A 140,867-nucleotide genomic window follows, 5' to 3' on the forward strand; every position below is an offset into this window, starting at 1 on the left:
GTATGTGTACACAATGGAATATTACTCAGTCTTAAAGAAGAATAAAATCATGGCATTTATAGGTAAATGGATGGAGTTGGAGAATATCATGCTTAGTGAGATAAGCCAATCCCAAAAAAATGAAAACCAAATATTTTCTCCGATAAGTGGAGGCTGATGCATAAGGAGGGGTGAGGGGTGGGTTAGGGATACATGGAGAAACTTTGGATTGGGCAGAGGGCAATGAGGGGAGGGGAGAGGGCAGGGAGGGTGGGAAAGAGGTTGGACTGAGACAAACATCATTACCCTATGCACATGCATAATCACACAAATGGTGTGATCTACACCGAGTACAACCAGAGAAATGAAAATTGTACCCCATTTGGGTACAATGAATCAAAATGCATCTGCTGCCATGTATAAGTAAATGAAACAAATAAAAAAGTACAGCCTTAGCCATCTGCAACCACTTCCTGCTCCGAGTCCACTTTTAGCAACCTCTATCACTCCCTTCAAGTTCTTTCTCACATTTTACACATGAGGACGTCAAGGATCAGAGAGATTAAGAAATTCGCCCCAAGGTCCACCAAGAGGTGTGTGGCAGGTCAGGTCCTTGCTTCAGCCGTGGGGAGTGGGGAAGGCAGAACTCTGGAACCTGTGGTCCCAGGGAGGCTGCTCCAGAGCCTGCCGCGGGCCCTGGCTGGCTGGTGCCTGCAACGCCCGGCGTCCTCTCTGCCTGAAGGCACTGAAGTCCTTAGCTTGTCCTTTCCAGCCTTCAGAGCGCCATGCTTGTTTGAGGGGAGCAGCAGAGGGTACCATGAGGTGTCCGGTCCCTCCAGACCGGATGACCAGTTCCAATCCTGGCTCTGCTGCTCACCAGCTCTGTGACTCGGGCCAGCCCCTTAGACTCTCTGGGCCCCTTACTCCTCATGTACATGAGGGGCTGCCCAGGACGAAGACAGTAATGGTGACGCAGAGGAGCTCTTCCCTGCAGGCAGGCCCGCCCAGCCGCCTGCCCAAGGTTGCTGGCCTGTGCACTCCTGCCCGCTGATGAGAAGGATGTCCACATCCAGCAGCAGGGAGCTCTGGCCAGTGCCCTGCACACACCAGCTCTCATTACCCATGTCACAGAATCATTGAGCAGGGCGGTTTTCTAAGGACGTGGCCATGAAGGTGACGTTTCTGTGGACTGAGTCAGGGGGAAGTGAGAGGTGGCAGGGACGTTGCATGTTGTACTGACCCACTATCCTCAGGGTGGACAGAGGACAGAGGCGCCAGTTCAGGTTGGTGGCAGTAGGCTGGCATTCCTTTTAGGCCAGTGAAGGGAGTCGGCTGGCAGGCAGCGCGTGTGGGGAGGGTGTTCCTGGCAAAGCAGAGCCAGGGCAGGAGCAGGGCAGGCGCCCTGTGGGCAGAAGGAGACGTGGGCCAGGGTGGGGCACCATGAGCAAAGGGGCGCTAGGAGACAGACTCCGGGGCCTCCAACAACTGTGGCCGCCCTGCAGTGGCAGGGAGGGGCTCATGCAGAGCCGACCTCCGTCAACACTGTGGCAGGCAGGGCGGTGGGAGCCAGCCAGAAGGGCCCGCTCCCTGATGCCGTCTTCCCCTCGGGAACCAACTCTGCTCCTGGTCACTTCCTCTCCTCAGCCTTCGACTGCTGCTCCTCTGACACCTACCTCCAGACAGTACCCAGGCCACCAGGATGCTGCGTCCCAGAGCCCCCAGCCTGGCTGGAGCCCTTGGGAATGGGCCTGACTCTGCTGTCCACCCTTGGTGCCTGCTAGGCCCAGGAGAGCGTGCCGGGTGAGTTCCATGAAGGAGGCTGGGCATCCGCACTTGGCTCGTCCTCCAGGCTGGTTTTGCCCCTGAGCAGAGGCCTCTGAGGCTGAGGAAGGACAGCAGCAGTGCTGTTGGCCTGAGCCAGTGCTGCACTCAGTGAACTTCCCGACGCGGAGCTGGTGGCCTCTGCTTGGTGGCCTGTTTCCTGATTCTGCAAGGGTGGCGGGAAGAAAATACAACTGGGGACACTAACGCATTGGGCAAACTCAGAACTTGGAAGAGCACACAGTATTCTGGAAGACACCTGAACCTAGCTCAAGCACTCTCCTGCTTAGGGACAGTCTCCCATCCCTATGTGGACACTTCCAGGGGGAGTCACTGTCCAAACTCCACTGCCCTGAGCTTTGCTCTCCTCCATCTCACTTGAGGACAGGGACACTGAGCCTCCTGGAGCTTCAAAGCAGGAATGGCCTTGGGGGATCATGCCACCAGCCACCACATCTGGGACTGGACCGGGGAGGAAGGAGTGGAGAGCGACGCAGGTTCGCCCCAGTCCCTCCTCACCTCCATTTCTTTACATTCCACGTTCACATATCCAGGCACCCATCTGCCTGTTCACCCAAGTTTAAAACAGCCATGTCCCTTTCTTGAGGATCCCCCGGGTGCCAGGCACGGTGCCCGACCCTGAGAACACCCAGGGACCCACCTCTGAGCCAGATCTCCCCACCGGAGGCGGGAGGCACAGAGAGAAGGAGCACTTCTGGTAACACAAGGCAATTTTCTGGGTGCTTGGAAGCCAGGGGTGGGGTAGGAAGAGGAACTGACCCTCAGGCCAAGGCTGGAGAGGACAGGGAAGATTTTACAGGAGACCAGGGGCCCCACTGCGTGCCCCACAGTGCCTGCCCAGCAGTGCTGGAGGACGGCCCTGGGGTGGGAGGCCCCTTTCCATCCGAGCTGACCTTGATTCTGCAGGTGCCCAGGAAGAATCTGAGCAGAGGGACAGCCTGGTCAGCCCTGCGATCTACACGCCCCTCTGCTGTGCCCACGTGCATCAGGGCAGCCCGACGCCTGTCGTCCATGTGACAACCGCCCAGAGCTGCCGTGTGAGCCTCCCGCACTGCGTTTTCCACCGTTACTGGGAAAGCTCGCTGGAGTGCGGGAGGTCCCGTTTCCAGACGTGCACTGCAGGCCCGGCTCTAAACTCAGAAGACTCCTCTGGGCTCTGGTTTCCTCAGAAACTCGAGGGAAACCTGCACAGACCAATGGACAACGGGAGGTCTCAGCTTCCCTCCCATCTTTCCTGATTCTGAACCTTCCGCCCCGTCCACCTGAAAGGCTTGCTGCTGGGACTGTGGAACCTGCACCCCTCAATCAGGACTTCTGGAACAATCCGCAATCCTCGGGCTCGGGCCTGGGCCTGGCCTGGGAACCCGTAGCCCCTCTCTTCCTCTGCTGGGGCCTGAATGCATGCCGACCTCCAGGGTCACCCTGCTCCCCTGGGTTGTCCAATCCAGTCACAGCTGGGCTCTGGGGCGGGGGAGGAGAGCCGCACCTGCATTTCTCCTTAGGGAGGTCTACTGGCCAGGGCTTTGAGCTCTGGGGACGCGATCCCAGTCACAGCCCTGCACCACCTGGCTGTGGGGCCTCGGGCAGCAGCTCAGCCTGTGGTGTCCTGTCCTCCCCACGGTCACCCCCTGAGCATCACCACTGTGCCGCCGCTGCTCCACATCTCCACACAGGGCCCCTACTGTGCACCCAGCGCCCGGCTTCCCCACCCGCTGCTCCTCACAGCTGCCTGACTCCTGTTCCTCAGCCACCCGCCACAGCCCTCTGCGCACCAGGGCAGGTGGGAGGAGCCCAGCAGGCCGGACGGAAGCCTTTAATGAGCTGCCATAGCGAGGCAGACCAAGGGGCCCCTCGGGAGGTTGAGCTCCCAGCTCATGCAGGCGGTCCCTTTTAAACGTCCTCGTATGCCATTCTTCATTTTTAAAATTAAAAAAAAATCAATGGACACATACAGATCGGACACTTCCACGAGGCCCCAGGGGCTCTACTTTTCAGTTTTTGATCCGAGGTCTCACTGAGTTGTCAGGGCTGCCCTCGAGCTCAGGGCTCTCCTGCTCGGGCTCCTGAGTGGCTGGGGTCACGCGCGTTGCCTCCAGGCCCAGAATCGTGACATTCTGGCGCTGTGCACTGTGAGATGCTCAAACGGGGTAGGCGGTCCAACGCCTCCAACGCGCGTTTCTTTGTGGTGAAACATTCGACATCCTTTTCTGGCCTTTGTGGTCTCTTCCGCACGTTGCCGTTCCCTGCAGTTCTGCTGCTGCCTAGCACAGTGCTGCCATTCTCTCGTTAGGGCCGAGGACACCAGGGCAAGGCAGGTGCTGCAGAGCCCGTGCGTGCCAGCGCGTCACCGTCCTTTAGCAGACGATGGACACGTCAGTCCCATGGAGACCCTCCTTTAGCAACGACTGACAGATCAGTCCCACTGAATGTGAGCCATGTTCAATGTTTACTGGTGAAAAAAACACTCTGAAAAGAAGTCTGTTTGATGTTTTTTAAAATTTATACTTGCATTTGGCAAGTCAGCATTTATCACGTACGCCACCCTGTTTTGAAACGCGTGCTGGGAAATGGTTAAACCGAGCCTGCTCACATGGGCACGAAACACATGCTTAACATTGTTTTGTGGTGAGAACGTTTAAATCCTACTCCTTTAACAATTTTCAAAGCCACAAAGCATTGTTATTAGCACAGTCACCGTGTTGTACAATAGATCTCTTGAGCTCACTTTAAGAGATTCTTATTCGGCTGAAATTCCGTATCCTGTGACCACCACACCCGCCTCTGAGAGCTCACTCCGGGCTTCTGTAATTTCGACTTTTCAGATTCCACATGTAAGGGAGCTCGTCCATGTTGGTCTTTTCTGTACTTGGCTTATTTCACTTAACATGATCTCCTCGGGGCTCCTCCATGGCAGGACTTCCCTCCTGTTAAGACTGACTGGAATCCCACCAACCTCATGTCCCCAACCCCTTGTCCACTCATCTGCTGATGGCCTCACGCGTTGTCCCTGTCTTGGCCCTTGTGAATAGAGCTGCATGAACACCAGAGTGCAGACGTCTCCTTGACATACTGATTTCATTTCTTTTGGCTACGTACCAGAGTTGGAATAGCTGGATCGTATGGCAGTTCTATTTCTAGCTTTTTGACAACGCTGCATACCGTCTTCCGTGATGGCTGAGCTCGCTTACATTCCCAGCAACAGCGCACAAGGGCTGGTCCCTATCTCCACGTGGGAGTGGGCCAGGGTCTGAGCCGGTGGACCACAGGAGTACAGCACAGGTCACGTGAGGAGGTGGCAGTAATGGCATCTACCTCCACCCTCTCTTGGCCCCCGGGGCAGCCTTCCTCCTCACGTCTGACTTTCAGATCGGCCTTCCGCTTGGATTATCTACTGCATGTAACACCCAAGACTTAGGGGCTCAAAGCAACAATACCTATTTACTCAACTCCAAATCTCCATCGAGGTGGGTCTTGGTGGAGGGTGCAGCTCGGGCCACACGGCCTGAACTGGGAAACACCCTGGGGCTGGAAGGTGCTCTTCCAACGCAGCCCACTCATGCCGTGGCAAGCTGACATGGCCTGGTTCCTTCCCAGGTGGCCGTCTCTACGGGGCTTGAGCTTCCTCATGCGGTGATTGGGCTCAGCAGGGAGCATTCCAGAAGACAGGAGCTGGAAGCTTCCCCACTGAGTCCTGGGACAGCTGGCACATGATTTCTGCCATTTTGTAATCAGTCAAAGGGGTCACAGAACTTGTCTGGAATCTGGGGCGACATCAAAGCCCGTGTTGCTACCTTCAACCTGCCGCGCCAGGTGACTCTCCTCAGCAGCTCCAGTGTTAGAGGATGTGACAGAAATCATAGCTGAAATGTGCTCTTGGGTGGCTTTTGGCCCTTGTCCTCCTGTCTTCCTTAGATACATACACTGGGTAGGAAACTCGAGCGACGAGAGAAGGCCTGGATCCCCCTGTAGGCTGCAGCCACACCTGAAGCAGAGCAGGGTTCACCTGAACTGTGGATCGTTACGCAGCATCTTTGTGGCACAGCTGATCGATACCATGGAGTGTGGGTTTTAGATTCATGACCAGAGAGTGGCAAGAAAGTAGCAGAAGAGAGAATCCGTAGGGCGGAGGTCTTTGATGTCTTCATCAGGGAGACAAGAATCTAAACTAGGCTGAGGGAGCAGGTCGGGGAGAATGTAGATTTGAGCAACAGATATTCCAGGAGCAACAAGCAGGGCTGTGGTGGAGTGGCCATGGGGGACGAGGGGTAGCGCCCAGGACAGTGGCCTGGCCTCTGCCTTGTAGTGAGACCCACAGAGCAGCAGCGGGAGGGAGGGACTGTGGGATTGAAGGGGCTCCAGGAAACCCTGGATGGTGACCTGAGAGAGAAGGAAAAGAAAACTGGGCACCGCATCCACAGTGGCCCGGAGGACAGGGACTGCGCCAAGGTTGGAGCCCGGGGCGTGCGGAGCGCTGAGGCGGGGAGGAGGGGAAGCTGCAGAGCACCGAGAGGCAGCCGGGCAGCGGCGATGGAGGACAGAGGGGAGTCCCCGGAGCCCGGGAGGCTGTGGGTCCCTCTGCTGGGAAGGCCCCCTGGTTTCCTGTTTGACTACCCTCGCACCCAGCTCAGCTGCCCACCCTCACGTCTCTGTGTGGCTCTAGATTAGCCCTGCCGTCTCCGGGTCTGGTCCACGCTCTGCCCTCCAGCAGTCCCCTGTGTTCCCTGGACTGGCCGGTGCCTGGGGGAGGAATTGCCCAGGGCCTCGCTCCAGAGCCTCTGCGTGGAGCAGAGCTGGAAGCCCATGTATGGAGGCGCAGGGAGCCTGTGTGGTCATTAGCTCCTCATGTCGCTCCCAGCACACGGCTCTCAGCTGGCCTCCACTCTGCCTACGCGGTAGCAAGTGGCTTCGAGGTGTGTCTGGCGGCTATTCAGTTGTTTGCAGTGCAGGGGTAGAGAGTCACCGCCAGCTTGCCCTTGGGGTCCACTGCTGCCGAGCTGTGCAACCCAGACAGGGCACCAGATTCCATATCAGTGGAACTCCCCAGCAACCTCACGAGACCTGAGAGCGGCTGCGTGTGGGAACACTCGGTGCAGGTTGCCTGCAGCCCCCCTAGAGGAATGGATCTCCAGAGGCTACTGGCCCATCAGCACGGTCCTCACCTGTGTGCCTGCTGGTTTCTCAACTGTGCAAGGTGCTGGGCATTTGGAAGGGCATAACCCCGTGGTGCCCCTGCCCTGTGGGCCTCTGTGACCGGGCTTGGAAGTTGGAGGTAGAGAAAATGCTGTGGTCTGGGGACCTTGTCCGAGCCCTTTAATGTACAGATCTGGAAACGGAAGCAGCTGCCTGGCTGTCTGCAGGAAGGGGACTGGACCGGGTCACCTGGCAGGAGCCGCACTGTCCTTCCAGTGTCTCTTCCCTGATGCCCAAGCTGCACGACACCTCCGGCAGGTGGGCTCCTGCCTTTGCTGGTAGGGAGCACTCATCACCCAGGAGGCAGTGGCTCAGGCTGTGTCTGGAGGGCTTGCCTGGGAGTGTGACCAGGGAAGAACCTTCACACAGAATGAGCCAGAGAAAAATGGCAGCTACCGACTGCCACCAGGAGCTGAGCAGCCTCCACCCTGCCTCCTGGCCCCCTGCCTCTCCCTAGGGTTTGCCCTTCTCTATTCACATCCACCAAACCTGCAGATCCAAGTGCTCTGTCCCTGTCACTCAGGATCGACCTGGACAGAGCCAGCAGGCCTGTTTCCAGCCAGCTCCGAGAACGCAGAGTCTGTGACATGAAGGGGGGCGGGGGAGGCCAGAGATGCTTAGTGGTCCTTAGCGATTCCAGGTGCTCCATCTGTTCATCCAGCTTCCCTTGCAGTTTTGTTTGGACATAGTCAAGGTGAAAACTGATGGCAGCCTGGGCTACCCTGTGGAAGGCCACGTGGGAGAACTGCCAAACCCCTTAGACCGGCCCAGCAAGAAGTAAGGCTTTGCTGTTCTGCTCTGAATCCCTGGGATTTGGGGAGCTTATTTGTTATTACAGCATTTGTCTGACCCATCCTGACCAACATAGACTGGTTTTTAATCCTGGCAGATCAGTCACGAGCTGCATGGCCACCAGCAGATGACGGGCAGTGTCTGCACCTCCGGTTCTCCATAAGGACCATGGTACCATCTAACTCACAAGCCTCCTGTGAGAGTTCAGTGAGAGAACACATGTTAAGTGCTCAGTGCACATGAAGGACTCAGAGAAAAGGACCCCCCTCTGCTTAAGCGTCTACGTTCATTTAATATTCATTTCACAGATTAAGAAATAAGTCTCTGGGTCAGTTTCCCCCCAAAGGTCTTTCTCACACGGGGAGTCACAGAGCATCAAGGAGAAGGCATGGGAATGGGGCACCAGATGTTCCCGGGTCTGGAGGTCCTGGTGGGCTGGGGCTGGTAGGACATGACAACGCTGTCAGCCCATCCACAATGGCACGGGGCTCTGGCCTTCCCAGCGGGGCCCAGACTTTCCTCTTGACCTGTTTGCCTAGCTGAATGGCAGGGGTATTTATCTTATCTGGAATGCGTTGGCTTGTTAACGTCTAAGGCAAAGTCCTCTCAAGTTCTGACCTTACACATGGGTGTGCCTTTTCTCCCGTGGCTTTCAAGTTGCTCCTGGGTTCCAGCCAAACCATCTTCAAGGCAATCTGGCTGGGGCAGGTCCATAGCGCCCCCTGGTGGCCACCATCACCCGGCGCGCTGACAGGCACTCGACCAAGGTTGGAAAGAACCTGGCAGCCCCCGGGCAGGTCCAGCTGTATCCCCCAGCACCAGCTGTGGAGGCTCATCTCCAGAGAGCTTCGGTTGGAGCACAACTGAGTGTCCCTTGTCCCCATGCCTTTGGGAGGGACAAAGTACATATCCCATCACCCAGGACTCAGGAACTCCCTGGGCTCCTGTGCCCTATCACCTCTGACCTTCTCATGGCTGTGACCCCATCTTGCTGATCAATGCGTCTGCAGCCCCTGGTGGCCTCAGTCCCATCCAGTGAAACACGAGAATCAAGTACAGTAGCTTGTTGCAATCCCGCGAGGCAGGCAGACAGGCGCCGTCCCTCCTGCTCTGAGGAAGGGTCTGCTGTGGAGGCGGGTCTTTGGCTCTCAGGACCTGTGGGTGCCCGTGGTCCAGACACCCCCTCTCCTTGGGGAAAGAAATCTTCCAGCTCTCTACAAATCCAGACCACCGCTGGCTTCCTGTTTTGGACAAAGCTTGAGGAAAGCTGGGGCCCCAGGGAGCGTCCTCAGAACGCTTGGGAGCCCAGGGTGGGGCCTGGTTCCCATGGGGCGAGGAGCCCTCGTGTGTGAGCTCTTCACTGCCCTTGGCCGTGCGGAAGTCCTTTCCCGGCATTGGCGGGGGACCTCCCATTCCCTCGGGTCTTCCGTGTGCCAGGCACTGAGGCAGCCCAGGGAGCGGCCAGCCCTGGGGGCAGGTTTGCTTCTCTAACTTGTGGAACATGCCCACAGGGCCCTGGGGACCTGCAGCCTTGTCCCCTCCACTGGCCCAGCCTACAGCTGCCCTGTCCACTCCCACAGCAGGGCTGGGGAGAGGACCATGTGAGCACCAGCCTGCGCTCAGCTTCTGACTTGGCTGCCCACCCCACCCAGCTCCCTGCCTTCCCTCTCTCCTGCCACCGGCACCCCAGCTGGCTGCTCACGTTCCCTGGGGCTGCAGACTGCAGAGCAGTCAGCGCGTCTCCACACGACTTGGCCTTTTGTCCTGCGAGGCTTCGTGCTCACTGGAGCTCACACACGACCCTGGGGACAAGGGACCTTTCTGGTTGCTCCCTCTCATCTCACCTAGCATGGTCCCCCTCCTCTGGGGTCACCCTCCCAGCTCCCATCCACACACAGGGCTTCCAGGTCCAGACCTCTGTCTCTCAGCAGTAGGGGTTTGGCCCCACAGGCTCCCAGCCGACGGGGAAGGCAATTCATCCGCCTGGAAGCTGAGCATCCTCTGGCTCCAACTGAACCAGAGCATGTTACTGGAGCAGCAGCAAAACCTGCAAGCCCCTCCTCTTTATCAATCTAGTGGAACTGGTTTTTCTATCCTCAAATGCAGCCTCCTGCCTGTGGTCACCAGGCCAACTGACCAGAAGAACAGCGGCACGCTGCTTCCCGGAATTGACCTGGGTGGGCGGTAGCACCCTGAGAACCCTGGGTCCCGTGTGTGCTATGACAAACCACCACAGACCGGGTCGCTTACATAGCAGGAATTTACTTTCCCACGGTTCCGGAGGCTGGAAGTCTGAGGTCAGGGAGCCAGGATGGTTGGGCTCTGGTAAGGACCCTATTCCTGTTTGCAGAAAGCTGCAGCTTTCTGGGGATACAATTCAGTCCATAGGATTGGAGCCATGTGCCAACAAAATACTAGGGGGTGTGAGAACAGGTAGCAGCCATTGTCTCTGAGCAGTAGATGACAGGAAATCGTGGATTCTTCAAGAAACCAAAGTTCCAAGTGGAGATGACCAAGGGGCTTCGACTTCTGACAAGTGGAAGAAGTGGCTTCACCTTGCTCTGTGGGACCAGGGGCTTGACCTGCCTGGGATGGCACTGGAGGGAGAGGACGTGGCCAGGAAATAAATACATTGGGATCCTCCCGTGGGTGGATATGTTGAGGTTCTAGTATTTGAACCTGACCCTCAGAGGTGCTTGAGAGAAGTGGGTGAAGCAGAAGCAGAGACCAGACCCTCCCTAGACAGCAGAGGGGTCCCAGGAATGAGTTGGGCATTTCCTGCCCAGGTCCCCTAAACCATAGGCTTACTGGGCCTCTGATGACCACAGACCTTTAATAAGCGATGGGCCTCTGAGTATACAGTTGTCCCTCTGAGACAGCAGGGGGTTGATTCCAGGGCCCCCTGAGGATGTCAAGAATCCCCCCGAGAATGCATAGAACCTATTCTCATCCTGTACTTTAAATCATGCTTAGAGTCCTTGTCATACAAAATGCAGTGGAAACTCTCCATCCAGAGTTGTTAAACTGTACGGCTAGGGGAAGTGTCACTAGGGGAAGTGACAAGAAAAAGTCCTGTTCGATAAAGGCACAACTTGGCAAAAATATTGCTCTACTGTTGGCTGAACACGAGAACACCGTGGAGACAGAAGGCCAATGAGGTATACAGTCTCTCCTGGGGACAAGAGGATCATGAGTGGATTGCAGGATGAACAAGCCAACTGCCAGAGGTGTCCCAAGGACCTCTGGGGCAGCCCTGGCTGGACGCAGAGGACAGGGCCATGGCAGGCAGGCAGGCTGGGTACATTCTGGAAGAGCCCACTCGCTCAGGGGCAGGTGGCCGAGGAGGCTTGTTCTTAAACACTGGAAAATCAGCAGCACTGAGAAAGAAAGGCCAGTGGGAAGTGAGGAGCCTGTACAGGAAACAACGGGACAGAAGCTTGAGAGGGGCAGGTGGGCTGGCCAGACCCTCCGTGTAGTCCTGGGCACACTGTCAAAACCCTACACAAACAGGAAATTAGAAAACACCTGCTCGGAAACTTCTCTTTAGTCCATTAGCTGCTTGCTGAACAAATAAGCACCTGTGGAGGACAGTCACAGGGGTGCTCCTAAGACGCTCCAGGTTTCCCAGGACAAGTCTCTGCAGAGTCTGTTGGTGGCAGGGTGGGGGTTGCTGAAGCAGGATAGGTGCCCGCTTGGGCTATTGTATGCAGGGGCTGCCCGGAGGGTCCTGAAGGAATGTCTTTAGATTATCAGGACTTGACAGGCTAATCCCTTTCCAACTCCGAACCCCATGTGATGTGCAGGGACTAGGCAGCTGGGTACCTGTCCAGCCAGCCAGTGGGAACAACTGCAGTGTGTTGCCACCTTGTGGCCACTTCCTGCATTGCAACTGTAATGTGAGGCCGAAAAGGAGCTGATTTGGGGAAGCTAGTCTCTGAAGTGAGAGGAGCGAGGACACGTTAACAACAGTGGGTGAGAGCAGCGTTCTGGTGGGGTGAGGACAGAGCAGTGATGGGAGAAAGGCAGAAAGGGATCCCAGAGCTGAAGAAGCCACTTGCAGAAGATGTAGAGGCGACATGGCGGCCCCAGCACTGGGGGATGGGGCAGCACAGGGATGAGCAGGAAGGGAGGGGAAGGGGTCAGCTCAGGCAGGGCGGAGCCTCGCTCTGCTTGCCCCCAGTTCTGTTTAGCAATAGTCTGCACCAGGCTTTGTCTAAACCCTCTGCATGTGCTAACTCATTTAATCTTCAGCGTGTGTTTTTATGTAGATGCTACCTCCCCCCAAATTTAAGGTCAGGGGCATATAGGTAAAGCAACTTGCCGCAAGTCACACAGCTAAGAAGTGGCCCTGGGCTGCCTGGCTCCAGGGCACATGTGAATCTGTGCCACCTGGCATCTGGGGCTGCCTTCAGAGGAGCACCATAAGCCCATCTCTAGAAAACTCGGGAAAGGTCCTGCTGCCGGGCACAGAGGAGCGTGGGGCAGCTGGCTGCAGAGGAGGCCTGGACTTGCAGAGGGAAGGCTGGGTCTGAGTCCTGTGTCTGCCCTTAGCAGTCACGGCCCTGGCGGGCTGTGGGGACGACTGGAGATCACGCCCAGGAATGAGGTGTGCCAACTCAAGGGCCACACATCGGAGGTCTCATTAACATTTACAAAAATTTGGCATCACAGGGGCTACTCTGGGTTTCTGGATCTATTTTTTTTTAAAAAAATCCAAATGGGAGTTTCACGCAAACTTTAGACATGACTCATGTCCATATGCCTGCCTCTGCGGGTGACAGAAAGACACTCCTCAGCCCAGGTTAGAACCCTAGACCAAGTGGATACTCCGAGCAGAGGGCTTGTGCCCACTGGGGCCTCCTGAGGCCCTTTGCTTTTGACCCCCTGTCCCCAGGCTGGTATTGACAGATGAGACAGCCATAGGTTCTGGAGGCTGGGTGACTCCCAGTCACAGGGCAGGGAGTGTCATGATTTCTGAGTCCAGCCCCGATGTCACTCTGTCTCCCAAGCCTCTCTACACGTGACAGAAGCGACATTAACCCAGGAGGTTACCGGAGATAAAGCGTCGCACCATTTCAGGACAGAAAAGTTCTACTGAACAGAAACATCCAGGACCAGACCAAGCCAGGACTTGGAAGAAAGACACCCAAACACACTCAAACGATAAAATAGCTCTTTTTTAATTCACTTCAATTCAGATCATTGAAATATTCCACAATAAATAAAACAGAGCAGGGGCTGAGAGAGGCAGACTCGCCAATGTCATTCAAATCTCATCCAGGTCAATCATCGCTCAGCGGCAAAATCAACACGGGGTGGGGGGAGGGGAGCAAAAGCTGAATCACCAACAAGGGAAGGCAGGAGATCGAGATCGCAAAGGAGAAAAAGTGCTGATCAGCTTTGGCTTGGAGGGGCGTGGGCGGGCCGAAGCGATCTGCAGGAGGGACCCTCCCACCCGCTCAGTGGCGGGCGGCTCCTGGTGCAGCTGAGATGAAAGCTACCATCCTGGCCCTGGGGCCCTGGCAGGAGGGCAGCTGAGGGGAACCTGGTACCAGGGTAGAGCTGAGCTGGGGTCAGGGTCCTGCTGGGCTGGAAGGTGATCAGGAGGCTGGAGGCAGGCAGACGGGCTGCTAGGAAGAGGTCAGGCCCCTGTGGCTCTGCCGCTTGTTGGGGGAACGGCTCTGACATCTCCTCCCCTTTCCTCTGCACAGGTGACAGGCAGCACCCAGGGACACAGAGCGGGGGACACTCATGACAAACAGGAAGGGAGATCTGACGGTCTCAAAACTGGCTGGCCCAGGCCACAGGGGGATGAGCAGCTTGGAAGCCTGTGGCCACGTTAGTCACAAAACGTGTCCACACTGGACACCGTGTTATCCACAGGGAACTAACGGCTGCAGTTCCTAAGGATGCATGATTGGTGAGTGGCCCTCTTTGGCTGGGCAGCGGCCCCCCGGGGCTGGGTCCCTGGAGAAAGCATGTTCCATCCTAACCAGGAGAGGGAGGGTTTCCTACTTGTGTTCTCGCTGCCTCGAGGGGAAAGGGGGCGGCACAGGAGCCAGGCCGGATGCTCTCCCTGTTCTACTCCACCTCAACCCCGAGGCCCGGTTCACAGGGAGGTAGGATTGGCTTCGAGGGCCCCTTCGGGTGCCATGGTGGAGACTGGGAGCCCACCCAGACCCCTGGCCGTGCCCCTTCCCCAGGAGAGCCCCTCGTCTCGACTGCGCTCTCTTGCTGGCTTCCCTGACTGTCCCGCTCTTTGCTGGCATCTGACTTCTCCTGCAAAGCCAGGCCACCCGGTCTGCTGGGCGATGCTCGACAAACCCAGTTTCAAAAATGTTGAAGAATTTCTTCTCTGTCCTACATTCCTCCAGGGAGCCAAAGGCTACAGACCTGTCCTTTCTCCTAGCAGTGGACACAAGCAGGGTGTCATGCAAATCTCCAACAAATTGGGCGCCGGCTCACATGGGCGCCTGGCGGATGGGCAGCTGCCGCAATCTCGTGGGCCCACCTCGGTGGCCTTGGGTTCACTCTGTGTGCTGCAGGCAGGGGGCCCTGCTCCTTGCCCAGCTCAGGGCTGGTTTCCAGCGGCCTGAGGAGCACAGACCAGTAACCTCTGCCTGCGGTAGGCACAGAAGAGCTCGTCCGGCAGGGCTGCTTCGGGTCCACCGGCTGACAGCAGGACCAGTCCCACTGAGCCACCGGCTGCTTCTCGGCAGTCCCACACAGGCCAGTCAGTGCACTGCATTCTGCCACAGCGACTGGCTTTCCCGTGGTTACGCACCCGCCACTCAGTCAGTGAGACACAAAGAAGGGCCTGCATTTCAGACATGAGCCAGCCACGTCCTGTTCCTGCTCCGACTCTTGGACTTGTGCTCTTACAACTGAGGCAATTTCCCAAGTCACATCCCTTCCCCGGGCCCTGCTCTGCTCATCTGTAAAATGCAGATCTGCATCGTGGGCCGGAAGACACCTCGCAGCCAGAACATCCTCATGGGAGGGAGGGAAGGAGGGACGAGATGGGGACCAGACTAGCGACCCAGGCGGCACCCTGCTCAGACCCACCTCTGGACCTGTTCTTACTCAGTAGAACCAGAATGTAGCCCCTCAGCCTGAACCTGTCACCTGAAACCCCAGCTTTGAGGAGAAGGGCAGGTGGGCCCAAGTCCACACTCTTCTCTGCACCAGGGGAGTTTGTCCCTGGGGCAGATCAGCGACCAGCAAGCATCTGCTGAGTTCTTCACGCCACGTGCAACTGGGACCTCTAGTCTCAGAGGATGCATCAAGGCCTCAAGTTGACTGTCCACCCTCTACCCAAAGAGAGTCTCAAGTACAGGAAGATTTTAAAGCTTAAACAGATTTAAAAAACAAAACAAAAGAAAACCACCTCCAGATCCTGACTCTTTGAGAGTCTATAAAGGCTACGGAAACTTCTATCCCTAAATGCTCTATTGCAGACTTGGCAAAATACCGAAGCTGATGTGCAATTTTTGAGGACTCCTGTGAATGGCCTGAAGCCACAGGTGGCCCCAAGGCCCTGTGACTCCTCCCCCGCAGTTTGCACAGGGGACCTGAGCTGGGGACAGCCAGTCCCATGGCTTACCCGACTACGCCCTTCACACTCCACCAGGAAAACACCGCACCTCCCTGGGGCAGCACCGGCCTTCGGAAACGTTCGGCATGGGAAGAGTGGCTTCTCTGACTGAACATCAGTAACTGCAGCCAACAGTCACTGACCCTCGTCACTGTCCCCTGTGCCTGTGGCTCCACTCCTCCCCTCCAAGAGAGGGTTTCGCTGAGCTGGGAGACTCCTGGCCTGAGAATGAGTCGGGTCAGAAGGAGGGATACGAGAAGCGGGTGCTGGGCAGCAGGCAGGACGGGACCATCCACACGCCACCAGTGTGACACCTGCGATGCCCACCAGCCGGCCCCAGACTGGACACCCCCATCCCAGCTGCTGGGGAGGCAGAAGCTTGATTAAAACACCAGGAGCATCAGCAGCCAGAGTGCACACAGTGTCAGTTGAATTAAAAATAAAATCAATAAATAATCAGGAAGGCCGGCGAGGAGGGAGATGAGGTATGTGCAGGTCGCCGTTCCTTGGATGCCCCATCCCACCCCCAGGTGCCAAGAAGGTGGCCAGAAGGACTGGCCCAGACCTGGGCCCTCGGGGAAAAGGCTGGCTGTGGCAGGCCCCTCGTGGCCTTGGACGGTCACGGCACCAAACCCAGTGGTCCACGGAAATTAGAGCGGACGCGCCTCGGCTGATGACCGGGGGCTGAGCATCATCACTCAGACACCGGAACACGAGTCCCCGCCATGGAGCCGGGGCGGCTGGGGCGCCCACCTCAGGTGGGGGCTCTGGCCTCTCTCCAGCTGTGCATGCATTTCTCCCCAGGACGAAGGCACATGGACGTGGTCAGGTCTGCTCTCGGCCATGGTCAGAACCACAGAGATTGATCACTCCAAGGAAGAGTTTGGAAAGAGGCGTTGGCGCCTGTGGGAAGCCGGTAGCCGAGCGCCTGCGACAACCTCTGGGGTCAGAGACCTGTCCTGGTCGACAGCAGTGAGCTTCAGAAAGGGACGGCAGGGCCGTCACCCTGGGCGAGAGGCCAGGCCTCGTGCAGAAGGCAGCGCCTCGCCCAGTGTGTGCGTGGCCTGGTGCGGCTCTGGCCTGGAGGTGGCCGTCACTCACAGCCCAGCGAGCGTCAGGGACAGTCAGCCTGCCGGCCTCTGCCCGTTTCCCTGGGAGGTCGCCTGTCTTTTAGCATAGGCGGGTCTTCCATATGGGTCCCCTCCACCCCAGAAGCCAAAATCATTTTCACGTGGAGCTTTCCTGCATCACTGCAGCTTCTCCCAGCGCTGGGACAGCAGAGGGGGACACTCTCCCACCTGAGACAGGTTCTAAGACTTGCTCTGTGGCCCCGGCAGAGTGGGGCAGCTCTGCTGAGTAGATGCTGCTGAAAACGGGGGTGCTGGAGACTGCTCGTGGCCCCTGGGCACCCCAAGGCTGGCCCTGGAGCCCCGGGAAGAGAGAAACTCCAACGCGCCCCGAGGCTGGAAATCGAGGTACAGCGAGGTGTGTCTGTCCTTAACCCTTCACAACGTCATCTCCCCTTAAAGATCCGGATTTTGTTGATGGCCGCCAAGGTGGCTGTCACGTTGGACTCAAAGTCAGCATCATGCACCCCTGTCTTGCGGAAAGCCCCTGCTGATGGGTTGTTCTCCCAGTAGTGGTGCCAGTTCCCCTTGCTGTCTGCCCCAAAGCCGTACAAGTCCACCTGTGGGGCAAAGTGAAGGTAAGAGTGAGACCTGGGACCACCAGGAAAGGGAGCCGTGGCCAATCCTGAATCCCAGGCCATAGGAGACAGCCAAAGAGTGAGAGATCCTTCTGCGGACCCCCAGGGGTCAGCCAAGACCCAGCAAGTCAAGCAAAACTGGAGTCCGGCACGGGCCTGGAGGCCTTGGGAGAGACAGCAGGCAGGTGGGCCTGAGCACCGGGCCTCACCAGGAAAGCGTGACCTCTTCTCCAGCCCCTCCAGCGGGGAGGACAGTGGAGAGCGGGCTTGGGGCCAGGCAAAGGCTCCCGACCCCGCTGGCCCCAGGTGCATGCAGCTTCTCAGCAGTTCCTCCATGGACATAGGAGTACAGAGAGGAAGCAAGAGCCCAGGCAGGAACCTGGGTGGTGACCAGCTGTGTGACCGGCCACCTGAAGGTTGGGGATGGGAGACTGGGACCCGCCCCCTGTGGCCACTCTCTGGGATTCCAGCCAGCAACCAGGGTGGGCATAGGTTGTATGCGACAGAGACATTGGAGTGGCCTGCCTGAATCCAGGGCCAAGGAGGCAGGGCAGGACTGGCCCTGGGTCCTGCTCCTCTGCTAGGCGGAAACCAGCACCCAGGTGGGTGAACACTCCACAAGACCATTGGTCCCCAGCCTCGGTGGGAAAGGGGACCGTGGACACCTGTTTCCACTCCCAGAATTTCCAACGCCATTGGCCGGGATGTGGCCCAGGTGCTGGGCCTGGGCTGCACAGGTGGCCCTCAGGAGCACCTGAGGTCACGCGCCAAGGCAGGGGCAACTGTCCCTCCCAGAGTTGGCTCATGCAGGAGCTTCCACCACCCTTGGCCTGGTTCCGCCCTGGGCAACAGGCAGGATGTACCAGAATCCTCTCCTGAGAACCGACTCACAGACGGCCATCCCTCCTGAAAGTGTCGCCGGGCAGGCATCGCGGTCCCAGGAGACCAGGGGTCTGAGCCACCAGGGGCTGACGGCCCGCCCTCCCCTCCTCTCAGCACTGTGCGAGGCTAGCCCTGGACCCCAGGTGGCCCACCTCGTCACAGATGTGCATGGAGAAGATGACCGAGAGGATGCCGGTGGACGGGTAGCGCCCGTGGCCCTGCAGCCAGCTGTCGAAGACGTACTTGATGAAGGCCGGGTGGTAGATGAGGATCTGTGGGGGGCCCAAGGGGTTCCGGTGAGCACAGGCCTGAGCGCTACTGGCCAACACTGTTGTGGCTGCGGGGACGCAGCTCTGAGAGGGCTTGCTCACACGCTGGTGGGAGGGACGGACCCCACCCGGCGTCATGAGGTGGCGCTCAAGGGCCAAAGCACATGAGGAAGTAAAGAGGGGGCCACAGGTGCTTGGGAGGGAAGGCTCCTGGGAAGGGGACATTTAACTAAAACCCCGGGAGGCCCAGGAGCAAGCCCTGAGGCCTCTCCACGGGAGGAGGAGCCAGGGCTGCTCTGCCCAGCACAGCGGGACTCATTCTGCTCCGGGACGGCGGGTTCCTCTCCTTCTGCTACAGATGAGAAAACCGAGGCTCAAGGAGGCTCAGAGCCTGCTCCCCATCACACGGCCAAAGGGAGGGATCGGGGTCAGGTTGGCCTTGGTTCCATACCCCAGGGCCACTGGAGGACATGAGGGGAATTCTCAGGCAGCAGAGGGCACGCGCGCTCAGAAAGCCTAACACCGGCCTCCAGGATTGGACTGAAGGGAGGGTCTGCCGTCTCTGAGGAGCACTGTCTCTCAGTCTGGCTTCAAGGTACCTCCATCTCTGGAGGCGTCCCCTCCACCACCCCCAGACACCCCGGTGGTGTCCTCTTAGGGCAGTGCAGTCAGTAGCACCGGGCAGGGTGCTGGAGGAACAGGGAGACTTCAGTCCTCGCCCTCTCACCAGCGAGCTGTGTGTCCCCGAGCAGATTAGTGACCTCTCTGATCCTACTTAAATGTGACTGTGTGAAGGGACAGCGTTATGGGCATTTGCTTCCTTCCTTCTTTTGCCCTTGGCCCGGGTCTTAGTCAAGCCCGCACCAGGGAGCCTGCTGGGAAAGATGAAGCCGGGTGGGTCTTGGCTTAGAGATGCTCATGGCGGATGGACAAGAGCTGCCTTCACGCTGCAGCCCACACGCCCCTGGGGGCTTGTTAAAATTCAGATTACTGGGCAGCACCTCGGGTCCTGGGGACGGTCTGGGGTGGGCCTCTGCTGCCTCTGCTGCTGCTGCTCTGGAGACCCCACTTTGAGAACCCTGTCTGCACCAGGCCGGGCCGGGTGCATCCTCGGCACACCCAGCGCAGGGCTGAGTGGCTCAGCTCCACTCACCTTGTCCTGCTTCACGCTGATCTTCGAGGGGACGGGGACGTAGGTGCTGCAGATGGGGAGGGAGAAGGTGGTCAGCATGGCAGGGCTTCCAGAGCACTAGCAGCTCCGGGGGGGGGGGGGGGTTCTTCCACAGGGAGGGCGGGAGGCAGGGGAGGCTCCTGGGCCCCAGCCCTGCACTCCCTGCCCCTGTGGGCCCTGCGGGCAGCAGCCCCGCTGTGGACACCAGGGGGCGGCCTTGGCTCATTCTGGACTTCTGGTTTCCCTGAACAGTTAGGGCTGGATTTGATCCCAGCATAGGCTGAAGGACCACAGTGGGGACGTGTGATGCCTGGACCTTTCAGGTCCACAGGCCTGTGTCCAGCAGCTGGGCTGCTGGCTGGTGACCGGTGCAGGCTGAGGTGGCCCTGGCTGCCCCTGCTCACCTAGGAGGTCACATGCCCAGCATGAGAGCACAAGCCTGGCTCTGACCACCCGGGATCTGAGGCCAGAAGCCTAGCGGGTTCGAGCACAAGGAGACCACGGCTCGGCCCGCCTGCCTGCTCCTCCCAGCCCGGGCCGGCCCTCGCTCCCTGCAGACACAGACGAAACCCAAGCTCCTGGCGCCAGCTCTGCTCCCAGGGCACCTGGCCTGGGACCAGGAAGCACCCCTTTTGGGAAGAGTTCAGGCCTCAGACTTGGACCCAAATGGTGGCCGAGGCTCTGGGTCAAGTTTGATCTTGAGCACGCCAGAGCTACGGCGGGGGTGGAACCAACGTATGGAGTCCTTCCAGCAGGGGACCCCGGGGTTCCAGGGCCTCTGGGAAGGGGACCTAGGCGGTCCACTCAGGAGTCCCCTGCAGGACGGTGACACCGTGGCTTTGTGAAGAGGTGAGAGCTGGGGCAGTCGGAGCTGGACGGCCAGGGCAGGTGGTGTGAGCGGGGGCCATGTGTGCTGGGGACTCACTGGGAGATGGTGCCCGTGGTGGTGGCGCTGACCACCCACTGCAGGTCGGTGATCTTGAAGGGGACGAGGACCATGCTGACGTCCTCCCCCAGCTCCCGGAAGCTCTCGGGGTACACCAGGTGGTGGGTGGTCTTGCTGCCCACATCGGCCTCAAACCCCGCCGTGGGGGCCTTGTTCATCCTGGGAGAGAAGGGGGAAAGCCGCACTGTGAGGCCCTGGCGTTGCAGGACACAGGGCACTGGTCACGTGGCTTTAGCTGCCCTGTGACCTCAGGTGCGTCCCCTTCTCGCCAGGCCTCGATTTCCTCACGTGCACCCATAGGTGCTTCATGGTCCTTTATCATGGACCTGGAAACCTGAGGTCAGACAGGGTGTCCAGGCCACGGAGCCACCCAGTGTTTGACCTCAGGTCTGTCTGACCCTGACTCTGACTCTGCCCTCACCTCGAACCTTCCCACTGGACACCAGGTACACCGAGAGCTGGGTGAGGGGTCTAAGGACATCACGTCCAAGACACAGAGGGGCCTGGTGGAGAAGGTGGCTGGGGAGAGCCAGCCCCACCCGGCTCGTGCCCTGTCCTGGGGCCCTCGTGAGCACTGTGGCCAGGGTCCCAGGGTCCTAGGGTAGACGCAGGCCATTTTGAGGGTGTCTGTAACTTGGTGACAGGGAAATATGCGCTATGGTTCTGTCACAGCCTAGATGGCAAACGGGAGATGAATTTGGAAGACCAGTGTCTTCGGACCCACGGGGCCTCCCAGCCCAGCCCCCAGCCCCTGGGCTGCCCCTCGGTGGCTTTTCTCTGCACCCAGGGAGACTCCTGGTCCATCCCAGCCTGCAAAGCCCAGTTGGGAACAGCGGGGCGCAGCCCTGGTAGTCCCGGGGCTCCGGGATTGGGCCCCGAGCCAGGCTCTCATGCCCCAGGGTGGGCTCGGGCTGGGGTCCGCTCACCTCAGCACGAAGTCGTGACTGTCTATCTCGGGCCCGTAGGAGGACTCCTTCAGGTTGCCCGAGTTGCCCACGACGGCGCAGCGCCGGCAGCCGGCGGCCGGCTTCTCCAGCAGGGGGTCCACGTTCCCGGGCACCACTCTGAACAGCTCCTTGAGGGTGTCGTTCAGGCTGTTGGGCTTCTTCTCCCGCTGCAGCTTCTGTGGAGGACCAAGGTGGCGGTCGGCCTGGGGTGCTGCCCCTGGCCAGGCGGGCGCAGCGCCCCGGCCCCAGCTGTCCTCCGCTGGCACCTCCCGCGTGCCCTTCCTCTGCTGGGTGCTGGAGGTGACGGCAGCTCAGACACAGTCACCCACCCGGGAACCCAGGGCTGCTCAGGAACAGAAGGAGCTCCTTCATTCTCTCTGCTAATGTCCACAGACACCTCCTACGGGCGGCGGCCTGCAATGGCTGGAGATGGGCGAGGATGCTGACCACAGGCAAAGGTGCGGTGAGAAGCCCAGCGCTCGGCTCCACAGGCGGCCACAGCCCCTCACGCCGCACTCCGGGGTGCTGGCCCCGCCTGCTGACCTGCCCCTCTCGGAGTGCCTGCATCCCCCCAGGGTCCCAGCCAGGACCTCTGGGGTCCGTCTCACCCCACCTGCTCCTGATGGCCTCTTAACTCTGAACACCAGTTTCCTGGGGCTCCAGGCCCTTGGTCACACCTGATGGAGCCGTGGGGCGGGTGCAGGGCTGCTCTCTGGCCCGGCACACCTGACTGACAGCAGCAGGACCCTCTGCCCAGCCCTGCCCCTCCCACCCTCAGCAGCCCCAGGACGACTGCCCCTCACCCATCCTGACCAAGAGTGGCCGCTCGCTGGAGGCAAGGGCCTGTGTCACCTTAGCACGTGGCTTGCGTCTTCTGAGAGCAGCTCAAAGGCCCGCGCCCCGCGACTCCTTCCTGGCCCCTCCTGGCTGGCCAGACCTGAGGACACCCCTGGTTGCAGGACTTTGGTGCTAAAGCCAGGACAGTAGGCCACTCTTAGTCCCCATGGCTCTGCCCGGGTCTGACCCGTGTCTCCAGCGGCGCTTGGGCCCTGGAGGCCTGGAGTGGCTGCACGAGCTGCGTGGCACCTGGCCCACCCTCTCACCACGAAAAGGGGGTGGTGCTCCAACCACAGTAGGAAGGCGCTCTCGGCCAAGGGGCAGGGCGACTTGTCCCACGTGCAAACCAGGAACTGAATCTGGGCTTTCAGACCCTTAAGGTTTCCCCCAAATGGCTGCTGCCTCCAGCCTGCGACCTTGACCTTCAGAAGGCCCATCCCTGAGGCGGGGTGGGGGAGATGCACTGTGGGGTGATTCCGTCACCTGCCCCAGGGACATGGGCTGACTGGGAGAGGAAGGTGTGGCTAGAGGTGACTTTGGTCACTGTCCAGGAGGCCATGACCAGGAAGAGGAGTGGAGAGCTCCTGGGGCATCCAGTCCCCACTCAGAGGAAGGAATCCGAATTCCCTCCAGGAGGCATGTCAAGCATCGCCATGAGCACAAGACCCTTAGACGGGAGCTACAGTTGGACATGGTTTGAGAGACCCCAAGGCTTCATGTGTTGACACCTAGTCCCCGCTGTGAGGCGTTAAGAGGGTGGAGACTTCATATGATCATGGTGCACAGCTGTTGGGCCACCTTGATTACAATTTAAAAAGGCCCCCGACTGAATTTTTGTAGTTTTACAAGAAAAAGGAGAGAGGTCAGGAGACCCACACATGCCTCCTGTCTCTTGCCACGCAAGTGCTGTTGCCTCTGCATGGCCAGCAAGAAGGCCATCACCAGATGAAATCCCTCACCCTCCAGAACTGTGAGTCAAAACAGACCTTTTTTCTTTTTTTTTTTATAAAGTAGTCTGCCTCAGGTATTTTCTTATAGTAATAAAAACGGACTAATAAAACATGCCACAGGGAAACTGAAGGTGATGTTATTTGTACCATACTCCACATCCGCTAGAATGGTTATAGTTTTTGAAAAGGAAGAATAACAAAGGATAAGGAACCCTTGTGCACTGCTGGTGGGGATGTAATGTGGCTACTGTGGAAGACCGTGTGGTGACGACTCCTTACAAGGCTGACGCAGAGCCACTCTCTAACCCCACCATGCTGACCCCAGCTGCACAGCCAAAACAGTCAACGGCAGTCCTGAGCCAGTACTGGCTGACCTAATGTCCACCATAGTCAAGAGGTGGACCGACCCACGGGTCCAGAGGTGGATCGACAGATAAGCCAAGTGTGACCTGAAAATGAGACGGAAAGCCACCTGCCTTAAGGAGGAAGGGGATCTTGTTCTAGGCTGCAACGCGACCGGTCTAGGGATCATTACGCCTGGTAAGACACGTAGTCGGGAGGGCCGCGGGCAGGCGTCCGCAAGGACAAGGCATTTCCTGGAGAGTCAAACTCAGGAGACTGGAGGCTGAATGGTGGATTCCAGAGGCTGGGGAGAGGGGCAGATCTACTGGGGAGGAGGGTGCTGGGTTAAGCAGTGGCGAGTCACACGACGCCCTGGGCGCGTCATGCCAGTGACTGTACACTTACAAGAGCTCAAAGCCACGGACGTTACGCTCTGCACACTTCACCACAGGAACAGACCCAGCATCCAGCCAGCCCCTGCCTCTGATAAGACCTCCTGCGGCCACTCCACCATCCAGACCTCCAGACGACCTCCTGGGGGCCCTGCCTGTCTGACAAGCTCCTCGTGACGCTGCTGCTCCTGGTGGTCCTGGGTAGAGGACCCCAGCCAGGCCTGGGCGGGAATCTCTGTGGAGGCCCCAGCCAGGGAGGACGCTGTGTTCATCACCTCATGACCAGGTGTGGGACGCTGAGTGGCCTCACAGGCACCCTACCCAGGGAGGGCCACTGTGCCTGCCTGTGTCCCTCAAGCAATGACATTTTCTGAGCACCTACTGGACTGCAGGCTGGCTTTGCCGGGACGGCCCAGGCTGAGGACTTGAGGTCAGCTGTGCTCCTGGCTGGAAACAGCCCATGCTCACCTGGGCCCAGTCCGGGGCTTCGAGAGCTCCTGCTGGACCACTCCTGGGGGACTCTTTTTAACAACTCACTTAGGGCAAAAAGGAAAGTTAATTTGGCAAGGAAACTTCAGACCCGTCACAGGTGGGAAGCGTGGCCTTCGCGGTGGAGGTGAAGATGTGCCGCAGATTCAGTGGAGACTGGCCCAGCGCCTGCATGACCACACCAGCTGCCCTCACTCTGTCGGGACCAAAACTGGCCACAGCGAGGGAGGGGAGAGACCTCAGGCCAGGAGAAGGTCACACGCAGCAAAGATGGAAAGAAGACAGGGCGGGAATCACTGCGGGTCCGTCTCCACCGTGCCTCGTTCCTGGATGCCTGCCCATCCCCTGCAGCAAGGTGTGGCCCACAACACTTCAGGAATGGGGGTCTGTTCCGGCTCTAAGGTCAGCTGGCGAGAGCGTCCGTGCAGACCAGGGAGAACCTGGAGGAAACCTGGGGACCAGTGTCCTAGATCTCGCCCATGTGGGACAGAAGGGGCGGGTCACTCATCCCTGATGTCCCTGGGAGGGATATTCTGGCTCTCTCTGTCCTTTGCAAATGCAGTGGAAGTACCACAGGCTACTAATACAAATATAGGAGGGAGCGTTAAGCGGTTCCAATGCCTCGTCCCTTAGCTGCCCCACCGGTTTCCAAGTATGCATACAGTCACGGTCACAGTCACAGAGGAGGCGTGTCACTCCGAGGGCACCAAAAGGAGCAGGCGTCTGTCTCCCTGCAGGTGCGCCCGGGCCTCCGAGCCCGACCTTGCACTGGGCCTGTGGCATCTGTCCCACCTGCAGGCAAGGTGGCCAGTGGCCCTGTCACTCAAACCGTGAAGCAAGGTCAAAGTCGGGCCCCTGCCCTGACCCTTCTCAGCTGAGCACTCCTCCTTCTCCAGACACTGAGTCCCCGAGAAGGCAAAGGCCTGCCTGTCCTGCTCTTTGCCACATCCCCAGAGCCCTGCACAGGTCAGCAGCTGGGCTTTGGATATGGCCCAGGGTTGGAGCCTTCTGAGGCCCACAGGAGGTTTCCACCCATGTCAAGGGGACCGTGAGCTCCTCCGTGCAGGGCTTCCTTACAGAATATGCCGCGCGGGCCGCTCTGCCCACAGCCCAGCCGCACCCAGGCTCCTGCGCTTAGCAGGGCACGTGAGGGCGTCCGAGCTCCTGAAGGGTCCCAGGCACAGGTGGCTGCCTCCCCAGGAAAAGCCCGCATTCCCGCACTCTCTCGCACCCCAGCCTGACACACAGGCTGACCCTGCTGCCTGCAGTGGCCTCACTCCAGACGCCACGAGGACAACCTCTCCGGGCGCTTCCCGGCCAGTTGCTCCTCCTCCGGCTTCCACCAGAAGCCTCTCCCCTGGCAGCTTCCTGCTCCACATCCTCCAGCCAGGTTGGGTACTGACTCCGCACTTCTCTCCCTGCACAATGTCTCTGGCACCTGCAGATACTGGTGCTGCTACAGACGGTGTCGATGAATGGGGCACAAATGGATATTTCTTGCTTCCCCTCAATCTGTGTTCTATTTATAACCAGAACGACCTTTCCGGTGACAAGAGGAGATCTAAGCTTGGCTGGGTGGGATCTCGCGGTGGCTTCCTGCCGCACTTCTCTCGCAGTGGGTCTTCCCCTTCCCTGCCTCTGTTCTCTTAGCACCCCCCTCACGGCACCCCAGCCACACTGACTTCCTCCACCCCTCCTACACAGCCAGCCACCCCAGGACTCTTGCACTTGCCAGCCCCAGGACCTATAGCATGTTCTCTGGATCTTTCCATGCCTGGTGCCTTTTCTGCCTCTGGGTCTCAGCCTCAGAGATGTCCCCAACAACCCCATTTACAGAGGCCCCTTCCACACTCCTCAAGGTCACACATGTTGTCCAGCCTTCCTGAGAGCATTTCCTTCCAAAGCTACCTTGTCCACACGTGGCCCTCCAGACTCATGGGTTCTGCATCCACGGATTCACCAACAGTGGATAGAAAACATTTGAAAACAACTGCATCGGTACCACACACGCACAGGGCAAACACTGCGCACTGCAGCACTGGCACGGCGTTCAGATGGCGTCAGGCACGGTAAGTCACCTCGGGACAGTCTGAAGTCACGGAGGATGTGAGCGGGTCACAGGCAAACACCACACATTTTACATGAGGGCCTCGAGCATCAGCGGGCTCAGTACTGAAGGGACCTGGAACCAACCCCGACCGACACGGAAGAACAACTGCATTTGATTTGCTTCTTAGCTCCATCACCTGCCAGAATAAAATTCCGTGGCAACGATCTTGCATCTTGATTGCACCCCCTGCAATGGTGACATAATGGCCCCCAAGCACATCCAGGGGACAGTCCCCGGGACCCAAGAATGTGACCAGGAAGGAGGGCCTGCAGGGGGAGCTGTGGGGATCTCTAGAGATCAGCCTGGCCTCAGGGTGAGCCCTGGCTCCAAGACGGGCGCCCTCACAGGAGGACAGAGACGGGGCACAAGCAAGCCCGGGAGAAGGCCCTCTGGCCGAGGCGGAGACGGGGCAGTTCCGCTGCCAGTGCAGGGACAGCGTGCCCCAGGCTCTCCCACAGAGCCTCGGAGGAGCCAGCCTGCCGACATCTCCACCTCAGACTTCTGGCCTCCAGAAGGGAGGGAGGCCCTACTTCTCGGTTCTAGGTCTCCTGGTCCACGGCAGCTGCCACGGCAGCCCCAGGAGACCAGTGCCAGAGGACGTGCTCTGACTTAAAGGTGACAGGTGCCTGCAGGGCTGGCGTGTGGCCCCGCAAGCCCCCTGGCCCCAGCCCTGTGCCCGCGGCAGGTCTCACCAGCCACCACTGGTAGGTGTCCTCCTCCAGGAGTGCGTTCTGGGTGTTGAGCAGGGGCTGCGCCGTCTGGTTGAACCGCTGGTCGAACCAGGCCGAGAGGCCCTGCTGGCCAATGCAGTGGGTGCAGGCGCAGGGCCGGGACTTGAGCAGCTTCCTGAGGTTCTCTGAGAGCTCCAGGACCATGTGCTTGGGGAACCAGGCAGTGGGCACCGTGGTGTGCGAGTAGTTCAGGAAGAAGGAGGTGAGGAAGATGAGGAGCACCAGGAAGGTAAGCACTTTGAGGGTCCTCCTCCGCACGGTCACCATCTTCACGTCCACTGGGGCCTCCCGCGACGGGCGGGAGGAAACCCACCACACTGAGCAGAGACGCAGAGAAATCCTTGCGATGCAGGTGTGATCCGAGGGGAAGCTGGGGTACCCTGGGAGGCCTCGGGGGCTGCGAGGGCCAACTTCACCCCTAGGGAGACGCAGCCGCCCCTGTGCCCTGGACGTGCCCAGGCGGTGCAGAGCACATTCCTGGAGGACCCGCTCACTGGCCTGCAATTTGTCTTTTAGGAAATAACGTGGCCTGTTCTTCTACGATCCCAAGTGAGCTGGTAATGTCTCTTGATGAAGTTTTAATTACATGTAATAACAGTGATTTCCTTTCCCAACCAGAGGGGCTCAGGGCTACTTAATCTCTGCAACAGTCCAGGGACCCTCGGGGTGAGACCTGGAAGGGAGGGGCTGGGCTCCGGATGCAGGGACCCCGTCCTGGCTGCCCTGCTCCAGGGTGCGTGGTTTCCGACGATCCTTAACGAGAGCGTGGTCTCCGCATGCTGCCGTCAACAGGGATGTGCCAGTTTAGCAGCTGTCTTGAAAGCACAGAGGCTGTCCGTCATCTGCACAGAAAAGGAGGAAGACAGAAAGATGACATCCTGTGACCTCGCTGTCCTGCATGACCCTGACGGATTCTGTGGTTGTCCCTCTGCGTGCGGCCAACCCGGGGGCTATGGGTGACTGGTGTGCCCTCCTGAGCCCAGAGTGTGTCACGTCTATCTACAAGGCTGCCAAGGCCCCAGGCTGCCATGCCTCCCACCGCCAGAAGCCAGGACCGGGAAGCACTTGGCGCAAGCCTGCGGGTCATGGGCTCAGGCAGTGCACTGCACCCAGGATCCCAAACATGTCAGCCGCCCTCCTCTACTTTATTTTCTTCTGGAGTCTGATTTTCAGCAGCAGCAGCAAGAATCACAGGAAAAATGTTACATTAGTGCACAGTCCAGGCCTCTACCTACCACAACTGGGCCTCCAAAGGCCACAGTCAAGCTCTGCTAGAGCAGCGTGTGACCTCAGGAAAGTCATTCAACCTTCCTGGCCCTCAGTTTCTTCTTCCGTAAAATGGGACCACAACCCCACTTACACAAAGTTTATGAGACAAGACGAATGCTGTATGCGGAGCTCATCTACCGAGGAACTGCTGGCTTCAGGGCTGCTTTCTCAGTATCTGGTGTGTGGATGTTCTCCACGTCTCGTCAGGGACAACAGGAGGCTGTGTCCGTGTGTATCTCAGGCCTCAAAGTGCACCCCAGCTAGACGCCAGTTTTCCTTTGTGTCTCGGAGGAAACTGAGACTCCAAGATGGTAAATGACTCTCCCAGGTTCACAAGGTCACAGGGAGAGGAGGACCCCAGGAATGTAGAAAGGAAGGGCAACATAAGGCCTGGCAAAAAAGCACAGACCAAGAGGCAGAAGAGTGATTCTCCCCAGGCTCTACCGCCATGCACTGTGTGACTGTGGACGGGTGACCTACACTCTCTGAATCTCTCAACAGGAAAACAGGGCTGACGGTGACTCTGCCCAAGCCCCAGGCCTTCTACCCATCGAGGCTGCCCACGGATCCAATTCACTCACTACATATTTGTTGGTCCCCACGCCATTCCAGGCCCTGGCTGGGTGTTCGGAATGCGTGATCGAAGGCCCTGAGGCAGCAACAGGCCCAGGGCCCTCAGGAGCGTGAGCAGCAGGGCAGCAGGCTGGAGGAGAGTGTGTCAGGCTGTGGAGGCCACAGTGGAGACCAGGTCATCTCTGAGTGACAAGGACCCTGGCATGGGTCAGAGCAAAGGGGTGACGTGGTCTCATGACATCTGTCTCCATAATGAGCAGGGCCCAAGTTGTCCTTGCGGGCCCGAGTGCCGGGCAGAGAGGAGCACCTTAACAGAAGGCGGTGACCAAGAGGGTGCTCCGCGGAGTTGAGGCCCCAGGCCCAGCTGGGCGCGGAGACCGGCTCTCGGGGTGGGCGAGCGCTGGGGAGGAGGGCGAGGTGGCAGGAGCTCCCAGAGGCGTCCGGGCTGCCGTCGGCTTCACAGTGGACAGTGGCGTACCCTCTCTCGCCCTGGGCCCCGGGTAGGAGGGCGGCCGGGAGGAACGCCAGCCCTGGCTCCCATCAGAGACCCAGGCCAAGACCTGCAGAAGCCGAGAGCGCGGAGGGCCAGCGCGCCTCCCACCCAGGAAGGAGGTGGGCACGGCCCTCTCTGCCCCAGAGTGGCCACCAGCCACCCGTCACCTACTGGAATCCCCGCAGGCCGTGGGGCCTGTGCTCCTGACAGGCCACCAGCACAGTGGGGCAGGTGCCAGCACCTGGTGGGACTCAGGAGTCAGCGTCTCTCCTGGGCCAGGAGGAGGGCCCAGGTGAGGACCGGCGCCCCGCCCACAGCGGGGAGCCGGGGACAATTAGCAGGGACAAAGAGAACAGCGTGGAGCTCCTGAGCCCCAGATGAAGAACAGCAGGGGACTTGGTGCTTAATGAGCACCTGGGAGCTGCGGAGTCACCCGGAGAAGCCCGCAGCCCTCCAAATGCCCGGGGCCCCGCTGCAGCGCAGGACTGCCCCAGGGCAGGGCACGGCCTGCTGGCACCGCTGGTGCATCTACCAGAGGGCGGCCCCGATGACGCCGTGGCCCTCGCTGGCCTGGGCGGGCTGGGCGGCCATCGCGCTCTCCTGACATGGGAGATGACCCAGAGGAGGCAGGAGGCTGCGGACAGGGAAGGCGGAACAGCCAGGCCCCATCCCGCCTCTGGGCCCCCACGGTCGCGTCGGTCACTCCTGTCCCCGGCTCTTTCTTCCTCACCATTTCCTGCTCGTTTCTTGCCTCTCCCACCCTGCGGGTCCTCCTGCCCTCTGCACCTGGTCTGCTGGAGTTACACACTCAGCTCTTCACCCAGGTGTATTTTTCTGCGTTCAGAACATCTCTCTGATCATTGTTGATGGCTCCTGGTTCTCTGGTGCCCTCTCCGTCTTGTCTGTTTTTTAGCAAGTATTGTTCACAGCTGTCTTCAAAGTCCACATCTGGTGCCCTCAGGTAGCCGGTCATCTGCGGCCCCTCTGTGCCTCTCTCTGGGCACCCGGCCCTGCTGCAAGCCAAGCCTGGCTGCTGTGGACATCGGGGTGGAGGCTGGGGAGGGGCGGTCTCCTGGTGGCGGACGGACCCAGAGCACTGTGCTCCCGTCGGGGTGGGCCTTCCCTCCTGGGGCACCTGGCATGGTCCTGGTCACTGTTCCCAGGGCACAGGTTCCTCAGAGGCCAGTCAGGGCGTCATAGGCAGACCTTCCTGGCGGTCCTTCTCTCAGGTCTCTGTCCCCTGTGCCGTGAGATGCCCCCCCCCCACGGTGGCTTGTCAGCGTCTCTGCTGCTCCTTCTTGTGTGGCTCTTAAAACTCTGAACCCAGGCAAGAGGACACGAAGACACCGCGACAGAAAGAACAGGGCGCAGCCTGAGCATTCCTTCTGTGTGGCCCTCCACTCCAGGCTCCTGGTCCCTGGAACGTGGCTGTCCTGAGCCCTCATCTCCTTTCCATCGGTTTTAGTTTCTCGGCTTCTGTGGTTTAATGCAGCTTCTGCTGCTGTAGCCTGACATGGAAGCCACACTGTCCATCCTTTGCTCCTGTCTTCTTGGGACCTGGAGTGGCGTCTATGTGTTAAGGGTCTGGACAATTCAGAGGGTGGGGGTGGAGGGACCCTGGAGGTGCCCAGAGTCTCTCCTTCCACCAGCCGTGAGCTGACAGTGGGAAAGCCCAGCAGATCAACAGGCTGTGAAGTGGCCACTGTGTGTGGCCTCTGTGGCCACCACCTCCCTGTCCCCAAGGTCCGGCTCTAGCAGCTTTCCCTGTGTATCGGAGTGTCCTCCACACACACACCAGTTCCACACCCAGCCCAGGTGACTTCTTGGTCCCTTCTGGGTTCTAGATGCTGTGAGCCTCTGGTCACTGAAAATCAGATCTTCCCAGGTCCTGACCTTGTAGGGTGCTGGCTGGCTGGCTGGCTTCACATGGTGGCCCAGGGTGCATGGATTGAGGTTGGTCAGCGGAAGGAAGAACATTGTTTCCAATCCGCTCTCCAGCCCTAGCCTTGTCACTGGACACTTGGAACCCGTCAACTGTATCTGCATGAAGAATTTGTCAATGGATGTATTTGTTGAAATAAAAAATGTCACATTCAGACTCAAGTTCAATTCCCCAACTCTCTTCTTTCCTGCTGTGTGCCACAGGTCAGGCACTTCACCTCTCTGGTCCTTGGTTTCTAAGTCTACACAATGTGGCTCATAATGCTCACCTGGACCTGCTGCAGGACAAAATGATGCACACAAGGAGCAGCTCAGCTTTGGGTGCAAAGTAGGTACACGATGCAGGTCAATCTGCACTTACTACTGCCAGAGTTACACGAAAGACCGCGTGAAGCCAGGCACCCACGAATGCAAACCAGGCTGTTGCCAACAGGCTGCTTCTGACCCCAGGATGAGTTGCTTCCATTGCTCGGGGCTCTGGACCCCGGCCCTTCACAGATTTCGGCATCAGGGGCCAGGGCCGCCCAGGACTGCAGGGAAGGGGTTGTAAGGCACGGCGGGACCAGGGCTCCCAGGACCTGATGCTCAGCAGCAGACGCGCCTCAGGACCGGGTGCGGCTGACCTGGGGCAGTGGGGCCGTGCGCCCCACCCGAGTCTGAGGTCCCCCGGCCCGTCACTCCAGTTTTCCACTCCTGGATCGCTCTGATCCCCTTCCAGCACGTGCTGCCCTCTGGAGCATATGGAATTTACTCCACCAGCACCAGCCGCGCCCTGGGAACTCAGCCGCCAGGGTCCGATGCAGCATGTGTGGCATTGTTCTTCACAGTCTGCAGAGTCACCGTCCCCATTTAAGGCCGCAGCAGTCCTGGGCACTGAGTGTTGAACAGAAGATGGGTTTGGGGAGCCAGACAGGCCTGGGTGCAAATGCTGTGCCAACTACTTCCATCCAAAGGGACCCTGGGTATGACAATCGACTCAGTGAGCCCAGCCTGCTCTTCAAGAAGGGGCAATTACATCTGCTCAAAGCATGTGTGAGGACTGAGCATTTAACATCTGCCAGCACGTGGTTACCTGCACCACCACCTCACAGATAAGGAAACCTGGGCCCGGGGGCAAGCAGCTGACTGAGTCCCTACACCAGGAGATGCAGAGAGGGCTGGACCCTGGTCTTTCCTGCCAAGGACAGTGTCTTCCAGATTTGGGGGTCAATGGCTGAATGTCTCTCCCTCCCTTCTTTCCTTCCTTCCTTTCCCATCCACTGAACATCTGCTCTGTGCTAAGCCTGGGTTTCCAGGAAGAAGGTGCTGGAAACCCAGTGTACCGTAGTCGAGTCCCTCGGGCCTCGGAGCTATTATGTAGGGTGTGCCTGATTTCTGCTGCATTTCTTCATTCAGAGAATCTGCCTAACGAGAAGCTGGCCCAGTGAGTCAGCGCTGGAGGCCGCTGCCCGGAAGCCGCACTGGGTGATGGAACCCAGCCCTGGCCCGGGCTCCTGCCACCTGTCCCTCCCCCTAGGCTCAGGAGTAACTTGGCCTTATGTTGCCGTCACTAGATGAACAAGCCTTCTCCTTGCTGATGTCCTTGGCTCTCTAGGCTCCCTAGCTGTCACACAGGGGGACCTCTGCGTTGGGAGATGTGCCGAACCTTTAAAGAGAACTCTAGGGACTCGTAGTTAAGATCCAAGGCCAGGGCAGGGGCTGAGGAGGTGCCAGTTCACACAGCACAGATTCTTATTTGGAGAGGTAACTGCCTGTGCCTTGACCCTCCCTGCCCAGAGCTCTTAGGGTGTCCCGCTTCTTGCTGCTGTGAGGCCCCCAGTGCGGGTCACTGTGTACTGGAGTGGGCCTCTTCCCCTAGCTCCTCCATGCTCCCTCCTGAGCTGCAGCGTTAGAAGCTTGGAAATGTAGTTTCCTGCTGGCAGGGCTCTTGATGCAGCAGCCAGCCAGGGACGGCTGGGTGGGCAGCAGGGGGGACCATCCTCCTGCCTGCATTGGTGGAGGTGGCGGGGAGCTGCTGTGCAGTCGTGCTGCCCACAGACTGGGAACTGGCCTCCAGACCCATCTGCCTCCATCTCAGTGCAGGGCCGTCTCGGTCTGTGCTGGCCTCCTGAAGCTTACTGACCCCAAGGTCCCAGGCTGCAGCAGTGTGCCCCAAATGTCAGAGGGCCCCACACCTGCAGACCCTCCAACAAATGTGCAGCATGGATGACTTGAAGTTTTTGCCTCGGTCTCTTCATCTAGAACGTGGGGATGGACTAGTCCCTGCCTCACAGAGTCCTGCAGAGAGGGAAATGAGTCCATGCAGGTCAGACGTTCAAGATGGCGTCCTGAGTGCAGAAGAGGGACACCACCCCTGCTCCCGTGGCAGCATCATAGTGTACACCGTGTGCTCAAGCTGCCCAGCCAGGGACCCACGAGGGTCTGCATGAACCCACCTAAGCCCCACCCACTCAGAGTCACCAGGGAAGGAGGCAGCTGCGCTCCCCTGGCTGAGCTGGTCCGGCACACCCACCCCCATGGAGCCCAGCTTCCCAGAAAATGCCATCATCTAAGAGAAACGGGCTGCTGTGAGGGGAGGCCTGGGAGGTGGCCCTGATCAACATGAGGCGGGTGAGTGGTGACAAGCTCCCCATCCCTGTGGGGCTGGGGGTGGCCATCTCCCCTTCCACAGCTCCCAAGTAAAGCCTGTCAGCAGCCTCCTCTTCCCTCAGCTCCCAGGAGAGAAGAGGACAGCCCTGCCCTGGGGCGGTGGCCAGGAGCCACCGTAGGACTTTAGGCAGTTGCTCCCCTCTGCTAATGGGACGGTGATCCCAGCGCAGGCTCGCCTGGGCTCACCGGAGGAACCATGTATCAGGTACTCCATCGGCCCTGAAGGCCATTTCAAAAGACCTACCCCTCTGCTCTGATGGAGTGGCTTAGAATCCGGAATATTAACAGACATCAGAATCAGCGCTGTCAGTCTCGGGGTGTGCCTCAAACAGCTCCCCACCCTGCGGAAGGAGGTTCAGTGTCCATGCCGTCAGGAATCTCTTAAGGACATTGTAGGTGATGGTGCTCATTTCTGTTCCTGTGACACCGGAGCTGTCCCAACCAGCGGAGCGGACAAGACTTCGTGCTGCCAGCATGAGCGCGGATCATGTCTGGTCCCGTTCAGGATGTGACACGTGGCAGCAACAAGCAGCCACCCGTTGGTGAAGTGCTGGCCACCTCGGCATCGCCGTCTCACATGAACCCACCGTGAGCTCAGGCCAACTGAAAGGCGGAGGCTGTTCTGCTGGCAGCCAATTCTACATCTCATGTTCACCAAGCATCTGGACGGCATTAGAGGCCACCTCGGTGACGTCCCGTACTGCCCTGGCATGTGGACTCTGACTGTCAGAGTCCAGGAAGCACCCACTGCCGTACTTCTCAGAATGGATCCCTGTCGTCAGGCAGTGTATGATGTATTAGCAGATGTCACCTGCCCTGGGTTCATCGTCCCTAGAGGGATCAGAACTGCATGTGCAGGAGCATGTGTGCGGACGCTGGGCTTGAGGAAGACGCACTCGGAAGGCCGGGGCCGGTGGGCCCCCCGCGCAAGGCATCGCCTGGCCATGCTCCTCCTCTGCAGTCTTCTCTTGCTCTCGTTGCTTCCTTCACTACGCACTGGGCACCTGCTGCCTCGCAGTTGCTCCGTCCAGTGTTGGTTGGCCAATGGCTAGGGAAAGGAGAGTGACCTCTGACCCCGCCCTCCTACAACAGCCTCACAGGGCTGGGGTGGAGGCTGGGGAAATGAAGGGATCACACAACAGACTTAGAAGGTCTGCAGTGGGTAGGTTGGATGTGTCCTCTCAGCTGGGCATGGTGCCCAGCGGCTCCGTCCAGCCACTCTGGACGTTGGTGGGAAGGTATGTAACAGATGTGCTCAACATGGACAGGCCAGTAAAGGAGACTTTCTCAGTCATGTTGGGGCTTCATCTACTCAGAACAAAACCTGCCTGGAGACTGACATGGCAGTCAGGTCCGGCCTGAGTTTCCACCCCTCCAGCCCACCCAGCAGATTCCTAACTGACCGCCCCTGAGACTGCGAGAGCCAGTTCCTTAAAACGAGGCCTTTTCCTCACGTCCACGCCATCGGCTCTGCCCCTGTGGAGACCCCGCTGATACGGCGGACCTCCCTACCATGCAGCAGAAGTGGGAGACGGCCGGTGGTTGTCCTGAGGCAAGAAGGGTGGGCCTGTCACTGGTGGCGAGGACAGGAGCCCCTCAGAAAGGGGCGGCTGCCAATGGCCGTCAGGAGAGCAGCTGAGTCCAAGAAAGCTAAGGAAAGGTGGAGGGGCCCAAGCCCCCTGGAGGAAGGATGGCAGGTGGCGCTGAGGGCACCAGGGCTGGGGCAACACCCCACGAGGGCAGGGCTCATCCTGGAAGTCAGGAGAAGTCCCGGGGGTCACCTGACTGGGCCCAGCGTGGCTGCTGGTAGCAAGGCAGTCAGGGTTGACAGAACGGCCCCTCCCACGGGGTCATCCTGTGCCTGGGGCTGCCTGCAGGGCTGACACGTGTGCCTCAGGCAGCCAGGGACCTCCCGGCTGGGGCAGCGAGCTGGGTGTCTTTGCTCTCCTCCAGATGGTCCTCTGCCTCCTCTGCCCAGGCTGACTTAGAGGCTGACCCTGTCAAGGGCTTCCAAGAGCCCAAGCATCCTGTTGGCTCTGGCCAGGGGGAAAGTGGCCAGGAGAATGGAGGGAGGGGACTGGACTGCACTGGGCAGGCTGATCATTGCCTGGTCCCTCCCTGTGGGGCAGTGGAGGGAAGATAGCCTCTTGCTTCTGTGAAGTGGTCCTATCCACACGTGGGCTCTGTCAAGGCTACCCATGAGTCTCTGTCTTCTTGTCCCTTGAGCTCAGACTGGACACCCCCCCCACTGTTTCCATCCCAGGAACCAAACCACACTGTGTTTCCTAGACCACAGTGAAACTTTGCAAATACCCTTCCACTAAAGTGCCCTCCTCTGCCCGCCTGGACCAGTACCATCTGCATCCGCCAGCCTGCTGACCAGTTCAGGTGGCCCAGGGTCCTGTTTGTTGCACATCTCCTAGGCCCACTGCTGCTGGGTGTCTCTGCAGACAGCACCCCTGGAGGGGTCTGCTCAGGTGAGTTGACTCCCCCTCCATGCTGGAGAACCAAGCTACTTTCAAGACGGCCCCAGGTGGCCTCCAGACCCCTGCCAGAGCTGACTCCTCTCTGCCTAAGATAGCCACTCTTTCTAGATTCTTCCCAAACCCCATTCCAACTGCTGCCGGGACTTTCATCAGCAAGCGTGGTCACCCAGGCACGTCACTGCTGTGGCCTGTGGCCAGGACAGAACCAGGGCTGTCCTGAAGCACGCAGGTGCCAGGTGCACCACATTCCTCCCTCAGGCTCCCTGTGACAGCCACCAGCCCCTCCAGAGCACCATCCACCATAACAACGCCCAAGACCAGCAGGAGCCACAGGAGCCCTGGCTGCTCCGGCTGGCTTCAGCCCCCACCTCCTCTTGGAGCGCACTGTGTGGATCCACCCTGTCATTCTAGAGCGCTCTTCCGGCTCCTGCTGGGCTGTCGGCAGGGATCCTCACTGTTGTTCTTGCAAAAACCCACAGGATGTCTCTAACCAGATCTGGGGCCCTTCCTTCTCCTGACCTCAGGGTCTGTTCTGCAGCCCCAACCATCTCATCTTGTTTGTGCCTGGCCTGCCATCTGGGCGGGCCAGCTAAGTCCTGGGTCTTTAGGCTGCTGCTCTTAGCTCTGCTTTGCAGCTCAGGAGGAAGCTGGGGGCTAAGAGGCCAGGCCTTCCCTTCCTAAGGCCACACAGCTCCTTAGGGACTGGCCAGGGCGTGAGCCAGGAAGATCAGGGCCTGGGGGGGTGGTGTGGCCAGACCCAGTAGCAGAGTAGGAGGTGGAGGCCTTGGGAATGCAGACCTGGGGCCGAGGAATGGGCAGTCCCAGCTGACTTGTGACTGCGAAATGCAGTGAACACAGAGGCAGAGGGGCCTGGATGGAAGGGAGGCACGCAGGACATTCCATGGGAATCTAACGGGCAGCCTGTCCCCATCGAGGTGACTGGAGAGGCCTATCCCTCTGGGGGTCTCGATTTCCCTACTCCCTCCTGCACCAACTCTAGCTCACATCCCTACCCCAATCAGTGTGGTTGGCTCTTCGTGCAATCCTTCCTCCTCTTACCGGGCTCCTCTTGCTTGTCCCCTTGCTGGGACCAGCGGAGGGAACAAACATTCCCTTGAAGCACACACAGAGGTTCAGAACGGGTGGTTGGGAGAAGCCTGGTCACCCAGGATTAGGACCATGTGAGGAGGCGCTGGCTGTGTTCTCACATGCCCAGCTGCACGGAAGGAATTTAGATCCACAGATCTGCTTATGCATGTGCATCGGGGGAGGTTAAATTTGGAGTCCCAAAGAGATCCCAGCAACATTAGAAGCAACAAACGTGGTCAGGAACTTAAAGGGTAGCAGTTGTGTGTGCCCAGAAGAGGTAAGGATTTTCCCCATCTGGGTGGTGCAGAAATCACCACAAGGCAAAGACACTTCAGCACTATGAACTGCCACACTGCTGGGCCTCCAGGTCTGTGGGACAGTTTAGAGAACTTTCGTAAACATGAGGGGCTGGTGTACTGCTTCCTGGGGGCTGAGATTTAGAAGCTGACAGGTGCTTTAGAAAGGGCCCTTTCTTCCTAGCCCTCTGCCATCCCATGGAAATACCTAAACTCTACTGATTTACAGGGGCATCCAGAAGGCTTCTAAAGGGGCTGGGAGCAACCTCTAGTAGTGTCCAGATTCAGGATGCAAACTGCAGTGGACCTGGCAGATAAAATGGAAATCGACCAGCATGAACCCTCTCCAGACACTAAGGGCTGGGAGGATGGTGTCACGGTGTTCAGTGGAGTCTCAGGATTCAGCTGCCCTGGCTCAGCCCCCTGGTGAAGGGTAGCTCTTGTGGGAAAGAGTCATTCATTTGCAGTGAGGGCCTCTTTTGAGCCCTGCACTAAGAAAGACACAAAATTTGCCCCTTGGCAAGGGATTTCTGGGCAAGTCCACAGGGAAGACTGGGATCCTGGGGGCTGGAGCAGATGGGCAAGCACTAGCCCTGCAGGGACAGGGGTTTTCAGAGCAACCGAGGTCAGACAGCCATGGGGAGGTGTACTGCAGGAAACAGCAAGGCAGCCTGCCAGCAGTCCAGGCCAGAGGCCAGTAATGACTGTGGGAGGCCCTACAGCCTGGAGTAGCCACAGCCGGGAGGCTTGGAGCCACAGAGAGAAATCCTAGTGCAGATGTGACCCTCGGCCAGTCAGTGCTGGGGAAATCCATGCACACCACCTGCTGGGGAGGGAGGCACAGGGACTGTCCCTACCATGCACCAACTCTGGGAGGTAGCTCCTTTGATCCTCACAGCAAAGAGTGGAATCAGGGAGGGCTGGGCACCCACGGCTCATCACCAGCCACACAGTGAGACCCCAGATTCAGAACCACGTTGGAAGACCGGGCAGCGCCGGCTGTGCCTGTGAGGAGAGCCACGGTGGAGGCTGGGGAGCACCCCAAACCTCTCTCCCTCTGCTGGAATCTGAGGGCCCCTCACTCACTTCCTGCCTGGTGCTACTGACGGTCATGAAGGCATTTCACTGCCTGCTGTTTACTTGCTCAGCTAAGTTCCAGGACATTCTCAGGAGGAACCCAGGCCTGGATTCCATTTCCACCAGGGAGAGGCTGGGACTCAGCAGCTCCAGAGCCTTGTCCGCCGTGTGACCTGGACAAGCTGGTTGACCCCAGCCAGACACATCCCACTTCTGCAAGCAGAGCAGAGACAAGCACAAGGCCGCCTGTGAGTGCAGAATGGAAAGCAGCGCCCTGGCCTCCAGGCAGGCCATGTCCCTGCCCGGCCCTGCCCCATAGGAGCAGGCTGCCCTGTGCTGAGCACGGTGCTCCCGCAGGTCTAAGAACTTCCCTGTGGGCTCACCACTACACTCATACACCCATTTCACGGATGAGGGAAATGAAGCGTAGGAAGCTTAGGCACATGGTCCGGTGCTGCATCCCGTACTTGAAGGTGATCCAAGAGTCACAGCCAGGGGCCCAGGTGGAGCACGCGACCCTGCCTGAGAGTCTGTCCACACGGGCAGAGGGGATCCTATCCCACCCAGCCCCACTCCTCCCAGAGTGGTCGCACGAGCTACTCACGCTCCATCCACCTGAGGAGGTGAGCTGGCAGGACAGGTACGTGGAGCAGGGCGGCTCGCTGCTGTGGACGGGCAGCTGGCCAGGAGGTGGGCACTCAGCATTGGGCCCCCCCATCCAGGCCAAAGTCCCTCCTGGGAGCTGAGGGCGGAGGACTGGACAGCCCGAGCCCTGCTGCCCGTCGGAGAGCGCCTCCCACGTGGGGAGCGCGGCCGCCTAGACACCTGTTCTGCCCCAGGTGTCCCTGAGCTGGAATGCCGTGGCCAGGGGCGGGCCTCCGAAGGCCAGCTGCTCTCCTTGTTCTTTAGGAGGAACCGGGTCTGGGCAGGTGGCAGGCCTGGAGATGGTCCTGGGAGGAGGGACACTCACGACACGGGACAGGAACCCCCACAATCCTACTCTCAGACTTGGCCAGCCGGGAGGTTTCGGCTGGTGAGGAGGGTGTGTCTCTGGGGACGCTGACATGGCTCAGCGTGTGTGAGGGCGTCACCCGGGAGCCTCTCAGGGGTGCAGCGTGCGGGTGGTGTGCCCGTGTGAGTGGGGGCGCCTCCGTTCTCCTCCGTCCCCCGCTTTTCGCCCTCTCCTTCCTTCTCCCCATGAACCAGCCCCCCACCCCGCAGGGAAGACACTGGCAGGCAGATTCTGTGAGTGGCCGTTTCCGTGCGTGTGTCCGCCGTGTCAGGGCCCGTCCTACACTATTCTTCTCAGTAACGAAAAGGAACCACTGAGAACCCAGGAGGATGAATTATTAGTACGAACTCGCTTTCTCATGTGAATGCAGGTGAGAAGTTCGTGGTTTTCAGGTTCGACGGGTGTCCCTGAGGTTCCCGCACCACGCCTAGGCACAGATGTTCTCTATTTTATAGGTGCCACATGAGGATGGCAGAGAATCGGAGTCCCTGATACGCTGGGACCTGGGTCTGTCCCACATACCTTGACTCCCTTGTGTTTAGTGGCTCAGCCCCGGAGTGTACTGACTGAGCTACAGTCCTCCCCCCAATTTAGAAAAAACCTGATTGAGCTGAGGCTCCATATACGAAAGGGGTGGATCTGCCTCCCTTTAGGACAGTCTCTGGTTTCGGAGTCCCTGTCTTTCGCCAGGATCTGTGAAACACTGCAGGATAGCTGGTTAGTTCCCCCCTTAGAGAGGATCAAGTTACACAGTTACACACCTGGGCCTCTCACTCCCCCCTCCATGCTGTGCTCCGCTCCTGACCCAGCCCCACCCGAAAAGCCACAGAGGAACCCTCCACGCAGAAAGGAACCCAGAGCAGTGGCAGCTGCAAGACCCTGTGTGTGGCAGCCCCTGCCTGCTGCCTGACTGCGTTCCCGCCTCTCCTCAGCTCCCTCTCGAGCCACACCGCCCCAGGCTATTATTCCTCAAGCTCACCAAGCCAGGAACTATGCTCGGGCAGATGGCCTGGCCCAGAGAGCTCTTCCCCGGATTTCAAGGCCTGCCTTTACTCAAGTCAGGATGCTGGGTCCAACTCCATGGAGAAGAGCCCTCTGCACGGCCCCTGCCTCGGAATTCCTCACCAGCTACCACCAGCCCGTGGGTACGCACACACAGCTGAGCGGAGTGGCAACGGAGCCCCCAGCTCGGGCTTTCTTTTGTTCCCCACTGTGCTCCTTGGAGAGTGATCACACCCTGTCTTTAAGGAGCACCTGAAAGGCACCACGCCCACTTAAGAGATGAGGACTGAGGCTAAGAAGACTGATCCAACTCCACAGGAAGGAAGCGTCACGCCTGGAATTAGAACCCAGTCTCCCAGTGGCTGCCTCTCATTCCTGCAGGACTCACTGGAGGCTCTTACAGCCCAGGGCTCCACTGCTCTGCAGCTGGTCCTGAGACACAAGGCAAGGTCTCCCTCCAGGAAGAAACCTGGCTTGCTTGCTGTTTGCTGCAAAAAGGGTCCCCAGGCATGGCCCAAGTGTCCCATAGTGCAGTCACTGCATGACAGGCTTCCATCCTGACCTTCTGCCAGACCCCCGGGACCAAGGGATACAGGGGAAAAGCTCAGGCTACCTGCAGAATGGTGAGCACTGAGTCCCTGCAAGTCCCTGGCCTCAGATCCAGGGGTCTCAAGTCTGCTGCCAGCTGCCTTAAAACACCACAGGCTCATGATCAGTTCAGACATGCACAAAATCAAAGCCCAGACTCCACACCTCTGCTCTTTGACCCTCCACATAATGAAGTACTTTACTCTCAGTAAAATGGGCCTGTTGAAGGAATGACATTTCTCATCTCCTCCGGCTGGTGAACTTCACACCTGAGCACACTTCCCCATGGCCACTGCCCTGGCCTCCACTCCTTTCCCTTCTTCCAGGATTCCTGTGAGTTGGAGGTCCTGGGAGGAATGGGCCAGGAGAGGAATTTGACGGAAGGAGAGAGGGCTATCAGCCCCAGCTGGTAAACACAGAACAGTAGCGCTAATGACTTAGGGCAGATAATGGGGGCAGCAGACGAGTCAGAGAAGCAGAAGCATCTGCATGTTTATGTGTTGGAGAGGGAGGGGCTGAGCCAAGGGCTCTCTGACCAACAGAGAGAGAGAGCTCTGGAGGAGCCGTTCTGTCACGGGGGTTGAGGGCACACAGGGGCTTATGTGCTCTATTCCCAGGGTGATGCCGCTGGCCCCAGCTCCTCTTGGTGGACTGTTTAATGTCAGAAGGACAGATGGCAAACCCAGTGATGCTCACTGATGACGGACTGAGGATACCACGGGTGGCCTGTCCCTTAGGGAGGGAGCAGTGGGGCTGGCTTCGCATCTCCCAGGGCTGCAGTCTTTAGAACATTCCTTATGAGAAACTTTCGGGAGCTCACAGACCAGTAACCAGGCAGAATTGCTTTCTGATTATTATTTTTCCAGCTGAATGAGATTCAGTTAGTGGAAGACTTAATAAGTCCTTCTGGGCCCCGAGGAAAGAGCCAGTCTGCTGCTTGCGGAAATGAGTTTCTGGTTGCGAGGCCACAGCCCAGGCTGGGAGGCAATGGGGTCCGGTAGCCTGAGGCAGGGCTGCCAGGCAGCGCCCCGTTCATGGGGGCCTGCGAATGGAAGCAGAGACGACAGGAGAAGGCTCTGTCCCCGTGCCTGCTGCCATGGCTTGGAAGCAAGACTGGCGGCATTTCAGGATTTCAGGATCACACGATGCCTCCACCTTCCTGTATCATCTTCTGAGGCTCAGGGAGGGGACAGAGCAGCCCAAGGCTGTGCTCAGATTGCAGAGGTGCTGAGGTGGAACCTAGGTCGCTAACTCCCTGAGCGTGTCCCTTCCAGCACACAGCCCCAGCAGCTGCCCCAGGAGCTGCCCAGGAGCCTGCAGGTGCCAATACACCATCTGTCAGAGGGCAGAACCACAGCCTGAGTCTGATGGCCATGCCAGGACACAGGTCTGCACATCTCTGCATCCCGGGGGCCTCGGGCTCTGCCTGCCAGACCTTCCTCCTTGAGGTCAGCATGAGGTCAACAGAACAGGGCTGTTTCTGTGGATCGTGAATTCAGGCTCCTGCTTGGATAGGTGGGCCTGAAATAATGGACTATAGTGGGCTAAAGACTCAGACCTCGTTCAATAAAGCATCTGCAGAAGAAATGCAAAGAAAAACATCCAGCTACTTCAGATTGCACCAGAGCCAAGGGCGCAGGGGATTAAGACAAGCGCTTCCTGTTAGAGACGCGCCTTTCTTCTGCCCTGATCAACTGCCTGATTTTTCTTGGTACCAGCCCCCACCCCCTGCCACACTCCTACAGGCCTTGGCAAGAACGGGTGGAGGAAACAGAGATGAGAAGCAGCTATGTTGGTTGGGAGGGGGGAGGCATACACAGAGAAGCTCAGAGTGGGAAGGCATACGAGGTGTGCACTGGCCTCAGGGCCTTAGTACATGGGGCTCCCTCTGTAGGAATCGCCCTATGCTAGAATCCACAGGGCTTGCTCCCTCACTGCACTCGTGGCTCTGCCCAAATGCCCTCCTCGGAGAGGCCTGGCCACTCTGACTCAGAATCTCTGCCACTCTGCCCCAGCCTACTGCACACGGAATGGCCAGCAAGGCAGGTCGTGTACCGCCCCCTCACCACCGGGCCCCTGCTGAGAACAGCACCAGGCCCTCAGCAGACATTCGAAGACCAAAGGTGCAGAGTTACGACGCAGCAAAGCCCCCAGGAACCGGGGAGTCAGCCTCTCTCCAGCTCATGCATCACGGTGGGGGCTACCTTGGTCAACTCTGGGCCCTGGAGTCCTTGTATGTAAGATAGAGTGCTCGCAATGGCAAACACAAGTCAGCCTGGACAGCGTCCAGCCTGAGCAAGTGGCCTCTGATCTCTGACCTTGTGTCTGGCAGCTCTTATCTCATGGTTGACCCGACTGAGCAGATCAGCCGTCCTCGGGTGGGGGACGGCAGAACTCAGCCTACGAACTTCCTCTGGCGTTTGCAAAAACAACAAACCCAGGACTGCAACAAAACCGCACTGTGGCCAGTGAGGGTGGGGGGTCCTGCCTTCTGGCTTCCTGTGGCTGGGCAGGAGGTGAGGCCAACAGTCCATGAGCAAAAACCCAGCCTGCTGTGGGCCCAGGGCCCTGGTTCCTAGAGAGGCTGGATCCTCAGAGGAACTTTCCTGGCGGGTGGACTCAGGCCTCTGTTAGCCACGAAGGGCTCATATCCTGGGCAGGACACCCATGGGGAACAGGGTTACTTGTATCAAACACGACCCTTTCCTTGGCTCAGCTCCAGGGCTCCTCCCTGTCAACCTAGAAACCTGCATGAGTTCATCGAAACAGGAGAGTCACAGTGTCTCCTGTTGAGACTCCACCTTTGGGTGGAAGAGGAAAATCAGTTCAACACGGCTTTAGGCAATGCAAGAGCACAACTCCTGGAGTCAAAGGGACTGAGTGCAAATCCAAGCTCTGCTGCTTACCTGCTGTGTGTGTGACCTCAGTGAAGTTCCTTAACCTCTCTGAGCCTCAGTTTCTTCATCTGAAAAACAGAAATAAATGTTCAGAATTACCACCAGGAGAGGGTATGAGGATGTGATGACAGTCTCTACAATGTGCTCAACTCAGACATACACAGGAGAAACTCACGACTGGAGTAAAGGGGCTCAGCCCTGTCCAGAACGTGGTGCGGGAGAGAACAGCAGTTACTAAACAGCGCTGAACGGGAGAGGCAGGCCGCGTGTTCGCACTTCCTGTCCTGAAGGTAAAGGACAGCTGTGTGCTGTCTGCACCAGCTCTGAGCCCACTTCCTGTTCCGAAAGGCTAAATTTGGAGTGTGTGCCCCAAGAGCGTCAGCTAACCTGTAACCCGGGGTTTGTGGGAGGAACCATCGCAGATGCCCCAGAGGAGAGGTGACGAGCTGGGGAGACAGAACACAGTGGAGCGTGCCCTCTCCTGGGCCCCGCGTGGGTGGGCAGGGCGCTGGGCTGAGCCCCTTCACGCGCACCCACTGCACAGCAGCCCTGGAGGTGGCCCAGCCTCCCCGCTGAAGGGAGGAGGCTGGGAGGCTGAGCACTGGCTGGGCTCCTGGCCATGAGGGCAGGGCAGGGTCAAAGGCCCTGTGTGCCCCCCACAGAGGTGCCTGCAATAGGGCAGGTGGCAGGTCGCAGGTCACCCTGGGGCAGCAGCAGGCAGCGTCTGATCTGGAATATTCTGACCGGCAGGAGACATGCAAGGAGGCACCCTGCCCAGGGAGGGAGCTGGGGTCGAGGACTGGGGAGGGGGCTGCTGTGCTCCCTTCAGTCCTGAACGCAGTGGGAAGAGGGACATCACTCAATGACCGAGCGAGTGCCCAGCCTGCAGCTGCCTCGGCCACAGCCGCCTGGGCTCCTGTCACCTGTGAGGCTGTCCAGTGCCTTCCCGCCAGGGCACAGGAGAAAGGTACTCTCTGAGGGTCCAGGCCCTTGGACTCCTCCTCCTCCTCCCCTGGGTGGCCCCGCGGCCACGAGCCCGAGCTCACTGCGGCCTGCCCGTCACTGACCCTGGCCTGGGCCGCGGACGTCGATGCTGACGTGGTGCTCAGGGCACTGGTGTGGAGCCAGGCCAGCTGGCTGAAGCTGTCCACTCCGTGGCTCAGGGCCGCCTACCTCCTCTCATTGAGCCGTTCCTCAGCTGTAAGGAGGGAGGATGCTAGTGCTCAACGCCGGGGGCTGAGGCCATCAGGGTCCAAGTAAATGAAGCACGGCCTAAGGGCCAACTACCATCACCACTGTCACCATTGTCACCCCTGTCACCCCACCACTGTCACCATCACCACTGCCACCATCATCACCACCGCCATCATCACCATCGCCACCACCATTGCCACCACCATCACCATCACCACCATCACCTCCATCATCACCACCACCACCATCACTACCGCTACCATCACCACCATCACCACCACCATCACCACCACCACCGCCATCATCGCCATTGCCACCACCATCACCATCACCACCATCACCTCCATCATCATCACCACCACCATCACTACCGCCATCATCACCACCATCGCCACCACCATCACTACCGCCATCATCACCACCATCGTCACCACCATCACCACCACCATCACCACCACCACTATCATCACCACCACCATCACCATCACCACCATCGCCACCACCACCACCACCATCACCACCACCACCACCATCACTACCGCCATCATCACCACCATTGCCACCACCATCACCACCACCATCACCACCACCACTATCATCACCACCACCATCACCATCACCACCATCGCCACCACCACCACCATCACCACCACCACTATCATCACCACCATCACCACCACCATCACCACCACCACGAACACCATCATCATCACCATCAACACTACCAACACCACGACCCTCGCCACCATCACCATCCTCACGAGCATCACGACCACCATCATCATAAACACTATCATCATAAACACTATCAGCACCGTCACCATCAACATCATGACCACCATCAGCACTACCACCATCACCGTCACTGTCACCAACAACACTCCCAGCACCATGACCCTTACCACCATCACCACCATCACCACATCATCATCTACTCTGGGCCAGATGTGCATCTCACGGGAGGTGTTTGTTCTCATTTCCTGGCCGGGAAGGCTGAGGGCCAGCGTGCTCTGAAGTGGGCGGCACATCAGTGTTTACTCAGCAGTGAGCTGCGGGGAGGCCATGCTCCTCCACATGGTGCCCCTCACTGACCTTGCCAAGCTGAAGACACGGGAAGCCAGCTGACTGTGCCCTGATCCTCCCTCCCAGCTGCCAGGCAAGCACCCCCAGACCCAGCCTTCCTGGGCAAGGCCAGAGGTGGGAGCAGAAAGATGAACAAGGATGGAAAGTCAGCGGGTTTCTAGACTGCGCAGAGTCCCACGCCACTCACATCCAGGAGCCTGTGGAGCTGCTCAAGTTCAAGGCCACACTGAGGCTCCCACAGGACAGACGCAGTCCCACACAGGGGCAGTGTCCCTCCTTCCCAGCCCTGCCATGCAGGGTCACCAGGGTGCCTTGCGGGGACACAGCCTGTGGGAGGGGGCTTGGGGAGCACTGTCACTCCAGAGTTCCCAAGGACTTTGTAGAAACACCTTTCTGAGTTGACTCTGGCACTGAACATTGCCCACCTCCCCTGGAACAGGCACAAAAGGCTATGAGAAAACGAAACCTGCTGAGATTTTGCTGGCAAAATATTCTCTGTCCTAGGGAGGGAGCCTGATTGGCACAAGACAAGGATGGGCCCCAAGTCACATGGCTGGGGAGCAACATGGCCCAGAGCCCCTCCAACCCGGTTGGGTCCAGACTGCTGCCTTATGTGTCCCAGTGTGAGTCAGAAATCTCTTTTCTGAGCACCTCGTCAGTGCCACGAACTGGGTCATTTCAAGGGTGTAGATATCAACTCAGTGAGGTGTCGCCATTGCAGAGAGGCCCCACCAGCACGAGGACAAGCCCCAGGAGGCACGGGGCCGCCTCGCTTCTATCCAGAGCTTCCCGGTAAGCCAGCGTCGACACGGAAGTGTCTGGCCCACCGAGATCCCCCCAACACCACCAAGGAACAGGACCTGCCTGTGTGTCCTCTCAACCCCTACGTTGAAGTCCCAGGCCTGAGGGGACTGCAGTTGAAGGAGGGCCCTCAGGAAGGCATAGATGTGGTCACGATGTCAAGGGCCGAACCAAGGAACCAGGGGCCTTAGGAGAAGAGGCGGCAGCAAGGGTCCCTTGCTGTAGGCAGAGCAGAAGGGCCGTGCGGAGCGGGTGAGAGCAGTCATGCCCAGGCCAGGCAGAACCCTCCATTCCAGGAGTCCAACCACTAGAGCTGCGAGAGGGTAGGCGTCTGCCCTTGAGCGCCCAGCCAGTGTGCCCGTCACAGCAACGCTGGGTGGGGACAGGGCTGCGGGCATCCTCCCATTTTACAGAAGAGGAAGTCGCGCCGGGTAGTCTTCCGTGAAGCACAGTGCCAGCAGCCACACCAAAGAGATGGCGCCTCAGGCCAGACATGGCCTGGCTCGGACTCGGTGCATTTTTATTCCCACCCCCAGCCCCGCCTCTCTTTGTGGAAGGACAGTACCTCCCTGACCCCTGACGTGGGCTTGGCCAGGTCCTTGCTTCTGCCCAGGGGTGTGGTCTCTGGGAAGAAGGCTTACATGCCACTGCTTCTTCAACGCACGGTCCTTTCTGCTCTGGAGAGCGCCTGGCTCGCCCTGGGGAGTGGCTGTCTTCGGCCTGGACCGAAGCTGGGAAGACTCAGGGCAGAGGCTGAGCCACAGCCAGCTGCAGGCAGCCACAGCTTGCTCGTTTGTCACGTGAACAAGATTCATGGCAAGTTCCTGAGCTCTGGGGCTGCTTGTTATGCAGCAGAGCTGACCAGTCCAGGGCTCCTTTTGCAAACACCCAATTCCTACCAGCAGCAACCCTGAGCAGGGGTCAGCATATCTGCCTTCTATGCAGGCTTTGCCACTTAGCAGCTCTGTGGCCACACAGAAGCACTTCCCGTCAGAGTCTCAGTTTCCTCATCGGCAAAGGTGGATGTCAGGAGCCCCTGTATCCTGAGGTTGTTGCAAGGACCATGGGACACGGCACAGAGCGTGCCTGAGGAAGCACGCGCTTGAGGGGGTGCACAGGACGGGTGTGGGGTGTGCGGCGTGGCGGCTGCTGCTCTCCCAGCAAACCCTCAGGGCCAGCGCTCCCTCCCTCCCTCTGCAGAGTGTGGGAGGTCCACTCCGCAGGCAGGGCCGATCCTCCAGCAGGTGGCAGGAAGGAGGCTGGAGGAGGGGAGAGGAAGGCTGGTGGCCACAGCAGCACAGAGCCGAGGTAGGGTGGGAGGGCCCGTGGAGGGTCAGACTCCTCTCCCCAGCGCTGTCCCCAGGTCACGTGGCTGGCCAGGGCGGGAACCCCAGCCTCCTGAGGCAGCTTGGGCATCACTCCATGGCCTCCAGCTCGCTGAAGAGGAAACGAAGCTAATCCCTTCCACTGCCGGAGGCCAACGTCAGCTCGGCCACCTCGTGGGTGGACTTGCCAGGACCTGACATCACCCAGCAAGCCCCTGTTTGAGTCACTTCAAAACCACCTCCCTTCCCTTTCTGGGAAAGAGCCGAGCTTTCCACAAGCCTGGGCGCTGGGAAGAAGCAGGCAGGGAACCAGGAAGCCCATTCGGGGCACAAAGTGGGTGTGGGTGGTCTCGGGTTTCGTGTCTGGGGTCCTTATCTGTTGGTTTGTTTTTGCCAAAAGCCTGGTGGTAGGTGACATGGGGGACAGTGGCCAGGGAGGGGAGAGCCCTGCCCTTGGGAGGATGGGATGGGACCTGTGTCAGGGAAGAGGCGAGTGGTCAGCAGGCTGGGCTGGGCAGGGCCGGCTTCAGGGTGGAGGTGAGACTGGCATCGCCTGGGAAGAGGGAAGGAATATGCCCACAAGGGGGCAAGGAAGACGAAGCCCCCGGGCCAGGGTTTCCTGTCCTGGGGAAGGGCAGGTGGGGCAGTCGTGACGTCAGTGGTCAGGAGGGCAGTGGGAGTGAGCCTCAGTTTACCCACCTGCTAAGTGGGTAAACTAAGGCTGACCCATGGACTCCTGGATGGTGATCAATGATGTATGAAATATTGCAGAGGAGGTGCAGTGGACGCTGGGGGTTGAGCTGCCAGGGGCGGTGGGCACTTTAAGAGGCAATGCCCTGGGGCTCCTGCACTGCTGTCCATCTCACAGGCAGAAGCACCGGCGATCTTTCCCTGGTCTGTCCTCCCACAGCATGCAGAGCAGGGGACGTGGGGGACAGGCTGGTGAGGTTTGCTGGCAGCCCACTTAGAATATGGTTCCATATCTCTCCAGCCACCTCACAGGGTGGGGGCTCAGCGTAGCCTGACCCGCCCAGGAAACGAAACACAAAGCCTGCTTTTCCAAGGAAGTGGCTCCAAGGGTCAGTGGCAGTAATTTGCTACCTAAGGAAAGGCCAGCAGCTGCTCTTGATTACCAGCCCCGCCTCTCTGTGCTGCTCAAGTTTCCTGCCTGTCTTCTGGGCCAGCCCAGAGGCTGAACAGGAGCCGCTTCACCTAGAAGGTGACCACGTCCCCCGGCCACCACCCTGAGAGACCACAGGCAGACTGAAGGACACAGGCTGCATGAGGCTGGCCCCAACTGCTCTGCACTAGTGGTACCCCCCCGGTCCCACACAGACCAGGCTGAAGGTCATCGCCAGCTGAATGACGTGCCCTTGTCCAGCCACCCCTGCCCAGTCCTGCTTCCCCCAGCCCTTCTCCTGGACGCTTGCCCATAATCCCTGGGTACCACATCTCTGCCTCAGGCTCTGGGAGAGGAATGGAGACCCTATGGGAGGCCAGGCTGAGAGCAGTGGCCATCAGGAAGAGAGAGTCTCCAAAGTGGAGCACTCTTCCATGTTCAGAGAATTTTTCAAACCAAGATCCTCAGCAAATACCTGGTCTTGACTCTTGGCTACATAATGGGAAGCCAGAAGCCTCTGGTTATTCAGCCAAGAATCACCGAGTCTCCAGAACACGCCAAGCCTATTTTGAATGCTGGTGATCCCAAGGTAAACCAGATAAAGTCCTTTCTCTTCTGCAAGCTTATAAGTCAAATAAAACAGAGCAGCTAACAGTAAATGCTTTTGCAGAAAACTTCACCACACGGGGGAGGCAGGTGCAGAGGATGCAGACACGAAGCTCAGGCGTGCAGAGCAAGGTCCTTTGTCTCTGATCCAGGAAGCTCATGTCTTCCGCCAGCACCGGCCAGCAGGTGAATCTGCTAGCTTGCAAGTTGTTCCAAGGGTGACATCTCAGGCTTGCATAGTTCTTCAGCATGACCAGCCTCATGTCACCGTTTCTAATTCAAATTAGGCTTTAGGTATAAAACACAGTTCCTCAGTTGTACTAATCAATTAATCAATCAGCACCACTAATTAAATGAACTGATTAAATTAGGCTGAATTTTAAATAAAGTTCCTGAGTGACATCAGGCAAATTCTAGGTCACATGTGATTGGGAGGCTACTGGAGAGAATGTTCCAAGATCTGGGGAAGCCATCCTGGGCAGCACAGACCTGGGAGATCCGAGCACAGGGTTTGGGGCCTGGTGGCTCGCTGTGCAACCTGCTGGCTTGAGACTAAGTAGGTGACACAACCTCTCTGAGCTCCCTCCCCACATGTGGGATTAGAACAGGACAGACCAGACCGCTTGGTTTCCCGGGAGGCTCCAAGGTGGCGGCACAGGGGGACACAGGGCAGGGGCCTGGGAGAGATAAGCCGAGACGCTCAGGGAACATGCACCCTGAGGAGCACAGGGACTTCACAAGGCGGAAAGGTCTGGCTGGCGAGAAGCGCTACAGGTGAGCTGACCACCAAGGCTTCCAGGTCAGCCAGAGGCTCGGTGCCTGAGCAGGTCACTCGGGCAGACAGCATCTGCTCACCCAAATCACTCTCGATTCCCCTTCTGACCCCTTCCTCTGGCTTCACTCTGCCCTTGAGATGCATTTGTCTTGGAAACTCGGGACCCGCCAGGCTGGACCGCCACGCAGGTCACGTGGTCCAATAGCAAAGGTGAAGCCTGGGCAATGAGCCTGTCAGGGCCCCTGACGCCACTCCACTTTCCAAGGGCTTCTCTGGTTGTCACAAACACGGGGCCTGGAAGTGTCCCGTGGTCCCTCGGTCCCCCGTCACTGTGAACATGGGCCACAGGAGACTGGGAAGCACCCTCTGGACATCGCTGGACACGAGCCGAGGCAGAGGTGCACGCACAGGTGCCCGGCTCCTAGAGAGGCAGGTCTGCCAAGGGCGGGCCAGGCACGTTGTCACCAGCACCAGAGCCTGCGGGCCAGCCGCCTCCTGTCACCTGGGAGCCATGAGCCCGCCGCGAAGGCCCTGGCCCCCAGCACGCCGGTCACCAAGTCTGGGCGTCTCGTCCGCACAGACGCACCATGTGCTGTCCTCCCAGGTGGCCCCCACACGCCACCCTGGGAGGGTAGCAGGGTCCTTCAGTGGGAGGACCAGGGATGGAGTGGGAAGACATGTGGGGCGCCAACCCCGGGTCTTTCTTCAAGTCCCCCGGCGCAGTCACACAGGTAACCAGTGACCTCTCCCAGTGGGACTCTTAAATAACAAACAGAAGAGCTCGCAGCCAGGTGGACGGAGCCCAAGGCTCGGCCTTCCCCTCTCGAGGTCTCCAGCCTTCTCCCCGCACCCGAGTCAGATCCTTCTGACACACTTGCACCTTAAAGACCCACAAACACATTTCTGAAAATCCTTATCAAGCCGAAGCTTGCTAAGGACAGACAAGAGAGGTTATCTGGGCTGGGGACTTTAATGAATGGTGTGTGGCAGGAGGTGGAGATGCGCAAATCTGTAGTCCGTCAGAGGAAGCAAACAGCAACAGAATGGAATTTTTCCAGTGCACTTAATAGCAGAGGGGCAGTTGAATTTATTGAGCACTTACTGTGTGCCTGGTACACATATGAACTACTTCAACCCTTCATGTGGTTTAAGTCGCCCAATCTTCCAAACACCCGATTATCAGAGCCTTATGGTCATTTCACATTCAGCAAATGCAGAGAGGCAAAGCCACTCATCCTGGGTCACGCGGATCATAGACGGCAAGGGCAGTACCCAATCCAGGGGGCCGCGGGGCCGATGCCCACAGAGCCATGAGATTCAAAGGCCTCCTTCACACTCCCTGAGGCCTACGGCATCTCACTGGTCATCTCCAGATTTGGGAGGGGGTGTGGACGCAGGAAGGCGAAGGGCTTCCCAGGTCTGCAGCTGGCTTGCGTGCGTGCGTCCTCCCAGGCTCTGCACAGCCCCCAGGCCTGTGTCTCTAGCACGTCACAAGGGCAGCTGAGCAGAGGCCAGCAGAACAAGCACATCTGCCAGCTGTCCTTGGCAAAGTCAGCCAGGCTCTTGATTCATGGCTTAGCACAGGCAAGTTCTGTCTTAAACACCACAATGGGCACAAGAACACCCTCGAAACTGGATCAGAAGACTGGGGACAGGATTCTCCTGGACTGGGTGTGGAACTCACACTCAGGTCAAGCCTGATGGCCCTGTCCCTGGAGGGCACAGGTCCTGCAGGAAGAGGGAAAGGGGAGACGGATGGCTTCCATGGAGGGAAGCTGGGGGTCCGCCCCGGGCTACCAAGACCAGGTGGCAGAATGGGCAGGTCTCTCTGTCCTCCATGGGCCCAAGTCAGGGGTGTGAGCAAAGGTCATAGGAGAGGTGGGGGAGGGGAGCCCATGGAGTGTGCCCCCTTCCAGCACAGCCCTGCCAGGCCCCCAGGCCCAGCGCTCCCTCCTCTCTCCACCTGGGGACTTGGGGACCCACCAAGATGAAGGCCGAGGCCTTTAGACTGTCTATCAGAATTCATGGTTCCTGGGGCTCTTGCCTTGTCTGCTCGAGTGCTTTTTTCTCCTTAAGTTTGTGCTTATTTATTTTTCTCTCATTTAAATTCTGAGCTGCAGAAGACCTCTGCTTATAAAATCTGGTAGTTACACAAAGGGAAAAGATGGATGCATGAGAATTAAGCTCTAAGGCACAGGCAGGCAACTTAGAGCCGGCAGGCCGGCTTCCTGGTTTTGTTAATAAAGTTTTATTGGAACACAGTCACGCACATTCAGTTACATGGTAGCCGTGTCTGTTTTCGTGCTACCACGGCATAGTTGAGAATGGATAGCTGAGACCTGCTGGCTCTCGAAGACTAAAAACATTTACTGTCTGGCCCTTCACAGAAAAAGGTCGCTGATTCCGGCTCCCAGGAGTTAAATGCCCGAAAGATCATGGAAAATGAATGGCAAACCAGGAAGGGTGTGTGCAGCACCTGGCTAATTCTCATCATATGCAAAGAGCTCTAACAAAACAACAATCACACACAATACACACACACAAAGCCTAACTTGTAAAAACTGGGAATTAAAAGGCAAATAACCTGGAAGGAATGTCAACAAGCAGTAAGCAAAAGGAGCAGTTCTACTTCACTAATATTTAAAGCAACACAAGAAAGACATGCCACGTTTTCTATACGCAAGTATCTAAGACGCCACACCAACCAGTCACCCTCCATGGTCATTTTCTGTCCAGTATGCTCCTGGGAGGGACTGCCACTTACAGAGTCTCAAGAGCACAGAACGTGGGGGACCAAGCTGCAGGCTTAAGCCTGTTTTCCCTGTGGGAGCAAGGAGCCTGGGGCTGGGACTGCACCCTCTGCAGGAGAACTGCAGGCGGGCAGGAGCGGGGGAAGCGCAGCCTGCTGTTGACTGCTCCCTGCCCACTGCCCACGGCCACCCTCTCTTTCTGGAGCACTCCTCCCTCCGCTGCGAGTCGTCTGCGGGATGGTGGACGCCAGCTGTCCTCCCTCGGCAGAGGCGAAGGAAGCGCTGGAGTCTCCCTGTAGTCCTTCCTGCTCGTTAGGCAGTGTGCCTGCTGGGCCTGACTTCTGCACAGGAGCCAAAAGAATGCATTTGCCTCCGAGGGCTGGGTAGAGAGGGCGGGTCCGGACATCACCCAGGGCTGCTCAGACCCTTGAGCCTCCCAGGTCCTGGGCCTCTCTAGTCCAGGCACCCAGGCCTTCAAGCCCTTCCTCTCCCAGCTTCCACAGATAAATGGAGGCGACCCGCTCATGCCCACGTTGCCCCTCGGTGATCCCAGCCCAGGGGAGCCAACCCTGCTCCCACGTACCAGCCAGGTGACCACCCCGCACCTCCTGGACGTCTGCTGGAGCAACTCCCCTCACCACCAGCCTCTTCATTTTCTGGACCCTTCTACTTTTGCCTGCATGGTCATGGACTGGGCATACGGGTGTGTCCCAGAGGCTGAGCTCCTTGCCGCTAGCCTGGGGGAGAGCTGGCAGGACGCTGGCCCTGCTTCGGCAGTCACTGGCCACGTCACTGCTTTGCCCCCACAGGTTCTCCTACTCTGTCTGGACATGCCAGCCCCATAGCTATTCTTGATCTCTCCAAGTTCATTACTGCCTCAGGGCCTTTGCACAGCCTGGATTTTCTGGCTCCTTCCTATCATTCCTGTCCCAGCAGCTCAAATGTCATCCTCCAGGGAGAAGGACTTTAGGGACAAACACTATTGATATTTCTTTAACTCTTTCCTTGGCAGCTCAGATCCTTCCACTCACCTGGCCTCTTCTAGTAGCTCTGATGCCAGCAGGGCAGCGATCATCACAGCAGGCAGCCTGGGGTCACGGCCAGGGCACCCGAGCCGGAACTGCTCACAGTGCTCCGACTGCAGGTCCAGGCCCCTGGGCTGAGCCCCAGGTCGGCCATGCAGGAGAACACAGGGTCCCTTTTCAGCCTCGGACTTTATAGGCAGACTCTAAGAACGTCCAGTCAAGGTCAAGAGCAAGTACTTCGACCAGACTCCAGGCTCCTCCCAGGACGGGCCACCAGAACGAGGGCGGAGCACCTGCCCACACCTTCAGGGGTACACCTGTTGGCTCCGCAGATGCCACCCTCCTGGGGCGGGTTGGCAGGTGTTGGGCCACCTGCGCAAGCCCTGCTGGGGCAGTCAGTGAAGCCACCACAGGTGGTTCCTGGCATGTGGTGGCTGGACAGTCTCGGGGACACAGGCCTGGAAGCGCCAGCCTGCTCTGAACTCTGGGATTGTGAGCTGTCACCTCCAGCAGGTCCCTTCCCTCTGAGGCTTCAGCTCCACCTTGAGAAGAGGTGGGGAGGAGTCCACGGGGGCGGGTGGCCCACCAAACTAAGAGGACTTGCTTGGCGTCCACCAGGGCCGGGGCTCCCCGGGGACTTCTGGAAGTCCCTGAGTTCTCAGCCCATTTCTACTCCGTCAATGACCAGGCTCAATGGGAGCTGTGGACACTGTGACTTCCCAGGCATGTTTTGTCAGTGCTGAAACTTGGAGTTAGCAGCCACTTTTAAGAATTAGAAGGTTTAGCCCAGCAGTTTAGGATGAGGCAGGAGGATCACAATTTCAAAGTCAGCCTCAGCAACTTAGCCAGACCCTGTCCCTAAATAAAATCTAAGAAGGGCCAGGGATGTGGCTCAGTAGATAAGCACCCCTAGGTTCAATCCCTGGTACCAAAAAAATAATTAATTAAAAAGAAAAATTAGAACATTTCACATAAATAAGTAGACCTCTGCCTTCCTTTGGAAAAGGAGTCCTGGGCTCACATTCCCCGGGGGCTAAGCAGCAACTACTCCCTGCCTAGCACAGTTTAACAGTTTGCCCCAGGCCTCACTACTCCCTATTGCCTCACCCAGACCTCTGCACCCATTCATATTACCTGCTTGGCCCCTGCAGAGACATGAGACTGTGACCTGGGGGCTGGGGATTAAAGGTCTCTGCTCCTGCTCTTCCTGATTTCCTGATCTGCAGCCCCGCTGTCCCTCCTAGGGTAGAGAGTGAAGGGCCACCCGGCTTGAGGCAGAGTCTTCCAGGGCTACTCCCTCTGCCAGCCAAAGAGTGGGCCCCCTCCTCTGCTGGGACACGGACACCCTGGTCAGCAGAAAGATGATAGCCTCCACAGTGTGCCCAGCAGCGCAGGCACACCCAGCTCTCCGCTGCAGCTCCTGTGACTACCTGCGTGGGCCACAGGGAGAATGTTTCCCCTGGTAATCTCCCGATCACAGAATGGCAGGCCGAGAAGGGACTTTTAAAACGGTCCCTAGGCCAGCCTACACCTGATGCGCAAGTCTCCTCCAGTGAGGCCAGTGGCTCCTTCCAGGTCTCCCCTGGCCCTGCTGCAATCTGAGAATACCCAGAACCTGTCTAGAAAGTCCCGGGCTAGGAGCCCGCAAAGACCACCATCCAAGAGCTGTCCCCACCCAGGCGCCTATGAGCCGGATACTTCATACACACCATTTCTCCATTCTCAAGAAAACTCTCCCAGAGCATGCTATTTTTATCCCCGACTTCACAGGAAGGACCTGAGGCTCAGAGAGGTTCAAGCCCTTGGTAGAGGATGCACAGCCTGCAGGTGCAGGAGCTGGCCTTGATGCCCAAGGTGGGAGGCTGGAGGTGGGTATGAAAACAGGGCCTCAGCCTGCTGTTGTGGAAGGGCGGCCGAGGAACAGCTGGAGGGGCCTGAGCCTAGAGTCTCCTACAGGGACGAAAGTCCACACTGAACTGTGAAGGGCAAGAAGAGGGAGGCCAGGGGTGGGGAGGGGAAGCCAGCGGGGTCAGGCTGAGGGCAGGACAGGCATAGAGGGCTCATCGGTCATCAGAGAAATGCAAGTGCAGACAGTAGTTGACACCTTAGAAGTCCCTGGGACACCATGCTGGGGGCATGCGCAGCCAGGGCCTCCTGCCTCCTAATGAGAGGGTGGACCTGGCCATGGTAGGTGCCCTGGCAGGATTGGGGCAGGTGACGCATGAGCACACCCCGAACCCCAGCCATGCCACAGTTGGGTGAGTACCAGAACTATCCCGCCATCAAGCAAATTCCAGAATATTCTTCCCTGGGTTAGAGGAAGAAAAATGCTGGTTCACGAAGAATTTAAAATAGCACAGAAGAAATGTTTCCATGCTAATGTCAAGCCAAGAGGGTGACAGAGTCACCGTAAGGACAGCAGAGATTCCCAGGAAGGGCAGAGGTACAGAACTCGGTCATGAACCTGTCTGGGAGTTTTATGATAGTGTCCGGCGCCTCTGAGTGGGTCCTCCTGCTGGCCCCTTGTTATGCATTCATTCAATCTGCACGGATGGGCCAAGTGCTCCCAATCCCCTCCCTGGCATTTGCTTCATGTCAGTGATGCTAGGCATGGCCACGGACCTTGCTTTGGTCAGCAGCACGTGTGTACCAGGGTGCATTCAGAACCAGAATCTTAAGAGCTCTGCACACCTCTTTGCCATGAGAAAAACATGGTTCAGAGAGCTGTGACCACCTGGTCCAGGCCAACTCGAACTGCAGACCGAACACGAGCAATAGACCCGGGTTATCAAAAGGGTGCTCTTATGCCATCTTGTGTTCTTTGTTACGCAGCCAGAACTGACTGATACGCCCTCTCTGCTCAAGCTCTCACACAGCTATCTGCTCTGGCCTCCCAGTCCAAAGAGAGCCTGGAGACAACACAGCACCTATCTCCTAAGCTCTTCATGAGAGCTACTGTCATTCCAATTTTTCAGGTAAAAATCTAAAACAGAGATGAAGAACTTGCCCAATGCACCCAGCCAATGAATGTAGAGCTAAGTGCCAGATGGAGCTCTAGACCACCAGGCCACACGACAGCCTGCAGTGGCCCTGGCATTTTGCAGATGAGCAGATCCTGATGCTTCTTCAGCTCTCATGAAGTAGCTCTGGGCTGGCAGGGTTGCCGGGGCCCCGGCAGCCTGCACCTTGGCCAACACTTGAGCTGAGGATACTCCTCTGCAGACACGACAGGTCCACCAGCCCTAGAATCTGGATCCCAGGGACCTTGCCCTCTGCTGGTCACTCTGCCCTCTCCCATTCCCCAGCCAGCACTGGCAGCAGATTGTTCTAGATCAAGAAAAAGGGAGACAGACAGAGCTGGCGAAGGCCCGTAGAGCCCCCTTCGGCCATCCAGAGTCGCAAGGCGCCTGCAGGTCCCCTCTCCAGAGCTTCCCAGTTTGCTTCAGCTAGATGGTCTCCCTTTTTAACCCAGGCAGCTGACTCCACAGAAGAAAGCATCGCCAGGGGCCAGGGCCTCATGGCCATGGGTTCCTGAGATGCAGTTCCAAGTCAGAGAGACCTGCCCAGCCCTCCAGGGCACTGACTCAAGTTGGGATCCGACTGGCTGCAGGCCCAGTCCCCCTACCTCCCACCCCTGTCCAGGCAAACTAAAGTGTAAGGAGCATATTTGTATTGCCACTTCTTGTTGACAGGGGTGGTCTTTTTTGTTTTTGTTTTTTAATATACCAGGGACTGAACCCAGGGCCACTTTAACCACTGAGCCACACCCCCAGCCCTTTTTATCATTCTATTTAGAGGCAGTGTCTCACTGAGTTGCTGAGGGCCTCACTAAATTGCTGAGGTTGACTTTGAACTTGGGATCCTCCAGCCTCAGCCTCCCGATCTGCTGGGATTAGAGGCATGAGCCACCATGCTCTGCAGGTGTTGTGTTTTAACAAAGGATAAGGTGGGGCTGGGCAGAGAGAAAGAGGGAGAGACTTTGCCTTTGTCTGCCAGCAGGTGCCAAGCCAAAGAATAGCCTTGGGCTTGTGGATAAAGCATTTATTAGGAATTGGATCACCAGCTTCAGATTCTGCCTCTAGAAATGCTGTGACCTTGACTAGTAAATGACTTCTGTCTGGGCAGCAGTGTCCTCATCCGGACAAAGGGGCTGGACCAAGGGGTTGGAGGCAGTGGGGTGAGACGGATCCACCCCAGCCCCTGCAGCTCTGAACCCTGGCCATTCTGTGTCAGCTCGGCATGGTGGTTATAAACAAGAATCCTGGCATGGGTTTGCCAGGGTCAAACCACACTTTGACAGAGCTGCTGGTGACCTCAGACAAGCAACTCTTCTGTGATACAGTCTGCCCTGCATAAAATGAGGATAATGATATCCATGCAGGCTGTTATGGCCGCTCAGTGAGAGGTGAGTACACAGCCCTGAGGTCATGGTTCTGCAGGCCGCATGTCAGGGCTTCACCCAAGCTGCTCAGTGCTCAGGCCAGCCCCAGGCAAGAGGGAACAGCCTGCCCCGCAGAGGGGCTGCCCATAGTTCAGGGACTCCACCTGCACCTGCCCCGCCCTCGGAGGAGTAAGTCCAGATGGGCCCTGGGTGAGGCTGGGGCTGCTGCCAGGAGTCAGGCATTCCCAAATGTCACCGCTGAGGGCTGAGCCCAAATTCCCCCACCTGGCCCCCAGGAGACCACGCCCGTGCCGGCCAGAGCTTGCTGCAGCATCCAGGAAGAGTGCGCCTGGAGAAGGGGCGAGTCTGACTCCCAAACCTTGGAGCTAAAACCACTTCATGCTCTAAGGGAAGGAGCCGGCCACTCTGCTTCTCACCGCCTCGTCCCAAGCTGGGCCGGCCAGGGCCAGTGCTGACTGGGGCTCTGCAGTGTGGTGAGGAGCCCCACGCAGTCCCTGTCCTGGTGGGGTCCTGGGCGGCTGAGGACACCAGCAATGAGCGAGCTGCACACATGCTGGGCTGCAGCTTGGGCTTGCCCTGAGAGCCCCAGGCCCCAGGTGCAGTCCAGGGGCCGCCACCTCGTTCTGTAAAGGAAATGTTTGTCATGGAAACATGACACACCCCTTCCTTCAGGAAGGCCAGGGCTCTCTGCCACAGAGCAGAACTGAGTAATCACAAGGCTCCAACTGGCCTGCAAAACCTCAAGGTTCGTGGGTGGTCCTTTACAGAGCGCCCCTGCTACCCTGCGGTCAGCGGCAAGGGCTCTGAACGCAGGGCCACGTCCATCCTCTCTGCTCAGAGCCCTACAAAGCGTCAGGAAGATCACGCCCTGGCAGCCAAACGTGGCCAATGGGAATTGGCCAAGACAGGCATGGGGTCAGCTGGCCTGAGCGATGCAGTTCAGGTGGAGTGGGGCAGGGATGGCGGTGGGCAGCTACAGCAGAGGCGTGCAGGCCGGAGCCTGCTGTGACGGGTCCTCCGTGGCTGGAGCAGAGAATGGCTGTCCAGCTTTCTCCAGCCGCGCTGTGCCAGATGACGCAGGTGGAGGGCAGGCGCCAGCTCCTGAGGCAGGCCCAGTCCTGGACCTGTGGAATTGAGCACCTAGGGCAAGAATCTGCCAGGCAACCGCCAGGCGGCAAGTGATCAGTGTCCTGAGGAAGGGGAGAGAAGGGTGCTTTGGGGGACAGGGTGACAGTGTTGCAGTGAAGAGACCTCATTCCAGAAGGGCCTGGGGATGCTACTCCTGGGCAAAGGTCAGGGCATTAAGATCAGGATCAACCAGGAGCCATTTGGTGGGATGTGAAATTGAAAGGCCTGGCTGAGCAGGAGACAGGCTGGCAGGAGGAGAGGCATCCATCTGCCACCAGCGATGCCAGGCTAGGGGTCCCGGTGGAGTGCCATGGAGTCAAGGCAAGGGCTACAGGCCCAGCAGTGGACTCAGGGGCCATTTCCCAGTGGAGCCCAGGAAATCAGAAATAGGAAGTGACCCAAGTGCTAACAGAGGTCCAGTAGGAGACACGGTGGCCCTTGAGGCACAGTGACACCAAATGTCACCAAGGCCTCTCTGACCTGCCCGCCTCTCCCTCTCTGACCCACACACCCTCCCCACTCCTGCCCAGCACCCTGAGCCCCTGCTGCTCAGATTTGCCAGGCACCCTCCTCCTCAGTGGGTGGCCATGGTGTCCCCTGCCGCTGCTCTGCCTGGGGACCCACTTGGGCAGTGTCTCCCCTCCCTAAGCCTCCACTGCTCCTCCTTCTTGGTGTGGCCAGTCACCCCACCATGCAGATGCCACCAAACCTCCACCTCCTCCTCCTCTTAGCACTTCTGCTCTCCCCCGGAGGGAAGAGGCACCCAGCTCTCTGAATGCCCCCAGCCCAGCTGCCTGGCCCTCCCAGGAAGCCAGGGGGCCTTTGCCAGTGGCGAGCAGCCTCCCAGAAGTCCTCAGGTGAGCTCACTGCATGCAGGCAGGGCGGAGGGCGGAGGCGCTGCAGGAGGCCATGGGACCGTGTGGCCTTCTTCCTTTCCTTTGTCCTCTGCCTCTTCAAAGGCTAAGGAAACGCAGCTGCTTTTGTTAGGGTCACACAGAGAGCTTTCAGACAAAAAGCACTTCTGGAAAAGGATGCCACTGTGAGGTGGCACCAGGGCTCTCCAGGAAAGCCCTGGCCAGAGCTGAGGCCTTCCTCTTTGATGCTGTGGTGTCTGTGGCCGGTTCTCCAGCAGGAAGCCAAGCAAACACGGTTACTCCCCCAGCACAGAGGAGGAGGACGTAGAGTGTCACCAGGCCTTGATCCAGGCTCCAGGTGGCCAGGGGGCAGGGCTCCACAGGACCTGGAGGCCTGGCAGCTGGGCAACTATGCTCCACGCAGGACCCTGGATCCTGGATGCAGTGGGGGCCGGTGCCTCGGTTTCCCCCACTCTGGGTGTGGGGAACAGAAAGTCGCCTTGGGAGTTGGCTTTCTAATACTCCAGTTCTCAGGAATGACGCGCCGTGGGCTTTTGCTGGAATAACTGGGGAGAGTTTTACTGGCTTTCATATGTCATGTCTGTGGTGCATACAGTACAACGCATACGTGCTATGTGGCGTGCACATGCACTCATAGGCATGTGGGCACGTATACAGACGTATGTGTGGGCGCGTGCACATGTACCCACGCAGTGTGCGTGGGGAGCGTGTTGACGTGGGCACCCCCGCTCTCAGAGCTTTGCGGCAGTCACTCCTTTAACCTCATCATCCCCCCGTAAGCTGGTATGTCATCCCACTTCAGAGAGGACGGAAGGGGACACGAGGAAGCTGAAGGCCACAGGCAGACAGGACCCCGGCGCCTGCTGGAAAAACCAGGTTCTGAATCGCTGTGATTTCCACCCCAGCGCTGCGAGCCAAATGAGCGCAAAGGGAAGAGAGCGGCTCAGGTGGCGGGCTGTGGTCCGGGCGCCGCTGGGGCCACCGCGGCCCTCTGGGGAGTCCTCGACGTCCAAGCCATCTTCACCAGGGTGCCCAGACAGTCTTCGCCGTCTCCCTCCGGAGGCAGATGACTTGTGACTTCCCCTAGGCTGAACACAGGGCCAGAGGAGAACTGCCGTCGCCCTTCACGCCAGGCCTTGAGAGGTTTGCAGAACCAGCCCTCTCTGAATGGTTTGTTTGGGTTAAGGGGTCTTTTTTCCATCAAACATCATTTCTGTTATCATATGATGGATTTGTTATAATTCTTTTTACACAATGCAATACAGATTTCAATAATCTTTCAATTATTGGGATGATCAATACCTGTGGAAAGGAGCCGCTCTGAGGCCAGCTACCCTGCACGCTGCCCTTCCCACACCACCTGGGTGTTTCCAGAGGGCTCCAGGCCGTGTTCTGCTCTTCCTGCGGAGCATGCGACTGTCCCTGCAGCAGGAGGTGGCACACTGGTGGCCCTCTGTAGAGCGTGTGGGGCAAGGACCCGTCTCTGGGCTGAGAAGCAGCCTGGGCTGGCACTTCTGCCTCGTGCCTTCACGCCTCACCTTCTCACGTGCCTCCATCCAGGCCACTCAGGGACTGGCCCGCCCAGGTCTGAGGGCCCGGACCTGCCATCAAGCAAGCTGTCTGCATTCCCCTTCCTGAATGAGCTGGAGGCTTTGCTCTCTAGATTTCCACTGGGCACTGGAGGGGATATGGGAATAGCCCAGCGGCCCTCTGAATGTCAAGAAGACCTGAGGTCCCTTCAAATCCTGAAGTTCTATGAAAGTCCTCTGCTCTGTGGCACTCTGGGGACCAGGGCAAAGGATCTCTAGGTGTGACGGACACCTGGAATTTTGCAAGCCTTGTTTGTGCTATTTTTCTCTTGTGCGCTACCAACACCCCAATTTTTCAAATGTATTTGAGGTGAGGTGCAGGTTCTGCCCCCCACATCTGCAAGTGCTCACTCCCCCAATTTACGCACTAGCACCCCCCAGATGAGAGACATGTGAACAGGCTCTCCATACCAGGAGCAAATTCCCTGGGGCCTCCCGTCCTGGACCAGGATTCTGGGCCCGTCACAGGATCCCACTGCTGCTGTGGGGTCTCCCTCTCCCAGTCACTACAGGGATAGTCGTCTCCCAATCTCCCCTCCACAGCAAGGTCACAAGTGGCAACAGGTAGCAAGAACCCCCAAAACATTTTCAGTATCTCTCTTCTGGGAACTCCTCCAAGGACAGGGTTCAAATAAAGGAACGGCTAAAGGCAGGAGACGGCCATCAACTGATGGCTCCAGACACTGGTGCAGATGACACTTCAATGTACAGGAGGGTTAATTCAATATGCCACTTGACAGCCATACAGCAGATAAGTGCTCAGCACGATTCCAAACACTCCCTGAGGGTCCCTCCTTGACCCAAGTACTGGCTTCGATGAGAAGAGCAGCCCTGGCCCCTGGAGGCTCCAGTTGAGGGAGGACCCATCTGCATAGGTTGCTAAGTGCAGGGAGCCAATTCCACTCTATGTGACCAGCAGAAAAGCAAATCTGCTTCCCAGCCCCAAAGGCCTTCCCTTCTTCCTCTTCCGGCAGCCAGAAGCCCAGAGGCTCACTGGAGCGCTCATGGGTAAGGGTTTACCTGAAGACCCTGGGCAACATGGCGATGCATCTTCCCCATACAGCCTCTGGGATGTGGGCCGAGGGCTTGCCAAGTAGAATGAGGTGTGCTAGGGTCAGTTCCTCCCCTCTCCTTCCTCCCCCTGGCCAGGGCACTGATTTAGAAAGGGCAGTGGACTACTGGGCATCGTGTGTTTGCTTCATTCACTGGGAGGCATGCAGACTTTTGTATAAATGGCAGGTACTTTGACCAGCACATAGAATGCAGGGAAGGGATCAGTCCCACAATTAAAGGACCCTGCGTCTACAGTCCATTCTAGTTCTCCAAAACCCGAGGCAGAGGTGGGAGGAGGTGTGGAAGGCTGGCTGGTGCCTGAGGAGGCTGAGACATGATCCCCTGGGGCCTGCCTGGCCCGTGTTTATCAAGCCAGCAGCTGGGCCAGTTCTGTGTGGAGGAGACAAGTGGACCAACTGTGCCTGCCTCTGCTTGCCAGGAAGATGCAAAGATGTTCCTGACCCAGGCGTGTGCTCGGTAAGAAGAGGAAGCACAGGCTTCACACCCGAGGAGCCCGCACACGGCCACTCACACAGGACCATGTGCCCTTTGAGCAAGTGCTGTGCATGCCAGGGAACTGGGCAGATGCAGGAAAAGCCCTGGTTGAGGGGGAAAGGATACCCAGAAGAGGGGACATGTGAGCTGACATGCAGGTGACAAGATGATGCAGCAGGAAGGCAGGAATAGGGTCTTGCAGATGGAGAATGGCATAGCAAGGCACACACACCACAGCCCAAGATGTGACAGGCCCTTCCCTGGGAGGGGATGCTTTCTGTGTGACGAGGACATGATTGCTATGCTCACAGCCATACCTGAACCTGTGTGACCTGTGCACAACACTGGCTGTTGGAGACACTGTGCCCAGTAGGGTGGGAAGCACTGCCACCTTCTCTAACTTGCTCAGCTCGAGGTTGCTGCCATCCTCAGCTATTCTGTCCATTGCACAAAAGAGGAAACTGAGATCAAGAGAGGCACTGAATCTGGGTGGCACAGAGAGTGGCAGAGTGAGATCTGCCCTAGGGCAATACGGGACATGGTTTTGAAGATCACTGACTGGCAGGAGGAGGGGTGGGGCGGGGCACAGAGGTGAGGCTGGGGACCCAACTCACGGTGTCTTGCCCTTCCTACTGCAGAACCTGGACCCTGTCCAGGACCATCAGGAACATGGCACTGAAAGGGGAAGGACACAAACGGATGCCCTTCTGGAATAAAGGTTACCTGTAGATACCAGTGCTTATCAGCTGGGTATGACCAGAATGGAAATTAAAATCAGCCCTTTGCAAAGGACTCGCCCTGTGTGGTTGGCAGTTAGAAGCACATGGGAAAGGCTGTGCTTCCAGTGGCCCTCCCTTCCCTGCCTCTGCCTTGTGGAAGCCTCGGGCCAGGCCATGGAGGTGAGTCGGGACAGCCATTCCTTCATGGCAGAGTGCCTGTGTCGGATGGCCCTAGCTGGCTGGGAGGTGGGTCCTGGCTCCCGTCCTTCCAGCTCACTGGGTCCCACTACAGTGTGGTCAGTATCAACAAAAGAATAACTAAGACTGTCATTTACTCAGCACTTGCCATGGGTCTTCCTGTCATTTAACTTTCAGGGAGCCCAGCAAGCGGCCATGCTCCTCTCCTTTCTGACAGACGGAAAAACTAAGTCTGAGAAGCGAAATACCTGCCCAAGCTCCAGAGCTGGAGAGGAGCAGCGGAGAGGGGCACCCCAGCTCCTCTTACCCAGGCCCATGCTCTGGAACCCTCGACAGGGGGTACACCCATCTCCCCTGGGAGGCAGGGTGGGCCTCACTTTATCAAGAAAGCCAGATGCTACAGGGAAAGGTGGTGAGCTGGCAAGCGGCAGAGTCAGGAAGATGCTGGGACTTAGGAACCCAGGGCCCAGCCTCCTGACAGCCCAGTGGCCCTGCAGGGCTGGACCCTGGGGAACTGGGTGGGCACACACTGCTGCTGGCTGCTGCAGCTCCAGCTGTGGAATGCCCACTTTCTAGAAGAGGGTAATGATGAGCTCACGTGGTGCTGCAGCCTCCAGCCACTAGGTGAGAAGACCCAGAAGCAGTGACCCTTGGCCAGTCCCCAGTCTTTTCTATACATGAGCGAACAGGTGCAGGGAAGTTGGGATGTGAGGGCACAGGGCCCCCAGGGCTTCGGGAGTTCCCCAGTGTGATGTGGAGGGAGCAGGGGACGCAGGGAGCACCCCAAAGGCTGGACCATAAGCCCCATGAACAGGGAACCTGCACTTCTGACTTTGCAACTATAACCTCAGGCTAGGGGAGGGCGCTGGTGAAACGTCTGGGGTGAATGAGCCTGTTCAGCAGCTCAGGAGACGATGCAAGGGCTGAGGGAATGCAGGCCCTGACACCCGGTCTTCCCTGCCCAGGTGTGCAGGTGGGGCCCTCCACCTGGGCACTTGAGGGCCAAAGCTGCCACCGCCAACTCTGCATGGATCATGGATCTAGGGCTGTCTGTTGTTAGCCATTCTCCTCATCTCGGCCACGCAGGGCGTTTGCAGTAAGGTATCAAGAGAATTTGGCATGAGGATCCTGGAGGGGTGGAAATGCACCGGGACTGGGTTCTGGAGATACACTGGATCTTCTCGGATCAGCTCTGTGCTATTGGCTGTATGTCTATGGTAAACTGAGGCAACCACTCTGAACCTCAGTCCCATCTGCTGTGAAACAGGAGAGGGCGGCAGTGGCCCTGGGACAGTTGTGGAGCTGACTCTGTCAGTGGTCAGGGCTGGTGGAAGCGCAGAACCTACAGTCAGTCCTATACAAGTGCCTGCTGATGCTCCGCCAGGGCTCAGCTCAGGCCTTCTGGAGTTCAGTCAAGCCTTAGAGCATAGTCCAGAAGCACTGTGCACCAAGTGCTCTGGAGAATTCCAGAAGCCCTAAGAACAAGGGTCTCCAAACCCATTCCATTAGCCCAAAACCAGGGACTCAGAAAGTCCCCTCCACCCCGAGCATCAGAGTCCCACTGATGGCGTCTGCCAGCCCCCCTGTGCCCGCTCAGCCCTGCAGGCTCTGGTGTCCAGGAGAGAGTGCTCACAGCTACCCTCTGGCCTGCACCCTGGGCAGTGACAGCCAAAGCCCAGGCGCCAAAGCTCAGCCCCTCAGCCGCACCCCACTTGTCTGGAGCTTCCATCATATTTAAATCTACACCTTCATATGACTTCTCCTCCATGAGGCCTCCAGACTGCATAAGCTCCGGGCTCCACAAGCAGAACGTCACCTGCACACGCACTGATTAACTGGCCCGTTTCTCCCTTCAAATCATTAGCAACTTGAGGACATGGCTCTTGTCCTCCAAGGCTCAGCAGTGACCATGAGGGGCTCACTGACACTCTGCTGAACAGTGAGAGGGAGTCGAGGAGGCAGCTCTCCTCTGATCATGGGCGGCGCTGGGTCCTGCCTCATCTTACATGAGCCCTCCCCACCCAGTCTTGGACCTCGGGGGGCTCCCCCGTCCCCCTCTGTTGCTGCCACTACTTCTCTCCTCTTAAATGTTATCAAAAAGGAAAATTCCACCAGCTCTTTCCCGCCACACAGGCCAACATCCGAGGCCTGCCAGGATGGCCTCTTATCTCCTGCAGTGCCTGGCTGCGGTCTGCCTCTGCGCCTGCCGATAACACTGCCTTCCTTTCTTTCTTCTTCTTATTTTAAAGAGGAAATGCCTAAGTTCTGAGCGGCCATGCCAGTGACTGTGTCGAAGAGAAAACGGGCCTGGCCACAGCCCACCCAGAGGGGAGAACACGCCTGGCTGACCTCGGAGCGACTTGTCTCTCACCAGCAGTGGGAGCTGGTTCCGCAGACAGTCCACCTGGCCCACACAGCTGGCTGTGTCCTCTGCCTGCCCCCGCCCAGTCACTCAGATATCTGTTTCCTCCTCCCATCCCCACGCCTGGTGGGGAGGTGAGCTCCCCACGACTTGGTCCACCTTGAGCAGCACCTAGCACATTCAGGGGCTCAGAAACACTTGCTGATGGCGTGCGAAGGAGCCTGCACTGGCCTGCACACGCTGCCTGCTTCTGCTGGTCCCAGGATGCACATATGTTGAAGTCAAGGCCTCTGAGCTAACGTGGCTCTGACAGGAAAACCCTAGGGCATGAGAGGAAATGCTTGCTGGGTAGCGAGGCCAGTTCTGGGGCTACACCCTCACTCTGAACCAGCCACCTGCCCTCTCCCCGGAAACGCTCATCACGTGTGCAAACCGACGTGTGTGCATTCAATGCCAGATGTGTCTGCACACACCCCCTTGGAGGACTGAACTTGAGTGATACAGACCACACACAGGGTTCCGGGGAGTAAAGGACACTGTGTCCTGTGAACATGTTTCAGATGTCCTTGCCGCTGTGAGGGCCGGAGACCTCCAGTTTTGTGGACAAACCCTACCCCACCTTCTGTTCTGCTTTACCCTAAAACCAAGGTGCATTCCTGGGTCTGTAGATCAGAAGCCAACAGGTGCTCACTGTGAGCTGCCAGTGTGAGTAGTTGTGCAACTTGGTACAACTTAGTTAGCTTTCCAAGGTCTTGGGTTCCTCACCTGTTGGCGTCGGCAGTAACAACACACGCGGGTCTGAGACAGGGCCTGTCCACAGTTTAGTAAGTGTGGTTGCTGGGCTGGTGCTGACTTGGGAATACGGGGATAGTTCAGCACAAAGAGAGACATGAATTTCTAGAAAGTCCTCAGTGTGAACAAGTGGCTTAACATATGGATAGGTCAATTTACAAATGATGGAGATGACAAACATGGATATACGTACGTGCACATGATGCCTATGAGCATGTAGGGTGTAGGCTTCAGCCATGAGCCTTTGCCCCTCACACACATGCCCGACTCTGTCTGCTCAAAGGGCCCGGAGGCAATGCCACCCCAGGAGTGACGACTCGCCCAGGGACTGGAGCTTCTCTACTGAGAGGAACCAAGTGTTCTTGATCAGATGCTGAGTCTTCAGAAAATGAGGACCGTTTTCAGATCTAGGCATACAGGACACCAACTGGCCTCTGCCTGCTCTTGCTAGTCCCCAGGCAACCTGAGGATGAAGAAGCCAGTATCTACGCCCAGCCTGGGGACTTTGTCCAGATCTGGTGGTCATCTGGAGATCCCTCTGGTCCCTCTTGGGTCCCCAACCAGCTCTTCTGACTCCCCATTGATTCTGGTTATGCACCAGGTGGACCCTCCTGTCCTGCCCCCGTCTGTTCCATCCAGGATGCTGGGACACCGGCCAGGTCCAGGACTGTCCCAGCTGTCCCTTGTGTAAACCCGGTCATGTGTAGCCCCTCAGGGGTGTGGTCATCTCCCACCACTGCCACACTGTTCAACATGCTGCCTCGTAGCAAGTTCAGGAGCGTGACGCGGAGTCCATTTTCTCTGGACTCATCCCTCCTCAGGCTTGCTGGCTTCGCGGCCCCCTTATCCTCAGCTTGTTTCCTTCCTCTCCTCGTGTCTTATCTCTCCCGCTCGTATCTTCACGTGATGAACACTGTGGCCACTGCGTATCCCTTTTCAGGAAGGCTTCTCTGGCGTCTGGCCCACCTGGGACCTCAGCAGGCTGGAGCTCCAGGCCCTCGTCTATTCCTACCTGGAAAACGTCAGCCCCGAGGCTCAGAGGCCTGCTTCTATGTGAAGTCACCTACGGACACCACTGGCTCCCCAGAGGGATTTGAAAAGTAATTCCATCTCATTATTGAAGAGAGAGTCGGGGAGCCCAAGCTTGGCACGGGAGGCCCTGTGTTCAAACCCCAGAACCACAACAAGAGGGAGAGGGAGAGAAAGGAAGAAGAATTCCCACCAATAATCACACAGAAAACAGCCCCAGACGGACTTCTCACCAACCTTCCGCGACCCACCACGGGTGCCACCATGCCCGAGTTAAGTTAGGGGTGAGCATAGCAAAGTGACAGACAGGTCCCAGGGTGATGGCTGTCTTCTCAAGCCATATCCTTCGAGGATGGAAATGTCCCTGCTCTTCTCTGCCTCATGTGGTGGCCACCAGACCCATGTGCTATTGAGCGCTTGAAATACGTGACAGAGAACTGGGTTTTCATTGCATTTACTTTTAATTAATTAAAATTGATGCAGAGGCTCCACGAGACAGCTCAGCTCTAGACGGAGTTGGCATCCTTCCCCTGGTGAGGCCCAGAGAGCTCCTATGTCAGGTGTGGCAGCCATGGCGTCTCCCACACGGCTCAGCCCGTCTGCTGTGAGGTGCAGACCCCAAGGCCTGGACACATGGTGGTGTCAGCTAGTTTTCCCTGCTAACAAATGGTCCCAAACCTCAGTGCCTCCAAATGGCAAGAGTGAGGATTGCTCCTGATGCTCAGGGGTGACGGGGCATTGCTTTTGGTCTGGGCAGTATGGCTGGAGCTCCACGGCTCTATTTATGAAAATGGACCAGGCCCGATGTGACCCCATGGGCCGCATTTTAAAGCTCTCTCCGGGACTCAGCAGAGTGCCATGCCAGACCTCCCCTGGGTGACGGAACATTATCAAAGCATGTTCCTCACCCAGATGTTCCCTCATCATCTTCACGAGGATTGTCCTTGGAGGAACAGCAGAGGCTGCTTAGAACCTCAGCAGGCCGCACCATCCCTGGGGGAACATCACCTCTTCCAAGGACAGCCCTCTTTATGGAGTGTCCGTGACAGAGCAGCCGAGTTACAGAGACTGAGAAGCAGGGGACCCTCTCCCCTCCCCTGCAACATAATCCATGGAAGGACCTGGAAAACTGGCCTCTGACCAGTGCAGAGTAGAGACAGTCGACCCTATCTCCACGTGACACAGGTGACTGTCCACCTCTGGCCCATGGTTGGAACCCTGCCAGCCCCAAGGCAGCACGGGTGTGCCCAGCACAATCCTGGAGATGCCAAGGGCCTCTCGTGGCCACTTCCAGTGGGAAGACCAAGCTGGAACCCAGAGGGAAGCAGGGAGATGAAAGTCAGTTCTGACACGGGTTCATCCCTGCCTCCCTGAGACTCGCTGAGGAAAAGGCACCTGCCACAGGCTTGTCCCCACCCCCAGACCCTCAGAGCTCACTTAGGCTCTAAAGCAGCACCTCTCTGTCCATGCTCACGGAGAGGGCCTGGAAACCCCTGCCCAGGACTCAGGTGGAGGAAACAGAAAACGCACAGACGATGCAGGGCAGATGGCGCAGGAAGCCAAGGGCCTTCCGGACAATGAAGTATAGAGTCGGCTTTCTCGCCACTGTGACGAAGACATGACAAACACACAGGGAGGAAGAAGAGTTGACTCAGCTCATGGTTCCAGGGGTCTTAGTCCACAGAGGGCCAGCTCCACTGCTCTGGGCCCAGGGTGAGGCGGAACATCATGGTGGAAGAACGTAGTGGAGGACGGAAGCAGCTCAGGACATGGCCACCAGGAAGCAGAGTGTCTGCTCACCAGGGACAAACTATGAACCCCAAAGGCATATGCCCCAGAGACCCACCTCCTCCAGCCACACCCTAGCTGCCTACAGTCACCACCCAGTTAATCCCTACCAGCGGATTAATTCACGGACTGGGTTAAGGTTCTCATAACCTAGTCTTTCACCTCTAAACCTTCTTGCATTGTCTGACACATGAGCTTCTGGGGGACACCTCATGGCCAAACTATAATACTAAGGGATGACACACTCCCACTGGGAGAAGACCATGAAAGGCACATTACATTTACAGCTGCTGCTTGAGTGAGGTACAGGTGATGTGCTCTTTGACAAAAGCAAAAGATTTAAGGAAAGTTTCTCCAATGAGCAGGAAAACCTGCAGGTGAAGGTGTGAGCTCAGGCCAAGGCCAGAGACAGGGCTTGAGAAGAGCAGCTGGCAACAGGAGCAGCGTGGGAACTCAGCTGCGCCCTGCTGGGCCCTGCTCAGAGCCGAGCACACCACGCATTTCCTCATCTGCTCCTCTCCGGATGTCACCGAGGCAATCACCCAATCATGCCCATATTAAACAGGCAGCTGAGACTTGGAGAACTTTGGAGAGTAAACTTGTCCAGTATCACAAAGGCAGGGACAGCAAACAACAGACAGAGACCCCTGCCATTCTGTCTGCATCCAAAGATGCCAACAGTGTGCCTCTGCCTCCCCTCCTGGCCTGAGCCAGGACTCCAGTCCATTTCTCCACCCCATGAATCTGAGCTAGCTGTGGCCAGTGGCACAACAGAAAATGTGACTAAATAAAGGCTTTACAAGTGTTTGTGCATCGAGTTCCCTCTTCTTGCTGAAAATCATTGTGCCACCACATTAGCAGGCCTGAGCTAGCCCCCTGGAGGATGAGGAACAGCATGGAGAGAGGCCACCAGTTGGCTGAGCCCCCACATCTGTGCCTGAGGCCATCAGAGGCAATGGAGCCCAGCCAAGGCACACAGACCAGAAGAAATGCCCATTGACCCACAGAACAGACCAGTCACAACTGCTTGCTGTGGTAAGACACTGAGGCCTGGGGTGCTGGTCCTCATAGCAAGCCAGCTCACGTGACCACCGAGTATGCTCATGTTGAGGGCAAAGGCCACATAGCATGTTAGGAAGGAGGATGTGTGCTAGGGACTGGCGAGAGCAGGGACAGGAGACTATACAGCTATTTCAGACTTGGGACCAACAAGGTTAGTGACCAACTGAGGCCAGATTAGTCTAAAGCCATCATCTGGCTCTGGACCATGTGTGGTATTGACTATAAACAGATTCTGTTCAGGGATCCTTGGTGGGGGCAGGATGTTAACATGGAAGACACACAGAGGTGGCCAGAGGGAGAAAGCTGGGCGGGCACAGAGGCCGGAATAGAAAGCTACAGCACCTAAACTTTCCTCAGGTCCTCGCAGTTGGAAGTGAGAATTTCAGGGAGGGAGTCACAGGTGGCCTCCTCTTCCACCTCCTCCAGGTCAGACCCTCTCTTAGCAGTGGCCAGAGGGATCTCACCAAGGTCCCCAGACCCTCCTCCCACTGCCAGCTAACTAGGTCCCCTTCCCTCTGTACTTTCTTTGCAAGTTTCTTCAAGTTTCAATATAAATGGCACCTCCCGAGGCACCTCCATGGACTCCCAGACAGGGTGGGCCCCAGCACCCCGCCACCCCCCGTGCTCCTGCAGAGAACACTTACTTGTCCCCAGCCCCTGAACTCCACGAGGCACAGGGCGTCTGTCCCACACACCACTGTGCCATCCCTGCCCGGGCACGCTGCCCGGCATGTGGGTGAAAGCCCATTGCCACCTCTCGTGAAGAGAAGGAGAACAATTCAGCCATGGTCCCGGAGAGCTCTCCCTGGACACGGCCCTCTCCAAACTCTCAACTGGGGTGGGGCCCTGCCTAGGCGCCACGGCCTCGGGAGCTTGTCTGCGTTCGTGTGTTCAGCCATTCCTTCTCTCACTCAGCATGATCTGGTGAGCACGGCCACCACCCGGATCCTGCCGTCAGCTGCCCTCACTAGACCCAGCCTCTCGGGTGCAGGCGCTGCAGCTCACCAACCCTGCCCCCCAGGCCCCAAGTGCTGTTGCTTTGGTGTCAGGGGCGCTGGATGATGGCTGCTGAACGCAGGGAGGATGAGCGGGTCCACAGGACGGGGGTCTCGAGGCTCCCTCGGGCACGGCCGGTTTATCATTTAGCAGAAGGCTGCTCCTGAGTTTGGGCCCCATGTATGACACATCTTTCTAAACACTTGATGATCGTCATGCTATAAAGACCTGCGTGTGTACTCGCCTATGTGGGGACACACACCGTGCCTGTTCCGCAGGACGCAGGGGAAAGCTGAGAATCGGTGCAGCCCTGCTCCCACTGAGCCTCAGTCTCACTCCCCCGTCTGGCACCTGTGATCTTCAGATGAGGTCTAGAACTCTCCTTGGAGTGAGGCGTGATCCTAAACCAATGCATGCATTTGTCTTGAGTTTTTTGTTTGTTTGTTTTTTGTTTTGTTTTGTCTTGTTATTTTTAAATAGGTTGGCAATTGCCAAGGAGTCCAAACCCCAAGTGGTGAGCAGCTAGGGGGTTTGAAAACCTAGATGTGGAGTCAGGCCTGGGTACACACCTGTAGTTTCAGTTACTCGGGAATTTCTGGCAGAACGGAGATTTTGAGGCCAGCCTGGGGAACACAAGATCCTGCCTCTGAATTAAAAACAAACCAGGTCTGCACAGCCAGGGGGCCCACCTCGCCCGCCCAGCCTAGGTTCCTCGGCTTCTGTAACAGCACCCGGGCTAGGTACATGGAGAAGGCCATCATCTCAATGGCTTAGTGCTGCCGGTTCCAGGAGCAACCTATCAGCTGCTCTAGCTCCTTTCCTCTTACGAGCCCTGACACCTTTCCAACATGCCACCACGCAGCTCCGCTCTGGCCGGAGCCCTCTGCCATGCCTCTGTCTACACAGGTGGCACGTGCCGACCCATCCCAGAGGTTCCACTTAGGGTTAGCACCTAAACTCTCACTGCTGAAATGCCTCTGGAGGGTGCTGAGACACAGGAGCAAGGAAATCAGACAGTGCCCGTTTTCCAGAGGCTCAAGAAAATCTGTGACCCACTAAGACCACAAAGGAAGAAACCAAGTCCTACAAGATGGTTCCTCCAGAGAGACAGGCCCTGGGTCACCCAGCCTCAGAGCAGAGCAGTGGACTGACCAAGGGCTTAGACTCCAGCCCGAGTTCTTCCACTGCCATGTGACTCACCCCCTCCCGTCTGAGCCCACCAATCCCCGTCGCTTCTCTCCATCCCACCAACCACCACAGCTACCAACTCAGGACCTCAGCAGGCACTGCCGAGAAATGTCTCCAGACTCCAGTCAGAGCACGGATTAGGACAAATTCCAGTCAAACAAATCACAGTTATGTTCTCATTTCTCCTACTCTGGACCCATAAATCGTCCTTCTTTGACCCTATTAGTGCATCTGCCACTCACGGCACCCCATGCCATCTGATGTTCCTTCCCACTGCACAATATAATGCAATAAATCTCATAAGAGATTTTGTTCTTCAATTTTGCTCCATCTCTGGGTTGGACAGGAGACTGGGAATAAAACTGGACATGATTCCAGGAGGAGCAGGGCCAGTCTGCTTAATAACTCAAAGCTTTCCCCTCCAAGCAGAGAACGATCGTCTGAGTAATTGTTAACACGGAATCTGGCTGAGTACTATTGCAGCATTGTGAATTACAGGAATCTTTTGCAGAGAACTGTGGGCACATCATATTCCAAAACAGGGTGGCCTGCTTTTCGGTCCAGTCAAGCTGTGTGACTTTACAAAAACAGCTTTCCTCTGAGGCTTACTCATTGGTAAGACGCAAAGTCTACCTGTTCCAACTATTTTGCAGGGTTGGGTTGAAAAATAAATGAATAAAAAAGAACATGAAATCACTTTCATGATAATCAAGTCAAACTGGTGGTAGAAATGGAAGATAACATTTTTAAGTGCTTATGAGCTCAGTCTTTTGTACTGTACTCAGAAACCCAGTTAATCCTCTTGCAATGGCCCTGGGATGTGGATACTATGATTTTCATCATTTTGAAGTTGAGTATTTGGAGACTTGAGATGACGTCATTTGCTCAAGGTCCTATGACTAGCACATCTGGAGCCTGAAATATAAACCAATTGCTAACTAAACTCAACCAGAAAACCCAGAACTCACATACCTTTTTGCACATGGCATTTTTTGGGGGGCCTTGGCCCAGGCTGTGCCAAGCTGTGTGCTCTGTCCTGATGGGGAAAACAGTACACTGTTGGGCTCGACCTTGGAGGAGCCCACCATGTGGGAGGGGGACACAGGCTCAGACGCAAAGAGCCACACCACTGTCCCTGTGGAATACCATACACGCACAAGCGGTGGTTTCCCAATCAGAAGCCCCGTCCAGTCCAGAACATGATGCTGCTGGAGAATGAGATCAACGCAGAGACTGCCGAGCCAGAGCAGTTTGCAGAGGGGACGCTGATGAGGAGCAGGAGGAGCAGGGCAGCAGATGCTGGGCAAGGGGTGGGGCCACCGAGGGAAGCCTGTGCGTGCCCAGCGTAGGGCTACTGGCCAGGCTCTGTGCTGGGAGTGGGACCAGGGGACAGGCTGATGCCGAGGGCACCAGGAAGCTGAGCAGAGAGTGGACCACTCCCGTGGATGTGGCTGCCCTCCCTCCCTGGAGGCTCGGGGGCTACAAAGGCCAGCAGCTCTTCGGAACCAGAAAGAACTTCAAGCAGGAAGCATGTGTGCTTGGCCGGCTGGGAAAGCTGCTCTCTAGCCTGAAGTTTTCCTCCCTGAAAGTCTTCCCCACAATGAAGTGGATTTCTGGATCTGAAAGTCAAATGCTGAAGCCTGGCTGCTTTGCTGGGAGGAATCCAACTGTGCACAGCCACCCTGGGTTGATGGACAGGGCAGTTGACGCCATGCTGAGAGTCTCACACTTGACTCGATTCCCTCTTCACAGTAGCCCCCTGAGGACGCAAGTCTTGGTCCCGATTCACAGATGTGGAAACTGGGGCTCCTAAAGGGTTCCACAGTTTTCCCACAGCCACACAGAACGGGGCTGAGGTGAGGTTAAAGCCAGGCTGTCTTGAACCCCATATCCCAGCACTTACACTCAGAAGCTGAGCTGACCCAGAGTCCACATGCAGGCAGTTCCACTGTGACGTGCCCTCAAGGCACACTCCAGTCACTCCCCATGTCCTCTCTTCACGACCCTGTTGGTCACCCTCCACTTGGCTGTCAGTGCCCCTCGGCAGCACCCAGCTGTGAGCAGGGGCATGGCCGGAAACAAAACTGAACAGCCTGTCCCCTCTCACCTCCCACCTAGGATGCCGCCCTCCATCCAGACCCTAGACCCGTTACCTCTGCAGCAGCCTTGTCCTGCTCAAAGCCTGCTTCCTTCTCTGTAGAGCAGAAATGGTGGGGACAGTGGTCATGGGGAAGACGGAGAGTGCTTCACCTTGCCTGCCACTCACAGGGGACAGACGTAACAACGCCAGGTGGCTGGTCACTGGGTCACTGGCAAGTTACCAACTCACACAGAACCTTGGTCTCCTCCTCTGTTGATGGGGCAATAGAAGTCCCTGACCTGCACGGCTCTGAGATCGAAGTCTGTGACAGTTCGAGTTGGCCTTCGAGGGCTCACCTAAGGGACCCACAGTGAGGTCCAGAAGGATCTGGGCAGCATGGCGGTAGGGGGGCCAGGAGCAAGAGACCGGGAAGAGGAGCATGGGGAGGTGACAGCCTTCCCCCAGAACTGTGCGGCCACTTCTGAGTCCCGCAGAGGTGGAGGCAGAGGACTGCAGCCTTTGAGCACCAGGACCCTCACGGCGGAACTCCTGCCAGCCAGTGCCAGGCACCTTTCCAAAATTTACTTTCGTAACCATGAGAGTGAGTTACATCACAAACCCCTTATTTCAGAGTCTAAAACGACCTTCCAAAGTCAACAGACGGCAGGGACAGTGAAGCCTGGACGCACAGGCCTGCTCTCAAGCTACCCGCCCACCCCTGCAGACCACAACGCGTCTGAGCCAGTTCATCCTCTCTGAGTACCTGACGGAGAGGTGGAGGCAGAGGCAGGCGAAGGGCCTCTGCCCCGAGATGAATCCAAGGAAGGGGCTTCCTGAAGTGGCTGAGGATGGAAGACGAGAGGAAAGCTGGCACCACGCCCACGGCCTGCCTGAAGCTCAGTGTGGGCCAGCAAGGGGGTCGCCTGCTACGTGGCTCCAGTCCAGGTCTGAGAAGCTTCGGGACACCTGGGATCCCCCAGCACCGGCCCTGCCACTGACTTGGGTCTCCACCTGGGAGGGACTGTCACTGGAGCACAGCTCTGGAGGCCTGAAGAGGGAGCAGGACACTTCCTGCAGACCTGCTCAATCGTCCCGGGAGCCACGTTGGGCTTTGCCACCTGCCGCAGTCTGTCTGGCTAGAGAGGTCTGTCTTGCTACATTTCAACCTCCCAGCTCTGGACTGGAAGGACGGCACCCTCCCCTCCCCGCTCCCCATGCCTCTGCCGCCCTGCTCCCTGATGTCAACCATGCTGCCCGCCCGGTTCTCTTGGTCACCAGGCTGGGAGTCTCCAAGTTGTTTTCCATCTTGAAAGATTCTCAGCACCAAGCACCAATCTGTCCTTACACCCTGGAGAGATGAAGTCACCAAGCCTCACACTGGAGCAAATGTCCCAGACGTGACTCACAGCAACTTTCACCTGGATTCCTGGAGGGACCGTCAGCCCTGGGGCCCATCCGTGGCTAACCTTGCCTCCCTGGCTGTCCTAAGCCATGGGGGTACTAGAACTCATTCTGCATCAAGGAAAAGACCTGACCGCACCTTGTCAGAGCAAGATTATGGGTCATTTGGAACCATCTTGCTGGCCCCTTCCCTCCAGGCACAAAGTGGGAAGGGGCCAGCTGGTGGACTCCCCAACCGGGGCCCCCGTTCTGAGGCCCTCTCCACCCACTGCAGCTGTCCCAAGGCGCCCCCGTCTTCCCAGTCCCAGCCTGAGGTCCACCTTTTCTCTGGGGCTTTCCCCACTCGCCCATGAGGCCGACTCACCCTGGGTGATACTATCTGGGTGCACAGGTCACTTGCCCCAAATCCCACTGCTAAGAATCAGTGGCCCAGCAGGCAGTCCCCTGCCCTGAGGGTGAGCTGAACAGCTACAGGGGACGTGAGAGCCAGGCCCAGGACTGCCCTTGGTCAGCTGTGGGAGGGACTGTAAAGTATGGGTATTGGTTTTCTAGGGAGGCTCTGCCTCATTGAAGGAGGCAGAATTATGTGCTCTGGAATGTGAATTTGTGGATGAGGGGAAAGAGGGAAGGAAAGCAGGAAGGCAGGAAGGCAGGAAGGAAGGAAGGAAAGCAGGCAGGAAGGAAGGAGGAAGGAAGGAGGGAGGGAGGAAGGAAGGAAGGAAGGAGGAAGGAAGGAGGGAGGAAGGCGTGAGAAGAGAGGTGTGAGGGAGGAAAGAACTCTACTGACCATGGAAACCTTGGGCCAAAGGACAGAGCTGACATCACACAGTCTGTCCCTGGTGAAGGTGACCCAGAGTGCCACCACTAGCTGTCCTATTTATAACCCTCTGGAATACGGTTCAGTGTGCGGGGTGCTTTGTTCTTTGGGCCTCTTATCTGGTTCCCAGGAACACAGAGAGGGGTGAAGGGAGGGAGGTGGCCAGGGGCCAGAAGTGCAGCCAGTGAGACCAGCTGCATTGGGTCCCCAACGCTTCACGACATGCGTGTCAGAGAGAACGGGGAGGGGAGGAGTGTGGCAGCCCCCACCCCTCCACCCGACCTGAAGCCTTGGGGCAGTGGCCAGCTCTGGGAGCCTCGGTTCTGCCAGCTGTCAAAACACTAAGGGCAGTAATGACCCCATGGCCCTGTCGAGGAGGCAGACGAGTCCAGAAGGCACAGTGTGTGGCAGCCCCTGGCGGGCAGGAGGCAGGGACAGACAGAAGCCAGAGTGCACAGCCCAGCACAGCCCTGCTCAGAGGGCCACCAGGAGAGGGGCTGGGGGATCTGGAACTGCCGGTGTTCACGGGCAGGGGTCTTCCAGGGCATCAGGAGCCCTAGAAGAGACCTAGTCATATGGGCAGGGCTGCTGCTTCACCCTTGGGGTGCAGGGAGGCCAGGGAGACAGGGCAGAGAGCAGCTGGGCAGCCTGGTACAGATGTCAACCCTTCAGAGGGCCCAGCAAGGGTTCCAGTGGGGCCTGGGCTGTCTTCCCACTGCAACGAAGGTCTTGTGGTCACGAGTGGCTGCCCTGAGTCCCGCTAGCTGCACACCCAGCGACTTCCCTGCCTTAATTCAGGTGGCTCTGGAGAGCCCTGCCTGGGTAGAAAGTTCACTGCTAGGAAGAGTTTTCTGAGCCAGGAATCCAAGGGCCATGGTTGGCATGGGGAGGAGAGCGCCCCATCACCGGGCGTGTGGGAGCAGGTGCGGTATAACCACGTGGAGTCTCAGCCAGGCAAACTGCCTCAGGAGGCTGAGCAAGAAGATTAGGTTCTAAATGAGCATGGTGAGGGCGGGTGACAGCGGGTTACTCAGAGGATGTAACCAGCAACACAGTCCCAAGTATTAACTCATTTAATGCTCATTTAGTATCTCCTGGGAGCTAGTCATTATTATGATCCCTATCTTATAAAAGATGAGGAATCAGATGCACAGAGAGAGTAAGCAACTCGCTCAAGGTCACACAGCTAGGAAGTGGCAGAGCCAGTACTTTTTAATAAAAGAGTCAATGACTCAGTGGATGGTAATTGAAGTCTCGGAGTAGAAGTTCAAACAAGGGCACAGCTGAGGCTCTTTGCAAGCACTGAGATTTTACAATTATTTGTTTCACATCACCTAAACGTGTAACACCTATAAGTTGCTATCACTGAATCAACACCCCGCAAGTCCAGCCCACCCCAACCAACACAGGTTTGATCCCTTCGTTCTGAGAAAAAGAGGGAACCTTCCTAACCCAGGCCAGCACAGGTTTCCAACCATGCAGGGCTGTCCGAAAGTCAAAACCGCCTCTGGCCAGCCTGTTCTTCCTCCTGGACTGGATATTTGGTGTTGTAGAGGGATCAGCGTCATTTGTAAAATGCTGGAGTTCATGGTCCGAGTCTGCTCAGCTCAGTTTGTTCACGTCACAGGCAGAGAGGAAAACAGCAGCAGGTTCATGAGCCACCAGGCAGGGTGGCATGTTTTCCACCCGAAGTTCCCATAGGAGGTGGGCGGGTAGGACACTGCCTGCCTAACTCACCCTTCGTTTTAATTTCCTTTTCTGCCAGAAGACTGAACTTTAAAATCTGAGATTATGCTGTAGGAACCCCCGTTCACCCCCCAAAGCCATTCTCCTCTGCGGCAGCGACACTGTTTCCCAAGCAACGGTCTTTATCCCCGAAACCCTCCACCAGGTGGTGGGATTAACAGCACTTCGTCCGGGAACAACTGTCCTCTCCACTGTGAAGATTTTAAAAAGGACTCTTCTAAAGTTGCAGCAGTGACTTTTACAATTCAGCTTACAAAACGCAGGTTGACTCTGGCCTTGCTGCTCCATCCGGTTCTCCAGCCCGGGGGGCTCACGGTGCTCAACACCCAGGTGCCAGGGCCACTCCAAAGAGCAACACCTGCCGGCAGTAACACAGAATCCACGCGGAGATCTCCAGTCAGGTGAGACCCTAACAGGCCAGGTGCGGCCTCAGGGCTACCTGAGAACCAGGAGCAGACCCACTGGAGACTCCTGCTCTGGAGCGTGGGGCTGCAGTCTCTGACTTGGGAGGCAGCAAGTGCGGAGACACCAGGGCCTCCTTCCAGAAAGGGCAGCACGCAACTGGGTCTGTGGCCACTGGAGGACAGGGCTGGGCCTCGCATCCTGCAGGGGACTCCTAGAGAACCTGCCCTGCCCCTGCCGTGCCGGAGACCTGTGGTGGACTGTGAATTCCACAGCACAGTGCTGGTGGCCTGGGCTCTGGACACTAATGGAGTGCTTTTCTGGTTCTGCCACTTTGTGGCTGTGTGACCTTAATTTTGTGACCTACCCTCTCCAAGCCCCAGTTTCCACATCTCTAAAGAGGATTAGGAAAAAGCCCCAACACGGGCCTTAGAGGGCTGCAGTAAGAGAAGGGGCGCCAGGTCAGAGGGATGAGAAGCCCTGGCAAGGGGAGCAGGTCACCTGGCCTGGCGGGGTGCAGAGCTGATGGTGGGCCCCGAGCAGACGGATAGGAGCCCAGGCCACCCACAGGCCCACTCCGCAGTTAAACCCCAAGGCCTCTGGATTGCTTTCTGTGAAACCTTGCTCAGAGTTTGCCCACAGTTACCTCTGCTCCCTGAGGTTCATCAGTTTAACCTCCAAAACTGTGCCTCCCCTGTTGGCCGCCGGGGGCTTCCTCCATTCCCTCGGCTCTCTCCAGCCTCCTGGCCTCTGTTCCTGGGCTTTGGTTCCACCCAGCAGCTGACTCTTCTCTCCTGAGAAACAATCCATTCACATGCAGAACAAATTCACGAGACAGGGCGAGCTGCCTAACCAAATGTGCCAGGCCAGTTCTTCCTTGACCTCCCAGGGTCCGCTGTGACGGCCTGCTCACCAGCACAGCCCTGGAACTAGCCTTTCTCGCCCCAGCCTGCCCTGCCACACCAGGGCTTGCTAAGGCTGAGCTGGTCCCTGGCCAAGCCTGCCTCTGGTTCCAGCTCATCCGGAACTTGGTGACATGGCCTGTGAATGGCAGTGTATGCACTTGGGCTGCTGCGTCCTTGCGATGACCAAGTCTTGGTCCCAGCAGCTGGACTTGGTTGTGTTATGAGGGGTGGGTGGGGCGTTCACGGCCGGTAGGGGTGCTGGGATGAAGCACGTGCTCCTGGGGCAGGAGGCCACACCTGCCCTTTCCCAGCCACTGGCCTGGAGCTGGGCAGGTCCTCCAGCAGAGCTTCCCTTCTCACCTGTGCCGACGGGGAGGGTGGCGGGGGCTGGGTGACCTAGGTGCAGGTGTGCCTCATGGCCACGGGCTGTCCAAAGTGTGCCTTATTCCTGCCCGGAGGGCCCAACAGAGTGAGCCTGTGTGGCCTTGCTAAACCCCAGTCCCAAACAGGTAGCATTCTCATAGATTTTGCTACTTTACAAAACAAAACAGCATCCACTTGGAAGCCATGTCTTTATCTGTACAATGGCAGGACCCCGTTCCAGGCTAGCACTCGGAAGAGCTGAGCCAGGGCCACATAGGGGCTGGCAGCAGATGCGGAGGGCCCGGGATGCCCTCAGTGGCTTCCAGGGTGTCTCAGCTCTTGCCCACAGGACCTCTGTGCTGGGGCAGGGCTACAGGACACGGAAGGGAGGAGGGACAGTGGAGCCCTTCATGACTTGGCCAGACAAATTTGGGAGATTTATCTTGGGCTCAGCTCTAGACTTCTAAGGATCTAAGCAAAGGGTGTGTGTGTGTTTTGTTACATTCTTTTCTTTCATTTCTGAAAAGGTAAATGCCCAATTAGATGGACTTTCCTCTTTCATCTGCAGTTCTTTCAGGCTTTGGGGGCATGAAACCATATTTTGGAGTCATTTCATCTTCTCAGAGAAGTAGCTTGATTTGCTTTGGTGGTGTTTTTCTGGTTGGGTTTTTCTCAAGAGTTCTCTGCTAAGTAAATACGCATGAAGGGAATTTTTAGTCACTCTAGTCCACGAGTTCACTGTGGATTCAAATGGATTCTGTTTTGTTTTGTTTGTAAAAGCAGCAAAATCTATTAGAATGCTATCTGTTTGAGTTTGGATTTTTTTTTTTTAACTGTACCTAGTGACATTCAGAGAAAGTACTTTCTTGCAAAACAAAATGTGAACTTTCCAAAAGTCATTTGTAATGCTCTTTTTAATTCTGCCAAACAATTGGGAACTAATGCTCTTTTGTTCTCAGTTGATCTGAATTTTAACTCTTATATTCTCTCAAAGATTTAACTGGTAAGATACCTTTGATGTATTTTAGAGAAAAGATACCCACACAGACATAATCAGAATAACTGTTCCAAGCATTCCCAGAAACTCTTAACATACAAATACTCCAAGAATAGCATCGGGATGTGAACAGACTGACGGGCCAAGGAAACTCAGCCCACCCTGCTCCAGCCAGCTCAGGAGTAAGAACGAGCGTCTGCTGAGTAACCCTCGTGCCTCAGCATCTACGCTAAATTCCTAATCAATCAAGCTGCCCATTTTTCACACAGACTGTACAAAACACATCCTCCGGACCTCAGAGGAACCTGAGGCACAGGGGAGGCAGGGAGTCTGCTCACGGGGGAAGGCAACCCCTCCCTGAAACCCTGGCAAGCCTCCAACCCTAAGCCTTTCCGCCCGGCTTCGAGATGTCAATGGTCTGCTTTGGCTGGAGTGTGGTCTGAGGGTGTCCCTAAGGGTTCCTGTGTTGGAAGCTTGGTCCCCAGTGGGGTGATGTTAAGAAGTGGGGGGACCTTTCAGAAGTGGGGCCTAAGGGGCGTTCCCGAGATCGCCCCTCCCCACTGTTGTCTCCATGTGCTCGCTCCCTCACGGGGGTCCAGCCAGAGCCCACTGGCCACAAGGCGAATCAGTCAGGGCCCCTCACCTGAGCTTATACCACCTGAGCTTATGCCACGCTCTTTAGACTTTCAGCCTCCCAAACTATGAGCTAAAAAACCTCTTTTCTTTACAAATTACCCACCCTCTGATATTTTGATATAGCAACAGAAAACTAACCCAGAAAGGGTCTTAATAATATCATACATTTGATGCACTTCGTTTACCAGGACAGTTCAAACACCACAGGTTAAAACCTGGATTTCCACCAGTTGCGTGGCCTTAGGCGAGGGGCTTACCCTTCAGTTCCTTGGGCTTCTCACCTGGCAGTTGGGAATCTTAGGACCACCTACCCCTGGGCTGTTGCAGAATCCAGTGAGATAAGAGGGGTGCACCTTATCTCTCAGGCCACCCTCCAGGCCTGCTCCTGATGTCACTCCACCCTGCCCTGAAGCGCTCTCTGCCCTGGCTGCTGGTAGGCCCGCTCCCGTGCAGAGAGCTAGACCAGGTTGAGCTGGTAGATTTCATCCTCCCGCCTCCTCTGCGGGGTGATGGGTGAGGGGCAGAGGTCTCTCTCCTGCCGAAACCCATACTCACAGGGTATTTTAAAATATATTTTAGTTGTATATGGACACAATGCTTTTGTTTATTTTTATGTGGTGCTGAAAATGGAACTCAGTACCTCACGTGTGCGAGGCAAGCACTCCACCACTGAGCTACCACTCCAGCCCCCTCACAGGGTATCTAAACCTGGGCACACTCTAAACAGTACAAAGTGGACGCCACTAAGATCATTCTCAGCAAGGCCTGGTGCAGCTGTGGGCTCCTGCCTGCTCCCTGTGGCAGGGCATGGTGGGCCCTGACACTGCCATCCCCTCCTTAGGAAACCAAGGGCCCAGGACAGTAAGTGAAGGGTCCAAGGCCCCCAGCCAGGAGCAGGTGGGCTGGGTCAGGACCAGAGTGCAGGGGTTTCCCTGCCCAGGTGGCCCCCGATTGAGAAATATCCTGATACCAAAGCCCTCCCTGCCTGTTGTCCAGAGTACCCACAACAGACTGAGCCCACCCAGGGGCCTCAAACTTGACTCCAGTCATATCCTTGCTGGCCAGCTAGGCCAGCGCCTCAGGTGCCCGAGGTCACCTGGTAACAGCTGGCTTTTGGGCAGCTTGTAGGCCCCAGTTCTGGCTAATTAGTAATTCTCTGTGTTCTGCCTCAGGGAAAAAGACATTTTAAAGGTTTCATACAACCCATAGGAATGAGAACAGCATGCAGCTGCGACCAGCCCTTAGGCCTTGCTCCTTCAAGGAAGGTCATTAACAAGCCACTTGACCTTAGAACTAGCCTCCTACTTCCAGTGTTTTTCTCTGAGCTTTCTAGAAGGTCCTGATACCTGTCCACTCCTGCATTCTGCACAGGTTGTGTGCTGACGTCATGTCCCACACAGCCACTTCCTCTGATAACAGACTTAATTCAGCTGGAAGGCAGGAGGCTCTGGGGTCTCCCGCATCTGCATCCTCCCAAGCTTCTCCCTCAGGACCTGCAAGCCAGGGTGAGGCCATCTGCCCTGCAAACCTGGTACACGGAGGTGCAGGGTCTGGCCCACCTCAGACCTGCGGTGATACCCCGTAAACCTGGCGCTGTTCCTACCCACTGCCCATCCTGCCCTTAAACCTCATCCTCCCGCATCAGCTACTCAAATTGGAGACAAATGATAAGAAAAAGTATTCAAAATAAAGCATTAGGCTTTAGTTTTTAAAGCAAACAGTAAACAGCCACTGTTTCCCAAGAGATCCCTCTGAGGCCACACTCTGGATGCCCAGCCGGCTGGCTGGGCTGTAACAGTGGTCGGCTGGAGGCTGGGAACATAGCCCCGTACTGTGCCCATCCCACACCAGCCAGTAAGAGATCAGGACACACCCACACCGGAGCCCTCCAACCCCCAGGGCCCTGCCTCTTCAGACCCACGGAAAGGCCTGTCAGCAATCTGTTGTCCGACTTTTATTTTTCTTACCCACACAGGACACAAAATCCTTGGATACTGTCTCCCTTCAAGAAAATGCCTTTGCTGTGTCACAGACTGACTCCTCTCCAGAGGAAACCCCAAGTTCTCAGGGCTTTGTCTCCCCCTGGAATCCTTCTGTGGGCCCTCGAGGCAGAGGGAACTTCTCCCTTGCACCCCATCTCGGCACATGCAGATTTGAATTCTTAATACAAACCACCAGGCAGAACTCTCCACATCCCCTTGCACCTCCCCAGCTCACTGGGGCCTCTGGGAAGGCAAGAGGACAAGGACTGTGTGTTTTTCCACACCTGTATTCCAGCACATTGCAAGCTTCCTGCACAAAATAAGCACCCAAGAAATGCAGGCTGAGCTGAAACCAAAACTATCCAGCCACCACCTCACCAAAGCCAAACAAGCAGCCAAGTCCCAGCCTTCCCAGACAGGTCGGTTCCCACCAAGGAAACCAAACCATGGCTCAAATGCATGGAAAGGTGTGGGATTGGGGAAGAGAGGGCACAAAGGGTTAACCCACTAGCTCTGTCCCGAACAGTCCTGGTGATCTTCCCTCTGGACCTCCTAGTTTTGCATGAAAGCAAAACAGTTAAACAAAATGATTTCTAAGGTCATTTGTAGCTCACAGATAGGAACAAGCTAGGCCTGGCGAGATCATCAGGTTCCTCTTTGTAAAACGTATCACTTGGAAGTCCCCAAGTGCGCTGGCATCACACAGCCTCGTCAGATTTCAGACCTCAGTGTCGGAAACTTCTGGGCCATCTTTCAAAGCCCAGTGTTGAGAATTGCTAGAAAATGACTTCGTCAAGTGAGTGTGGGCTCCCAAAGGTCCAGAGCCACCTGTGTGTGAGAGGAGGGATGCTCTTGGCACCGTGTAGTGGCCAGTCCAGTCTCCCCAGTCAGGCCTGCAATGCCAGGCGGGTTTTGAGGAGGAATTTGTAGCAAAATAAAGGAGGTGGGGCCTGTCTTTACAAAGAAAAGCTTTAATGGAGCTTCAAAGGTGACTGTCAACAGAACTGCAGAGCCTCTCATTTTGCAGATGAAACAGACCCAGAGACCAGAGTTGCTTGGGTGCCAAGCTGCAAAGCAACCCAGCACTAGCAGAGGGACTCAAATGCCAGTTCTCACAGCCCACATCTGGGCTCCCGTGACCAAAGCAGAGCTGGAGAGGGCTCTCAAAGTCCCAGGTTGCAAGCAGGGCCGCAGAAGTTTTCCTACGGGTCACACAATTGAATAAGCTGTGCATAAGCCTTATTCTAGAATTCTTCATGCCCGGGCTGGCTCTCGGTGGGCCTGTGAAGTCCTGTGCACACACATGTCCAGGACTCACCACAAAGCACTACAGAAGTCCCCCATCATGGTTTCACTTCCCCAGTTTCAGTTACTTGCAATCAACCGAATTCCAAAACTATTAAATGGAAAATTCTAGAAGTAAACAATTCGTAAGTTTTCAACAACTTATATTGCAGTGTATTGTTATAAATGGTCTCTTTTGTTAGTAGTTATTGTTCCTCTTTTACTGTCCTAATTTATGACGTCTATCACAGCTTTGTACATCTAGGAGTGCCTGTGCACGGACAGCTGGCTCTCTGAGGTTTCTGGGGTCTCGGAACATATGGAGGATAAGGTACCACTATGTAAGGACAAATGACCAGTCCGTTTTATCTTTCTTGGTTGCTCTGTGGCGTGGGAGAGGCTGAGGTAAGAGTGGAAGTTTGGATCCCACCAGATCTATCCACAGATAATTCCTTGGAGTCAGCAACTCTTATCAGGGGCCACCCAGCAAGGTGCCAGGTAAACTGACCAGGAGGCTCAGAAGGCCAGTCATCCCAAGCTCCTCCCTGGGGGTCTGCCTCTCGGATGCAGTCCTGGACTGCGGGGCTGCTTGGAGGGGAGACAGAGCCACCTGGCATGAAGTCTGGCTGCACCTTCACTGCCAGGCCCACACATGGACTTGCTCCCCTATGCCGGGGCATGGGGTCTAAGGGCTCCCAATATTGGTGACAGTCCCCAGATTTCAGGAGTGTAGATAGGGCAGGAGGCCTGATCCTGCACGAGAGAACACAGCCCTGTCCACGGCCACCAGACACACTCAAGTTGGCTTCTGCCTGCTGCTGTGGAGAGCTGAATCCACACCGAATGCCACACTCTGCCATCACTTCCAGCCACACTTCCCTTCACCCCCGAGCCCAGTAGTTACTGTGGCCTCCAGTCTGGGAAGGTGAGGTGAAGCCCCTGCTCAGCCCTGTCCTGGTCTTGCTTGACCGGGCGATGCCAACAGTGCCATGCAGGGGAGCAAAGGTCAGGACCCGTGCAATCTCAGTAGAAGGAGCCTTCTATTCATCCTTTCATCTCTTTATTCAGCAGAAACGGCGTGGTGGAACTCCTGCTGCCCAGACCTGAAGTCGGGGCACATGCACACAAACACATGTGTTGAACATACATGTACACAGTGCACACCTATTCACACACTCAGTTTTATGTGGAATACCTATTTTTCAGGACACAGTTTGGAGATCATAGTAATGGACTCAATTTACAGATACGGAAATTGAGGCTGTGGGAAGTTTAAGTCTCATGCTCAAAATCAGAGAGACAGAGACAGATGACAGGAGACAAGAAGAGACCCTACTGGCACCGGATCCTGGCAGAGGCAGGAGGCGCAGCATGGTGAAATCAGGTGAGTCATTTCAGTCAATCATGAGATTTCGGAAAATCGCCCCGGGGTTTGGGGTCGGAAGGGGAAGTACAGGAAGGTGCCGAGTGTGACTCTGCCTCAGGCCTCCAGGCCCCTCCGCACCGCAGAGCCAGGCGGTAGTTTCCACAGTAGCCAGCAGGGGGCAGTGCACTTTGCGTTTTCGAGCCCGGGGCGCTCTCCCGCAGCACCCGGGAAAGAAAACCACGGGGCACCGCCCGCAGCTTCTAGGAACGTATCAGGAGTGGAGTGTGGCACGCAGTAGGTACTCAAGGCACGTCCAGAAGCCGAAGGGCTAGACCAAATATATGAATTTGAACTCAGTGGTTGAAATGGGGAGGGGAAGGAGAGAAGGGGTGTCGGGCCCCTACCAGCACCTCCTATCGGAGTGGCCTTTTCAATGAAGAGTGTTTGCACCTACTATGTGCCAGATGCGATGGCGGCGACTGGGCACTCTCGTTCCTTGCTCACGCCATTTTCCCGCTAGCGAAGATCTCCCCATCTCTCCCTTCCCCGCCCCCACTCAGCCGCAGAGCGGGGGTGGGCGTTCGCTGTCGCCCTAGGGAACCTTCTCGGCACAAATCGCTGGGCGTGGGGACCCGCGAGGGCGATAAGCCAAGAACTGCGAGAGGTCCCCCGAATCACACGTGAAAACCGGGCGAATGTCTGATGCGGCGACGCGGCGAGCTTGTCCCTGCCCTCAGGGTCAGGGCTGTCTCCCTCTGCGGGACTCGCCTGGCCCACGAGACGCAGTGGCGGACCCAGCCCCCACACACTCGCGCGTTTCTGGGCCCGCACGTGCCCCCTAGCCCAGCGCCACCAAGCCGGATGCGTGGTAGGCGCGGGATAGGACCCTCGCGTAGGAGAGAGGGGAGACTCAGCTCCAGCGTACAGAGCCCGGCTGATCCTGACACCCTTTTCTGGAGACCTGACCACAAGGCCAAGGCGAAGGTTTATCTGTGCCAAGCTGGGGCGCAGCCTCAATCCCCATCTCAAGTTCAGCGTCGCTGCCTCCCGCAAGGTCACTCTCCAACACTCTGGCTGAAAGTTGCGCCACCGTCCCGATTTCGAACTAGCTGTACCCCCACCAACTCTGTCACTATTCTCCACCCCTGTGCACTCCTACAAGGGGCGGACCCTGCTCGCGCAGGTCACACACGTTAGAGACGCAGACAAGTTGCTAACTTTTGTCACATTATTTCTTGGCAGCTGCGGCGCCTAACGGGGTTGGGGAGGACTCAAGAGTTTCGAGTTGACACCAACACCACTACTGCCGCCGTGATCCCTCTGCCCACCCGAATCCCCCACCTCCCACCACGCCACATCCAGCTGACCCGTTCCAGGCGCCAACTTCTCCCCCGGATCCGGAGTAGCCTAGGCTAGAGGCGTCCCGGGAGCTGATAGCCTCCACCTGAGTCTGCGCCTGCTCACAGCGGATTGGGAGCCTGGATCCGGATACTGTCCCAGCGCCTCTGGTCCGGATCAACAGTGGCCTCTGCGTGCCCCCGCGGTGTCCCAGCTGAAGACCCCGGCTCCGCTCTAAAGCACCGGAGACCCGCCGCGCCTAGGGGTCTTTTCGCCCCCGGCGCGGGCGGGGTAGATCCAACCGGTGTCGGGCGCAATGTCACTGGGGCCGCTACGGGGACCGCTGCCCCAGACTGCTGTAGGCTTACTGCTGAGCTCCCGGCGGTTCCTCCAGTAAGCTCTGGAGACCCCAGCCCGAGTCTCCTCCCATACCTTCCTCTCCCAAACACCCAGGTGGTAGTCGCGGCCAGGGACCAGGTTTCCCTACCGGTGTCTTCCTCCCGGTGCCTGGGGTCTTCATTACCACCTCCATTGTCACACCCTCCTAGTCCCCTCCCTACCCCTTCTGTTCCCGGGTCCGGGCAATCACCCCTGCACTAGAAGAACACACAGGAAACTGCCCGAACCCCAACTCGCGCGGACGCAGTCCCCCGCGCACCCGGAGCAGCTTTCGGCTTCGCGCGCACACTCACCACGGCTGGAGACACGCTAGAGTTTCCCGGCTTTGGATACCGAGGGGGTTCCGAAGAGTACGTAAGACGGGGGCGTCCCGAATACTCACCCGGCCGGGCTCACAGAGCCTCTTCCTCCTTCCTCTCCTCCTCCTCCTCCTCTTCTTTCTCCTCCCTCTGGTCTAGGGCTCTTTGTCTTTGCAAAGTGTCGAAACTGTCTGGCATAGTGGGGCTCCGCCGGCTGAGGCTTGAGCCGGGGAAGTGGGAGGCGGGGTGAGGATGGGAGCGGTCTCGGGAACACCTTCCCCCGGGTGTAACGGGAGCGGGAGGCGGGGCGACCGCCGAGGGGCCGCCTCCCGTGGCCGGCCGGGGCCGCGAGCGGGGCGCGCCTGAGCCCGGCCACCGCCTCCTCGGCGCGCGGCCCTCCCCTTCCTCCGCCCCGCGCCCGCCCTCCGCGCCCCGCGCTCCCTTGCGCCCCTCCCGCCGGACTCGGCTCGGCTTTCCCCTCTCTGGGGCTTCCTGCGAGCCGAATATAGCTCTGCCGAGCCACGTGGACCGCCGCGGGCTGGGCTGAGGCCCGGCCGGGGAGACGCCGAAGGCGGCTGTGGCGGTGGCGGCGGCGGCGTGGGGACCGTTTCACCGCCTAAAGAGGGGATCTGCGGGACAGCTCCGAGACTCCTGGGACCGATCGTCGCCGAAAGCGGGCTAGGCTAGGGAAGAGCGCCCTGGCGGCCCAGGGACTGTGGGGTCAGCGCCAGGGAGGAGGCGATGGGCGCGCACCGAGCGGACGTAGCGGTGCCTAGAAGAACCCGAGTCGGGTGCACAGTGGCGAGAGGGGCCGATTCCCCTGCTGGCGGCCGGGCAGATCCGCCGACTTCCTCTGAGGGCGCGGGACTCGAGGTGGGATTTAGGGAGGAGGAAGAGGGAGGAGCGCGGCGAGGGCGTGGGGACCGGTGAGGCCCGAGCCACGACCCGCGCATCCCGGCTTCGGAGCCGCATAACTGGTACGGAGATCTGGCCCCCTCCCTTTCTCCTGTCCGCCGCGGGTTTTCCTCCCATGCAGAGACTGCAACGCGGTCCAGACCGGGCGAACGTTGGGCAATGGGAGCCAGTGCAGGGCCCACCGAGGCAGCCTGGGGCGTGTGCTTTGGGGTTTGGGGATTAGGTTTGGAGTTATGCCCTCTGTCTTTCATAGGGAAATGAGGGCGGTGGAGACTTAGTTTGATGAGTGGCAGAGTGCTGATCTAGGAGGCTAAATGTTGTACACAATATTTAAGAGGCAATTCCCAAAATCTGTTTTTCTGCCTTAACCCTCACTGTGTGGGACTACCTACCTCTTTTGCAACTTGTCGGTGGAATGTTAAGAGGAAAGAGGCAAAGCGTGCCTATGGGTCAGTTTATTCTTCCAGCTCCTGTTTCTCCAGGAGGAGCGGTCAGCCTTTTGCAGTGGAAGGTGAGAGGGAACTTGCCATGCATTCATTCTCTCGAGGGCTGCTGTGTAGCACGGTTTCAACCCATCTGCAAATCCTGGCGGCGCTCCATGGATGGGTGATCTTGAGCTGGTTCCCAGGTCCCTCCGCATCCTGAGATTCGTGCCTTGCTTTCCTTTTTTGTAAAAAGGGGCCTAATAACAGTGACTGCCTGATGAGGCAGTTCTGTCATGTAGTGGGTCCCTTGGAGCTGAACTTAGCACCTACCCAGCGCTCAGCCCCAGTTAGCCTGAAGGCAGGGCACCTGTCTGGCAGGTGGCCTGCCTAGCTGACGGGGTGGAGGTGTGGGGAAGACTTCAGGGACATGGGAGAGAAGAGAAATATTTTAATAAGACTGAAGTAGAAGAGAACCTGATTAATAGGAGAGGAGAAGAGAAAGAGAAAATCAGTCACTGGAGAGGGAAGACATGCCAGAAAGAGAAAAAAGCCAAAACAAAACAACTAAACAAACAAAAAGCCCATGGATCTACTGGCCTTCTTCAAGGACCTCATTAGCCCCGCTGGGCCTGCCCTGTCCACCTGTCCCTGCCCTTCAGGAGTTTGACAGAAAAGGTTTGAATGCTTCATGAACTACTCTGAGTTCTTGGCCTGGCCCCTTTGCTTTTGGTTTTGATGCTAGGGAGTGGGTAACCCTTTGTCCTGCCTGGAAGTATTTCCTAGGGTCAGACTTTGGCACACTTGGCATTCCCCAAAACGCTTGTGTTGGAGGGAGAGGGGAGAAACAGAGTTCCCATAACACCAGCCACCATCCTTTCCAGCCAAGCATCTTCCAGATGCTGGATCACTCAGATTCTCAGCACCCAGAGGTGTGACTCAGAGCATCATCCAGGTGATTCTGGTTGGCCACTCTGCTGTCCTCACAGGGATAACTGAGCCCTACAGATCAGCAGGGTTCTGTCTGCTGGCTGTGTGCCTCTTGATTTGACAGCTTGCTGTGCATAGGGAACATGCTGTGTTTTGCCCCCTGCTGACTGCAGTCCCTGTCTCTGCTGATCACGTGGTAGATGCTCAGTAAAGAGTTACAGGATGAATTAATAAAAGAAGTGTTGTTTATTGTGAGGATCAAATAAAATAGTGCATGGGGAAGCACTCTGGAAAGTGAGAAAATTTCATACTGATATGAGAATATATTACTCTGTTATGTAGATTTTATAGAAAGAGGTTCAGATTAGGCAAATAAATAGCCCCAAGTCATACATTTGCTCAGTTTTGCAGCCAAGAACCCAAAGCAGCCCAGTTGTAGCCTGGGGTTCTTGGTGGGTCTTCTGGATGACTCCACGGTGATAGGGAAGTTCCTTATTAAGTGACACATTGTGTGAACACACATGAATTATCACCTTATCTATATGGAAGGATGCACATCAGAAGGTCTGTATCTAGTTTCGGGTGGGTTAGCCAGGTCTCAGATGGGTTAGCCCAGTCTCAGTGTTTCTCTCCACCCCACTTTCTTTCTGTTACAACACATTTCCTCCCAGGTGGCAGGAGGTCCTCTCTTCTGGTCTTTTTTTTTTTTTTTTTTTTTTTGCAATTTGTTGTGAGTTGTGAAATTCCATCTCCTGATGCCCTGGACCATTTCCAGGAGCTAGGGAAACAGGGCTGTGTGCCAGAGGCCTGTGCCTGCATTCCTCCCTGTCACCCCAAGTGTATCTCCCGACATGTGCTGCCAGAAAACCACTGGTAATAGTCCCTGGGGGTTGCGCCTGCTCGGTGGGTCTCCTGGGAGCTCTGACATTGATTTAGTGCTCACTGCTACCTCCCACATGTTCAGCAGCAGCACAGCTCTCCGTAATGATGGTTGAAGAAATTGATTGCTTCCCTTCCCTACCCCCTCCTTGGCACGTCAGAGTGGAAAGATCCTAACAGGTTCTGAGCCCATTGGGGTGATTGTGCAGAAAAGGAAAGGGCCACCTAGCTTGTCAGAGATGAGTTCAGAGGCGCCAGGCACACAGAGCTCTGTGTTTTGGACCAGGCTGGACTTCGGTCCTGGGACCGTGAGGACCTCCTTGTTTGATCACAGGGCTGTGCCATCTGAGGAAGCTGGGAGGAGAAGCTGCTTTCTCCGTGCTTTGTGTGTGTGTGCACACTCGTGTGCGCAAGCGCCTCCTCTCTTCCTTCCCCACCCACGGGCTTTCTCTGTTAAATCCTAGGACATCCCCTATGATTTTTGGCATGTTGATGGCTCCAGGCCCTCCAAGTCATGGCAAATGTAGAATCAGTCTTCAATTTCATTTCCCCCTCTTGATCCACTTCACAGTTTAGTTTTTCCAGGAGAGGAATCTGATTGACAGGCCTCATCCAGAGGGTCATGTGTCACCAATCCCACCTGACCTGAATAGGCTGCCCAGGCAACGTGTGTCCACCCCATGGGTGAGGAAGTGCAGAAGATGTGTCACTACCAGGAACATAGGACACATGGCCCTTAAGCCTCCCCCTTTGGCACTGAGAATCCTGGGGAGCAGTGGGGTTAGCAGAACTACTCAGCAGAAACATTCAGTTGACACTGTTCACATAGATTAGACCCAAGATCCCACTAAACCTGCTGACTAGTCTCAGTCATGACCATCCTAATCTCTTTGCCAGAAATTGGCTCAGAAATGAGATCTAATCCCTATTTGGACCACCAAGATAAGGAGGCAAATATGTTTGAGTCTTTCAGGAAAAATATTAAATGTAAGTCCTGGTCACCGGGCGTAGGTCAGTGGTAGAACACTTGTTTAGCATGAGCGAGGTCCCAGGTTCCAAACCTCAGCACCGCCAGAAGGTAAACTAAAAACAGAGTAAGCCCTGGAAAGCTCATTTCCAATTTGACATAAGTAATGTTTGTAACACAGTTTCTCTGAAGGACATCTTGTGCTCATGGAAGATGTCAAGCTGAAGACAGGTGCTATGGTTTGGTGCTATAATCATGTCCCCCAGGGATCCATATAGTAAAGGTTTGGCCATAAGATAGAAGCACTGAGAGGTACTGTGAACTTTAAGAGGTGAGGTCTTGCTTGAAGTCCTCAGGTCATTGGGGGTGCATCCTTGAAAGGGACTGGGTCCCTATCCGTCTGTCTGTGCTCTGGTTGGAGATATGACTCTCCTATGTGGGATCCTGATATGATGCATTGCCATTGCCACCCTCCCCAGAGACTGAACCAATGGAGCTGTCTAGGTGAGCTAAATTAACCTCTCTACTTCATAAGTAGCCTGTGTCAGGATTTTGTGGTAGTGCAAAGCTGACTGATACATAAGTAGATGAAGAGGCCCAGCCACACCACATCTGAACCTCTCCACACTCTCTGTCATACAGGAAATGAAATATGTCATTGTAAGCCACTTCAGGTCATGGTTCTGCTACCTGCAGCCACTCATTCATTTTCCTGAATAACCTTTCCTTCCCCCAGGTCTCTCCCAAGCTCAACACCCTTAAAACTGCAATGGCTCCCCATTGCCTAGGGAAGAAAATCCAACTTTTCTGAGGTTAGCAGTTAAGGTCCTTCTCGAAGTGGCCCCAGTGTTTTTCTCTTTTGTTTTCTTCTAATTCTTTTTATAAACCCTTTATTAGCAGGCATGACTCAGCCCAAAAGCACTGGTTAAATTACATGTTGTTATATTCCTGAAAACAGAGATCTCCATCTTGCCATGATGGGACTCCCCAGCCCCCAGTGCGTACAGAAGCCCAGAGGCCAAGTGCTGGCCCAGCGTGACGGAACCTGCCTCTTGTGATCCTCCCACTGCCCCGGGCTGCAGGATATACGGGCCTCGGCTCCCGAGCTCCTCCTCAGAGGGGCCAGCCTTCGCAGCCCAGGGGTTTCCTAGGGCTGCCCTTAGAAATTACCTCAGACGTGGTAGCCAGAAACGGAGGAAGTTTGTCTCTCAGTTTAAGAGGCCAGAAGTTTGATATGAAGGTGTGGGCAGGGTGGGTGGCTTTCGGAGGTTCTTAGAGAGCAACCACCATGCCTCCTCCTAGCTTCTGAGAGCAAGTGGCCATCCCCGGCACTCCTTGGGTTTCCTGCCCATCACACCTGTATCTCTCCCTCTCCCCTCTCTCCCTCTCTTCCTCTCCCTCTCTCCTCACTTCTGTCCAGTTAAGGTAATATCCTGAGGTCCCCATAGGTCATTTACTTGGGGGACCCAGACCTGCCCCTGCCCAGCCCTCCTTAAGGTCCTGGCCTTGGGCAGTGGCTTCCTCTCTGCAGCACCAGCTGGTGTCAGATCTTGAACATGTTACTCCTCCTTTTCTTCCTCGTGCTCTCAGAGGGCAGCTCTTACCCCTCTTCTTGTGCCAGTGGGTTCAAGTGCGCCTCTCAGACTCTCTGGGACTTAGGCGCTCCCTTCAGGCAGCAGTTCCTGAGCTGAGTGACTTCATCTTGGACTTGGACTACACAGGAGACAACACAGATTAACATGAGTCTGGTGTCCAGGTTCCACACACGTCAGCCAGAAGAACACGCACTTCTTCCTAACACACCAGGGGGCTCATGTGTGGACCACCGAAGCCCTGGCTGCCAGGGCTCGCCACCCGAACCCTGTCTGAAGCAGAGTGGGAGGGTTGCCCCTGCATGGAGGCTTCGCCATTGTCCCCGTCCAGCCTTGTCTCCTCTCTCGTGAACCCTTTCTGTCTCCTAGTCAGGTATTACCTCGTACTTAGCCATTGTTTGCTTATTAACTTGTATTTCCCTTTAGATGGAGAGACCCTGGAGAAGAGGGTCACACCTTCCTTCATTCAACAAAAATTCAGGGGGGCATCGCGGTGCCAGGTCCTGCACTATATGTGGGGATATGGACGTGACCGTGACAGTGCTCACCGGCAGAGAGCCCAGGGTTTGTCAGGGGATGGCCACTTCACACTGGGCAGTGCTGTGACATGGGGGTGAGGGAACAGTGAGCCCACAGTAAGGGCCCCTTCCGGGGCAGGTCCCGGGCCTCTCACCGTGAACTATGCCTGTGAAGCCATTGTGTGAGTTCACCCTGAGGGCATAGCCCCTGGAAGCCCGGGAGCAGGCTGGGACCAGAACAACACTGCAGAGGTTTCCATGTGGCGCTGGCAGTGGAGACATGTCCTGATGGTTTGGGGCATCCAAGGTGCCAGGGTCTGACCTACAGAGGTGGCCTGGAGGGAAGCTGAAAGGAGGCAGACGCCCCTTGGAAGCGTGAAGGGGAAGCATCTGTGGCTAGCCTGGCAGGGAGACGGGTGTTTCCAGCACAGCGCTGGGGGCGTGGCTCGGGCGCCGTCCCCAACGCCACCTCCTGCCTCTTTCTTGGAATGGAACCATGCCCGTTCTCCTTTAAGCACACGCTTTATTTAGAGAGAGCAGCTTTGTGATGGCGGCCAGCGTGAGAGTGGCGGGGTGAGAGGCGGGAAGACCCTGACCCTGAGGGCGCCTTCCAGCAGTGGGATGGATGCCCGTGGCCTCCGTGGGCATCTCCCAGTTTGTGAAAGACCAGTGCTTACCTGGGCACCTCCTGTACTCAGGTTTCCTATTGCTGCAACTGGGTAACACCTTGCCCCAGGTGGATGGTGCGGGTCTCCAAGGAAAGAGGAGAAGGGAGAGTATTGGGGTCATAGGTCACATTTCAGTTTTTTATGGAACACTCATTTGCAGCTCATTCTAGTTTCCAATCTTACATAAAAACCTCTCCAAAATTAGAGGCATAAGAGAGCTCTTCCATTATGACCATGAGCTCTGTGGGTCAGGGATTTGGACAAGCATGGCTTGTCTCTGTCCCATCATGTCTGGGACGACGTGAAGTGGAGGGTAACTCCAAGCTGAGGGATCTTCAGTTGTGTTGAGACCGAGGGGTGGACTGGACAGAAGGCTGAGCATCCACACAACCTCTTCTTATGGCTTGGGCTTCTTGTGGCATGAAGGCTAGATTCTGAGAAGGAGTGTCCCAACAAAGCTGGTAGCCGCTGCATGCCTTTTATGACCTAACTCAGAAGTAGAATCACTTTATCATCCAGTCATCCCTTGGTATCCACAGGAATTGGCTTCAGGAAACTCCTTCAGGTACTGAGATCTGCCCATGCTCAGATGGCAAAGCATTTGCATATAACTTATACATATCCTCTTTGCATCATCTCTAGATGACTTATAATACCTAAAACAACGTAAATGCTGCCTGGATGGTTGTTCAGCTGTATGGTTGAGGGAATGTATTGTTTAGAGTGTGTACAGTACAGACGCAATCATTTTCTGGATATTTTTTCATAATGGTGTTATTTATTTATTTATTTTTAGTTACTTTTTTTTCATTTTCTGAATATTTTTATTCTGTGTTTGGTTGAATCTGCAGATACAGAACCCACGGGTGCCAAGGGCCAACCAGTAAGTACACAGGACGAGTGACAAGGAGTCTGTGGCTGTGTTTTGGCCACACTCCATTGTCTTTTCAGGACCTGGGAGGCAGAGAAGATTTGCAGCCAAAAGGTGGAGGTGGGAGGCCTGGGTGGATAGGATGACCTGGGACATTGTGGCAGATGCCTGTCCTTAGTAAAGGCTTAGAGAATGAATCATTCGCTCAGAAAGGGGTGTCTCTAGGTGAACTCCACCCCTGCCAAGGGCAGCCACTCTTTGATCTGGTCTGAGCAGTAGGATCTCTGTTGACTGGGCCTCCAGCCAGCCCCTGGCCTTGGACAAGGAACCCACAGAGTCCTGCTTCTCCAACTTTAATGTGCACAAGAATGACTTCAGGAGGTTTGTTCTAAGTGCAGAGCCCTGGGCTTCCTCCCAGAGATTCTGTTTCAGTGGACCCAGCAGGGTGGGGGTCAGGAATCTGCCTTTGTAAACCAGTTCTAGCCGGATTCAGACTTCAGGGGCTGGGTGACCACGAAACATGTCAGTGTTCTTGTTTGTATAATGAGTAAGTCAAGTTAGAGCAGGATTTTCAAACTATGTTCTAGGGAGCTGAGGGGTGCCACATTGGACACCCGGCAGTATCAATGGATTTAGCGAATACTCATTGGGTGCTCTATGCCAGGCTTGGGGTGGGCCATCAGGTCTACAACAGTATTCAAGGTGGACACTGTGACTGCCCCCAGAGAGCTGTTGTCGGAGCAGCAGGGAAGCAGCTACAGCATCATCATGAAAGGGGAAGCCCAGAGGCCGAGATGTGGAATGACAAGGAGACGGGAGGGGGCGGGAGCCAGCGTGCGCCCTGCCACTCACACAGCGTGGCACACCCTTCTTGGGGTCACAGTCACTGAGGCAGGTGGTCTCTAAGGGTCTCTGCACCAGAATCTTTCATCCTATGACATGGTATGACTTTACCTCTGAATAAAGTCAAAACAGGCAGAATGTATCACTGAGTTTAAATTTGAGATGGTGTGGTTACTATCTTCATTCTAGTTGAAGAAATCGTGGGGCTCTTTAGAGGTCAGAAACGGCCTGTGTCCTGGTTTGGAGACGTTTAAAAAGCAAGCACCTTGGCCTGGGAGGTTGAATGAGGGGTCAGGCGGTTCTGACTGCAGTTGGCTAAAGCCGGAAGCCCCGGCAGAGGATGGGGGACTGCCCCTGAGCGCATGCCTGGGCCACTCCGTGGGTGCCTGGGGCTCATGCAGCTGAGTCTTCACGTTTTCATCTGCAAAGCGGGCATCCGGGTACCCACGCCTCAGAGTGGTTTTCAGGAAAACAATTGTATGTAAAAGAATTCCTGGCTCAGTGCCAGGTACTTAGCAAGCACTCAATAAATGATGCCCATTACTAATTTAAGTATCTTTCCTATGCGTATTGTCCTTGTCAATATATCTGCCGATGTTTTATAAATGAGAAAGGAAAATTCCATAGTTTGGGAGTTGCCCAGTGTCAGGGCCCTGCCCGGCCAGGTGAGCCTCCCTGGGTCCTCTCCCCAGTGCGCGCCACATTTTGGGTTGGCCCCCTCCTCATTTTGTTTCTGCTTTTGGCAAAGGAGAGAAAGTTTTTTGTTTCCAGTTGAAACCAAGTACACGTATCCATGTTTGGGCTGTTAGATTTCCATCATGTTTGAAGAGAATGAAGATGAAGCCTTATATGCTGTTGAGAAAATAAAGACCAACCTGAAATATCTTCTCTCTCTCTCTCTTTCTTCCCCCTCCCCCAGGTGCTGGGGATGGAACCCAGGGCTCCACACAAGCTGAGCTGCATCCCCAACCCTTCTGATTTTGTTTTGAGACAGGGCTTTGCTAAGTGGCCCCAGCTGCCCTCGGGTGTGGACCTGAGCACCTGGGGCTGCAGACCTGCACCGCCACGCCTAGCTATTCCGAAGGATTGACTCTTCTTAAAACAAAGCCTGCAGATCTTTGTTCCTTCTTGATGGTTCAACCATCTGCAGTGCACAAGTAAGCAAGTGCCTCTGTAGCTCCCTGGTCTGAGGGGCTGCCGTAGGACTCAGGCTGGGTGTCTAGCCTCAGCTTCCAGAATGTAAGGGGACAATGGCAATGGTCACTCCTGGGGCTGTTGCCATAGTAGAACAAAGTCATGTGTGCAAAGCAGGGGCTCAGTGAGTTGCCTTTGGCGTTTATATGTGAATTTACCACGTATCTTAGTGTTGACTGAACCTGCCATGGAGTTGCATGGAGCTCGGGCCCCAGGTTGAAGAATGTGGCATCCCGCCTGTCTAGGTCAGCTTTGCATCACTGTGACCGGAAGATCCAAAAAGGAGGAAAAGTTTATTATGACTCCTGGTTTTAGAGGTTCAGTCCCTGGTCAGCCGACTCCATAGCTCTGGGCCTGAGCTGAGGCAGAACATCATGGTGGAAGGGTGTGACTAAGAAAGCAGCTCAGGACATGACAGCAGGAAGCAGAGAGAGGGATCTAGGCACCAGGGACAAAATATAAACCTCAAAGGTACACCCCAGTGACCTACTTCCTCCAACCACACCCCACCTAGCCATAGCACCACACAAATAATCTCAGTGGATTAATCCACCAACAAAATTATACCTGTCATAATCCAATCAATCCACCTCTGGAAACCCTTGCCTTGTCTCACACATGAACTTGGAGGATTCCTAATTTCTAAACCATAACATGGCGACTGATTTTGAATGTCAATTAGGTAAAACCTTTTAAGTCATTGGTATGTCTTAGGAATGTGACCTATGGCCAGATCTGGGAGAAGACTAACTCCATGCAGCAGTGAAGGTTGGCTGGTGGAACCCTGTGTGTGGTGGGGCAGAAGATTCAGGATTTATCCATATAAATCAGGTGGTGGTGTCAGGAGCAGTCAGGGATAGGTTTCCTTGAAAATAAAAATTCGACATTGTGGCTTCATCACGTAGAGTTTAATTTCTCCCTTTTACCACAGCCTGATAGCAAGGTTGGTGAGGCATTCTGCAGTGTTAGGGAGGGACCCAAGCTGCTTCTCTCCGTTGTTCCACACAGTGAGTCATAAAAAACACCATCCATTCCCAAGTTTACCCCATAGTCCAAGTTAGTTGCTCCAGTTCCTGCCATTGAACATTTATTCCAAGCATTCAGAAAGAGAGGAGGGCATGTCCTTTACCTTCAAGGACATTTCCTACAGAATTCATTCAACGCTTCTGCTTACATCTCATTCCTTGGACCTCTCTTAATTACGTAGATTTGAGGGATGCTGGTAGATGTACCCCTTATCCTGGGACCACAGGTGCCAAGGGGAACGGTTACTTGGGGCCCATGAGCAGTCTGTCCTGCAGGGTAAAAGGGTTTAGACCCCTAAGCCTAAGTCAAAGCCAAGGCTATGAAAACCAGTCCCATCTGTAAAACGGGAGCCTGTAGTTTCTGGTTGCCATAGTAACTGGAGACAGGACCCTGATCTGGATGCTGTCTGTCCTTGCACCTTAGGCCCGAGTTCTGGCTGGCATCTCAGGAATGCATCCTAACTTTTGGAGGAAACTTTCTTGTGATGTTAGACACAAGTTGTTGACTCTGACACTGACTCCCGGTCCACTCCGGGAAAGCCTAGGATCACGGCTAGAAGTGAGGACGGAAGCTGCAGAAATGACCCCGTGGTGAGAGGCATCCCGTCTGCCTCTTAAGAGCTGCGCGAGAAACTCTGACGTGCCGATGAAAGTTTCGTCTTCTATGGCATTTAAAACTGACACTGGCTAGTCACTTCGTTTCGACCTAGGTTGTTTTTATTTTTGTTCGTGGTACTGGAGCCTAAGTTCTCACTAAGAGAATTTAAAGGAAATATACAAAGTGTCCCCACTTGACTGCTGGAGAGAACCTGAGAGCCCTTCCAGGTTTGCTTCCTGCTGGACGCCCTGAGTGCCTGCTCTGGTCACGGCAGGTTGCACATGGGACTTAATCACTCCCCGTCAGGACTCGCTGTTCAAAGCTACTGAGGCTTATTGCAACATTAAACCAGACACCCCTTGCAGGTTACAGACAGTACCGTTGTCTGTGGAAACGGATTTGCAAGTTGAATTCGAAGACCTAGGAAAAGCCGGAGTTCTATTATTTTGATATTAATACATGTATAACAATCAATGCATGCCTTTACCTGGACACAGAAGCCCTCACAGGTACTGTCTTTTGTAAATGCACATTGACAGATTCGCCTTGATCTTTGTTTAGTCATACACAAAATAAGAGGGCTCTGGGATCATTTTTCTTTATTAGTAGATCCACCGTCTGTTTGTTTACTTGTGTAGAATCCTGTGTGGACCTGTGTCGTCTGGGGAACTTGCTGTCCCCGTGTCTCAGCAGGGTTCAATGCACGTGCCACTTACTAGAGAAAAATGTACTTTATTTCTTCTACCTACATGGCTGGCCTCGTCTTCCATTTCCTGAATAGTAGTAAGAAGCTCTGATTCCTAGGCTGAAGTTGGTAGTTCAAGTTAATATCTGAAGTTTCCTAGCTGCGTGACCTCAGGTTCCTTACTTGACTTCTCTGTTTCTTCATCTGTAAAATCAGGAGCTTTTTACATTGCTGTGAGTAAGTCAACACATGTAAAGTTTTAGAATAATGATTGGCCCACAGCAGGTGCTCAATATGTGTTAATTCCTATAGTTTATTTATTATGGTTCTCTTATATTAATATCTAGTGGCTGAGCGTTTCCTGCGATTGTATGGATTAAACCACATTTTTCCATTGAATTCTTTGGGGCCTCCTTTGGAATCAGGGCTAGCTCTTGCTTCTCCTACGTCAAGTGTTCTATAGCAAGCTCAGTGTAAAAAGAAAATGGCTACACGGGGTGAGCAGAGGAGGCCTGGCCAAGACCGTGCCTCAAATCCTGGGGCCTTCCTTACGTGCTGGGACCCTTCTTGGTTGGTGTATGCCAATCACCTTGTCCTGTGCCATAAGTATCGGGTGCAGAATAGGGGTTTCGAACATGGCACGACATCCCAGGTGGCTCTGTGATATTCACGAGGATGGTTTGTCCACACAGGGAACCAGTGTTTACAAATGTACAGTATACTCAACAGGGGTCATCCTGGGGAGGCCTAGCAGGGAGGAGGACGGGGGAGGTGGAGGGAGAGGGGGTGGAGGGGGAGTGGAGGAGGGAGGAGGGAGAGGGGGGAGGGAGAGGGGGAAGGGAGAAGGGGGAGGGAGAGGGGGAGGAGGGGAGGATGAGGAGGCCCCATCTAGCCATTCACCGTCTTCCAGGATGCACTGTCATCTGCCGAATGAAGGTGACAGCCCCTGAGCATGGTGCCCACAGACCTGCCTGCAGGCCCGGCCACCTCCATGCCAGGTCCTGCCCCTTCCCGCCCAACCTGGCTCCTGCTGCTGACTTTGATCCAGCTCCTCCCTGCCACCATTCCCCTGTGCCTTTCCTTCCCTCCCTGCCACCTTGTCCAGCTGACGGTGGCCACAGTCTCTGCTCACAGTCTTCCCGACGTCTCCACTCCACTGCCCAAGGTGCCGCCTAGGTCACCCTAGTGTTGTACTCAGCACCTGTCACCTGACCTCCTTGACAGCAGGGTCCGTGTGCTGTGCCCTGGTCAGCCTGGTCCCTGGCACAGAGCCAGGGTGCCCAGGACTGACTGGATCAGCCTCCCTGGGCCACACTGGCCCTCTCTGTGAGCTGTCTGGTGGAGCCAGGGGTTGTTGCGGGTGAGGGTCTCTCTCCTGATCAGGGTGCTCCAGGAGGGTACAGGCTGTTTTCCTTTCTCGCTGATTCAGGGCCCGTGCCTACACAAGTGGCTTGAGAAGGTGCTGAGATGAACGCTGTTTAAATAGGAAACAGACCCACCCACTCACGCAGACGCACTTCCCGTGCACCACGACCCGGAATGGAGAGGTGACCCCGGCCTCGCAGCTAGACCTCCACGTTCCGCTCACCCCACAGGAGGGGCCGCCGAACGCTCCCCGGAAGCAGAAGCAAGGTCCTGAGGATCCGTGGATGCTGGGATCGGTGTCGAGATGAAGAGGTTCTGATGCCCCTGAGCAGTGTCTGGTCTTGTGATAGCAAGGTGAAAAGGAAGCATGTCAGTGCCACTCTCTGCTGACAGCGTGACAATGTCAAAACAACTCACAGCAAATGCCATTGACTCAGACTGCAGGGAGCCTTAGGACACTTGCGGGGAGACAATATCGTGGGTGCGAGGCCGCCCTCTCATTCTGTCCCCTCCAAATCCACAGCAGAATTCAAAGGCTCTGACATCCCCCTGCTGCTGTCCTATGAAGGTGACAAAAGAAACCGTATGTTGTTTATTTTATGCAACCATTTTTCTTAATGAAACATGAGTGTGTTTCTTGAGAATACAGATAGTGTATTGCAAAAAAGTAAAAACCTTAACAGAACAGATTTATTCAAAATTGCTGGGGACCCTGAAGTGGCCACCAGAGGCCTTGCTGGGCACCCACCATGTGTCAGATGTGACCTACACCGGGGCTGACAGTGAGAGGAGCAGTCCCCAGGGAGCACAGTCCCTCCCGCCTCCCACGGCTGCCCGGCATCATTTGGCAATCGCTACCCTGTTCATTAGGGTCCAGTGCATGCGTGGAAGGATACCCACTGAATCACTTCAGCCTCAACAGGAATCAGCCAGCCTGCCGGCCACAGCTTCAGCGCCAAAGCTGCTCTCCACAGGTGCACCCCGCATGCAGCCAGGAGACCAGGATAGTGCCTTCCAAACGGTCTGATTCGCCCTGGTATCCTCACCCTGCCATCACTCTGCAACCACAGACAGGTTTCTTAACCTCTCTGAGCCTTCTTTTTCTCAGTTGAGCCACAGAGGGAAACTACAACTTCGTAGGGCTCTTGCAGGACTGATTCTGGCGTGATTAAGACCATTCCGGAAGTACAGGGGGCCGGGGTCAGGGAAGTTTCTGGTTCTCCTTGGAATCTCACAGTCAGAACCAGCAATCCTGTAAGATTCATTCAGACCTGTCATTGTACCGCTCAGGACGTTGTGGCCCACAGAAACTCGTGAGCCTCTCAGAGTGCTGCGCGGAAACCCATGATGTGGGGAGTCGCGTGTTGATTTACACGTTTAGTAAACACAGGTCAGTCTTGACACATCAGTCACTGCTGGGGCCGTGTTGCAAATATTAGCACATTCAATACACACAGAAACCCTCGGACTTTTGAGGTCATTACTAACCACGCTTTTCAGCCAAGGAACTGGGGGGTTAAGTAAGTACCTTGCCCCATCACGGGCTCACAGTTACTGGAAGAGTCGCAAACCCCAGCAGCTGGCTTCAGAGTCTGCTGCCCCGTCTTGCTCCCATCCTTCTTTAATGGCATGGTGGTCGGTGCCCCTCCTGGCTCTCCCCTAGGCCTCTGCGCCCCCCTCCCGCCTCCTTCCCGCCACCAAGGTTACTAACAAGGAGAGTAGAGATTCAGTCCTGGCAGACTCCCGCTGTCTCCCACTGGGTTTCCTGGAAAGCGGAGGCGGATGGATCCCTCGCAAGCTGCAAGCTGCTCCCTACCAGGGAGAATCATTGCACAGAAGCTGCTGGAGAGAGAGAAGAGGCCAGTGGCCAGGGAGGAGGGAGAGAAACCGTTCCACAGAGGAGCTGGCCGTCACTCCGTTCCACGCACAACAGATCGTTCCACCTCTAGGACAGTCTTTCCGGTCACTTGGGAAATTTGGCAGCACAGCTGCTGACCCAGTGGGGGATGAGGGTGTGTCCAGGGGCTGCAGGCTGGCCACGGCCAGGAGCTGTCCTGCAGAGGCTGAGCTGTTGCTGAGTGGCCACAGTGGGGATCCCTATGTCTCACACCTCAGCAGTGATGGTGGGGGACACCCCTCAAGAAGGTTGTCACCACCCCTGAGGAGCGGGGGCCTAGCAGCTGGGTGGGAAAGGGGTGCAGTGACAGAGGCCATGAGGAGCCCAGGGCCTCCTGGGGCAGGGGGTATCTGACAAACCTTCTCGCCACCCAGCTCTGGTTCCGAGTTCCAGCAGAGATGTGGCTGATTCAGATTTTACCCACAGGCCAATTGTGGCTTGGGCAGGTCTCAATTTTTGTTACCATTTGCTTATTAAATGGGACAGTAGGAAGATCCAATAAGGTGATAAACAGGAAGGGACATTTGCTAGGTCACAGAGTGGGGATGGCGGGGCAGAGGGAATTTCAGCTTCCCGGGCCTGTGGGACACAGTCCATCAGCACACTGGAGCAGGGGAGCCTCACACTGTCATGGCCAGGCACTCAGGGACTCACCTTAGGGACCTCACGCTGGGCCCCGCAGCACCTCAGGACACGTGGGCTGCTGGCAGTCCTGGGGGAGGGGACCTCAATCCCTGGTGTCTGAGTCGTCCAGAGGTTTTGTTCTCGAATGTTCGAGGCAGGCAACCTCACCAGATGGAAATGCAGCCCTTCTTTGCCTTGCTGGGGGATGGGCTGCCTGAGCAGCTGGGATGTTGGAAATGTCTGCTGAAAGGTGAGATTATAAGAATCATGGTGAGTCACGAGCGCTGCTCAGGTCCTGGGGGCTGTGCCAGGTGTGTGACATCCATCAGAACGGTCAGCACTTTTTATGCCCGTCTTGTATTCCAGGCCCGTTCAACGTGGGGACGGGCACAGCTCATGGCCCCTCCCAGCAGGCCTGGGAGATATCTCGGGAACGTCTCTGTCCTGCAGATGAAGGACATGAGGCTCAGAGAGAGGTTCCGTGTCTTGTCCACCTCTCACCGTGGGAGGAGGTGGGACCGTGGGCACAGAACATGCATCCCATTCTGGAGTTCACTCTCTAGACCTCCAAGTTGTGACGATTTGGATAAAGTGCAGATTTCTGTAGGATGTACTACCCAGCCAGGCTTCTGACCACCTGTGCCCCTTTGCCCATGCCCGGACAAGTATGATCCAAGTCCTGATTCAGCTGTGTTCAAGTTCGACGACCGTCACCTTGTCAGCTGCTCCTCTCGACTTCCACCTGCAAAGAAGAAACCCTTCCCTTGCCAGCGCTCTCGAGAGCAGCCAGGCAGTGCGGAGTTAGTGCCCAGCTTGGTGCCAGGAACCCCAAGCAGTTTGGTCAACGCCTGTTTCTTGCCCCTCCCCCTTCTGAAATTCTAAACTTCAGAGATGAGTTTGCAACTTACTGCCCAAATGACCCCAGGAGGCTTTTCACACGCAACGTGTGCCGAAGCCAGGAGCGTACACACTGTCCTCAGACGGTGTGTCTGCTGCCCTCTGCCAGGACGATCTGAGGGCCAGGCTTTCCGTTTTACCTCTTAGCAATGTCCCAAGCACGGTTTCTGACATCACAGAACTTGACAGGTAAATGCCTGTTGAACGAAGGAGGGAAAGACGGAGCCCTGGGTTTTCTGGTCCAAAACAGGAGCTCCGTTATCACTGGGTGATTGAGATTTGACCTGGTCAGATCTGCATGTGCCTGGCTTGGTCTCCAGGAGAACAAGGTGAAGGGGGATTGGTGTTTAGCTTTTCTGCACTCAGTTCAGTTCAACAAACATTTCATTAACGTTCACAATGAGCCTGAAGCGGGATAGACGGGCCTGTGCTAATGAATAGCACCCAGCCCTGCCCTAATTTCTGGCTTCATCATGCAAGTTTTCCAAACCCTGCACAAATTAGCCACTTGAGGAGCGCTTTGAATGAATGCACATTTGTCCATGTGCTTGGCTCAGACTTAGAGCTCAGCAGAAAAAGCAAGCAGGCAGGCCTCTGCATAAAAGGGATGTGGAATGTTGGCCTTATGCATTCTCTCCTGAGCCTGTCTGTCTGTCCTTCACTCACACACAGGTCTGAGAGTGAGCAATCTGATTCCAGGCAGCATGGAAACAGCTGTCCGCCCTCCCTGCAGCTTGGGCCCTGCGTAGTTCTGCACTGCTTGCTCGAGACTGGCCAGGGAGCCCTTCACACCAAGCCTGCGTCCTGCTCTGAGCTCAGGCTGCTCTAGGGCTGAAGTAGCCCCCACTGGGAGCAGAGGGCCATGAGTCCACCCTGCTCTTCCCACAGCCAGCCTGCTGTGGGCTTCAGGGTGGACATCGGCCACTGAGTCAGTGGAGCAGGCCCAGCTGAGGGGGAGGAAGGCTGTGAGGCCGCATGCCCCCACCTCCAAGTGACCAGTGGCTGACAGAAGATCCCAGGCAGTCTAACTGACCTTGAACCACCTTTGGGCAAAGAAGTGGAGTTTCTGGGAGACCAACCAAGTGCACAAGGACAGTGGCAGGGCTGACCCTCTCGTCTGTCTCCCATCAATCATTCCACCTAGGAGCACTGTGAAGAAGGACAGACAACGCCGGATGGACTCCCACCGCGTGTGGGAAGGGTCTGTGGTGGAGACACATTGCGGGAACGCTTCTTCCTTTTATGTGGTGCATCTTGCCTGGTGTGATCACGTAGCATGTAGAGGTTTGTGCATAGAAATCCACGTGTGTGTACCTGAGGACTGGTGCCTCTCTGGAGACGATCGAGTAGTGTGCCCGCACCCGGTGTCCCCATTCTAGGGACTGTTGAGGTTCCTGTCTCCTTCTTCCTTTCCCGCTCTTCTCCCCTGTACACTCCGCCTTCCCTTTCCTATCCTCTTCCGGCTCTACCTCACAGGGGCCCAGAAGACCAGGACATGGAGCCCTGCCGGGGACCTGGGAGATGACGAGCGATCTCCCAGTTCGCTGCTCCTTGGGTTGCTGTCACTACTTCCACTGGGCTTGTGCTGAGTATAGTGACAGTCTCATGATTATGAGAAAAGATTCTGAGATACTCCCTCCCCCAGGGAATCTGAGTTTTTCAAGTCATGGAGACTGGCTTCATCCTGTGGCCACATCCCCACTAGGGGTAAGAGTCTGGCCCAGCTCTCCTTGTCCAATTTGGCTTATTTCTAGAAATGTCCTTGGGGGATGCAGGACTTGGAGTTAGCTCTACTTCAAGCTGCGGCCGGAAGCAAATAGGTTTGCACCTGAGCTTCAGATCCCCATCTGACGAGCACTGAGGAGCATCTGCTTCACTATCTTTGGATTTAAGGCAGAACTGCCTTGATTTCCTAGTCCTAGCAGGAATGGCTCCCTCCAAATCCCCAGGCAAAGAGCTGAGATCGGCTCTTACGGCATCTCTGTGTGCTTAGAAGTAGCTGACCAGCTACTCGAGGTCAGCGCGCAGCTCAGGAAGCAGGTGGCTCTTTTGGAGAGGTGAAGTTTCTCTCACTCTAGCCAGGTGTCATCCTGCACAAGGCACATAGTTTGGCCACGAAGGCGTGGGCTGGAGGTCGCCCTTATTCACAGACCTCTTTGTGCAGTGTGGGACCTGCAGGACCGTTTGTGAGGACCCTGCTCAGTTGCATTTTTCTGGGTCCTGGTGACTCTTTAAGATACAGAACAAATGGGAGCTCATGGTAAGGTCTTTCAGACAGTCTGACAAGTTGAGCCAGAGGATCCCCCTCTTAGTTGCTCTTCCACCTTGCCCAGGATGCACACAATAGCCACGCTGCCAGGTGTCTGCTCTGTACCCCTCCTCACTGTCTTGTCATGGTCCCCAGCGCACCTGAGGGCAGAGGACAGAACTTTTGCTGTTTTCTTCTGTACACTGCTTAGCACAGGGCTTCGGTCAAGCTGTCAAGCTCAGAAAACATTGGTGAGATGAGAGAAAGGAGCAAAGATGGAGGAGGGGAGGGGAGGGGAGTGACTGCGGACCCTCCTTGTGGGGCACGTCCCCTTCCTCCCTTAACAGGGTGGCCTGCGGTTCCTCTGCTGCGCTTCACTGTGGCTCTTTGCATCAGCCTGATTTCTGCACTCTTCCCTGCCCCCTGGCTTGAACGTGGGGTAGAGAGGGGACCAGGCTCAGCTGTGCAGCCTCATGTCACCTGCCATCGGCCCCGGGCACAGGTGGAGCCCACTACTGATAAGTGAATGGAGGAAGGAGTTGGGAGGGTCACCAAGGCCACTCCACCGTCTGCTACCATCCCAACTCACGGCCAGCCCAGATCGACTCAGCACCTTGCTCCTGCACTGACCACTGCTCACTCCTGACTCTGGCCTCCCTCACAACACCGCCGGTCTGTCTCTTCCTCGAGGGCAGTGGATCCAGGGCTTGGTGAATCAGCCTTTCTTGGTTTGGGGGTCTTTGTCAGGCCAGCTTAGAATGCCCACAATAAACTAGTTTTTCCCTGTAAGAAAGTAATTACTAAAGCAGTCGTACTCCATCCAGGCTCAGCCAGCCACTAAATTTGTGATCCTCAACAAATCTTTTTGCTTTTGAAGCCTCCAGTCTCCTCATCTGTAGCTGAGACCATGGTGTGTTAACTTTCTGTGGAGACTAACTAGGCTTCCATGCATGGGGCAGGTGACTGGTTCCCATGGCTGGTCTCACCCAGGCTCAGTAACCTTTCTGCAAAAGAAAGACAGGGAGATTTTTAGGCTTTTTGGTCATATAAAAGGCTTATGTTGTGTGTGTGTGTGTGTGTGTGTGTGTGTGTGTGTGTGTGTTTTAATCATATGTGGAGAGAACTTAGGTAACCGTGAGACCTTCTGTGTTTTTATAATCAGCCTCCATATCTGCGGGTTCTTCATTCACAGACTCAACCAGCCATGGATCAAAAGTACTCACAATCAAGGACACTTTACTGAGTATGGCAGACCTTCCCTGTCCTTGTTCCCTGGTAGTGTCGTGTAGCAGCAATTACAAGGCACTTATACTGCTCCAGCTGATAATCCAGAGGTGATCTGAAGTATGGGAGAAGATGTGCATAGGTGATATGCAAGTGCCCGCATTGCACAAAGTGAACTTTAGTGTCACTGCATCTTGGCATCTCGGAGAGTCCTGGGACCAATCCTGTGTGGATACTGAGAGATGGCTGTGTACATGTCCCTGCATGTTCATAAGTATATATGAGTATATGCACACATACAAATACCCTCCATGTGCGTGCGCGCATACACATACACACTCAAGAATTATTTAAGAATGTAAAATTCATTCTTTCTTTGCAAGTCATAGAAAGTATGCATAGGTGATGAGCCCCTGTCTCAGAGTGAAAAAGAAGGAAAGAAAGAAATAGAAAGGACTGAGGGTGTAGCTCAATGTGAAGTGCCCCTGGGTTCAATTCCCAGTACCCACCAAAAAGAAGGTTTTCCTAGGTGTCTTCGCACTGCAGTGCAGACAGCGGCTAGTGGGTCACTACTCGCCTGGCACTGCATGTCACGTAAGTTACCCTGAGTGCCTGGTGGAGTCATTTGCCTTTTTCTTTTTCTCTTACCCATTTTAAATAGCACATAGAAAAACATGCTAGTTGAACAGCCCTGTCGTCACTATTTTCAATTCCGGGTTTCAGTGGTATCGAGCAGACTGATACTGTTGAGTAACCATTGACTCCTTCCTCTCCAGAGCTGTGTTCATCTTGCAAAACTGGAACTCTACGCTCATTGGACGACTCCACACACCACCTTCCCTCAGCCACCACTTCAGTGTCTGATTTCAGCTCCTCTGAGCACCTCAAGGAGGTGGAGTCTCACCTGACTTTTGCTGAGTGGCTTATTTCCCCTAGCGCCATGTCCTTGAGATTCCTCTGCTTTGCAAATGTGTCAGAATTTCCTTCCTTTTGTGGTTGAATAGTAGTCCTCTGTATGTATGTAGCACATTTTATTTATCTGTTCATCCATCCATAGACCCTTGGGTGATTTCCACATTTTGACTATTATGAGTAAGACTACTACAAACACGGGTGAATGAACACCTCTTCAAAACACTGCTTTCAATTCTTTTGGGCATATAACCAAAAGTGGAATTACCGGGTCACATGGTAATTCTCTTTAACTTTTGAAGGAACTGCCAAACTGTTTTCTAGGATGACTGCACCATTTTCCATTCCTACCAACACAAGGGTTCCAATTCTTCCACTTTCCCTCCAATATTTATTTTGTAAGTTTTATTGTGTTTTTAATTGATAAATAATAGTTGTGTCTATTTTGGGGGTAAAAGGTAATCTTTTAATATATGTCTATATTGCAGAATGATCAAATCAGGGTAATGACTATATCATCACTTCAAATTTCATTTTTGTGAGAGTTGAAAGGTTCCTGACATTCATGGGCTCCATTGCTCAATGAATTAGTCCATAATCAAAATGCAAGGTCTCTCTTATTGAGCCTCTGCATGTGAAAAACACCCAGGCTGCTACAACAGAAAAACCATGGACCGGGAGGTCTAAACAAGAGACTGTGATTTTTCACAGTTCTGGAGGATGGAGTCCAAGCCCAAACTACTGGCGGGTTTGGCGTCTGGCAACGGCTGCTTCCTAGTTCATGGATGGTACCTCCTGACATGTCCTCCATGCCAGAAGGGGTGGGAGAGCTCACTGGGGTCCCTTTGATTTAAGCCCATCTGGAGCCATGACCCGGTCACCTCCCCACAGCCGCGCCTCCTGACACGGTTGCCTTGGAGTGAGGGCATCAGCGTACAGCACTGAGGCTGCAGACGGCTACCTGCATTCTGCTTACATGTCCACCTCAGACCCTGGAGCTCAGCATCCTTGTCTCCGTGTCGTGTATTAGGCCCGAGGCTCGGAGTGGGCGAGTAACGTGCCAGTGTCTCTGTCAGGAGCGAACTAAGCCACTTGCATAGACCATGGACTGTGTCTGTCCGCACTGAAAGACAGGTTTGAATGTTAGTAAGTGCACGAGCTACATCGGCTTCGTGGACTTGAGTTCACCAAACACTCTGCTCTCACTGGTGTCATGGCCAAGGCAACAGCAGGGTCCATGCCAACCTTAACCGCTGATATCTTAACACTCTAGTCGCCCTTCACATGGGGATGGTTCATGGAAAGGCTGAGAAAGCGTTAAGGAGCCAGTGCTGGGAGACAAAGCCCAGAGCTGATGGAAATGCAGAGTCGCAGGAGGTGGTATAGGGTTAAGGAGGAGATGCCCGCTTTGGAGCTAAGGTTCTGGAGGAAGGCTTTGGCATGTGGGCTGAAGTGTCCTTTTGAATGGACCTGGTGCGAAGGGCAGGAGACGACACCACCCTTGAGCTGAAGTGGAGGACAGGTGGGTGCCTTGCTCAGGTGATCTTCCAGGGCAAAGCTCCTGATAGAGCCCAGGTGACGGTCAGCAAGCCGTGACACCGTCTTAGGTAAGGGGTTACATCCGGTGTGATGGCTAAGCTCTCGCATCTGGTGTTTCCGAGAAGATGTCATAGGCCCACGTGTCTAGGTGCTCCTGACACAATTTGATAAGCTCACAGGTGGTTTTTAAATCAATGTGAATAAGTCATTTATCAGGTGTGCCTTGCAGTTTTACTGGGAAGATGGTGGCTGCTTTCCTCGTACAAACATGGTATGCAGCCATTCTTTCTTGGCACTTGTACTCAAAATGAAGCAGCTTGTGTGAACTGCAGCGATTTCAGCCGAGTAACTCAGGGCAGATCATGGCCTGAAAGCTGTTGTTCCACACAACACGAAGTCACTCATGACAGGAGCAGCTTGCGGGCCACAGTAGCAGCTGCCACAGGGCAGAGCCACTTCCGGTCTTGGCTCAGGCCTACTACAGTACCAGGACAGCCGTCCAGCCCTTCAGAAAGCCTTTTGGTGCAGTTCCTCCCTGACCAATGTCTCCCTTAGCTGACTACTTGGTCCAGTCCTTGGTCTTGATCCAGCGGTGACCCACTTTGTCATGGAGGGGGAGGAAGACCATTCTCTCCTGTGAGCTTCCAAAACTGCAGAGTTGGGAGTCACTAAAGGAACTTAATCAAATCCAGAAATACCTCAGAGAATGGAAGGTGGTGAGGACTGAGCCCCCCAAGGCCGCATTGGAGCCAAAGGTTGTGTGGGGCTATCTCCTCTGTGAGGTGGGACTGGGACAGAGAGGACTCTTGAGGAGCAGCCTTTGCTGTTTTTACATAAGATTCCACATTATCTAGGGGCAAGGTGTGTCAGAAACACAGGTAAGTCAGTGTAGCAGAAAGAATGAATGATTTACATGACCTTTATCTGATAGCTCAATAAACAAGCCACCAAACAGTAACAGTCTCACTGACAAAGCAACATCATGTTTTGCCAAAGGTCTGAAGGTCAGTTACTGACTGATATGCAAAGCCATCTATTTGTATTTTCCTTCAATTGGTAATTTGAACTTTAAACCAGCCTGTGGTTGGTTCTGTACCCTGGACCCAGTTATGATGATCACTGTTACAATTACCTTATTTATAAGGGGTAAAATGTCCCCTCAAATTCTAATGCCATACCCCAAGGATAAATGTTTCCCAAAACTGCATTGGGATTGCTGCAGGGCCTGTTCACAGAAGGTGCCCATCATTTGGTCTGACAGGGGCCTTCTGCATTTCTCACCAGCTCCCAGGACACAGGGTAGGCCCACAGACCTCACTTGGGAGCAAGGTCCGCAGGCCATGTCCTATGAGCAAGCTGCCCAGCTTTTAAGTGACATCTAAGGTTCACTTACAACCTGGTGGTTCTGTCTGTAGCTGTGTTGGAGCGAGACCACAGTCATAGGTCAGGAGGTGGGAGCTCTTGTCTGGAACAGGGCCTTTGGGAAATGATTTTAGCTCTCAGTGTCCCCTGCATAGGGGAGAAAATACTTATTCCCCAGAGCTGCCAGGAATGAAGTAAGATAGTAGGTATGGGGAGGTCCAGCAAGGGGCAGACGCACTCAGTGTATTATTTGTACATGGGTCTGAGTCTGCCACCTCTCAATGGCAAGGCCTCTGTCAGATTCCTCTTGGGAAGCCTCTGGGAGCCACGGTTGCAGCCTGAGCTTGCCCACAATTCATGATTTCCCCCAGGAGGGGCACTGAGTCCTGCTTGAGAGTGCGGAAAGTGAGAGTCTTTTCCAACATCTGTTGTAGTCCCTTCCGGCCCCGGAAGTTCCCCTCCTCCTCCCTTCCTCTTGGTCTCTTCCTCTTCTCCCTGGGCGTCACCAGGGCCCACCCAAATGTCCTCCTTCCTCCTCCAAGCCCTTCCTGCTAAGCCCTCTGGAAGCACATGGGACTGGAAGCCCCCAGCCTGTATATGTATATGCATGATCTATCTGTCTGTCCGTCTGTCCATGAGGAAACCAAGTGTCGACATCCATGTGGAGGAGCTGAAAGCTCCATGTGGTGCTGGTGGGAATGTAGAATGGTGCAGACACGGGGGGCGGGGAAAATGTGGTGCTTTCCCAACAAGCAAACAATTATCCTAGCACTGTGGATTCCACCTCGAGGTGTGTACTCCAAAGGACTGAAGACAGACTGGTACCCCCGTGTGCACAGAAGAGCTGCTCATAGCAGCCAGGAGAGAGAAGCCACGCACCTGCCCGTCAGTGGGTGGAAGGAAAAACCGACTGTGATGTGGCATTTTGTTCAGTCGTGAAAAGGAGCGAAGCATGGACCGTGTCACAGCACGGAGGAAGCGTGATGGGAAGTGAGGGCAGTCAGACACAAAGGCCACCCCTGTGTGACGAGCTGCAGCCAAGTCGCTAGGACAGGTAATCCACAGGACGAGCACTGGCAGGGGGCTGCCGGGAGCCACGGGGGAGGGCCAGGGGTGAGGCTGCTGGCTGGGTAGGTTCCGTCTGGGACCGACGAAGACGCTTTGGTGATGACTGTTGGTCAGTACTGTGAAGGCACTAACTGCCACTCAGCTGTGCACTGCAGAGTGGTTAATTCTGTGAGGTGTGGTTTCACCTCAGTGGGGTAAAAACACCAGAAGTAAAGGACATAAATAATCCCCTTTTATTATTAAAAAACCGGAGAGTCTATCTGTCTGACTCTGGGCAAGTCTTTCAGTTCCTTGAGCTGGTTCCTGTTCCATGTGAGTGACTGTCCTCTGCTGCCCTGAACTGCTCTGACACTTGGAAGAGAAAACCTCTGAGGTTCTTTAATAGGGACATGAAAAGATGCCAAATGCCACCTAACTCACCGCTACCCTCCTCCTTTCTTCTAAAACCACTTTAACTCCACGGCTCACGTCCCTCATCACTTAACAATACCTTCCCTGACACATGTCCTTGGAATGGCTGTCCCCATCTGTGAGCCTTAGCTGCTTAACAGAGGCCCATGAAGGTGGAGAAAGTGCCCATCCCCCTCCATGCTGCCCGCGCCTCACCCAGTGCCCTCGGGCAGTGGTAATGGTGGTGGCGGTTGGGTGTTCCAGGTGCTGGGCCCAGGCACCTTGTCCACACCGCTGACTGGGTTCCTGCAGCATTGCTGGGAGGTAGGTAGGTCTTACTGGGCCCCGCAACGGAAGAGAAGGTGAGTTCAGAAGGTGAGGGCTTCCCCAAGGGCGTGCTACTGGCAGGTGACAGAGCTGGATCTGACCCCAAGGCCAGAGAGCCCAATCCCTGGACCGTACCCTAAGGCTTTTGAAAGTCTTGCTGTTTCTACGCCTGGATGTCCACACTAGCAAACCTTGGCAGGAAGGAAAGGCAGTGGGTGACTGGTAAAGGCACTGACCTGACGGGCAGGAGAGGCAGGCTCTGGTCCACGTTTGCCCCCCTTCTCCCCAGCCTGTTTCCTGTCTGTTCTGCAGGCCAGCTGGCTGCTCCTCATGACCTGAGTGAGAACTTCTGGTATCCCTGGATTTGGGGGAGCTCCTCCGAAAAAGGGGATCTACGGAGGATCAGTCCACTATCTGAGAAATGGCTGTATGGCTACACAGTCACCTGAGCGGTTGTCAGAGGAGACTCTGGCGAGATCCCCTGGACTCACAGCACAGGGTCTTTGTGATTATCCCAGGTGTGGGGAACCCCGTCCTGGGTACTTAGGGAGTGTTGGCAGCCACGCTCAACAGAGAATTCCTCCCCCACATTGCCCTCAGGAAGGCCCTGCTCCTGTCCCCAGGCCCCTGAGAGCACAACGCCGGGCCCCCAATCCCCAGCTCACTCAGCTCAACTCTGCAGGGCCCAGTGCTCAGGCTGCCCAGAGGTCAGCAGAAGCCTTTGTTACGCAGCAGCTGTAGCCCCTCCTCAGGCCCGACCCCTCCTCCCTTCCCCTCAGGGCTTGATGGGGGCCGCTCTCCAAAGCCTCCTGATCCCCAGTCTCTTCCCCAGGCTTGACTCCTGGGGAACCTGAGCCAGAACAGAGTTGTGAGTCTTTCTTCTTTTTCAGTGAAGAGCAGAGGGGCTAAATAGTGACATGACTGGCCTTGGGCAGCAGTTGGTAAGTCTGTTAGGAGGAAGCTGGTTACTGAGGCTGCAACTGTCCACCTAGCATGGAGCAGAGGGCCTGCCCTCCCTGCAGCTTGGGCCCCATGTAGTTCTGCCATGGTTTGCTGGAGGCTGGCCATGGAGCCCTTCACACCAAGCAGGAGGACAGGGCCCTCGCATCCTGCTCTGAGCTCAGGCTGCTCTGAGGCTGCAGTTCCTCCACAGGGGCAGAGGGCCACAAGTGCTCTCTGATGAGCCCACCCTGCTCTTCCCAGAACCAGCCTGTTGTGGGCTTCAGGGTGGACTGGTCACCAAGACAGTCATCCTGAGGAGCAGGCAGCAGCAGAGGAGGAAGAAGGCCATGGAGGCCGCATGCCCCCACCTCCAAATGACCACTGGCTGACAGAAGATCCCAGGCAGTCTAACTGAGCTTGAACAACCTTCAGGCAAAGAAGTGGAGTTTCTGGGAGACCAAATGAGTGCACAAGGACAGTGGCAGGGCTGGCCCTCTTGTCTGTCCCCCATCAATCATTCCACACAGGAGCGCCATGAAGAAGGACAGACAACGCCAGATGGACTCACAACACGTGTGGAAAGGGACTGTGGTGGAGACACACATTGTGGGGACACTTCTTCCTTTTATGTGGTGTGTCTTGTCTGGTGTGATCACGTAGCATGTAGAGGCTCCTGCATAGAAATCCACCTGTGTGTGCACCTGAGGACAGAGATGGCACCTTGACCTTGACACAGAGCACGGCCTTGGAAATAGAAGGTGACTAGAGATCTACTGGTTCATTGCTGCTCTTGTTGTGGGTCAAGAACTGGAAGTAGTCCACCCTCACTACCCGCTGATGTCAGTGGAGAAACAGCCTGGAGGCCAGGGTTTCAGAGAATCGACACCAGCAGGGCTGGACTTTGGAATTTGTGATGCTTTTATGTTGGTTAAGAGACGAGCATGGAGCCAAGTGGATGGGCCACCTCCCAGTTTACCCTCCCCATCCTGATTCGTGACCTTGAGTGAGTCTCTGAACCTGTCTGGGCCTCAGCTTCCTCAGCCGATCAGTAGACGACAGCACTGCCAGACTGGTGGGCACACGGTAACGGTGACCTTTCCATTTACATACCCAGACAGGCGTTGCAAATTCCCAGGAAGTGTAGATTGCCTCCACCTATATAAGCATGTCCGACTGACATCCATCCACTGCACATCAGGAAGATGTGCTTTTATAATGGAGCTGTTGTAAGCAGTTTTGGGAGTCGAACCGACACTGGATCAAGTGCCAGCTGTCATCTTGGCCAAGAATCACCTCCTCCAGCCTGCTGTTTCCCCAGCTGTGAGCATGCTCCCTTCTGGGTGGTCGAGAAGAGAAACATGCCCATAAAACCCTTGCAGGGTCTTGCAGGTTGGCAGGCCTGTCACATGACAGCTGGCTCAGTCCTGTGACTTGTCATGGCAACTCTTAGTGGGAGAGAGGCTTCTTTCCTGCAGAAAAGAAAGGGAGGAAGCTGCTACAGGCAGCCCTGCCGCTCGGGCATGCCTCTTTAATTAGTCAATCAATTAAGTATCCTGGTGCTGGGGTGAACTGGCCTGGTGCATGCTGGGCAGGGGCTCTCCCGTGGGCAGCACCCTGCCCTACAGCATTGTCCTGTGCATTTGCTCCGTTCCTGTGTTGTGTGATTTGGGTTCAACACATGTCTTAAAATCCACAAAACGTCCTAAATCATCCCTCTGTGCTGCCAACGTTCATTTATCTTTATCTTCTGCAGTGTTCTTCCTGCATTCTGTTGTTTTCCTGGGTCTCTCTGGAATTGTTTCTGTCTTGTCTGAAAAAAATCTCTTTTGTGTGTGTGTGTGTGTGTGTGTGTGTGTGTGTGTGTTTTCCTTCTGTTTTGTTTTTTCTGCAACTTTATTTTTGGTCACGCTCATTTTGGAAATGGACCTTTATGGCCATATGAACTTCCAGTTGGCAGTTGTGTTCTTTCCGCATTTACGAATGCCATGCCTTTGACTTTGGGCTCCTGTTTCCAGTAAAAACCGAGCACCCAGACTCATGGTTCTTTCTTCAGAGGAACTTGCTCTATCCCCCCCTCCTTCCCTCCCTCCCTTCCTTCCTTCCTTCCTCATTTCTTCCTTTCCTTACTATAAAAAATAAATCTTAACACATATGCAGTGTGGTGCACCTGGTCCATGTGCATCCGCAGCTGAGTGAGCCGATAGCACCCTGAGCCAGCAGACAGATGAAGATGCAGGTGACGACCTGCACCCCGGAAGCTTCCCTGTCACAACCCCACCAGCTGCCCCCAGCCCCTCCTAACACCCACTTCCAACACTCAGATTAGTTCTCTCTTCCTGCTCTTTGTTTGGAGGGAGGGGTGCAGTCTGGCGCTGGGCTCCTGCTGGGCTCCTGCTGGGCCAGCCTGCTGCTGGCCAGGCTCCTCGTGAACCTGCTGCATGAGTGTCGTAGGGCCCGTGTTCTCCGGTGCCCTGGGGGCCATGCGAAGATTCCAAGTTCATTCGGTGTTCCTTTTACAGCGGTGGGTCTTGGGTGACTCCCAGGGATGGGCAGTGATGACAGCAGTATTCCAGTGCCTACCCAGGTAAACACAGGTAGGGTGGCCTGTCTGGTCACAGTCGGTGTGTTCAGCTTTCGTGGGAGCTGCTGGCCAGGGTGGAAATTGGCCATGCTCCCACCCACTGTGACTGAAAGATGCAGTCACCCCTCACCTTGCTGACCCAAGGTGACTTTGTCTTCTATATTTTAGTCACTCTGGAGGATGCTGTCCAGTTGTTGAGCTTGGTGTTGATACCACCTTGTCCTGGAAGTCACATTTTCATTTCTAAATCTTGAGTAAATATTTTTAAAATTTTTTTCTTTTTAGATATGCATGACAATAGAGTATACTTGACATATTATGCATACATGAAGCATAGCATTCTAATTAGGATTCCATTCTTTGGTTGAACATGATGTGGAGTTACACTGGTAGTGTATTCTTATAGGAACACACAAAAGCTATGTCTGATTCATTCCACCATCTTCCTATTCCCATCTCCCTCCCCTCATTCCCCTTTGTCTAATCCACTGAATTTCTATTCTTCCCTCCCTCCTCTTATTGAGTGTTAGTATACACATATCAGAGAGAACATTCGGCCTTTGGCTTTTGGGGTTTGGCTTATTTCACTTAGCATGATAGTCTCCAGATCCATTCATCTACCAGCAAAAGTCATAAAGTTACTATTTTTTATGGCTGAATAACATGACGTTGTGTATCACATTTTCTTTACCCATTCATCTGTTGATGGGCACTTAGGTTGGTTCCATAGCTTAGCTATTGTGAATTGAGCTGCTATAAACATCGATGTGGCTGTATCACCGTGGTATCTGATTTTAAGTCCTTTGGGGATATGCCAAGGAGTGGGATAGCTGGGTCAGATGGCAGTTCCATTCCAAGTTTTCTGAGGAATCTCCATAGTGCTTTCCAGAGTGGTTGCACCAGTTTGCAGTCCCACTAGCAATGTGTGTCACTGTATTTAGTCTTGACCACATTCTTCAATATTTTGCAGATAACCTGGTGATGGCCGTAAGTATCTGCATATGAAGGTGCACACATGCGCGCGCGCGCACACACACACACACACACTCATGCACACATGGAAAGGGCTTCTTCAGTGTCCCTTCTCACATGTGGGCAGTGAAGCACTGAAGAATACCTGCAGCGTTGGGGAATGTGTTTGCAGCTTAGTCCTATATCCTGATCCTGACCCAGAAATAGAGGCGAAGAAAGGAAACTGGCTGATGATGTGTTTCTGCCTGCTCACCCTGACCCATCCATCCAAGGTTACAGACATTCCCCATGCATTGAGCTGGATGACAAGACACAGTCCTGCTCTTCCCAGGGACTTGGAGAGACTTGATCAAGTGGAATCTGTCATTCTGTGTGAGCAGTGCCCTGGCCAGGCAGGTGCAGGGTGGAAGCTCTGTGAGGACAGGACCCTAACGCTCCTGCTCAGCTTTGTGTCCCTCATACTTGGGAAAGTCCCGGAATGCAGCAGGCCCCCGTCAACACGCTCTATGGGGAGCATATGAGGGTGGGGCCGGCGCGACTCAGGGAACCAAGATGGCGGGGGCATAAGTGAATTCCGATGCTTGTCAGGTGGCTAGTCCAGCTGGTGAGAAGCTGGGAACCCAGGCCTTCACTTCTCAGGTGTTCCTGGCTCTCCTTTCCATCAGGTGTTAACTGAGCCATCATCCACTAGGGGTTTGGGGAGCAAGGGTGACTAAGTTCAACACAATCTGGACAATGCTGCGTCAGGGTGACAGAGGTGAGGGCTCCAGAGGAAGAGGGTACAAATGGCTCAAGGAGGGTGAGGGGCTTCCCAAGTGAGGCAGCATTGGAACTGGACTTTATGGGCAAAGGGCAGTTTGCTGGGTCTTGAAGGACAGAGTGAGATGCCGGTGAGACGATGGGGCCACAGAAAGGAAACTTCGCGACCCTGAAGTCCCTCATCTGATGAAACCGTCCACACATTGCAATCCAACTGTGTGTGAAGCGGTTTTGTAAACTGTGATGCACCAGCAAGGGACCAGGGTGGCCTGAGCAGGGCCACAGTCTCCTGAGCACTTGTGATACCGTCTCCACAAGTCCATGGGAAAGTGTCGCCTGGGTGTAGCCTTGACACCGCAGTGGGCATTTCTGCTGCTGTTGTTCAACAAGACTCCCTGCTCTTGGATGTGAGAGGGAGGAGAACCTGGAGCATCCATCACCTGTGGGTTTGGGCTTGTTCATTGATTCATTCATGCATTCACACAGGCCCCTTTATGCTCCTGGGAACTCCGTGTATGACCCAGGGGACGCTCCCTCTGGCATGAAACAGGGGGGAACTTGCCAGCACCCTCCTCCTTCGTCTGCCTGGAGCCCCAGTGGCAGCCTCTGTGGTGCTTCAGGACTTCCAGGGAACTCAGCTGGAAAAGACCTTGAATGCAACAAGAAAGATCCAGAGAAGGAGAGGGCATTGCTTACGGTCCCAGAGCAGGGCCAAGGCAGCAGGCAGAAAACCCAGAACTCCTTCCCCAAGAGAAAGCTGCTTCCACGAAAGCACAGGGAGAGAACCAAGGTCCAGGCAGGTCTGCTCTGCTCCCCGCCCTGCTCAGACGCGCCCGTGGAGAGCCTGCGGGCACCGGGCATTGCTCCTTTAGCTCTGTTCCCCTGGTGCACCTCACACTGTCTTGGCAAGCACCATCCTCCCTGAGGCTTGGTCTCCTCATCTGTGAGAGGGAATTCATGGAGAAGGTCAAGTGAAACGGCGTGGGCTGAACCCAGAGCACATGGCCGTCACACAGTGGGACTTGAATAACGTGGATTTTTGATCCGCACATATTTCCTGTCTCCTTGTTGCAGCAATCTTTTTATTACAGATATTTTTCCATTTGACCCTGTGGTTTCAGACTGGCCAAACAATAATTAGTCACAGCCATCTCCGTGGTCACCCAGCCACATACTCCTTCCTCAGATTCTCAGCTCTTTAAAAAGAGCCAGCCTTTCAAATGAGCCAAAATGGTTCTGTGGCTGCCCCTCCCACGCTCCCCTGCTGGTCCTGCCAGGGAGGCCTGCAGGCTCCCGGAGCTGAGGGATGACAAGGACCAGGAACCGGCTGCAGAAACTTCCCCACCGTCCCTCTCCCCTTCAGCTGGAAACAGGGACTCTTAACCTCAGGGATAAAACTGGCAGCAGGAGAACAATATGTGACTTCTATTTATTTATTTAATGACAAAGATGTGGCACAATCAAGCAGAGAAAATTTAAGAAGCTCTGAAGAAGACCGTAACAATTTGGTTCAGTGTTATTCACCGTCCATCACTGAGAAACTGCTTTGAGCCAAACCTTGGTGTAACCCAGGGGTGGGGGCTGCATTAGCACTATCTTCCCCAGCGTCATGGGAATCAGAGGCCACCTCCCGAAAATGCAGACCCTGGAATCCCAGCCTTGCAGCCCCAGGGCCCAGGTGAGGACACTGGAAGGCAAGGTCCCAGCCCTGCAGACCCAGATGATGCCAGATTGGGAGCCGTGCTCCAGCAGCCTGAGGTCTCTTGTGGCACCGGCAGGAGCAGAGGCCTCACTGTGGGTCAGGATCCTGGGCTGGAGTTTGGGGACATTGCCAGTCTTCAGAGGAGCACCTATTGCAACTGCCAACCTGGGACTTGGCGGGGCTCTCGCTGGGGTGATGCCCTGGCTGAGTCTTGAAGGTCAAGGAGGAGTTGGCAGGTGAGAGGCATGGGCAGGTAAGAGGGTGGGCAGAGCTTTCTGGGAAGAGGAAGGCAAGGGTGGAGACAGGAAGCCCAGAAGCCTGCGGAGACGGGCAGCTCAACATTGCTCCGGGTGGGGTGAGATGAGATCAGGCCGGGGATGGAGGGCTGCCAGGCCAGGGGCCCTTGGGAGCCTGTTGGGATCAGGCCCCTCTCTCTGCAGTTGTTGGCAGCCATTGGAGGACTTCAGTAGGGAGGGGTGCTGTCTGACAGGTACTGGGGATGAGGAGCATAGAGCCTGTGGGGAACATGCCTCGGGGCAAGCCAGGGCACAGAAGCTGACGAGGAAACACCAGCAAGAGCCAGGTGGGGCAGAGCAGAGGGGCCAGATGGGAGCAGAGCAGAGGGGCCAGGTGGGAGCAGAGGAGAGGGGGCAGGTGGGGGCAGAGGAGAGGGGGCAGGTGGGGGCAGAGCAGAGGGACCAGATGGGGCAGAGGAGAGGGAGCAAGTGGGGGCAGAGGAGAGGGGCCAGGTGGGGCAGAGCAGAGAGACCAGGTGGGGGCAGAGCAGAGGCATAGGCCTCTTGAGTCTCGAGGTGGGCTTCAGGGCTGGGGAAGAGGGGTGACTCATTCAATTTCCATCTCTGACTGGGTGGTGGTGGGGACACAGAGCCTCTCCTTGAGAAAGAATGGGCAGTGCTTCCTACCTGGCCACCCAAGTCCCTCTTAACTTGTGTGGGGACACTGCCATTAAGTTCCCAGAAGGCTGGCTTAATGATTAATATTTTTGGAGACAAAATATTTTGCAATTGTCAGTCAGGACCGATTCACACTTCCCTTGGACATTGGATCCTACTGTCAGAGCTGACCTTGGAGACCACCCTGGTGAGGGAACAGGAAGAGGAATACAAGTGGCCCTCCAAGGCAGCCTGTCGGCCTTGCCCTCAGGTCGTCTCTGCTGCTTCATTTCCGGTGATGGTGGGCTTGCTTCTTAATCTCCCCTCCCGTCTCCACAGGGTGGGCAGCCCTCTGAGCTCAGGAATCTTCTTCTGTTTAATTGTTGGGGTAGATACGTGGTTTCTGACCCCTGTCTCCCTCTCCTGAAGAGACCCAGAGGGAAGCAGAGAGGCTTTCCACAGGCAGACGGCCCGTGGCTGGAGAATCCCGTTCCTGCCTCGAGTGGTCCTGTCTCCAGCCAGAGTTCCTATCACTCAAGTTGGAGCTCCGTTGGGTCTCCTCAGCAGCAATTTCCTTTTTCCAAACATAAAGTCCTGAAGGGCTCCAAAGAAGTCCATCGAGACCCTTCTGACCTCCAGGTGGCTCCCAGAATCTGCACTTGCGTTCCTCTGTGGGGTGCTGAACAGTGAACGTAAGCAGCAGTAGACACAGAGTCCAGAGGGGTCGGTTTCAAGCCAGGATTCACAAGGCCCTTCCGAAAACATGGACAGCCCACTAGTGAAAAGCAATTCAACTGTTGGTCTTATCTGCAAGGTGAAGATGTCACTCAGCTCGTCTTCCTCCCTCTGCTAACATTCCGATTCCTCGGGCAACCTGCTGGTGATTCTTGTGCATCTACTGCGAGCAAACAGTGCAGGTCTTCCCCACGTTTGTCCTCACCGAGGCCTCACTGCCACATGACAGGGGCATGAGGGTCATTTTGCAGCTGAGGAAGCAGAATCACAGAGTGGCAGACAGTGTCCACTCTCCTTCCCACCCCACCCCCCAACTCCCTGTCACCAGAACTGACTGCTCCTCCACATTCTGTGGATTTGACCCCAACCGAGCAGCCCCTTTTCCCACATAGTCCCCCCGCATGGCCTCGTGGATTGGCACTGTGCTCAGTCAGCTGAGCGGTGGTTGACCTGTTCTGCCTGTGAACACAGAAATATTGATGCCTGCTTCCTCCCTGCTTCCTCCCTGCTGGAAGCAGAGGTGCAACCTGTTCTTCCCTGTCTGAACCTCCAGGGGTGCATTGGTTGGGTTTCTCTTGGAGGAGCTGAGCAGAGAATGGCGACCGAGGTGGCCTGAGGGGGCTTTCCTGCAGGGTCAGGCCGGAGAGGCTCTAGGCTCTGCAGGGTCGGCGTCCCTCCTCTGGCTTCCCCAAGTGTGAACTCTGACATCATGTTGGCTTTGTCTCCAACTCCAAGTCCCTGAGAGGGGCTCTGGGGCCTGGCCGTGAGGGTTAAAATCACGACTCTCCTGGAAGTTCCATTTCTGCTCAAATCCAGACCCCCAGGCACCGTGTGCAAGCATGTTCACGGTCCAGGGATGTGGCAAAGAGGGCCCCTTCCTGAGCCAGGCTGTCTGGGTTCAGGTCCAGGCAGAGACCTTAAAGCTGCTCCTTTAATCTAGACCCCAATGTCGTCACCTGAAGATGAGGTGGGAACAGTACCTACTTCACAGGAAATTCTCAGAATGAAGCCTATGCAAAATGCAGCTCTCCACTCACAAGCAGCTGGTGAAAGTCAGGGGGAAGGAGCAGTGAGACATCCTATTTGCCGAAGCGCCAGGGCCCTAGCGATCCAGCTCAACGCCTGCCACATGGGATTAGGACCGATGCAGGGGCAGTCACCTCACGGACTGGGACATGCTCTACAGATGCAAGGCGAGGTCAGCTTGTGGTCTGGTCTCTCTGGTTGTCCTCACAGTTTGGAGGGCTTGGTCTGTGTCTTCTGGCTTCTAAGACCATCTTGGCACAAAACAGGTAAGTCCAGTCACCCCAGAGGTTGACCCTGCATGCAGCACATTGACGGGGTCCTGGGAGTGTTTGCTGGGCTGCTGTGTCTGCACGAGGGCTTGGGGTCCTTGGGCATCTTGTGCCCAAGGCTTGGGGTCCTCTGCATCTTGTGCGTGGGACCCCACCCAAGGCAGCCAGTGTGGCTCCCATAACCGCAGACGCACACGGACAGTGCTTTGAAAACATTCATTGACGTTTTCTGCCAAAGGGATCCCAGATGTCATCCATCCTTTCTCAGAAGGGGGAAGAACCACTTATCTGTTTCAATATGCTTCATCTACTGTTTTAAATATGCAGCCTGTCCTGATTTTTAGAAAGAAATGGAAATTAAACCATCTCCAGGAATTTTTTTTTCTCTTGAAATTTCTACATTTGCACAACCTCGTTCAATTAAACCTGAAATGAAATCATGTTTCTCTCGAGTGGCCGTTGAATAATGGCAAGTTGCTCTGGCAGAGAGATTAGAAGGAGCAGTGGATTCCGTGAGCCCTCTCATGCCTCCAGAGACACTCCTGGACGTTGGCATGGTCTTGTGACAGGCCCAGACTCAGCACGCTGCTCCCTGGGCCCCTCTCCTGTGCCCTCCTCCTGGTGGCTCCAGGTCTTGCAGTGTTCTGGCCTCAGCAGCTCCTGGTCCTGGGGCATTTTGTGCCTGTGATGCCCCATTCTTGTGCTGGGTAGTTCCCTCTACGGGGGACGCCGTCTCCCCACATGTCCATTCTTGCATCTTCCTGGACTCTGAGCAGGGTGTGTCTTGTCCTATCCCCCCTCATCTGTCCTTGGGTCTCCGATCAGGAGATCTCAATTCTCATCGGGCAGCAGCAGCTCCTGAAGTCCTAATAGTCAATCCCAATGTCACGCCGCCACCCCTGCCAAGCCCTCCTCCTCTCTTGTGCTCTCCTCTCCAGGGCTCCCTACGGTCAAGCTTGGACCCTTGCTGCTGCCTCTCGCCCTAAGTGCTGCCTCTGTGGGATCCTCCAACCACAGAGGCACTGGGCTCTGTCCCTGGCAGTGCAGCGTCAGCCCCGGGCTGTCTCCTCGGCCAGTCCTTCCCAGCAAGCCTCACAGCGCAGCAGCTGCCACCCGTCTCCCCAGGAGCACACCTCATTCCTGGGCTCCTTGCCGCTGGGACTTGCACTTCCTGCATCTGCCCCACGTGGGAGTTCCCCATTTTCAAGGAGCTCTGCTCTTTCTGTCCCGATTCATTGTCTGCCCACAAAGCCTTGTGTGTCCTCTTCCTTGTGCTCTGACAACAGAGATGGGCATGTGGCCCACACCTGTCTGGGCAGCAGCTTCTGGGAGGCAGGGGCTGGCCCAGAGAGACACAGACCCAAGCCAGGCTGACAGTCTCAGCTCGGACTCTCTCTTCTTGGGGCTACTGGGAAAGAAGCTCCTTTCCCTTCTGGAACTGTTGAGCTGGTCAGCGTGGACGCCCAGCCACGGGAAGTCTTCTTAACAATTCCAGGGAAGTAAGTGTGCTTGAGGTTAAAGCTCAGTGAGAGCACAGCAAAGCCTGGAGCCTGAGAGATGTGCCCCAGGAACTTGGCTGGTCTTTTTCCTCTGTTATCTCCCCTAGGTCCCTAAAATCAGAATTTCTACCTCTGCACTTGTGTTTATACGGACCAATACAATTCATCTTTTGTTAAGCCGAGTTGAGTTGGTACAAAGCACCAGCACCAGAAAGAGACTTGAGTAGTTTGAGTTGAAATGCGTCCTTCCTGGGAAGTGCCCTCCCCTCCTGTGCAGATCCCCACAGCGGCTGCCGCCTCTCTGATGGCTCTCTCTGGGCCATTCCTCAGTCAGGGAATTCTGTGAGACAGGGACCACAGCGAGGAGCCAACTCCGGAGATGGCTGTTTGCTTCTGAGCCAGGAGGCAGCCCATGTCACTTAAGGAAGTGGCATTTTAAACAGATTAATGTCAGCGATGGAGCCCTGAAGTAAATTAGAAATTCCTTTTGATTAAAAAGCACCTTTTATTTCGGACGCACAGAATCCAGACCGAGTTTGTGTTTTTAATAAGCTGTTCCATATACTGAATTTTATTTTTTATTTTTCAAGGTGGGATAAAAGCAAAACTGGGGATGGGGACATAATTCATTAATGTTTGTTCACATGGACAAAGCATCAATTAGTGAATTATATTTGGCGGGTGGAAAGGAGGGAGCGGGGGGGGTGAGGGTTTGTGACACAGCTGTCCTAGACCTGGGAGCAGGCAGAAGGAGGGAGTGGCGGCCGATCCTGACCCTTGGAGCAGTGGGCAGCTCCCGCCTGCAAGCCGTGGCCCTTCTCCAGCTCGGTGAGGGGTGGCCCTGGCTCCAGTCCCAGGCACCCCAGCACCCAGCCCAGCCTGGCAGAGCAAAGAGCACCCGCAGCCTCTGGCAGAACAGGAAGTCACTCGAGCCGCTGGCAGGTCTCTGAGCTCTGCCCACAGCAGGTGCTGGGCACTTGCGACTCCCACTGTCATTCTTGGGGCTTGTGTGGGAGAAGAGGTGAAGACACCCTCCTGTCCCTCCGTGGCCATTTCCTTCCCTTGCTCTGGCACCATCAGCCCAAAGCACTATTTTTAGTCATTGGCGTAGGTGGCCAGGACAGAAAGTGGTGACAAGGAACCCTGAAGGGGATTCTGGAGGCTGAGCCCCATCTTGGCTCTGCCTCTGATGTTGTGTTTTGGGGAGAGGCACGAGATGTCCTTATGCTGGCCAAGCGGGATGCTAAACTAGCCGGTGACCTCTAAGATCTGTCCCCGGGCTGCTGCCGTCATCCCCTCTGGGACTCCTCTCTCCTACTTGACCACGTATGGAGTTTTCTCTGTGGGGGAGATGACTGATTCTGGGTTGGATGGCCTTGCAGTGAGACCAGCTGGCTGCTCCGTCCTGTTTCCAGGATGTCCCTGGCTCAACCACAGAGGCCGGGGTGCGTCCTCTGCTCCAGGGATGCAGCCTGATGTCCCGATTAGCTCTGGCACCTGCCGGTTCTCTCTCCAGCATCCATCAGCCTCCACTTCAATCCCTTCTCTGCAGGGCTCAGCTTTGCCGCGATTTACCTATCCCCTCCCAGGATGGCCACGGCCTGCATCCAACCCTGCCTCATCGCTAGCCGCGCTCTCTGCAGCCATCCCTGGACATGTCATGTTCATTCAGGCCTCTGCACTTCACACCCCAGTTCCTAGGCTAGGAGCACCTCTTCTCCTCCTCTCTACTCAACAAGCTCTTATTTATCCTGCAAAAGCCGGTGCAGATATTCCCTTCTTTCAGATCCTTTTCTGACCTCCTCCATGGGTCGACTGAGCATCCCCCCCGACTTTAATTTCCACACTGTGCCTGATCTTCCTCTTGTGTCCGTTGAAAAGAGCCTCATGCAGAGGTCAAGGTCGATTCACTAGCATGGTCCCCACCCCAAGACACGCAGGCAAGTTTCAGGCTGCGGCTGGGCGTGTTCAGGGCTTTGCAGAGGAAAGTGGGTCAGTGAGTACCAAGCAGAACTGCCTGCAAATGCCTCCCTCCCGGACCCCCACGGGCAGCTGGGCAGGGCCTGGCCCCCTTCTCAGCACCCCAAGAACTTGTTTGCTTGACTTTCCAAGGCGAGGTTTCTAAGGGACATGGAACCAGCAGCAAGTAAAGGGAATGAATGGCATCTCTTAGAAGCCCCAGTCTCCTAATTCGGTCACGAGACTGAACATTTTTTTTATTATTATTTCAATTCAGAGACTATTTTAGATTCACCAAGGACTCACAAAGGCAGCCTGGAGCATCCTACATGCCCTAGGCCTTGCTGCCCTCATGCTGACGTCTGGCCGACCTGTGGTGACTTGGCCCAACTAGAGGCTCATCACTGCTGAGCTGACTCGCTTTCCAGGGGGGCAAGACGAGTGGAGCTGCGGGCTCGAATCCGGCCCTTTTCACTAACCCCCTCTTTCCATTCCAGGATCTGACCCAGGAGCCCTCCCGGCATTTAACCATCAGGTCACATTACTGTCTTCTGATCAGCAATCAGTTTTCAAACCAGGAAGTTACCGGGATGGGATTTGACCTTGGCCCCTCTCCAGACTTATCTTAACCACTCTCCCTGTTCTCTGGTCACTGGTACAAGTTCCTGCTCCTTTCTATCTCAGGATCTGAGCTTTTGGGGTTTCTCCACCTGAATATTTCCTCACTTTGTTCCTCTGTTCCTTCTTTGGATGTCATCTCAAATGTCCCTTGTAGAGAGAAACCTGTCTTCTTGGATGCCTGGGGCAGTTTTGTTCGGACAGGATTTATAGAGTTGTTACAGTTGGTCGAGTACATTTATTTGTTCAGTTGTTTGGTTCGTGTCCCCTTTCCTTGGGATGGGAACTGGATATTCCCAGTTTCAATGTCATTGATTCTCTGCTGTGACCGTCTCTGCGTTCATCAGGACCTGGCACACAGAAGGTCTTCCCAGGTGTGTTTTATACATCAAGTGAGTGGGCAGTGGAGCTCTGGAGTGGGTGAGGCTGGCACAGGGTGCCCTGTGCTGGGGATGGTGAACCAGGTCCCCTGACCTGCCTGAAAAATGTGCACATGAAAGTAACCAGGGGGACGGCTGGGGTAGGACGGAGGGGGCACTGAGGGGACTCTGAGTCATTTCCACCTTCCTTCAGGGACCCATCCCAGAAAATTCCCAAAGACTGTGGAGCCCCATGTGCCCACCTAGAGCCAGATCGTTGGTGTCCTCGCCCTCTAAATAGATACGTAGAAATAATGCATGCATGCATGCTTCTATGATTTATTTCTACTAACTAGACTTTGAGAGTATTTGTACCTACTGGAAACATATAAATTATTTGCTTCCTTAAATTATAGATGGCATATTTACAGCAAGAGCACATAAATTGTGAGCACACTTTATAAATATATAATCCTATTTGCTAACATTTCCTGCCGGTTCGAGCTCGGTGCTGGGCACTGTGGGGTCCTTATCGGATTGCTTGCCCATGGAGGAGACAGCGGGGGGGGGGGGGGGTTCAACTCTGTCTTTTTGAACAGAAACATTTTAACACATAAAATATCCTTCAATGTTCAGAAAAGATGAAGTCTCTGCTGCAGGTACCCCGCTCCCCCGTCCCAGGAGAAGAGGGAGTGGCGAGAAGGGGCAGAGCTGGTTCCCGGATTCCCGGCTGAGAGGCTTAGCCTGCGCCAGCTGCGCCATCCCCGTTTCCTTACCGCCAATACTTTCCGACTGTTAGTTACAAGGACCAAGTGAAATGACGTATTTCTAAAAAGGTAAACCTCCTCACTCAGTCCCTGGTACGCGGCAAGTGCTCACGACTTCTCATCTGAATTCCACCCTGTCCTAGGAGAGGTTCCCCTGAAGCGGACCTGAGGTGATGGACGTAAGAGGGATTTATCAGGAGGGCTCCAATAAACCTGTGGGGTGGCGGTGGGCGAGTGAGTGAGGGGAGGAGGAGGCGAGGAAGGAGGTGACACCAACGAAACCCCAGAAGGGAAGAGGACTGCGCTCCCACCTCGCTGTGCAGGGCAGCCTTCAGCACTGTCCTAACTAGAGGCCAAGGAGCTGGAGAAACGGCACCCTTGTGTCCCTCAGATTAAAGATGTTCCCTTGTCGAGCAAAGCGGCCTGTGACCTCGGGGCAGCCTTCCAAGAGAGCCATGCGAGAGAAGGTGCTCTTGGAAGCAAGGTGCTCAAGAGCCACATGCCAGAAGCGGCAGCCTCCCTGGGGACCTGGGCAGAGCCCTGACTGATTGCCACAGCTCTGGAGCTGACGACCTGCAGCAGAACCCGGGCAGTTCAGAAGAGGCCTCCTCCTCACGGGCGACTCCACTGGACTCCTAGGAAGGCTGAGTCCAGCCAGTGCTCTCCTCCCCTGCTCAGCCCCGCAGCTGCAGCCCTCCCCTTTAGAGATGCCCCAAGACAAGCAGAAGGCCCAGGGTCTCTGGGCACCAGGTCCCTCAGCCCAGAGCACCAGCCCTGTGCCTTCTGCTATAGATTAAACCAAGAACGGCTCCTTCCGAAAGCAGGCTCCCAGAGGACAGTGGTCAGACCCACCCAGAGCTGTGCACCTCCGGGGAACGCTTTCCAGCGGCCCACCCCGGAGCCATGTCCTGGGACAAAGCTCCACCCGCTAATCCTTGCCGCAGCTCTAGGAGCACTCTGCCTCCTTTGTTCTTGTACCCAGATGGAGACTCGGAGGCTGAGAGGTCATGTACTCCCACCAAGACCAGAGCCAGAGCAGAGATTCCAGCTCTGGTCCTTCAGACTCCCCACACCTTGGGGACCTAAGCCAGAAGGAGGCTGCAACACTGCTTGATTAGAAAGAGATGGTGGGGACTGGGACCCATCTGGACAGTGTGCCCTGAGAGCACTGGGCTCTGCCCCAGAGCTGGTCCAGCTGCTCAAACTCAGAGGCAAAGGACTTCAAGGCAGGACAGCTCCTCTGTCCACAGAACTAAACTATGCCAACTTATTTTCCACTAAATTCCAAGAGAAGCTCCAGTTGACACTCAGAGCCACGGACGAGTCGGGTGGGGAGTTCCCAAGAGCACAGGCCCACGAGCTTGTCCTCTAAACCCGTCCCTGATACTAATTAGCCCCACAGTTCTCCAAGGACTTGTCTGCTGGCTTAGAACTGGCCATGAGCCGTGTCTGTCCGTGGTCTTGGAGATCAAGGACACCAGCTTCTTTATCTCTACTGTCAATGTCATGCCAGTGGCTGAGGGGACTGCAGGCCTTCTGTGGCCCCCCATTGCCTGGCCGATCAATCCTAAACCCTTCACAGACCGACTTTGCCCTCTTGTTCCTCCGGCTCTGGCGGGAGGGGGCTTGTCTCCTGGAGGACACTGCCACAGCTGCAACAGACCCAGTGACCCGATGGGACCACATCCGGGCAGCACTGTGCACCATGATGGTTGGCAGGCAGGAGGCTGGAGATCTCTTCCCAGCCGCGCCATCTCTGCCTGTAGGATCATCAGTTTCCCTGACTGGGGACGGGGACTTACTCCTTACTAAGGCCTGACCGCACAGGACGGTGGCGAGAGCTGCCCGGCAGTCAGGAGAGCGCCAGGCACAGAGTAAGCAAGAAAGACGACAGCATTAGCCTTCCGTGTTACGACTGTCCCATCTCTGCCTGTGATTCCCCTCCCAGTGGGCTCCCTGCAGGGACCCTGACCCTCATCTATGAACCAGGACACTCCAAGAGTCCAGGCACCCAGATCACAGCGTTGGCCTCCTCGGGAGTGTCCTGTGCCTTCTCCGCCTCCTCTCACCCTGCACTGTGATGTGTTTAAAACGAAATCTCAGATCAGCTGAAAAACACGTTCCCTGCTGGGCTGAGCAGCCTCGGAAGGCCTACGAGAGGAGGTCCAGGACGCCTCTGACCAGAGACTGCCCCCTCCACGAGGGACGGCAGTGTGCCTGGGGGGCCTGGTTTGAACTTGACGGAGCTCCTGGCTTCCTGACTTTGTTCCTGGGCACGTGTCTGCAAAGTCCCTGGAAAGAGCAGCAGTGACCCTGTGGGGGGCACCGTCCTTCACCCACCATCAGACATTCCGCTCTGTGTGCCCCTGCACTCAGGGAGGGTGTGGACGCAGGCTCCTGTGGTCTGAAAGACACAGGATCTTTCTGCACTCGTTACACAGATGCGGAAGCATTTGTCTTCAGGGCTGTTCAGAATAGTTCATGTGACAGAAAATCTGCGACCTGGCCCCATGTCACAGGACCTTCTGACCCCACCTGCTGAGGGCCTCCAGCACCTCACTCACAGGGCTTTCCTGGCAACCAGCACACGTATGGTAAGGAGGTACCTGATTCCTGCACAAAGTGGGACTTTGAATGTAGAGTGGAGGTCATAGTTTTGTATTCCTGATTGAGTTCAGTATGTGTGTGTGAGTTTATGTGTGTGTATGTGTGTGAGTGTGTGTGTTTATGAGCGTGTATGTGGGTGTATGTTTGAGTGTATATGTGTGTGTATGTGTGTGGGCGTATATGTGTATATGAGTGTGTGTGTACATGAATTTATGTGTGAGTGTGTGTGCATGAGTGTATGTGTGTGTGTGAGTGTGTGGTTATGAGTGTGTGTATGTATATGAGTGTGTGTGTGTTTATGAGTGTGCATGTGTGAGTGTGTATGTGTGTGTGTGTGTGTGTGTTTATGAGTGTATGTGCTTGTGTGACTGTGTGTGTGTGAGTGTGTGTCTCTGCAAGCTGAGCAAATGAACATGGACATGCAGCTCCTAACCCATAGCAGCAGAGGTGCGGCCCGAGCCCTGGATGAGGCCTCTCACCTGCCTTGTGTGGAATCTTCTCTCCTGGCTTGGCGGCGCCAGGCAAAGTCGCAGGGGTGGGTGGGATGCAGCTGGCTTCTTCCCATCTCTCTGCCTGACTCTCCTCTGTTTTCTACTTCCACGGCCAGATTCTGATGTGAGAGAAAACAAATGGAAATAGGCCAGGAACTGGCCCTGCCCTCTCAGGTTGGCGTTCCTTTCTCCCGTGGTTCTTCAGAGCTTCCAGCTCCCTGGAGTTCCCTGGACCCGGGCTACACATCTCAACTCCCAGATGGCCCCCTGCATACACCTTTCTGGCCTTTAGGAGTTCAGCAGTCCCCTCCTGCCCCTGGTCCCCCACTCGCCACCAGGAGAGGGTCAGGCTCCAAGATGCCCCTCCAGGTCTGGCTTTGCAGGATTATTGTTTGGCCAAGGGGTACACTTGGGCCCTTTCCCTCCATGAACAGAGCCAGTTCAGTGGAGCAGCCCGCTCCTGGTCCCCAGGACTCAGGCAGAAGCCCAGGCACAGGCAGCATGGAGCCGTCTCCTCAGGCCTCCTTGAAGCACCCCTGGAGCTGGGATGAGGTAGCAGCAGCAGCCCAGGTCAGGGGGACATGGACTCACATGCCACGGCCCCACGTCACTGTCTCCAAAGGAGTTTCTCCAACGCTCTCTTTCTTGCTCTTCTTACTGACAGAGCAGCAGCACAGGCCTGCCTTCACTCCTCTCGAGGGCCCTGCACCTGTGTGTGTTCATGTGGGCATCGTCCAGGTGCAGGGCTTACCTGGAGGAAGGAGGAGCCCTGCAGTAATGGCCTCTTGGCTGTATGAGCGGTGGAGCCAGGGAGGGAGAGAGGTGTTTGGAGGTGATTGTTCCAGAGGTCCGTCTTAATAACTCATCGTCGCTCTCATTTCCCTCTTCTTAGGGACCACGGAGATAAAGATTCACCAAGCCCCAGGGACAGATTAATCACCTCTGGGTTGTTGGTCATATTCTAGGGGATGGAGGAATAGACAGAGAGATGAGTATGTGTTTTTGTGGGTGCTGAGAACTTTTGATTGCCTGAGTAAATCTTCCAAGGTCACCCAGTGATGAGTCAGTTGATGCTGGTTGTTCTGTGTCATTCTTTGCTCTGAATCTGTCTTTTCCCTTGACACTGACACCCTCCAGGGCAGGAACTGGACCCTCTTCACCTTTCACCCAGGTCAGAGCTGGCCACAGAATTGCTGACTACAGTTTCTAAAGGGCTCCATGGCCTGGGCCTTCCCTTTCTGCAAGATCTGCCCTTACCTTGATCTTGATCTTTGCAGAATGGGCAGGCACAGGCCAGCCATGGTCAGCTGAGGCCTCTTGGGTTCTACAGAAAAATGACTTAATGATGCTAGAGATTAGGAGTCTCAGGGATGATGTTTTATAAAAACTGCTTTTGTTTTCTGGAGATAGAATAATCTTTTGATTTCTCTGTCAAGGACACCTGGAGTGAGGCCTGGCTCCCAGCCTCCACTAGGGGGGAACCTCTCACACCCTGTCCTGCCGATGCCAGGGATCCCACATCCCCTGTCTGAAAGCAGGGCCAGTACTGGCTGCTCGCCAACGCGGCTGGCCCTGATGCTTGACCCAGCAGAGTGAGGAACAATGGGTTTGTCCGTGGACAGGTGCAGAGGAGCACTCTGGAGAGCCAGCTCCTCCTGGGGCCAGACTAACCCCATTGGACACCATTTCCCCCTCTGCCCACTAAGGCCCCTTTCCTTGGGGAAAACTTGGGGCCAGGTCCCAGCTTTGCTTTCACTACGTGTGACTCAGCATCTGTCCACCTGGTTGCTCACCTGAGCTGTTCCTATCCCAGGCACTGCTGTGAGGACCAGGTGGGAAGAGGATGTGGCACAGGCCTGGACTCTGTCACCAGCCTGCCTCCCTCTTGCTTGCCTCCCAGAGCTGTGGAACATGTCCCCGTCCACCAGTGTCCTGGCCTCTCTTGCTTAGCTCCAGCTGCTCTGCCCTCCCAGTCTCCTGGAGACACAGAGGCAGTGTCCCCAAGTCCTGCCCCTCGGGGAAGCCTTCTGCCCCCAGCTCAGGCAGAACCACGGCTCCCTCCCATGTGGCCCCAGGTCCCCCTACAGCCCCAACAGTAGGTCCTTCCTAGGATGTGCAGGGCCTGGCGTTTTCTGTGTCGTTGGTGTTCCTGGAGTTTCGGTATTCCGCTGCCCGCAACCCAGCAGCACAGACATGAAGAGGACATTTGCACACTTGCCTATGTACAAGAACGGGACTCAGTATTTTAAACCGTCAGTACCAAAATGGATCACATGAATGACAGGCATTCTCCCGCTCCGGTGGGGGCCGTCTGCACGTGGGTGGACTGCAGCTTGGGGCGTCTATTAGCAGCTAGCGGAGCTCTCCGTGCTTCTGAGGTCCTCGTCAAGGCTCATTCCCTGTTTTCCCCTCACATAATCAAAATGGGATTTATAAAAACAAAAGAGGTGTTTCCCTGCTCTCTTAGAGTCTGGATGAAACCCCAGCATGGAGAGTGCAGGCCAGAAGGCAGGGGACCGTCCGGTGGCCTTGCCTCCCTAGGCCTGTGTGGGAGGAGGGGGGAGGCTAGTGATCCATGGAGGAGGGCCCAGGGATGGGGGTGCTGAGGGTGGGACTGGGGGAGCAAGGCTCCAAGGGAACTTTCACTGCGTTGAGAGTGTCCCTCACCAACCCCTGGGGACAGACGGTACCACAGGACCTGATGGATGTCTCAGGATGCCAGGACAGAGGTGAGACAGGGGCAGGCCCCCAGCTTACCTGAAGCAGTGGGAAGTGGAAGACAGAAGAAGCCGTGGGGAGAGAAGAGAAGCGCAGGGTGACCCGCCAGGCAAGGACGGACAGGCGGGCACCATCGGGCTGAAGAGCTCCTGGCCACTAAGGACGGACTGCTGAGTCCTTAACCAAACCTGTGCGGACAGGAAGTCTTCCTGGAAAAGCAGGTTTCGAAGCTGGTTCCTTTCCAACAAGTGGTGATTTTCGGGGAAGAGAGCGGAGCTCAGCCCAGACCAGGAGGTTCGGAAGTGGTGGAGGTTGGAGGGCCTGCCCTGTGTTGTGACTGGAACGTGAAGCCCAGGAGACAGAAGGGCAGCAGTGTGTGCCTGGGTGGACGCCATGTCTCCCGAGCCTTCGCGCAGGGTTCCCTTCCACTGTGGACAGAGATAGGAAGGTGTGCCGTGGGATCAGATGGCATTGCCCCAAGAAGGCTCCAGCAGCAGCCTGGGGAACGGACATGAGGGCTGGGAGGAGAGGCACCGAGCTGGCTCCAGGGCCTGGGAAGCAAGAGACAGCACAGGTGCAGAACTGCAGGAGCCGTAGGGAGGCTAGGGAGGCGGGTGGAGGTCAGGTGACGCCGGCGGCCCGTCCCTGTCTTATTTACAGAGGAGAGAAGTGGTGTCCAGACACAACTGGAAACTTAATTGTGGTCACAAAATGAGATTGCTTCATGCTTATTCCTGTGGTCCTTGGAGAGGAGAAGGTAAAGAAAAGGGACCTAAGAGGCAGAAAATGGTAGAACTGAAAGGAAAACAGACACGATGCTGTGCACAGAAACGTGGGTGCACAGCGCCTCTGCACGGAGACCGAGAGCCTTCTGCGTGTGTGAGGGTGACGTCGGGGAGACCAGAGCGTGTCAAACAGCGCCCCGCTTTGGCTAATCTCTGACTCAGTCTTGCAGCTCGCTCAGATTCGATTGTTGCTCTTTCTTGTGTTATTGGATGTCTACCTCCTAACAGGGGCCATGTCATCAGTGCCAAGACTCAGTGTCAACGCTTTTCCTGGCTTCCCCAGGATCACCCTCTCCCGGAAGGTCTCCGAACGATTCTGAATTGTACAAGCTTAATGATATTCCCTTGGCTGCAGATATTTTTTTTCCCTGTAGAGTTAGATGTTTGGAAATGAGCTTCAACAGCAGCAAGTTGGGTGCCAGGAGCGGGGCACTCTGCACTTTGCTGGTCATTACTTTTTAATCTCAATATACTTGCACTTCTAATTGGCATCATAAAATGTCTCTGGAGAGAGAGAAGCCCAAAACACTTAATAGCTATCATGGTCCTGGGTAAAAATAATGAGCTGGAAAAAAATGCTGGAGTTTAAAAAATATGCTTTTCCTTAAATGGTAAAATGGAGCAGAGTGAATGGGAAGGAACTCATGCTAATACACAGTTTCTAGGCACCAGAACCACTGCGTGCATCACTCCCCAATAATCCTCAAAAGAGAATTCCAAGGAAAATACTACTATCCTCCTTCAAACAGGAATAATTGGGGCTCAGGAGAGTTTAACCATGTGCCCAGGGTTGATCTCTTATGAAGCAGACCCATGTGATCCAGAGCCACAGTCTTTCCACGACACTGTGTAGATTAGGCCAGGACAGAACTATTGTCACAAGGCAAGCTGTTGGTTTATGGTTCAGCAGCAGGGGAGGAATTGAGATCTATATGAAGGAGGCTTGCTGATCATTAGATGGTGGGAATGGTGGCGGGTTGTGAATGACCTGCACTTATTATTTCAATTAAAATTGGAGGTGCCTGCCTGTCTGCATTTTTACCTTGCAAAAAGGTTTGTGCCATTATGTTGCTGTGCCAGCATATACCCATCATTATAACCATTAACAGTGTGCTGGGCAATCTCTACCTTTAAAACCTTAAACAGTGTGCTACCACTGGCAGGGGAGATGCTTTCAAAGGTGATCCCTTTCTGTCCCAACAAACTCTTTCAAGCAGGTACTTTAGTTTCCGTGTAAATAATAATAAGATCGAATCTTAGAGCTTCTTGCCCAAGATCACGCCATTTGACTACAACTCCCAGCCCTGAGAGCTCATGCCCTTTGCAATGTCAAGAGGGTCTGTCTGGACATGGACTTTGCTCCAAAGATGGAAGAGGGTGGATGGAATGACCCCCTAACTTGTCCATCAAATTATCTCTTAAAGGAACGTGGCAGCAGTTAAATGACAGTTTTCTCATAACAAAATGACAAATTAGACATTGGACTACCAGGGCAGAACCTGGGTATCATACTGGTGCTGGGAATAAGGGCCTATGGTCCTTCTTACATTTCTGCACCCAAAGATGGCTCCTGCCCTCTCATGGTTGGGGGTTGTCCTCATGGCCTGCCAGGGGCCTCCATGACCCTTGGTGCTGGCCCAAGACTGGTGAGTAAGAAGACTCGCTTGGACTTCCTGCCTGTGGAGTTGCCAGTTTTATCAAGTCCAAGTTGGGATGACTTCTCCCAGGCTGCTTTTCTGTCCCATGATTGCTGACCTGGTTCAGCCAGGTCCCTCCTCTCTGGTCCTCTGCCTCCAGATTCTACCCACGGAAATCCATCCTCTGCTTTGCTGCCAGACTGATCTGTTTATTTTTAATACAGTGTTTTAAAGTTTCTATTCAATAAATATACACTCATTCTAGAAAAGCTGGAAGACACACACAAAAAAACCCCATCCCAGCTTTCTCAGTGCAAATATCTCTGTGATAGCTAGAATTAAATATCAGTTGACACTGGAGCACAAAGAGATATATCACTGGAGGAGGGAGTCAAATGGAGAAACCAAGGATTCTTCTCACCCTTCCCCTACCCAGGGGGAATCAAGAGATTATAGTTCATGTTTTCTGGTATGTGCAGCCATAATTCCTAAAACCAAGTGGAGGAATTCCCAGTGGAAGACTATTATTCGATCAAAATATTTTCTTGAATCCCTCATGACATTTGTACTTCCCATTGGTATGGGGTCTGACCATGTAATCTGCTCTGGTTAATCAAATGTAGTAGAAGTGACATGTACTGACCCTAGTGGATGTTTTAAGATAGTACTCTTTCTGAT

At 55.8% G+C, this 140,867-nt stretch overlaps 1 protein-coding gene and 1 long non-coding RNA gene across 4 annotated transcripts; both read right to left on the reverse strand.

The window, feature by feature from the left end:
* Nucleotides 1-15,805: 15,805 nt before the first annotated feature.
* Nucleotides 15,806-91,206, reverse strand: ST3GAL1 (ST3 beta-galactoside alpha-2,3-sialyltransferase 1). 3 transcript variants are annotated; one of them, XM_079134733.1, is made up of 8 exons: nucleotides 90,994-91,206; nucleotides 44,550-44,608; nucleotides 27,130-28,010; nucleotides 21,297-21,493; nucleotides 20,350-20,529; nucleotides 19,407-19,452; nucleotides 18,137-18,256; nucleotides 15,806-17,084 (listed from the first exon to the last, which is right to left on the reverse strand). In XM_079134733.1, the coding sequence occupies exons 3-8, from the start codon at nucleotides 27,433-27,435 to the stop codon at nucleotides 16,911-16,913; spliced, it is 1,023 nt and encodes a 340-aa protein (XP_078990859.1). In that variant the 5' UTR covers nucleotides 27,436-28,010; nucleotides 44,550-44,608; nucleotides 90,994-91,206; the 3' UTR covers nucleotides 15,806-16,910. The 3 variants fall into 3 exon arrangements, with proteins under 3 accessions (XP_078990859.1, XP_078990860.1, XP_078990861.1); XM_079134734.1 differs by lacking the exon at nucleotides 90,994-91,206 and adding an exon at nucleotides 90,905-90,934; XM_079134735.1 differs by lacking the exon at nucleotides 90,994-91,206 and adding an exon at nucleotides 50,539-50,692.
* A 12,713-nt stretch (nucleotides 91,207-103,919) lies between these two features.
* LOC306658251 lies at nucleotides 103,920-107,654 on the reverse strand. Its single transcript, XR_013762997.1, has 5 exons — nucleotides 106,934-107,654; nucleotides 106,094-106,224; nucleotides 104,606-104,722; nucleotides 104,231-104,491; nucleotides 103,920-103,940 (listed from the first exon to the last, which is right to left on the reverse strand). It is a non-coding gene; the product is annotated as an uncharacterized lncRNA (long non-coding RNA).
* Between the last annotated feature and the right edge of the window lie 33,213 nt (nucleotides 107,655-140,867).

Source organism: Sciurus vulgaris, assembly GCF_902686455.1.
Source record: "Sciurus vulgaris genome assembly, chromosome: 1".
Classification (NCBI taxonomy): Eukaryota; Metazoa; Chordata; class Mammalia; order Rodentia; family Sciuridae; genus Sciurus; species Sciurus vulgaris.

Excerpts from the sequence above, each read along its gene's own strand:
- ST3GAL1 (XM_079134733.1), bottom strand. The coding sequence starts at position 27,435 with ATGGTGACCGTGCGGAGGAGGACCCTCAAAGTGCTTACCTTCCTGGTG. Across the intron at positions 20,530-21,296 it reads AGTCACGACTTCGTGCTGAG|GATGAACAAGGCCCCCACGG; the intron begins GTGAGCGGACCC and ends CTTCTCTCCCAG. Across the intron at positions 17,085-18,136 it reads CCATGCACATCTGTGACGAG|GTGGACTTGTACGGCTTTGG; the intron begins GTGGGCCACCTG and ends TTTGCCCCACAG.